We start from the raw sequence: 107,609 nt of genomic DNA on the forward strand, positions 1-107,609 counted from the left end.
CTGATCAATGGACAACTACACTCACCGGTTAAACCGATGATACGTCGGTCAATCTGCCCAAGTTGTAACGGCTAGTTTTCAGAAGTGGCAGTTTACATTCACCGGTTAAACCGACGATGACTATTGGAGGGACGTCGGATTAACCGGCGCTACGCAGTTTTCTGGCAGCTTTTCTCCAACGGCTCTATTTGTGTGAGTTGGTATATATATAGCTCGACGCGGAGCATCCTTCCACTACGTCGTCGAAACCTTAACACGGTTATGGGCGCGGCACCAGAAGACATCGACACGATACAGGCGTGTCGTCGCTGTACCACCCGGCATCGGCGCATGTAGCAGAAGCCGGCGGCGAGCCGGCCGGCCTGGACCGGCCGGAGTGGGTGGCGATGGCAATTGGCATGGGCGCATCACCCGGCCCATCCATCCGCGCCGCCTCGATCGGGCCTCGTCTCGGTCCCCAACGAGAGGTCGACCGATCGAGCAAAGCAGGGGCCGGCATGCATCGATCAAGAGGGACCAAATATCGATCAATGGCCAATCCAGTCGCAACACTTGGGAGTAATAATAAGGGTCCATGCATGCATGCATGCATGGTCCTGATCGAGAGCCATCGATCGATGATCCAGAAGCGTCGTATCTGCATGCATTATGGTTCATGGGGAGGTGGATGATGATGCGCGTACATGCATATGCATGCTCTCGCACAGATCACCGCATGGCCAATTGGTCAGCCAGTGCGATCGATCGACGCATGCATGCAGCTGATCGATCAGGTGGTTCACGGCTTAGCTAGGGTTGGCATGCGTGTATGCGTCGGCCAATTAAGTGGACCATCTGCTCCATGCTGCATGCAGTTGGTACCTTAATGCATCACATTTACTCTAATTAATCCCAATCCAATATAATGCATCGTGTGTCACGCATCTCTAAAAATCAATACATACTAGAATGGTGAATATATTATTCTGCCATGAACCCATATCCAATGTATCATGCATGTCTAGGATTTCGACCGGATTATATTGGAGTTTTCAACTTCCCAACTTAACCTATATATTCAGATACTTTTAGATCTAAGAATTCATCCAAACAAGCCCAATAATCAATTTTAGCTCTCATCTAGGAATCGTCGAGCAGCCGGTTGCGCCGGCTCCATTTCGACCCCGGCCCTCGAGTTGTCCCTGTATTAGGGTGTGTTTAGTTGGTGAAAAAGTTTGGGTTTTGGTACTGTAGCACATTTCGTTGTTATTTGACAAATAATGTTCAATTATGGACCTCAGCTCGTGCTAATCAATTAAACTGTGTAATTAGTTATTTTTTCAACTGCATTTAATACTCCATGTATATGTTCGAAGATTTCATGTGATGGGTACTGTGCATTTTTTTTTGAAAACTAAACGGGGCATTAGCCTCGTCTGTCCGCTTGCATGCATCAGCTATGACAGTGGCATATAGTCCATGCCTAGGCAGTACCCCCTTGCTTGTTTTGGAGGGCCACCACGACGTACAGAATGCCTGCTCGCTGCTCATTGATCAGGCTGGCACAAAAGGCCGGCAGGGGCGGCACTGGTCGGTGTGCATGCAAGCCATAGCTATATACATGTGAAAGAGTAGGAGCTAGCTAGTACTATATGCAAGGCCGCATTGCAGTACATCAGAGACAAAGAGGTGGTATGCGAAGGAACAAAGCGCTCGATCTTAAAGCTAGCGAGAGAATGAGCGGCATGCCTGGCCTCTTATTACTACTTCCATACACCTGTCACCATAACCATGATGGTGATGATTAAGTACTCTTAGACTTACCAAATGAAATTAAACGATAAATAACCCTTATATTTTATTTGTTGATGATGAATTAGACACAAAACAGCAGGCCCCATAATATACAAATAAGTCCATCTTGTGAACCAGTGACAGTGTAGTATGAAGAATCACTCCAAATTAAACCTTGCTAGCTTGTGCAGTCTTTGGCCTCTTGCCCTGTCCTTGACGACGAGGGGGTACGTGCGTGGCCCCCATGTGGCTCAGCCAACTTGTACATATATGAGAGTACGTTACATTTAATCATTTCAGTAGTTGATGCGTACGTGAGTGCAGCAGCCTTGCACATAAGGCCCGGGGCATAGCTAGCCCTTGTTTAGTTGCATCCAAAATTCCAAAACTTTATAAGATTTTCCATCACATCGAATATTTGAACGCATGCATGAAGTATTAAATGTAGCTAAATAAAATAACTAATTACACAGTTTGTCTGTAATTTGTGAGATGAATCTTTTGAGCCTAGTTAATCTATAATCGGATAATAATTACCAAATACAAACGAAGATACTACAATACCAAAATTCCAGAAGTTTTTGCAACTAAACAAGGGCCTAGTGTGGTAGTACTCCGGCCATGAAGTAGATGGCAGTGAGTGGCGGTACACCAACTTGCACGCAGCGTGCTTGCAAGTTGCAGCGAGTAGCGAGCTAGTGAGACCGACGTGCCCTAGCTGCTCCCTGGACCAACTACACTTGCACAGGCATGTGGATGCCCATCCACGCCCATTTGTCTGTGGTCAAATCTACGTACATGTAGCTTAATTGGTTTGCACTTTGCACCGATCCAAGCTGAGATCGATGGCGACAATTAATCTTCACAATAAGTCGCCCTTGATATTTGGTTCAAAGAAAAAAAAAGAAAATCACCCTTGGTAACCTAGGAGTACATCCATCGCAGAATGCCCCTTTTCTTTCCTTTTTATTTTGAGAAAAATTACAGAGCTAGTCGCATTGCTCATGTTTTTTTAGTAAAAGACAGTTGTTTCTAGTCTCTGCTATCGCACCCAGCAAAAATAGCAGTAACAATCAATTAGTACCATAAACCGTCGATCTGTTCATATATACAGTACATGGATAAAACTACTACGTATACCATGCAGAGTTCGTAGATCACGTGATGAGCCGCAGAGGGCTTGCAACTGGAGACATCAGGCGCCACTGTTGCCATGCATCAAGCGAGCACGCAAGCATGGGGGTATGAACACGGGGCCTACGTACTAGCTGCTTGCATTGCATTGTTGCACGGCATCATCATGCGGCTTTCAAGAACAATAAGAGCAAGTATTGTGGCGGGCGAACAACGGGCTGAATCACCGGTGGCAGAGAGAGAAAAGGAGAGAATGTCGAACGGGCGTCTCGCAAAACGCCGGGCGGAAGCAGGCGAACTGTGATGCCATTGGCTGCATGCGCTGCAGAGCTCCTTTCATTGGCCCGCATGCGGCTGCATGTGCTGGAGCGCAGCTCCCGATGCTGCTACCTGCCACGGTGGAGTTTTATTTCGCCGGTGAGCCGGCGGAATCATTGCCCTTGCTCTAACTGAATCCTAGGCCGGGCGGGCCGGCCGGCCGGTAGGTAGGTACCGGCCGTTGTCGTTGGTAGTTATTTCTGGTGGGGTGGGGTTGTTGGGTTAGGATCGGATCGGTGCGGGGGGGTTGTTTGGCCGGCCGGCCATTTATATTGGCCTTGGCCCTTGGCGCATGAAGCATGATTAGCTGCTGTGGTGGGACCACGTACGTGCATCTACAATGTTCCGCAACGAACGTGATCGATCGGCGACTGCTGCATGCATGATTAGCGCAAGCCATGATAATAATCCACTTCTCATCATCATCATCATTTATCATCATCATCTGCATCATCGTCATCATACTGATCGATATCGGGTATCAATGTGAGGGGTGTAACGAACATGGCACCATTTATGCTATTTCGAGTGATTTTAGTGATCGAATGACAACGCAATCAATGGGACTAATGATATTGTTAAGTGAACATTTCTAGATCCCAGGGATGAAGTAAAAAGGCCATGCAAAGCAAAACACGAAGAAAGAACTCAAAGAAACGCTGAATTGGACTAGTTCTACTGAAATCAGTAGCACCGGGAGAACCGATGCTATAGGCATCGGTGCATCCGATGGTTGTCGGATGATCCGACGGCCTGGCTATTGGCACAAGTCTGTGCGCCTCTGGAGATCATGTGAAGATCAAGTGAAGCACCGGTTGAACCGATGGCTTCAAGATAGGCATCGGTGCATTCAACGTATCATGTTCCAGAGACGATGTCAAGCGAGCAGGAGCCAAGTCTTCAGCACCGGTTGAACCGGCGAAGCATCGGAGCATAGCATCGGTGCATTGACGTCAGCAGAAGAGGCAGGCCCAACGGCTAGTCCAGTTGCTGTGTGTGACCGGTTGAACCGACGCCCTAAGCATCGGTCTAACCGATGGTCCCTGGAGTCGCTGCAACTGTGTCAGTAAAGCCAACGGCTACTTCAGTTGCTTAGAGTGACCGGATGAACCGACGCCATCCCGGGCAGAAGCATCGGTTCATCCGATGGTACGCAGATTTTTGACTGACCGTTGGGGCAACGGCTCCACGACTTGGAGACCTATATATATGGCATCCCCCGGCCATTTGAAGTTTGCTGGAGTTCAAGGAAGTCACATACACACCCAAGAACCACTCCAAGCCATCCAAGAGCTTAGTGTTCATATCCTTAGCCCTTAGCACACTTTGAGAGTGTTGTGTAAAGGATTAGCTCTTAGTGAGTGAGATTGCAAGGCCTTGAGCCCTTGTGTTGTGGTTCTCTAGTGAACCAAAAGAAGAGCTTGGTGCGCCGGCCCCTTGGAGCTGTGAAGCTCGCCGGCAACGTCATCGACCCTCCGACTTGGTGTGGAGCGGCGACGACACTTTGTGCGGGGGACGTGGAGACCCCCATCCTTTGTGGAGAAGCTCCTTAGTGGAACCCGGGGCCAAGGTGACTGTGATTGTGTTCACGGAAGAGACTTGGTGGCCGAGTAGCAATACTCTTAGTGAGTGCTACAACAACGTGGATGTAGGTTTGCCTTTGTGGCTAATCGAACCACGGGATAAACACCCGCGTCAAGAGTTTGCTATCTCCTATCCCACTCTTTAAGCTTCCGCATTTCTACTAGCAATTTGTATGCCTTTATTTTCATAGAGTAGTTTCTCGATAGGAAAGGCTATAGGTTGCTAAACTCTTTTGGGATAGGGTTTTCACAATAGAACAACCATAGTTGCACATCTAGATAGCTTGAAATAGTTTAAGTTTTGTGCAATCTAGTTCGAGTCATAGGTTTAGGTTTTTAATAGTGTCTAATTCACCTCCTTCCCCTCTTAGTCTTAGTCTAGAGCTACCGATCCTTTGAGGGGGAGAGGCACGTGGAGATCGGATCGTGGCGCATGAGGGAGGGTTCGGAAGCCGACCCGTAACAAGAAAACAATGCAGCAGGGGGGCCGGGTGCGTGCGTGCGTGGGCCATGTCACATTCTGCGTTGCGAATTGGCAGCAAGGGGGGCACATGACACTGACAGAGAAACGTGGTACCCTACCTATAGCAACCCACATTAACTTCCTCCTGGTACGTACCCTGCGTGCCTGCCCCAAGCACATAGAGTCCGTAGTTTAGCATTTCCTAGTTTCTTCACCGGGCTGAACGATATCTGATACGAAGAATACAACAAGAGATCGAGGTTTTCGGTGTAATTTTTTTTTATAGGCCGTTGTGTCTCCAGTTGCCCTACCTTCTTGATTTTGAACTGTTTGCTGTTTTCTTCGATAAGCATAATATATGATGATGAAGTATTATTTGGGTGCCTTTAAAAACTACAAGTATATGCGTCTAATTATCAAAGACTACAACTTTTATGATCGATTCCGTTGAACTACAGCTTTTATGATCGTTTCGTAGAACTTGAACTACCCGTACTCTCAGTTTTACAATTAAACCTACATCATTCTACACGGGGCCACTTGTTATCCACATAAATCAACACGTGGGTTAACTTGTGTGGCGCATATGTGGGTCCATGAAAAATGTTGTAGGTGGTCTTTGAAATAGATGCCTCAACTAGCTGAGTTTTGTGAAGGTAATCCCGGAAGTTGTAGCTCGGTGATAGCCCTGCATCGACAAATTAATACATAGTTGTAAATTTGTGAAATGAAATCTTGCATTGGTACAAAATACAAAGGGCTCCCAAATACAAGTATTGCAAAGGGTTATATAATGTAAGATTAAGAACTTAGTGGGGGCGCACACACCATAATGTGTATGCCCGCTCATGACCAGTGCTATCTATGGGCCATGCGTCTGATCTGATCAACCTAAGCTAACTTATTCGGACTGCTGCATCATTTCTTTATTCCAACTTCCAACTCAAGAACAAGAAAAAGGATAGATAGATAGATGCCAAACTGAACCAAGCTGAGGAATCTCGCATGCATGCTCAGCTCGTCGATTATTCAAGTAGTAACCTAAAGAGAGAGCGCCGTGTTGACTGCCAATCATGGCAAGCCATTGTTTAATCCGCGCGGCAGTGTCAGAGAGAGGCCTTGCTTGCAGTTAGTTAGTTGCAGCAGACTGCTGCTAGCCCGCGCGCATCATGAGTGGTTTAATCATGAGCTGATGGGGCGCATTTGTTTGTGCGGCCATGTGGATCGAGGTCGTAGAATACTGGCCCCGAGATCGCCCAAATCCCTTGGGACGGCGCCGGGGAGGGGCGATCGAGGCGAGGAGAGGAGGGCGGCCGGGGCATGCTGACCCCATGATGCAGCTAGCGCAAGTGGCAGCCGGCCGTGACGGCGATGGGTGGCTAGGTCATGTGCCGCCATGTGCCGGCGGCTCCCGCCGGCCGAGCGCCGCGCCGCCCGCCCGGCCGGAGGTTGATCGGTCGTCGGTCGTCGATCCATCGCTTGCAGTGTAGTACCAGTGTTGCGCCGCGCGTGGGGCCCGCTTCCATGCATGGCTTTGATGACGAGTCGGGATCATTCATGAATGGAAAATGAGCTTGGTAGCTAGAGAGAGAGAGAAATGGATCAGTTGGTGTATCTCGAGACCGCGGCGGGATGTCGGTTCGTTGTGGCGTTGGGATTTTGTTGCGTGCTCCGTTCAGCATTGGCCATTAATATGTGCATCGCAGCCGGCCGGCAGCTAGGACCACCCGCTCGCGGCAGCATAGCACATGCCACATAGTGTTGGTTGATGTCTTCTAGTATACTCACTCTGTACTCATTACTGGTGTGGTAGAAGTGTTTAGCAGCAGCTAATCCTCATTCCGTCTCTCAAGCATCCGCTGTGGTAAACTATAAAACATCCTGAATTTGCTCTAAGTCAAATATATTTCATAATGAATATAATGATCCATCATCTGCTGGGGTACGTGTCGCAAACAGTATATATATATATATATATATATATATATATATATATATATATATATATATATATATATATATAACTAGCCAAACTTGGGCAGATAGACTTAGGACAAATTCAGGACACTGTTCGGGACAGTGAGACTAAATTATAATCTAATTACACACTTAATTACACGGTTAGCATGTAGTACCAGTGGTTGTGAATCGGCAAAGTTGACACACGTTGTTATTAGCCACTAGCAACTGGGCGGCGGTTGGACGGCTCTGAGTCTCTGTTCTGAGTTCTGACATTAGCTATAGGACCAGAGAGAGTTGCTTAACTGCCAATGAGACCAGAGGCGGTTAGTAATAATATAATCAACCCGAGAGAAGCAAACAGATCATATACTTATACAGAATATACTGGTTGAGTCAAATCAAGACACTTATAATACTGCGCAATGCACATGAAACAACTTGGCGCCTGCCCGAGCTGTGACCTGCTGCCCGCGTTCGCCTGCCCACAGTTGCGCAAACTGTGGTCTGCAGGTTTTCAATTCGAGCAGGGTATTCAGTTCTTCAACCTCTTTTTTTTATATATACTATATAGATATCTTACTATTACTAATTAGAGGCTTCTTTGAAATCTCTACATGAAGCCACCTAGGATCCTAAGTGGATATTTAAAAAATAGAAAAATTCTATAAATTCTCACAAAAATAAAAAACATCTAGCCATTAATCTAACAACTATAATAACCATCGGATCTGTTATCTTTCCTTATAAATTACCCACCTCTGCCATTATGAAAATAGACTAAAGTAACCCCTAAACATGTATCTAAATTACACACCTATGTCATTATAAAAAAATCTAAAGTAACCCCCTAATCTTCGTGTAAATTACCCACTTATGACATTATAATACAAATAGCCCCTAAATTTGCATATAAATTATCCATCTATATCATTAGTAGAAGTTAAATTACTCTTAAATCTGAATTTAAATTATATAATTGTAATAAAATATTAAAGTATTAATATAATTACAATTTCTATCATTACTAATATTATTGTTTATATAAAAATACTACACACGATGTGTCACCATGTATTTATGTATGATGAAAGAGATAAGACTAACAATTCACAAACAAATAATTCAACTAATATACATATCCAATACATGTGGAGATGGGATGTAAAATGAAATCTATTGTAACTAAATAATGATAAATATATATTTTAGAGTATGTGTTAGAATATTTAATTGATGAAAAAGAGCGTGAGATACATAATTATAATTATTGATCTCATCTTTAAATTAATTTTAATTAGCCCGTGCGGAAGCACAGGTTGATAGGCTACTATAATAAATGTTCCACAGTCCCCAAGTGGACTCGCAGACCCGCATCACATACCTGAATCCGGCCTGCATGTCCCCCAAATCCACATAAATGCTTGTTTAATCCCGCAGTTGATCATGCCAGGTCGCCCATGTCGCGGTCGCAGGAGGAGTCGCCCTCCATCATCACGCCGCCGCGCATGTGACCTAACCGTCCAAGTCCAAGGTTGGGATCGATCGGGGCGCCCGATCCGGCCGGCCGCGTCGGACGGGCGGTGGGCGGCGGGCGCGCGGCACGATCGATCGTGGCCGGCGGGGGCGCGTCTGAGCTCTGACCGGCCGGCCGGCCGGCCGGTTCGCGCACGCCGCCTCATGCATGCATGCATGCCAATACGCGCAAGTGGTTATCACACACACACACACACACATGCAAGTTGGTTAGATTACCGCAAGCTGCTGTTGCTGCTAACATGCCTCGAGCCCCGTGCTAACACGGTGCTAATAATCAAAAGAAGTAAGAAGCACCGGCCACGCATGCATGTGTGCCGTGCTTGACGACAGAGACTGCAGGAGCAATGTACTCCTAACACGGACCGGCCGGAGACCGCGACCTCCGCATTGTTCTCGAGCGGATCGGGGCCGTGCATCTTCTTCGATCGCTACCCTGGAATCGAGGACTAGTAGTAAGCTAGGAAGTGACGTTGTTCCTGCAGCACCGAGGACTTGCCTGCCTAAGCTGATATGCCTGAGGCTGGGAGAGAAGAGTTTGGTAGCAGATGCAGCTGGCGGTGCAGTGACCCTCTGAGACGTGCACCGATCGAACGCGAGTGCTCGTTCGCAGCCAGCTAGCTAGCTGATAAGATCACTCGCTCGCTCGCTCGCTAGCGTGCGCTGGGAGTTGCTCAGCTCGATCGCGAGAGGAGCAGTACGCATCACATGCGTGCGGGCAGCTGCGAGCCTGCGACAGCGGCGTGTCGGGGGCGAGTGCCGGCCGATGGCGAACGGGGTAGTGTTTTTTCGCTTCTCCTCCTGCTGTCCTCCAATCACGGCGATAAAAGTGCAGCGGCATGTACTTGGCCCTACTAGCTATGACAGGGAGCCGTGTGACTGGGGCTTGTGGTGAGCACACAGTGCGCGATTCGTTCGGAGCGAGGCTGGATATGCTCGGCTCGTGTGAGCACTGGGCAGAGACGTAGTTGGGGTGAGCGAGGGGATCGTTCATTCACCGGTAGTGCCACTCTCCCTCACGCCTGCAGCAACTTGTCGCAGAGATAGATAGATGCGAAAACCGGCAGGCAGCCACAGCCCCATCGAGCAACCGCGACGTACATGGATCCTTGCCATCTCGATCGATCGATGTTATCCATTCTAAACTGTGCCATGATCGATCTCGAACAACCGATGAGCTTGCTAGTATATATCTCCTCGAATTTTCAGCGAACTTGTAAGTGAGCGAAACTTTTATATTTTTCAATGGCATTCAGGGAACTAGCCTATCAACTCGTGCTCCCGCACGGACTAATTAAAGTTATTTTAAAAATAAATTATACAATTAATAACTATAATTATCTATCTCACGCACTCACATCTATTAAATATTCTAACACACACTATAAAATATATATTTATCATAGTATAGTTGCAATAGATTTTCATTTTGCATCACACCTTCATGTGTGTTTAATATATAAATTTAATTAAACTATTTATTTATGAATTAGTATTCTTATCTTTTTCATCGTACATGATTACTTATCGACGGTAGTATTTTTATATACATAATAATATAATAATAACGAAAATAGTAATTTAGAATTTTGTATTGATATACTTTAATATTTAATTATAATTATTTAATTTAGATTCAGATTTAGAGGTTACTTTAACTTTTACTCATAACATAATTGGATAATTTATATACAAATTTAGGGGGGCGCTTTGCATTATTGTTTCAATGGTATAGGTGGGTAATTTTCACGAAGATTAGGGGGTTACTTTAAATTTTTTTATAATGGCAGAGGTGGGTAATTTATTAGAAAATATAACATATCTAATGACTATTATTATTAGAGTAGTCAGATGGATGGCCAAATGTTTCTGATTTTTGCGAAAATTTCTAGAACTTCTCTATTTTTTTAGAGTGTCCACTTAGGATCCTAATGGCTTCACGTGGAGACTTCATAGGAGCCTTCAATTAGTAATAGTAAGATTTACTCAACTTGTAAACATTTTCGAAACTTTAACACAGAAGCCCTTGAAACGTCCGTTTGTCATGGGAGAGCAAACACAACGGTCGATCGATCTAGCATTCTCTAGGCGAATTCTGGGTACCCACCCTCGTGTGGTGAGTCATGAGCTCTAGCGTTCGTAGCGCTCGAGTGCGATCGCTCTCGCCTCTCACGCATGCACCCCGCGGGAGAGCAGAGACTGTTCCGGGTCAAATTCCAAACGCCACCGATCGAGCTGAGCGATCAGCCCAGCAGAGCAGCAGTGAGCTGATGTCCTATAGTCTTAGCTAGGGGGAAAAAAGGGAAGAACTAAAATAATACAACTAGAACAGTAACGCATCTGCAGGCAGCAACAGGCGGGTCTGCGAAATGATTGCAGAAATAATTGGGCAGGGGATAGGAGCGGCCGCGCCAATCGGATCGCGGCGAGTGCCAAAGCGCAACAGAGAATATGGCCTGGCCCTGGCTTGCTTGGAATAGAGGCGAGAAAGAATGGAGGTGCCACCACTGCATATACTTACAAGATATAAAGGGGGGCATAGATGGTGCGTTCTTTTAAGGGTCCGTTTGGTAGAGCTCCGACTCTTCTGGTGGAGCGGCTTCTCGGGTAGAGCTGAAGTCGTTTTGAAAAACGTTTGACAAAACAGCTCCACCAGTTAGATTGAGGTTGTGAAATATCTAAACTGCCATTTCTTTTTTCTTTTTTCCATTTGCTTTCTTTTCCTTTATTTCCCCTCCTTTTCTTTTCCTCTCCCTTTTCTTTTTTCCCCCTCCTCCTTATCCATTCGGCGCACCTCCTCGGCGCCCGCTCGCTCTCACCGCCGCCCAACAACCCCGCCTCGCTCTCGCCGCCGCCGGCTCCCTCCCAGCCTCATGATCCCGCCGCCGCCGGCCCCCTCCTCGGCCTCGAGCTCCCGCCGGCGGCCCCCTCCCCTGCCTCGAGCTCCCACCGGCGGCGGCTCCCTCCCCCGCCTTCCACCTCTGTTTTCCACCTCCGGCGCCCTCTCCTTCCACCTCCGCCGTCCGCATCCCCTCCTCCCGGCGTTGCTGCCGCGCGCCGCTCCCGCCTAGGCCCAACGCCGCCACTCCAGCCCAGGCCCAGCGCCCGGCGCCGCGCCCCGCTCCGCCATCCGCCTCCTCTCCGCCCGGCGCTGCTGCCGCGCGCACAGCTCCCCTCCCTCCCTCCCAGCGCTGCTCCCGCCCATGTCCGACGGCCGACGCCACCGCTCCAGCGCCCGGCGCCGCTCTTGGAAATCATCGCCACTCCTGCTTAGTGGGCCCATCGAGGGCATCGGTGGAAACAGAGGGGTGGAGCTGCGAGGAGCTACGTTTTGGTGGCCCCACCCCTTGTGTGGAAGCTGCTACGGGCTTCAAGTGCGGCTTCAAGTCTGGAGCGGCTCCATTTTAGACCCTTTGGCAGGGCTCCGACTGGAGCTGGGTTTGGAGTTGGGTTTGGAGCCGGTTTGGGAGCCCTGCCAAAGAGGCCCTAAAAATGGAGAGGCTTGTGGCCGAACCTACTTCCAGTAGCAAAAGATAGGCGCAACACGTGTGTGGCCTCTGAGGCCCCTGCTACACAACCCCAGGTACCGGTCACCCGGGTCTACTGTGTGGTTCCGTTGATTTGTCGAGTTTTTAGAGGCCTTAATCGTGGTCTAAAGCAGCCCGGGAAGTAGGCTCGCAGATGCTTGCGCATTTGCTATTTTTATTAGGGAACATATCTGATGGAAACCATAACATTCGTGAAAACTTATGCAAACTACGGTAAAAAAGTCATCTAAATTAACAAAAAAAATCATACATGTAGATGATATGATGGTACACAACCTTGTAAAATATCTTGTCCAAACTCGACTTCGTTTGTGAGATATAAAATAATAAATTTCAAGCCAGAAAGCTGTCCAAATGATTTGTTAGAAATTTGTTATTTTTATATCTCACAAACAAAGTCGAGTTTGGACAAAATATTTTACAAAGTTGTGTATCATCATATCATCTACAAAAGGATGGATTCGGATGTTTATTCGAATGTCAGATTTTTGGTCATTTTTCTTCGATTATGGACAAATAAGATATAGAATTTACTATGTAAATTCATAGCCTTGTATTTAACATTTATCTTGTAAATATTCATAAAAACTAAACCTCAAATTTATCATATATATATATATTCTCAAATAATAGATATAAAAATTCGAATACGGATCGGATACGGATTCGAATCTTTTTTCACCTTTTTAATTGTAGGGAGCAAATAATACATAAAAAAATCTATACAAAATTTTATTCTTATGTGTAATAATATGATTGATAATATAAAAAAGATTAGCATAAAATTTTAAGCATATCTATTTTAAAATATTAAATTTGTTCTAAGAATTCGGATGTCTAGATCCATCCTTACATCTACATGTGTGATTTTTTTGGTGAATTTAGATGACTCTTTTGCTGTGGTTTGCACGAGTTTTCACGAAGGTTGTGGTTTCCACCAGATATGTTCCTTTTTTATTATCACAATAGATTTTGTTATTATCGAGTGAAATTTTAATTTACTACCTTTTCCGCAAGCAAGCTGACATTTTTCAAATCAACCAATTTTTTTCTCCAGTCTATGACACTTTTTGTTTTTTTATTACACAGTACAACTCAGACACTCATAACACACGCACACTCACTTTCTATGAGCACAAGTACGCAAAATCCTATCCCTATGAGTATCTTCGAAGACTGATCCGGCAAACTCTCAAGATTGACGTCTATAAGCAGCCAAACAGGGTCTTTTTATGGCCACGTTAGATTTACAGATGTATTGTAATGTTGACCCAATGGGTAAAAAAGTAGCTAGTTCTTAAGCCAAGAAGGCGCCTTACAAATAGGCAACAATGATAATCAACAATGATAGTTTTCTTGTGATAGGAGCAAAAGGTATATACTCTTTGTAGTCACAAGAAAATGGTTGTTTTTTAGCTGCATACATTGTTTGAACGTCAACGTCTCTTAAAAAATCAAATAAACTTTTGAAAATAGTGCCTCTCAACCAGTCCCGAAAAACAATTTCAAAACATTGTACATATTTTGCATATGTTTTATATTATTAATCAATGGTCAAACTAGTATCTTGTTGACAATCTCACTATCCTAAATGACAGTTATTTGTCCCCTCACAGGCTTACACGTCTCAGCTATCCTAAAGGACAGTTATTTCAGAATTCAGACTGAAGAGCTTTCCTTTGATGTATGTATTGAGTTTTCGTGCACCAATCACTACACCGAAGAAAACAATAATCTACCGAGAAAAAGTATATACAATAACGTAGATATTTGTAGGCGCGCATAATTTACATGTGTGCTTTTGATTTTTGTTTGGAATTATATTTTAGGCGTGAGTGTGGTCACCTTGTAAGTTGTAATCACACACACACAAAAAAAACAGTCTTGAGCTCGAACACTAATTTATACTGATTACTAGAGCGAGTAAAGTTTTCACCTCAAATTTTAGTTTGCTCTGTCTTGTATCATTGACAAGTGGGTCTTAGTCCATCCTGTATAGGAGTTCAACTAGCCTTTCGTCAATCTGAATTCTAATTGGAACCCGAACAAATCAGTCGGAATCATAATCAGAACTCGAACAAATCAATCGGAATCCCAATCGGATCCTGGATAATAAATATCTTGTATGATCACAACACGGTTTGTACACGGAGTGAACGAATACAAAGTTGATGATATTATGTGGATCTATTATATTAACCGTAGCAGCACACATGTACTATGATAGATTTTTTTCTGATAAATGGTAAATGTATGTCCTAATGTTGTTACCATAATTCTGATACATTTTCTTCAGATACGTAAAAGAGGTTTTTTTGAACACAATACGTAAAATAGAATTAGTAGCAGTTAATGTTTTATTTTTGGGAACATTTTGATCTGCGAGACCAACTAGCGAACGGCCGGCGTGGATGACCGGATGGTGGATGGAGTTGTGCGCGGTGTCCATCATGCATGTTCATCGGTGCGCTGCTGGAGGATTCCTTTCGCTTTCTTGGATTACTAGTAGTTTATTCCACTAAAAAAATGATTACTAGTAGTTTATTAGCTTGATCCGTTATCGCTGGAATTAGCGGAGACATGGAAAATGACTCGCGATGTAGGGCGATGATGGATGATGAGAAAAGAAATTGCCGACCAAAACGGCTTCTTCTCTTCAAAAGTATCGTTAACCAGTACGGTCAGCTAGCTAATAATGAATTGAGACAAAAAGGATTTGCTCAATAGTGGAATGATGATAATAATAATAATACTACTGACACGACTTATACAAATGAGAGTTGGGTTGGAGTCGGCGGTGGTTCCACGGCGGCACAACGCCGGGACGATGCCGTTGAAACGGTCCGCGCTACTGCTGCGGGGAAAGCAGCGGGCGGGCGAAAGCGTGGGCGGCGCCGTCGCTGTTGCGCCCAACCGGCGCGCGCCACCGAGGCATGGGCGCCTGCAACCGCGAGAACTTGCGTGGTGTCGAGGTCTTCTAAAAAAAATCTTCCCCAAAGTATTCATTGGGGGCTCTACTAAAAATTCATTTCCTCAAAATTATGTCATCCCACAACAGATCTCTAATAAAAAACTTCCCAATATTTCAAAACTCACCACGTCATCACGTGGACCCCCTTGTTGGGCCACACTTCCCCACACAGGGTCCCTCTGACCACCAGATTTGTGCACTGCGCGAGAATGACGCCGATTGGGGGAAGAGCAGGCACACGTAAATATACGCGGCAGCAGAGGATGGATACGAGAGCATGTATTTTTGCGGCAAGTATAGGGGAACTGTTGGAGGTTAATTTTTTTGTTTTCCCTCTACATATGGTTTTGGGGTAATTTTAAGGGAGCTTTTGGAGTTGCTCTAACCCCGCCGCGGGCGACGCTGACCCGTGCGGAGGACGACCCCGCATGCACGCCTCGCTTGCTTCCTTCGTGCCACCCATGCCAGAGCCGGACCTTCCCAACAACTCGCTCCAACGCCAGCGTAAAAATCGGGTGAGAGGCTGCACGGATCGGGGGGTATTTTGCAGCCCTCCCTGTACGTATTTTTTTCCGTGAAAAAAATACTCAGTGGGGTGAAACTGGGAAAGGCATACCTCGTGACTGCGCGTCCAGCTCCGCCACATGTTACCAGTCCATCGGTGAACATCACACGCCCAGTTTCTGCTTCCGGGCCGGCTTGCCGCTCAAACCGGCGTACTACAGGGGAGCCACTCCAAGCTTTGTCTGTTGTCTCAGCAACCGGCTCATCATCATCGTCAGAGGTGGTCCAGCAGTCCACCCAGTAATCCAAACGGAACGGACCCAGCCGGCGACGGCTCCGTTGCTCTGGGTCTGAATGCAGAGCACACTGTGCACTCGGACACGGCCCGCCTTCGTTTTCCGGGCGTGGAGCGAGTCACCGAAAGCGACCACGAGACCAGCAGTTTTGCCATGGAAAGCACGCAGGGGCAGGGCATTGGGGCGGCCGCGCGACACGTGGACCCGGCCGACGGCGACGGCGGCCCGCCGGGCGCCACCTCACCGGCGCCGCCCAATGGCCGCGCCACACGTACCCCGGCCCCCCTGAGGAAGGAAACAGAAGCGAGGATAAAAAGAACGCAGGGACCCATACGTAGGCAAGGTGGTGCGGCAGGTCGGCGCGCGCGTGGAGATGGGTTTGGGGGACGCCCCAACGCGCAGCCAAGGCGCTGCGGGTGTGGCAGGTCGGCGTGGTGAATCCATGGCCCGCGTCGAGAGTCTCTCTCCGTGGCTGGTCTCAGCTTTTCCTCTCCAATGCCACGTGTCGCTTTGGGAACACCCGGTTGCTCCCAGCCTTCTCTCTCCACAGCCTTCCCTCTCCACGCCGTATAGTAGTAAGAGTATGTCAGGTCTCGCCAGCAACGTCCTCCTCGCCGCCGGTCGGGATCAATCATGCCGTCGCCGCCGCCGCCGCCGCATCTGCGCATCAAAAACATTCGAAGAAGCCTCCCGTAACGCGCGCGAAAGAAAAAATTGAAAAAAAAACGTATTGCCGTTTTTGGGGCGCCAGCAGCGGCACTGCGGTAGAAAAGATTCCGCGGCTTGGGACCAGGTCACCGGATCGTCGTCAGCAGTTGAGCACGTCGCGCGAGCTGCTGGGTGCAGAGAGCTTTCATGGATGGAGGTAGGGGCGAGTGCCGCCGTGGCGCACGCACGCAAACAAAATCCGGGGCCCGCCGGGCCACCGCGCCGCTGCTCTCGGACTCATCGCATGATCCATCCTAGTCAGGGTCACGTCGGCGACCGGAGGCGCTCGTCGTCTCCGGAGGCCCAGCCAGCGAGGGCAGCGATCGTCTCCGTCCTCCTCCGATCCGCGCCCGGCCCGGCCATCACGCGCTCGATCGACATTGGCCCTGATTTGGAGTAGCACAAGTAACACAAAAATTTTGACAAATAATTAGGGGTACTAAATAAAGGTAATTTACAAAACTAACTCCACAACCCTGCGCTACTTCGCGAGACGAATCTAATGAGGTCTTTGACGTACAATTAGATGATGATACTGTAGCATTACTGTATATAATCATCGATTAATTACTGTCATTAGATTCGTCGTGAAAAATTACACTCATCCGTAAAAAGTTTTGCAAATAAACTTCGTTTAGTTCTTTTCTCGGAAATGGTGTGTGCTACTCGGTCGGTCGGTCGGTCGGTCGGCGGTCCCTGGAAAATGGATGGCTCGACGAACTATCCGGCCCGGTCTCGTGCCGCCACGTGTGCCGCACTTTGCTCGAGTGAGCGTTGCGTTTAGGACTACTGTGGGCGCCGGATCGTAGTGCGCATGCTAAGGCAAAAAGGCACACGGCTTCTAGATTGTGCTCGTGGCGTATGAGTTAGTACTTGTACAAGTGTTTTGCAACGATGACGATGTAATTATTTTCAGGGGAAGCTTTAAAACTAGCGACATATACGTACATGTACATAAGATCAGAGCGTAGGAGTGGCGCAAAGCGTTAGATTACATCGAACCTTTGCGGTAGTATACCCGTCGTACAAAACAGTCGTATGGTCCAATCTAGAGGCGGAGCTAGAAAGTCTCTCCAACTCGTGCTAAATCAATGGATAAATACCAGATCGACTAAAATATGATTGATTCTGCTGCTTTTGGTCCAAGCACCAGAGTGGATTTACCTTTTATGAATGGATTAATTGGATTCATGTCATTACAACTTTTCGAGTTCATTGATCTGCCATTATAATTCATTATATTGGAATCGTGCCACTGCAATTTCACAATTCCCCGAAACATGCCACTACATACCCCTTCACCGTGTCTTTTAAAATCTGTGGACCAAAATAGCCCTGATCGTCTTCTTCTTCCTCTTACCCCTCTCTGCTGCTCTCTATCTCGATGGCTAGATCCCCTCCGCCCCGAGTTGGAGCACGGGACTCACATCGAGCTACTGCACCATGGCGGAAGCTGGAGCCGGAGGGGAGCAGTACCGGAAGCTGTCCCGCGTACCGTCCATGGCGTTCGACCGGCTCCGGTCCTTCAACCTCTCCCGCTTTGCCGCGCCCGCACCGGAGCCCGCCGTGGCCGGGGCGGTGGATCTGGGGTACGAGCAGCCCCCCGTGCCGGTGGTAGAGAAAGAGGAGCCCGTCGTGATCCAGCGCGTGGTCAAGCCGGAGCCCAAGCCCGAGCTGGAGCCGGAGACGGAGCGCGAGCACGCGGCAGTGCACGTGGAGCGGAGCCGGTCGGAGGCGGCAGCGTAGGAGGAGCTGCTGCGCCTGCGCAAGTCGTCCAGCGACCGGTCGGTGTTCGCGCACTTCGAGGCCAAGGAGGTGGAGGAGGCCGTGCGGGCGGTGGAGGCGCGACGCACCGTGAGGATCAAGGAGGGGGGCGCCGCACCTCCGCGGCGGAGCCGGAGCTGGAGCCCGAGGAGGAGGCCGGCCCCGGTGGCGAGGCGGACGCCTTCACCAACAAGTTCCACCACCAGCTGAAGCTTCAGCGCATCGAGTCCTTCATCCGCTACCGGGAGACCGTTCGTCGCGGCCGCCGACGGCGTCGTCTAGGCAGGTGGCAACCCGAGCCAACCGATGGCGCTGGGCTAGATGCAAGGCAGCGAGCTGCGAGAGTGAGAGAAGGCAGAGGAAAAAGATGGAGAGAAGGCATGCGAGTGAAGGATTGGAAAGAGGGAATGGTACCTCTGTTCTTGTTCCCCCGATCTGATTTGGGGTTTTCCCTTTTGCGTTTCCTGGTGGCTAGCACATCGTAGCTCCATGGTGATAGAGAGGAAAGAGAGGGGGATGAGAGGAGGAAGAAGACTAGGGGTATTTTGGTCCATGAATTTTAAAAAACACGGCGAAGAGGTATGCAGTGGCATGTTTCGGGAAGTTGTGAAACTGCAGTGGCACGGTTCCAATATGACGAATTGTAATGGCAGATCAGTAAACTCTAAAAATTATAATGGCATAGATCCAATTAACCCTTTATGAATTGAGCTGGACCCATGCTGTAGCACGCCCCTGGCTCGGCCCCTAGTCCAATGGTATATATATAGAAATTTTCATGTAAAAATTAACCACATTAGTTTTTCACCACGCTTCATGTACGGATCATGTGGAGCTGGTGCCACTAATCCTATCAACAAATGTTCATAGCTTCTTATTTCTATCCACTAATAAATTAAAGGAAGAAGTTCAAATTACACCCTCGAACTATCGCAGAAATCCGATTTTAACTCTTTAACTACAAAATCGGATAACATAGGTCATCCAACTGTTGAAACCAGGCAAATTTGGCCCTCGGGTGGTTTCCAAGTTGGTTTTGTATTTTTTTTAAAAAAATAAAAAAATCTAATTAGCTTTAAAAAATTAAACCTAATTCATTTTGAATAAAAAACATATGAAACTAGTACCACATTTTTTCTATAAATGTAACCTATTTATATTGCTCTATTTAAATCTTAGTTATTTAAAAATAATAGACATAATTACAAATAACTAAATATTATGAAAATAAAAAAATTGGAATTGAATAACCGAAAAATATCGTACCAATAGATAGATTACATTTTAAGAAAAAATTTTATACCTATTTTGTACTTTTTGATTTAAAATGAATTAATTATGAATTTTTTAGTTTTAATTTGAATATTTTTAATTTTCGTGAAATAGAAAATCATCTTCAAAACCACCTAAACGGCAATATTTGCCCGGTATTTGCCCGATTTCAACAGTTGGATGGTCTTTGTTATTCGGTTTTGTAGTTAAAGGTTGAAAATCAGACTTTTGTGATAGTTCAAGGGTTTTTGAGTGCCCATTGCTTCCTATTTCTGTTCGTATGGGTCTAGGTAACTTCAGGGATGTTCGGATCCATACCCTAATACCTTAAAGTACTAAAGTTTAGCATTATCTTATGCAATGCTAATAAGGTGAGCTAAATTTTAACCAAGATTTAACACCTTTAGTAAAATCAATATAATATGTGCTAAAGTTGTGATACGCGGCTTGTAATGAGACGCCATATTGCTTCTTCTTTTAATAGCATAATAACGATATCTTCCGGACCACGCGAGTGCTTTAAACAATGACAATGGGGAACAGATGGTTCCTTACATTATTCAGCAGACACATTGCTAAATGTTCAAACCGTGAGGGGGCTAGAGTCAAATGTGAGGATGGTGCCGGTCTACCAGTTCCGTACATTTACTCGCCCACTGACGCATGGAGTCAGTGAGAAAATACAAAGACCTCCTCCTATGAACGGAACCCCTGCCGGCAAGGGCTTGGCTTCACCGACCGTCGGCGAGACAGGGACCGGCCGACCGATCGCCGGCCGCACGTTGTTAGTTGTTACCCTCCCCGGCCCCGTCCGCCGGCCTGCGAATTCAATTGGCACGCTCGCCCAGCAGACAACAGTCAACACAGAGTCACAGAGCTCACACGAGCGGCCGCCGACCTTATCGCCTTTGTTGTTTGCGCGCGCCCACAAGTCGCAAAGCCACCGCCTGTGTCAGTCCTGGTCGCGCCCGCGTCCACGGCGACGGTCGCCGGCCGGGCGCCATGGCCTGCCGCTGCAACACGCTCAGACCGCGTGATTCACGGCCGCATTCACTGCCGGACTGCGAGGCAGCCGATCGATCGGGAGAGCACGCAAACCCCGTGCGAAATGTACCGGCAGTCCCAGTACAGTGCCAGCAGCTAGCAAGATGCCGGCCGGCGGGAGGGGACAGCGCGCCGCTACCCGCTGCGCCGGGGGGGGGGGGGGGGGGGGGGGGGAGCGTGCCAAACGGGGCGCGCGCGTGGGATGTCATCTTGCCAAGAGAGGACGGGGGCCGGCGCGTGGCCGCGGCGTGGGCTGTCTGTCCCCTCGCTCGGCGCGGGGTGGTGGTGAGGTGCCACGGCTGACGGGCGCGCCGGCGGGCACCTCCCCTGGGCCAGCGCGCGCGATGCGGTCGCGGCAGGTAAGCCCCCTGGGCGCGCGTAAGTGGCGGGCGCGCGGACGCGGAGCCCCCCGCGACGCCAGCAAGCGCCAAGCGCGCGCGGCCCGGAACCGCCAAGGCAGGGAAGAATACGCCGCACGCCGCGCGCCGCCCTCCAGTCCGCGCCATTGCCGGGGGGGCACGCGCTCGCCTCCGCTTCCGCCTGCGCGCCAGCCAGGGCGCCGGCACCTGAGCCCGCGGATTCCGGCGCTGCTTGTCCCCGTCTCAGCCCCCCCTCGGTGGCGCGCTCGTGCGACGCATGGCGTTTCTTGTTGCCTTGTGCCCTTGTTCGGGTCACCTTTCTCGCAAATGTTCTCATCAGCATAGGGGTACATACCCACCCGGCGTGCTCGACGTCCTCGGCGCCGTCCGGGGTGGTTGGTGGGTGGGGGCGGTCGCCGGCGTGGTCGCCGGCGGCCGGGGTGGTGGTGGGCGGCGGCGGGCCTTAGGGATTCGGGTTTCCGGGGGTGCCGAGGTCCACCGGTGTTAGAGGATTCGGCGGCGGCGGCGGTTCGTCCGGCGGCGGTGGGCGAGGGGTGCGACAGCACCCCCGGCCGGGCGGGGCGGGACGGGCGGTGGGCGGCGGCCGGAGGGCGGCGGCCGGCGGCCGGCGGCGGTGGCAAGCTAGCCGGCGGGGTCGGGTGGGTACCTACCCCTATGCTGACGGTAACCGCGTCCTCACCTTTCTTTACTTGGACGGGACTGGCTGCGTCCGATGCATTTGGTTCACTGTGTAAATCTTGTGTTTAAGGATGCGAGTTTGATTTGTATAGAAACGTTACTGCAGAATCAGGATCCTATACTATTAGTAGTGCTTTTCGCCGACCAGACACGGGAACGTGATTGACGAGCGCCGTGCCGCGAACCGGGCAAGCAGAATTTGGTGGATCGGAGCCTGGGGGGTTGGCGCTGTCCGAGTGTCCGCGGGCGGGAACAAGCACGGGCCCCTGTCGCCGGCGGTCGGCCGCGGTTTGTCCGAGGTAATCGCGGCTGGGTTCGCGTCCGGCGTTCCCGTTCGCACACGAGAGATTCGAGAAGTACCTTGCCACCATCCGAGCCAATCACACACACATTCGCACGACTCCTGCTCCCCCGCTTAATTAGATTATAGATTAATCATACTGCTAATGATGTCTGGAGTATCCGGCTAGCTGTTCTTGACGTCCTGCTTGAGCGGCCTATAGCCGGCCCGCAGGCAGCAACAAAGCATGTAACTTGAGAGGTTGGCCGTGCGCCCGCAGGCCGCTGCTGTAGCGCGCTTGGCACGGGGGGCGCGTCCAAGGCGGCGCAAGTGCCGAGGCGCAGCGCTGGGAAGCGAGAGGCAGGGGGGCCATCCCGGAGCTAGATTCAGTGACTTGACTGTTGCCTCACGCCCTCATTCTTCATCCTACGGTTTACAAGGATTTATTAAAGCATAAAGTTCCAGAAGCAAGTCACTGAGGCCTTGTTTGGTTCCAGGACTTTTTTTAAAAGTCTCTATCACATCAAAAGGAATCTTACTATTTTATAGTATTAAATAAAATCTGTTTATAAATGTTTTTTGACAGCTGAGTGCTTTTTCGCGAGACGAATCTAACGAGCCTAATTAATTCATAATTTGCTACAGTGATGCTACAGTAACCATTCGCTAATCATAGATTAAGATACCTCATTAGATTCGTCTCGCAGTTTAGCCCCAGGGTTCTGCAGTTAGTTTTATAATTAATATTTATTTAATACTTCTAAATACTAAAAAGTCCCTAGGACTTTTTTGAAGTCCCTGTTCCTAAACACCCCTGAATCTGGCTCTGAATCTGCCGCAAGTCACTGAATCTGGCTCTGAATCAGCAGCATAGAAGAGTTCCAGAAGCTGGTCCTGCTTTTTCCTCTTTTCCGAATATAAGGGTGTGTTTAGTTGGTGAAAGAAATTTGAATTTGGGTAGTAAAGCACGTTTTGTTGTTACTTGACAAATAATATTCAATTATAAATTAATTAACATCATTAGATTCATCTCGTATGAATCAGTTAAATTATATAATTAGTTATTTTTTAACTGTATTTAATACTTCATGTATGTGTTCAAAAACTCGATGTGACGGATACTGTGAAAAAAAGATTGGGAACTAAACGCCGCCTAAACAACGCAGCAGCCGATAAAATCCTGCGGGGCACATGGAAGGAAACAACTAAAGAAAGAATGGAGAAGAAGAAATAGGCAAAAAAAAAAAAGAGAAAGGAACCACGCTGCCTGCGGCGGGCGCAGGCAGCAGGCAGTGGCGCGGCGCGGGCACGTCCCCGTCAGCGCGTCCGCCCTGCCGCCCCCGCAGCGCACCACGTGGGCGCCGTCCGCGTCGCGATTTCATTCCCCTGCCCCCCCTGCCTTGGACTCGCGGCCCGTTCAAACCGGCCATCCCACGCTCCTCCACACGGCCAGGCCACCACCGCGCCGCGTCTCCTCCCCCTTCCCCCTCCCTCTCCCTGTCAGTTCTTCTCTCCCCTCCCCCTCACTCACCCACCTCCTTCCTCCCTCCCGGCCCCTGCTCCGCGCTCTATATATACGCCCGCCTCCTTCCTCCCAACCCAAACCATCCGCCCCCCCGGACACCGCACCAACGGGCTCGCTCGCTCCAGCGGCCCAGCCTCCGCCCCCTCGCCGCACACCTCCCTAAAACCCACCCGATTCCGCCTAAACCCCCCACCGCGATCCTCGACAATTCAGCGGCCGCGATGCAGGGTCTCGCCCCGCCCACCTCTGTTTCCATACACCGGCGCCTGCCGGCCGGGTCCAGGGCGGCCCGGGCCCCCAGCTCGGTGAGGTTCGCGCCGCGCGGGGTCAGCTCCGTGCCGCGCGCCGCGCCCGCCGAGTGCCTGCCGCCGGCGGCGTTCAAGCCCGCCGAGCTGCCGGCGCCCAGGAAGCACGCCGCCGCCATTGCCGCGCCGGCGCCGGCCTCGCCGCCGCGGACGGCGGGGAGGAAGAAGGAGCTCAACCTCTTCCAGCGCGCCGCGGCGGCGGCGCTCGACGCGTTCGAGGAGGGGTTCGTGGCGGGCGTCCTCGAGCGCCCCCACGGCCTGCCCCGGACGGCCGACCCGGCCGTGCAGATCGCCGGCAACTTCGCGCCCGTCGGGGAGAGGCCCCCCGCCCGCGAGCTCCCCGTCTCCGGCCGCATCCCGCCCTTCATCAACGGCGTGTACGCGCGCAACGGCGCCAACCCCTGCTTCGACCCCGTCGCCGGGCACCACCTCTTCGACGGCGACGGCATGGTGCACGCGCTGCGGATACGGAACGGCGTCGCCGAGTCCTACGCCTGCCGCTTCACCGAGACCGCGCGCCTGCGCCAGGAGCGCGCGATCGGCCGCCCCGTCTTCCCAAAGGCCATTGGCGAGCTGCACGGCCACTCCGGGATCGCGCGCCTTGCTCTGTTCTACGCGCGCGCCGCGTGCGGGCTCGTCGATCCCTCCCACGGCACCGGCGTCGCCAACGCCGGCCTCGTCTACTTCAACGGGCACCTCCTCGCCATGTCCGAGGACGACCTCCCGTACCACGTGCGCGTCACGGACGGCGGCGACCTCGAGACCGTCGGCAGATACGACTTCGACGGCCAGCTTGGGTGCGCCATGATCGCGCACCCGAAGCTCGACCCGGCCACCGGCGAGCTCCACGCGCTCAGCTACGACGTCATCAAGAAGCCGTACCTCAAGTACTTCTACTTCAGGCCCGACGGCACCAAGTCCGACGACGTCGAGATCCCGCTCGACCAGCCCACCATGATCCACGACTTCGCCATCACCGAGAACTTCGTCGTCGTGCCCGACCACCAGGTGGTGTTCAAGCTCCAGGAGATGCTGCGCGGCGGCTCGCCCGTGGTGCTGGACAAGGAGAAGACGTCGCGCTTCGGCGTGCTCCCCAAGCACGCCAAGGACGCGTCGGAGATGGCGTGGGTGGACGTGCCGGACTGCTTCTGCTTCCACCTGTGGAACGCGTGGGAGGACGAGGAGACCGGCGAGGTCGTCGTCATCGGCTCCTGCATGACCCCCGCCGACTCCATCTTCAACGAGTCCGACGAGCACCTCGAGAGCGTGCTCACGGAGATCCGCCTGGACACCCGCACCGGCCGGTCCACGCGGCGCGCCATCCTGCCGCCGTCGCAGCAGGTGAACCTGGAGGTGGGCATGGTGAACCGCAACCTCCTGGGCCGCAAGACCCGGTACGCGTACCTCGCCGTGGCCGAGCCGTGGCCCAAGGTGTCGGGCTTCGCCAAGGTGGACCTCGCCACGGGCGAGCTGACCAAGTTCGAGTACGGCGAGGGCCGGTTCGGCGGCGAGCCCTGCTTCGTGCCCATGGACCCCGCCGCCGCGCACCCGCGCGGCGAGGACGACGGGTACGTGCTCACCTTCGTGCACGACGAGCGCGCCGGCACGTCGGAGCTCCTGGTGGTCAATGCCGTCGACATGCGGCTGGAGGCCACGGTCCAGCTCCCGTCCCGCGTGCCCTTCGGCTTCCACGGCACCTTCATCACGGCCAGCGAGCTCGAGGCCCAGGCCTGATCGCCTGAGCTCCCGTTCGCTCCCCACCTACCTCCGCGTTTCTTGGAGGGGGCAGGAGGGCGAGGAAGAACAGAGGAGACACGAGCCATGGATCAGGGGAGAAGTCACCAGAGGGAGCCTCGGCCATAGTAGGTCCCCGGAGTCTTCGCCGTCCCCGACACCACAGTTACAGCAGTTGGTAGTTAAATTTCCAATTTTTTTAGTTTAATTAAGAGTGTATTTTAGTTGGGATAGTGGCAGATTAGAGAAAGGGGCCCAGCTCGTAGCTTTTCAGCTGGTGCTTGCTTCTAGAGAGCAGCCAGAGCTCAGCTGGTGCCTACTGCTAGTATAGTCTACATTTTTTTTTGTTCCCTTTTTTCTTTGGATCAGACAGGGATATGCTTCCCCGCTCCAGCTCCAGTTGTTGTCACTCCTCGCAGTGGACTGGAGTGTCCGGGATCTTGGTTGCCGCTGTTTGCTCGCCATTGCCGCCCAGTTGCCGCTGAGGTGTTGCTGGCATGGTTTCTCTATCACTGTGTGTACATTTGTCGATAGTATAATAAAAAATAGAAAGGTCACCCACGCATTTGCGCGGCTAGATGTTCCTATTTGTAACATTATTTTTTTAATTGTTTCTATTTATTACACGTGCTGCTAGATGTAATTATCTATTATGTTACAATTTTTTTATTTTGGCTCTCATAAAGCAATATGTTTTTAGGAAAATCAAGATGTGTTAAAGTGTTACCTCAATTTTGATGAGTCATTTTGTCTCCATATAATAATTAGATTTATTTTTTCATATTCCCTCAAGTTTTGAGATTGTTCTAAGTTTGTTGTTTTAACGTTGATTACAAAATAATTTTGAGGTTTTGAGTGTAAATATATTAATATATATAAGCAAATTTTTTACTTGTAATTTTATAAAAATTTACCTTATATAGTGTTTTGATATTTTTAGATAAAAGTAGTACTCAAAGGCTCAAAGTTGTGTTTTGAGAATCAAATTGTATTTTTTTATACCCCTCTAGGTTTGAATTAGATATCATTTTGAGATAGTTGTAAGTTTGTTTTTTTAATGTCAATTTAAAATTATTTAGTTTCATTAAAGTGTATTGTTGTAGTAATCAAAGTTACGAGGATTGTGTCAATGCCAAAATGTTTTTTTGACTTGTAGGTAGTGTTACCCCTAATCCAATCGCCCTCTCCTTCTCCTCCTCCGCATGGCCACCACTGTATCCGCGTGCGTTCTAGTATCTCCTTCGCTCTCGGCCCCCTCCACCTCCCGGCGCCACCTCCACCCCTGCCCCCATTACCTGCTTCCCAGCGGAACCTGCGCTGCCGGTGCCCTCCGCACCTGCTTGGATTAATACTTTCTATTATGTTATTGTACTTTGGATTTGTATCTTTTCATTAAGATTCTATTTTAATTAAGGAAATAGTTTATTATATAAACAAACTTGTATACCATTGGTACATACAGTCGAGGTGAAGATAAGTTGTGTAGTAACAAAAAAAAATATGAGTTCTGTTGTGCATACCTCAGATTAACCCAATGGAGCTTAATTGAATATTTGGTAATCTGCACCTTCTTGCCCGGCCTTTTGAGATCTTGCTTAAACAACATAATATGTACGAGTTAGTACTAACTATTCTGGAGTAGTAGCTCATGATAGTTTATAGTAATCACTCAACAAATATTCTTTGCCCTGCAACTGAAAAGATAGCATAAGCAAAGTTACCATGCTTGGGTTATTCAGGGTAGGTAAGGGTGGATGCTGCCGAAACAACGAAAATGTATCAGATTAGTCTGAATTTTCAACATTGTGAGCATGAGGTGGTCATGAAAAGATAATGTTTTCATTAGAACCAAGAAAGACAAATGAATGATAAACAGTAAAAAGTGCTGGTCATTTGATCCAACGTGCTTATCTTTGAGACTTTGACTGTATCTGTTGTAACTCCCTGCTCATGGCTTTTGGAGTTGTGAATATTGAACTTATTTATGCTGCAATAATTAGCATAGCTGGCTAGGGCCCAACGCACAACTTCCTATGCGAGCGGAGATGTTTCAGGGGGCTGCATGACATGCACACATGTTTAGTCGTTGATCGATGCCTTTGAAGCTTAAAAATTGCACATCCCCTTGATCCAATCCTGTGCTAGCCACTTGCGCTCACGGTTAATTATTGTGTTATCCTAATGATCCTCCCTCCCTCCCTCTCTCTCCCCCCTCTCTCATGATCTCGTCCCTGCAGCAATCTTGATTGATGTTGGAGAAGCTAGCTGCCAGCAGTGATCTAGTACAGGTTTCTGGCTATTTGCTGAAACTCTGCTTCCGCGTTGTTTGTTGCACGGAACCTAATTAGATATCACCTTGCAGTTCTTCGTCCTCTAGGGAGAGCTCGAGTTCCATCATCGGCGGTTCGTCATCACGCTAGCTTCTCCAGAGCTTGTTCGCATCCGGTGGCTACTACGTCAGCTTCCCCGAGTCCTTGACGGTGATGGTTTGCTCCTCTTAAGCCTGAGCTAGCTGCCCGGTACAACTGCCGCGACTGCAAATTTGATATGATGCGATCACCGGCCGGACGCTCTGATATTAGCGACGATGTCTCTCTGCATGACCCGTGGGAACCCGGCATTGGAAGCTCTTTCTACTGTTATGATATGCTTCTTTTGCATCACGATTCATGATTACCTAGTGTTTGATAGATTCTATTCCAACATGGTAAAGTAATCATTTATTTCCATATATTTGACGTTTTGTTATATCTCCTGGAGTCCTCCCAATCAATTCAAATACACGACATGATCTATCTCGCTATATCTAATACATAGGATATTCTATTTTGATTCATTCAAATATACAATATGTCCTGGAGTCTTGGTGAACTCAAACATGTACATGATCTATCTCTCTATATCTAATGCATAGGATATTCCATCATGACTCCGTTAAAATATACATGATAATCTATGTTGCCATCTTATCACAAATCGATCTCAAACATACCCATAAAAACCAATGATTGTTATTTTTTCTAATTTCTATGATTAACATGGTAATTTTTAGGCCTTCAGAGAGATCATGGAGACTCCTTTTGTTGGGTAGATACTAAGATATTGTTTGATTAAGTTTTACTACTATATTCTTCATATAAATATTTTAATTTTCCTTCTACTCTGATTGAATAATTATCTATTATTCAATTTTCTAATTAATAGTATATGTTTCTAATTTGTACATAGATGACTGATATTTTAGATTAATTTTTTCATAATGGCCCTTGGATTTAGTTTTAGTTAGGTGTAAGATATCTTACATTAATATTTATCATAATAGTAGTGGGGTAATTTCTATTTTTTCGATTAATGTGAGTAACTTATAAGCTCTGAGAGTGAAGGTGGAGACCATCTGCATGACTATTTTGATATTGTTGCTTGCCCCCACTCCACCAAACTATCGTTCTCGCGATGTCTTTGGACATGTAGGCCAGCATGTCTCTATGTAGATTGAGTCCACGACCCACCAACATGGTGTTGCTCCGTTGATGCCGATGAACTCAGCGCTCAGACTTTAGAAGTATGCTCATCTCCATGGCAGCAGGTTCTCAATCTGTTGATGCTCCTTAAGTCCATTTGAGACAATAGGTGCATTGACATATACAATAGTGCTGCGGTTGAAGGTCGAGACTTTTGAGGCTGTGCTTCTACTGCACGTCTATGTGCTTGGTATTTAGATGATGAACTCATGATTCTTGCTGAGATTGGAGAGTCATCGTCATCACGATGGATGCCCATGGCAGTGGCTGTGTTTAGATCCCAAAATTTTACACAAAAAACGTCACACTGAATGTTTGGTCACATGCATGGAGTATTAAATAAAATCTATTTACAAATTTTTTTTGCACGGATGGGTTGTAAATTGTGAGATGAATCTAATGAGCCTAATTAATCCATATACATATTTATCATGCCCCTTATGAAATTGGAATGTCCCCCGAGAGGGGCATGATTTGCAACATTGATGCTACAGTAATCATCCATTAATTATAGATTAATCATGGATTAATTAGGCTCATTAGATTCGTCTCACGATTTACAACCCATCCATGTAAAAAGTTTTGTAAATAGATTTTATTTAATACTCTAAATTAGCAAGATTCTCTTTCAAAAAATTTTGGCAAAGTAATCTAAACACACCCTAAAATTTCATTGCTGCTCCTCATCATCCTTCGGTGTCGTCTCATGAATCAACATATTCCTCTTTGACATGGGCGTTGGAGCTCTCATGGCATTCTCTGTGTGATTTTTTTCTCTCTTTTAAGACGCTACAATACTAAATATATCGCATCATTTTGTTTTTTTTATCTCTTCCTCTCTATTTGGTACTCATAGCTCAGCTCCTAGCATATACCAATTTTTTTTTGGATTTAAGTATTTATTTAATGGTAATGGTGTGTTATATTTATTTATGTGTAAGGGTAGCTCGTAGCATACAATATATCAAAATTTTTATGTTTTGGATTTAAAGTGTTTATTTAATGGTAATGGTGTGTTATATTTATTTATGCGTAAAAGTAGCTCGTAGCATACCAAAGCTGTTATGTTTTGGATTTAATTATTTATTTAATGGCAAATGTGGGTTATATTTATTTATGTTTAAGGATATTTTGGGCTAATATTTAACGTAATGTCAGTGGTGGGTAATTTATAAATATGTATATGAATATTTTAGGCTAATTTTTTTTGTAATGGCAGTGGTGGATAATTTTAATTTTTTTCATCGATTAATGTGGGAATTTCTAGGCCTTGAGAGCGAATATGGAGCCTCTGTTTGTTGGTCAAACAATAAAATAATATATGTTGATGATTGTGCCTCAATTTCTGTCGAGATTCAATTCTTGTGTTTGCTCCTCGATTCTATCCTCGTGTCCTCTTCTGGGGGGTCTCTGTTGCTGGGCTACGCCGCTACGGGGACTTCCCAAACAGAGGCCTCCTTGTCCGGCCACGGGCATGGTGATCTTGGTGCCGAACGCGGATGGGAACTTTGCTTCTTCCACATAGATATCCTCTGCTGGTCCACTCGTGTGGGGGGTTCGTTCTTGTTTGGTTTCTTCCCGGCCACTGTGCTCTGACGGAGTGTGTATGGACACTGGCGCACTGGTGCCTGGGATTTCCAAGTGGGGGAGTTGTTTGAGGCTGCGTTTAGTTCCCTAAAAAATTTGTGCAGTACCCGTCACATCGAATTTTCGAACATATGCATGGAGTATTAAATACAGTTAAAAAATAACTAATTACATAGTCTAACTGATTCCTACGAGATGAATCTAATGATGCTAATTAATCCACAATTGAATATTAATTATTAAATAACAACAAAATATGCTGCAGTAGTCAAACTCAAACTTTTTCACCAACACCCCCTGAGAAACTTTCTGCGAATTGACGAGGCGTACTGGGGCTTTGTCGTCTGTGATGCGGTTCGATGCTGCAGGTGAGGACTTGCAGATGCTGTGTGGAAATGCGCTTCCGTTCACTGGGTCGGCTACTTTCACATTGTTTCCGTGCTGAATTCGCCCTTGGTTTTGTCAAGCCGCTGTTCCTCTTGGGGGAGCATGAATACAGCACAAGATTGCACACGCCTCGCTGCGTCAGTCGGTCAGAGCTCGCACCTTTTGTTTCTTTCTTTTGGGGCTCTTTTTGTGTTTCCGCTGATTCTGCTCACATGTTTTCGTTTTCAAAAAAAGAAAGAAGAAACACATGTACTACATAGGAGTAGTACACGTTTCTTTTCCAGCATCTGCATGCAAAGATTAGCAGACAAGAAGACCACAAAAACTGCGTGCCACCTCACATAAAAGCCGTAGAGAAACTAAAATTTAAGAACCTTCTAGCGGATGCAGGAAACGCGGGGAAACTTTGGCCCTGTTTGTTTCCGTAGCACAGCACGAGTAGCGCACACGATTTCTGATAAAAAAATCTTACATGCATAGAGTACTAAACGAAGTTTATTTGCAAAAAATTTTCACGGATGTGTGTAACTTTTCACGACGAATCTAATGACAGTAATTAATCGATGATTGGCTATAGTGATGCTACAGTAATCATTCTCTAATCGTGCGGTCAAAGGCCTCATTAGATTCGTCTCGCGAAGTAGCGCAGGGTTGTGGAGTTAGTTTTGTAAATTGCCTTTATTTAGTAACTCTAATTATTGGTCAAAATTTTTGTACTACTTGTGCTACAAAGAACCAAACAGGGCCTTTATCCCCACATGGTATAGAATCCGTCACAAGGAAAGCATGCCGCATCCTTTTCCTGCGACTGAGCCCGCGCACGGTGCCCGATCATACGCTTGCCGTGGCTGCCGCCGGATGCCCTCGCCCCTCGGCTCGTCGTCCATCCCCGGTGCAGCCCAGCCCAGGTGTAGAATTAGCCGCGTGGGCAACGTGACGGCGGATGCGCGTAGCCATCGTCCCCGCGCCGATCCGTGCTTTTTTTGTGTGCGTGTGGCTTCGCCGTCGTGCTTCACACCGCTCTCGTGCTGGAAACCGTACGTGTTTCACGCCGCCGCCGAGGCGGTTCGCGAAGGAATGAGAAGTATCATCACCGACAGGAAGAAAACAGAGTTTCTACTGCTTGGCCTTATCACCATCCTAGTTTTTTTACTCCACTGCTGACCATCCGGCGCGGCCTGCCAGTGCCCCTGCTTGCCTGTGCCGTCGCGGGACGCCGGACGCGGGGAGAGATGATGCCACGTCCCTCTCGTGGCCATTACCGCCTCCGTTCGCCCGCGCCCGGCACGTATACGCGGCGACGTCGCGGTCGCGCCGACCACGCACGTCGCGTCGCCGAGCGCGACGCCGGCCGTTGCTCCGATGTGATCCCGCGCTGCACTCGCGATGGCTGGCAAGCGATCTGGCCGCCGGCCACGCACTCGCACGCAGTGTGAAATGGAGCCCCCCCTCCCTCCCTGTTGAAAGTCGAACCGTCTCTTTTGGTGGAAGAATGTCGCGACAGACGCGCATTGCCGGTTGGCGCTGCTGCTACCGTGCCCGTGCCCGTGCTCCTGCCTCGATCGGTAGTCCCTGTGCTCGTTCAGACTTCAGAGTGCCAAGCACTCACTGGGACTGAACCAGTGAACCGTCGCAGCGATCGATCGAGGGCGGCCGGCCTCGCGCTCTCGCGATCGAGCATTTCCTGTCCCCATCCACCGGCGCGCCACCGTATCCCTCAACCGGCCGCGGGACAGGGACGGGCTCCCTCCTCCATCGGCTTGCATGCGTGCCAGGGAAACGCAACGGGATCCCGGCCGCGCCTGCGTCCTCGGCCGTCTAGTGGGCCACGCGCCCACGAGGTGGTGAGGCTAGGAGGGAAGGGATGAGGCCGCGCGCGACGAACGGCGACGCGGGGACGTCGTCGTTGTCGCCGCGCCGGCGCGCGCGCCAGGGCGTTGCCGGCCCGGCGTGGCAGCAGCCTTTCCGATAGATCCGGCGCCGGGGATGTCAGCGCGCGCGCGTCGTCGATCGAGGATGGGGGACCGGATATTGTGTCCGTGTCGAGCGACAGAGTGGGTGTCCTGAGTAGAGCTGCTGCTACTACTACTACTAGAGCCTGTCCACTGGTACGGGAGAACGTGGACAGCCATGTCTGCTTCCCCCCCGGTGTTCCAAGAAAATCTAGCCGACCGGCTACCAAGTGATAAGATTTTTTTATTTTTTTCTTTGATGAGAAACACACATTTTGTCCGTTTGATGGTACGGGACCCCAATTGTATTGCCATTTTAGATCATGCCCAAAGTTAAAGCACCTAACAAGTTCAGATCAAAGAGAAGTTGAGCTCACCAGGTGGTCTGTCCACGCTTGGCTCAACTCAACGTCACACTTCACGCACGCCACAAACCTTCCTAGCTTTTACTACTTGCCACGCTCGGAGGCCAAACACGGTACCACTCTCCTCCTGCAAAGCAAGCAATACAACCTGAACTTGATCGTCACCGCCCAAGAAACTCGAACGAAGACGCTATCCAACCCCCGATTTGTTGCCTAATCCGCGGATATCATAGTGTATTTTACCGACCAACCTTTGGAGAGTAGAAAAAGAGAGATGGCAAAGAAGCGACGCCTGATCTGCGTGCTCAGCTGACAACGACGCGAACCGTCCGAATCTCGGCGTCCTTCCTTCCACGACCGGTCGTCAGCCGACACTGCCCCGGACCGCCATTTCCGTACGGTCCAAGCTCATCAGCTCGAGCCAAGCTAGCTACGGCCGAAAAGCGACGCGATTTCCAAATTTTCTAATGGACTGGTTAGCGCGGCAGGAAAGCTACTGCTTATATATATGCTGCATATATAATCATATCTGCGTAAAGAAGCCATTTTAAATTAATTATATATGCGGCAGTGTGCAAGGCGCGCATGCAAAAGTCGCGAGTACGCGTCCAGGGGCGGTCCTTATCTTGCAGACGTGGCCTTGTTTACGTACTAGTGCTAATAATGAACTAGAGGAGATTAAGGTGAACTAGGATAATCCTACCGTTAGGTCCGGGCACTTTCAGATGCAGTTGATGCTTGACCTCTTGCTTAGTTGCTTACTTATTGAGTTGAAAGATGATGTGTTGAAGTAACAAAAAAAATAATGTTGGTCCTTCAAAAAAAAACAAAAAAATGTTGGGAGATGGGTGGAGTTTGTATCGTGTACTAGTAGGTAAATTTCCTCGTTTTTTGCAACGATATTGTTTGAACCGCGGCTCCTTGTAAAATTCCTGCGACACATGTACATGTGCATCTAAGAGAGAATCTGGAGAAAATCAAATCCATGTGAAAGGAAATGGTGATACGAACAAGTAACACTGCAACTTGTTAACTTTCCTTTAGGTTGCCAAACTTTTGCGCTGCCTAAAGTTGGCACGCGTGCTACATCTGCAGTGTGCAGCTTTGGAGAGAGCTAGATTACCAATGTTTAAACTATGCTCACTAAACCAGTTAACTTGGTGAGCCGATGGCCAAACTCTGCAATCATTGATGCATGGTGACGACAACCAGTGGGGAAGATGACCATCTTAAGTTTATTTTAGGGTGGAATTAAGTAGCATACCTCGAAGAAAAGAAGAAGCAGATGTCCGAGTACGCATGCAGTGATGCCATCAATCGAACCGAATAAGAGAATTCGAGATGGAGCGTCATCTTTGGAAGGTTTGAGCCGATCTTAGGCCCTGCTTTTCGACGCAGGATTCCCACAAAAGTACCTGCAGAATTGTATTCAAATCCCCCACTTTCGGGCTCACGGCTATGCGCATATCCTGTCAAATTTGGACGTAACCCAGCCAGCTTCATGAGCCATTATCTTAACTGAACGGGAAATATTGTGTTGACGCCATGTTTTGAATGAAAAAAAAGAAACACTCGGAATTTCGATCTTCGTAGGAATTGGATCATTTCTGAGAAATTCTCTCATAAACTGCAGGTACCTTGTGACAGAAAAGATATTTCCTTATAAAATTTAGAGTAAATTGCACCCACCATACAACAACTTGTCAGGTGGGTGCAAATTAGTCCAACAACTTGTCAGGTGGGTGCAAATTGGTCCAACAACTTGTAAAATGCTCAATTTAGTGCAATAACTGGACATGTGGGTGCAGATCGGTCCAACAACTTGCAAATGCCCAACTTAATGCAATAACTTGGTAATTAGGTGCATTCACACTCCAAACATTACACGGCAATGTAACTAACGCAAAGTCTCAATAAAGAGTATATTCATGTTAGGACAAATTATTTAGTATTATTTAACCATTGATTTTTGTGCTGTGACTGCGTGGCAATGTATTTGGCCAGAATAAAAACCCTCATTGTTTAGAAATTAATGTTATGTCTTTACATTAAATATTTTTGTATAGTGATTTAATTTTAATTAAAACTATTTAATTTGATATTCAATACTGAAAAATTCACACTCACTATTTCCGATATGTTTGATTATATGCACTTTTAAACTAAAAAAGTCAATATGTTGATACAAACTATTAATACCTTTTAGGAGGTTGGTTCATATATTTTTAAAGCCTCATATATTCATTAGAAAGGAAAAATGAGCTAAATCGTCAGAAACAAACATAAGCATTGTTGAATACATGAGCAGAAACGCAGAAGAAACCTAAGGTTTCAGAGTCTCTCTTATCAAATATAGTGTTTGAGTGATGCTAATGGTGTAATTCTAAAATTTGTTTGCATTTGAACTAATAAAAAATTGTGCATAGTTGAAAAGTAACAACCGGATCACCATAAATAATTTCCATTTATAAAATTTAAGAATTTTTGACGTTCATCTACTTTGCTTAATATGTTGTTGTTGTAATGGTGGTTAAATAATATAATACTTTTAATAAAACAATAATTAATTTATTATGAAAATAAAACTATTGGTGTCCATTGCGACCCAAAAATCTATCGTCAATAATACGTTCCGACGTGAATATACTCTTTATTGTGACTTGACATTAGCAAATATATTGTCGTGTAATGTTTGGACTGTGAATGCATCAATTTACCAAGTTATTGCACTAAAATAAGTATTTTCTAAGTTGTTCGATCAATCTGCATCCAACTATCAAGTTATTGTACTAAATTGAGCACTTTACAAGATGTTGGACCAATTTGCACCCACCTGCCAAGTTGTTGTATGATTGGTGTAATTTACTCTAAAATTTATTTTCCATCAATTATGAGAGACCATTGGCCACCGGCCAGAAATTGCTACTAATCACCTAACAAGAATCTGCTAATTAATGGAGAATTTAAAATGCGTTCCTGGTGTTCGTGAGGCGCCGATGCAAGATGTTGATATGACCCCCCCCCCCCCCCCCCCTCAACTTTCATGCTTGCATGCTCTACAGCTCCGATCTGAATCGATCTTTCTATGCAAGATTCCTCCAGTTCTTGTGGCCTGCAGGCCTCGGGTGGCCGCAGCAACCAAAGACTTCCGAGTCTCTGAACCTGACAATCATGCAGAGACACTGTCGGAGTTTGTGCCTCGCAAGTGGTGCTCAGTCGGTCAGTCAGAGATAGCTGCATGATCTGCGACTTGAAGAGTAGAGCAGTTGAGACTAGCTTAGCAAAATGTCCTGACACCAAACAGGATAAACTACTGCATGGCAAGTGGTGCAAGTCCAGGATGAGTCCGCGGCGACAGAGATATGCTTGCTACCGGCCGGAGATGCCAGTTTCTGTGGAGGGGACGCCGGTACGGGTGGCATGTCATACTGTCACACACATCTCATCTCAATTATGTTTGGGGGATCTCTAAAAGGCTGTGCTAACTGCAGTCCTATATGATAATGACCTTGTGCATCTGATGAAACGGAAATATCCTTTGTTTAGCCCAACGGCTGCTCCTAACCCCCGCTCTGACTGAGCTAGGGCCACAATGGTCTCTTGACCGAACCAGACAGGCAGCAGACTTGTGAGCGAGTGTGTCCCCGGGTTGGTTACCAGATGGCCGTCGCCAGGACCAGGGATCTTGGCCTTATGTAACATTTTGGCACTTGGTTTAACATGGGTGGGAGTGACCCCTACTTGTGTCCAACCACTTCAGCAGTTCAGATCATGCTCAAGTTCTGCGTTACATGAACACTAACCTTGATGGAACCTTGCAGCGGGGATCTTCGGAACAGAATACTATGATTTATGTTGAGATCCTTGACGACATGAACATTAACTTTGAAGATACCTGTCAGGACTTTCAGCTGCTGGGACCGCGAGTTGCAAGACATGCGTGATTTGAATCCATGCAGGGAGACACACTGATATGCTCTGGCCAGGTATTGGTGCTCCGTTCATGTTAGAGGAGAGGCAGCTGCACATGGAGATGGAGCTCGCTGTCCATCTGCCAAAGACAGTGCTGTGTGGTAGACTATCACTTATATTTACTCCCTAGAAATCCGTTGCTCAGTCACATGGCTGTGCCCAAGTGAGGACAGGGTATCTGTTTCTCCAAGCGAGAATCCATGTTCTATGTCATGAACTCATGACCCAACTTATCAAAAGAAACGATTGAAGAGATGGAGATCTCAGTAGGTGAGCACTTATTGCGTCCGTCCCATTATGTCCTCTGAACTCTGATTGGTGCTTCTATTAGCTTATGGCTGAGAGAACAATGTGAAATATTAGTCGACCAAGAGAAAGTGGTGCTGCTGAACACAGAATGATATCACACCCAATAGGCCAAGAGGTCACGATAAGGAACAGGTACGAAACAGCAGAGTTGAACAAGCTTGAAATCTGACATGATATATTCAATATTCAACTAGTGAAATGATGAAGATGTTTATGATCAGGTAAACAGTTCCAGTTAGATATACGAGTAATCACTATAGTATATGCTACAATGAGGATGCGTGCACTGAACATACTTAATCAGAAGCGATAAGAATACAGCCTTGAAGATACCACCAGAGTTCAGACATGGACATTTAGGACCAGAATATGGTCATGTTAAAGATTCTGGAAGACATGAACCCATCCTGGAAGATACCTGTTGTAATCAACCTTAGTGGTTGACGTAGATCAATGCAAGATATGCGTGCTTGAACCCATGCAAGGAGGCCAGGCAGTTGCAATTGATGCTCGGTTCATGTTAGAGGCTAGGCAGTTGCAATTGAAGATGGAACTCTCTGACGACACTGTGGTAGTAACACTTGGTTCTTGTCCCCAGCAGTCTGGTTCTCAGTCACATGGATGTCTCAAGAAGTGAGGACAGGGTATCTGCCTAGCTGGTGTTCTAAAAGGGAACCCATACTGTATGTCATAACTCATAACTAACTGAACAAAATAAATAGCTAGGAACAGATGGAGAATTGGAGATGCCAGTAGGTGACCGGAGGATAGTCCAACAGATGATCTCAACTAGCCTGGAAATGGCACAGACCAATTTGAAGTGCCTTTTTGTTCCAGTATCCGTTCTGAAACAGAAGAGTTGGGACTAGCACCAAGGGAAGGTTGAAATCTGACATTTTTTTTGCATTCAACTGATGAAATCGAGAAAGTTTGAACAACTATAAGTATATACAGTCACACAGTTGCAAAACCACTACTGAGGATACTGATATGTTTCTGATTCTCCACAATTAAAACTCCAATCTATCCAAGACACTTCACCCAGATTTTAAATAGACCAGCTACAAAGTACAAGCTACAATATTAACAGGTAGTCTATATTTTAGTTTAGGCAACGGAAAAATAAATAAATTAAAACTTTACAACAACAACATAGTTTTTTTCCCAAGCAAGTTAGGGTAGGCTAGAGATGAAACCCGAAAGAAATAAGTTCAAGGTTCAGGCACATTGATAGCTAGTCTCCAAGCGCTCCTATCCAAAACTATCTCTTTAGAGATATTCCAATCCTTAAGGTCTCTCTTAACCGACTCATCCCACGTCAGTTTAGGTCAACCTCTACCCCTTTTTACATTATCGACCCGCTCATGAACCCCATTACGCACCGGCGCCTCAGGAGGTCTTCGTTGGACATGTCTAAACCATCTCAGCCGATGCTGGGTAAGTTTCTCCTCAATTGGTGCCACCCCGACCCTATCCCGAATAACTTCGTTCCGGACTCTATCCCTACTTGTGTGCCCGCAAAACCACCGCAACATCCGCATTTCTGCTACACTCAATTGCTGGACATGTCTACTTTTTGTAGGCCAACATTCAGTACCGTATAACATCGCCGGACGAATTGTTGTCCTGTAGAATTTGCCTTTTAGCTTTTGTGACACCCTCTTGTCACAAAGGATGCCAGAAGCTTGCCGCCATTTCAACCAGCCAGCTGAAATTCTATGCCTAACATCATCAAGTCCATAAGATCAAGACACAAGATTAAAACTTTGTGAGGACCAAAATAATATGTCACAAATAAACTAAATAGAAACAAAGATTCATTAGAACTATCACATCATCAAGTCCATAAGATCAAGACACAAGAGATCACGGAAAGACAAATGTGGATATCAGCACTTCTACAGATCAAATCATCATAATTCAATGATAACTTCAAGAGTACATTGAACGCTTTTTGAGCATGCAAGTTAGAATATGTACCACTTGAAATCAGTGACCCAATATCAGCAGAACATACAACTAAGCTGATTGAGCAGTACACATGGTATTTGTGGGGAAGGGTGCTGCATGTGTCAATACTACCTAACAGGAAAAGGAATCAGACTATCACTGAAACCTCAAATCAGCACAATATCTCCATTTGATTACAGTATTCATGGATGTCTGGAATAAGGATTCAGATGGGTCACCTTTTCTATCCCTTTTTTTTCCACTGAGTACTTCCTTTCTTTGCATTGCAACATGCAATGGAGTTAATCACATGACAAGATTCCACAGGAAAATATCAACAATTGCATTGATGATACCATGCCCCTTTTCTTACTTTGCCAGTCATACAGCAAAGCTCAGTATTTGAATCAGCATGCTTCAATATGGTTTTCATGTATATGAGAACACCAGCTACCATGGCTGCAGTAGCAGATGCTAAGTCTTCTATAATCTAGAGATGCTAAACAGTGAACATGATCATCCAATAGTCAGTAAAGAATTTGCCTGATAAGATTTTGGTATGAACAATCTACATAAGAAAGTCCAAGCAATTGCTATCTCATTATTTCCTTAGCCTTTCTTTTTCTCCAACATGATTTCCTTAGTCTTGAATAGAAAAAATGGTGAACCTGAGCAAGGCATATGTTACAGAAAGAATATAGAACTGTGTTAACTCAAAAGAATGTATCTCTAAAACTAAAACTTGCAAATCTTCAAAATGTTCGTATCTTACTGAGTCCAATTGAACGGTAGTCTCGTGCATTGGTAGTTCTGTAGATTAACAGGTCTCAAGTATTGGACTGGTAGTCTGACAAATTCAATTTGGTTTAATCATCTGAGTAACATTACTAGCCAGTGACAAAAAATACAGGCAAAACCGCAAATGTGCTAGACTGAAGAAGAGTTAAAGTCTTACTGCCCCAAATTCAGACCTATTTGCTCAGAAGAATTAAAAGCCAAAATGGCGTGCTGGCTAGGACAAGTGTTGGCTGTAGTGTTATGTGGGTCAGTTTGGGCACCTACTGATACAGTATTTAACTCTTGGCTAGTCGATCAGCCATCCACATTCAGTTATGGAACACCAACCAAATGAAGAACCTACAGCGAGGAGGTGCCCAGGTTTTCCAAATTCTTCTCCACGGACCAAACTTGATGGATCCCACAAAGGCCTCATAAGCAGATTTGCTGCTATATGAACCACGCTGAGTTAGCTTCCATTTGTAGTGATCTGATACGTTTTGGTGTAGAACAACACCATCCACCATATCCCATATGAGAAGGTAATCGACCAACACCTCTACAGTAAGAGCTCCCTTGATGTCATGTACTCAACTCCTATTTTGCAGTGCCTGAGCCACAGTCCTCCTATTAACAGTTTGCTTCGGGACTGCTTTAAACAGGTTAGGAGCTAATTCGGCCAATGTATGCCCATCCAGCCACCTATCTTTCCAGAACAGTACTTCCTCCCCATTTCCAACTATAGCATCCACTGGTACATCAAAGAGGGCTTTGGCATTTAGAGGAACTGTAATAGGAAGACCAGCCCAAGGTCTATCAGGGTTTGTTTTTCGTGCCCATAACCAGCGGATCCTCAGTGCCAAGCCAAGAAGTTCAAGATTATGAATCCCCAGGCCTCCATACTCAAGTGGCCTTTGCACCTTCTCCCAAGCAACCAAACAGTTGCCACCATTGGCCTAATCATGACCCTTCCAAAGGAATCCCCGTCTTCTCTTGTCAATAGCCTTGAAGAACCATTTTGGTAAATCCATGGCTATTAGCAGATAAATTGGGGCAGCGGCCAGCTATGTTTTTAAAGCGGTAAGGCGAGGCGAGGCGATCCACCACCGCCTTATCGCCTAGGCGACGCCTAGACGGGCTAAGGCGAGACCTTAAGCAAGGCGAGCCGCCACCGCCTTGTCGCCTAGGCGACGCCTTGAAAACAGAGGCGGCCAGCACCACTTTCACCATAACCAAGTGTCCCGCCCTATTCATTAGAGATGCCTTCCATCCAGGGAGATAATACGCCACTTTATCAACTAATGGCAGCAACACCTCCTTAGTTGGTTTGCCAATGGTGAGCGGGAGGCCAAGATAGGTAGAGGGAAAAGCCTTGATGTTGCAGGAGAGAGCATTTGCTGTGAGTGTCAACTCCTCATCAGAGCAGTGAATCGGGGACACTGAGCTCTTGGACAGATTGATTCTAAGGCCGGAGACATGTCTTCAAGTTGATTTTGCTAATTTGGGCTAAAATAAGCGATGAATCAGCCACGTAAGTAACACATGATGAAGAAATATGATTGGGAGAGAAGGAAAATGTGTCACCTATGGAGCAAAACCTATCTTTCAGCCCACATCAGCAACCTCCAAATCAGTCAAAGATTTAACTTCATCCAGTTGGTAATAAAACAACAGATCCTTACTTTTTGCAATACATGATCAAATAAGTATGCTGCATCTGAAATATGAAAATAGACCCACTACAGTTGTGTTTCAGTTACTGGTCTTTTCCCCTCTTTGCTCAACTTCTAAGAATAGCACTAGAACCAAAAGGATGTGTTATTAAAATATAAATTATGAGTGCTTTTATGCGTGTTGTAATAACAACTCCATGAAGTGCATGTGTGATAAATAGTTTACAGTTACGCATTAACATCAGTGATAAAACTACAACAGTAGTGACAATATTGGATAAAATGTTCAGCAGCACATATGAAATCAAAAGAAAAAAGAGAGAAGAAAATGTATAGAAGCCCACATTCTGTTGCCCTAATTTATCTTCCCTCTCCCTTCAAATCATGCAAGTAACCATCTATACGGAGTTTCTGTCTCTTACTCCCAAGATTCCAAGACGTTATAGCCAGGAAGATATTGGGCATTGCCAAACTATTTTCTTGTTTTTATCACCCCCCCCCCCCCCCCACACACACACACCACCAAACTATTAAAGCACAATAGAAACATGCTGTATTGAAATGGAGTTATATGGATGGAGTCGAAGTTGATCCAGTAGAAGAAGTTATTTTTATACCATTTTTAAAAACAAACTAACGATATTACAGATTAGTCTTGAACAGAGTAACTAATGGGTTCTGTAGCCTACACATTGGTAAATATAAAGATGGTAAGTTGTCACCACTTAGTATATAAGTTCATGTAATCTGTCAAAATCTTACTTAGTGATAGCATACATAATGCTATAAATTCTTTATCCAGAAGGGCATGGAGCATCATGACTTCAGTGTAGTTTCTTCTCGCAAAGAAAAAAGGCCAGCTATGTTCTAAAATTTCCACTATGGATATCCATCATCACCCTTTATCATATATACGTAGGTTCTTATAGGCAACAAGTAGATCTTAAGATGCCTCTATAATTTACATGTGCTTGCTTCTGATGGTTGTCAGAACAGAAGTATAGCACATACAAGTTTGGTGTACCAAGTTGACATTGTCAAAGCTTTCACAGAGCACAAACCCAAAACCTAGAGCTCCTTAATTCATTTGCCTTAATACAGAACGATTCTTGTCAGGTAATGAATGACAAATATGTGAATAACTCGATACCTCGAAAATATTTGTGACAAACATCCTCTTGGTTGAACAAGAGATCAGCATATTAGTGTAGGGAATTTAAGATATAAGCATGTTATACAAGTAATATAGATATGCTCAGATTCTAAAACAGAATTTGAATAACTCAGGTGATGCCACACAAGAGTGGCTGCACATAACATCAATAACTAGTTAATTACTTCAAAATTGAGTTAAGAAAAACATGTTCCATCTTCTAATAGGCTTTCTACCTGACACTGAAGTTGATTGTACACCTGTTTTTCTGTGTTCTCTGCGTACTCATGCTGTCCAAGATAGAGATATACAAGCACTAACATCATCTTGAAGAACAGCTGCCAGCTCCAGTATCAATGAGCAATTTGACTTCCTGTATCCTCATTGATGTTGTCATCACTCTCCTCATCCTCGGAAGCAACACCTGCTTCCATGTCCTCCTCGTCCAATTCATCTCCATCCTCTTCATCATCATAGTCCTCGTTATCACCATCCTCCCCTTCTGCACTAAATTCCTCCCCAATCATTTGCTCACCACGACCACTCTTACGATCCTTGCCCTTGCCCTTTCCAACCTCCTCCTTCCCCATATGCATCAAATGGAGGTACTGATACCTTATCCCCATCATTGGGTGCTTGTCCACCAGCATATGCCTCCGGTATGACTCCCTAAGCACCACCGTTTGCGTCCTCAGCTTGTGTGACATGTAGAAAATTCCAGGGTGCCTAGCCACCACCTTCCTGAACCCCGGCGGCAGCCGCAGCGCCTCCCCAAGCTTGACCAGCACCTCCTTCTCCATCTTCTTCCCCACCGTGAGGCTGAGCACCTCGTGCAGCACCGCCACGGTCCTCTTCTCCGTGATGTCACTCCTTGGCGCTAGGTGTGACCCATCCTCGTAAGGCGAGATGTACGGCAGCCTCTGCCACTCGTCCAACCACTTGCGCACCTTCTTGTCGAGCTCAAACCCCCGGGGGAAGGAGAGCGGGAAGGAAACCACGTCGCCAACCTTGTACCCGCCGGTGCGCTGCGCGTAGGACTGCATCGCCGACACGGCGAGGTCCTTCCTGTAGCAGACGAGCTCGAGGAATGTGCCATCGGGGGAGAGCGCGAAGTAGTCCGGGTAGTTGGGGAGCAGCGACCGCTGGAAGTCCGGCGCGAGGCCGAGGTCGAACCGGAGCCGCGCGACGAGGCGGAGCGGGAGCGCGCGGGAGGGGGCGAGCATGAGCAGCCGCAGCAGGCGGTCGGCGGCGTCGGGGCGCGTGGCGTCGACGACCTGCGCCTCGGCGGCGTGCAGCGCCGAGAGCCTGGGCGTCGGGGACACCTCGATGGGGTGCGGGGAGAGCGCGAACGCCGACGGGTAGAGCCGCAGGAAGCGGAGCGGGCGGAACGGGAACGGGATGGTGGAGGGCAGCGAGTGCAGCGGCACGACGTGCGGCGGCGGCGCGGCGGCGAGGAGCGCGTCTTTGGTCAGCAGGAACGGCACCAGGTGGTGCTCCCGCTCCACGGCGTGGTCGAGGGCCCGGTCCCTCACCCACGGCACGCGCGCCTCCAGGAGCCCCCGCGCCGGCACGAGCAGCGCCGCCGGCGCCCACCGCGCCCGCGCCGGCAGCAGAGGCATCGCGGGGGTTTTGGGGGGGATTCTGCCGAGGAAAAAAATGCGGCGGCGGCGGCGGCGGTGTGGTGGGGGGTGGGGGGGGGAGTGGGCGGCGGGTGATCTCGTGCAATTTTTAGGTGGGTCGGTCCCGGTTGGGCCGCTGGGCGCCGAGAGCTTCGGCCCAAATGAGAGGTCCCCCGCGTTGGGGTGGGGGCGAAAGCCCGCACGGAATTGGCGACGAGGGAAAAAAAGCAAAAACTAAATTAGCCGCTTTTGAATCTTCGATTGATGCGGCGATTTGGAAGAAGCCGCGACCGATCATCGATCGTAGTTTTTGTGGAGATTTCTCTCTGGCAATTATAGCTCCGCCCCGTGTTGATCACGGTGCTAGGATTCGGCCATCGATTGGCCATGCCGTGACGATGGGCGCGTGATGAGTCGAATCGATCCTCCGTCCCCTCCACCGGCGCGGTATGTTCGGCGGCGGCGCCTTCAAGCGGTTCATCGACGGCCATAGGCAGCACAGATTCGTGAGGTGATCAGCACGCATTCCCCCCCCCCCCCCTTCCTTTTTGTTCGTGATCGATCGACGAGCCAATTAATTGCGGCGACTGAAAGAAATCTGCATGCATGTATGCGTGGAGGCGCGTAGCTAGGCTCAACAGCGACGACAGCCCGAGGAGGATGTCGTACGGCGGCGCGGACCGGCCGGGCCTCCAGATGGACTACGCGGGCGTCGGCGCCGGCGCCGGCGTGAGCGCGTCCCGGCGGCGGTTCGCGCCGACGGAGTCGCTGGCGCGCGGCGTGCTGACGCAGGGGTCGGCGCAGCTGCGCACGATCGGGCGGTCGATCCGCGCGGGCGCGACGATGGCGGCGGTGTTCCAGGAGGACCTGAAGAACACCTCCCGGCGCATCTTCGACCCGCAGGACCGGATGCTGGTGCGGCTGAACCGCGCGTTCCTCATCTCGTGCATCGTGGCCATCGCCGTGGACCCCATGTTCTTCTACCTGCCGATGGTGACCGACGAGGGCAACCTGTGCGTGGGCATCGACCGGTGGCTGGCCATCGCCACCGCCGTGGTGCGCAGCGTGGTGGACCTCTTCTTCCTGGTGCGCATCGCGCTGCAGTTCCGCACCGCCTACATCAAGCCCTCGTCGCGGGTGTTCGGGCGCGGCGAGCTGGTGATCGACACGGCCCAGATCGCGCGCCGCTACCTGCGCCGCTTCTTCGCCGCGGACGTGGCGTCCGTGCTCCCGTTCCCGCAGGTGGTGATCTGGAGCTTCCTGCACCGCTCCAGGGGCACCGCCGTGCTGGACACCAAGGACCGGCTGCTCTTCATCGTCTTCCTCCAGTACATCCCGCGCGTGGTGCGCATCTACCCCATCTCCTCGGAGCTCAAGCGCAGCAGCGGCGCCTTCGCCGAGACCGCCTACGCCGGCGCCGCCTACTACCTGCTCTGGTACCTGCTGGCCAGCCACATCGTCGGCGCCTTCTGGTACCTGCTGTCCATCGAGCGCGTGAGCGACTGCTGGCGGGACGCGTGCAACGAGTTCCCCGGCTGCAACCGCATCTACATGTACTGCGGCAACGACCAGCAGCTGGGGTTCCTGGAGTGGCGCACCATCACCCGGCAGGTGATCAACGAGACCTGCGAGCCCCAGAAGGACGGGCGCGCCCCCTTCAACTACGGCATCTACTCGTCGGCCGTGGAGTCGAGCGTGCTCAAGTCCAAGGACACCGCCTCCAAGCTGCTCTTCTGCCTCTGGTGGGGGCTCGCCAACCTGAGCACGCTGGGGCAGGGGCTCAAGACCAGCATCTACACCGGCGAGGCGCTCTTCTCCATCGCGCTCGCCATCTTCGGCCTCATCCTCATGGCCATGCTCATCGGCAACATCCAGACCTACCTCCAGTCCCTCACCGTGCGCCTCGAGGAGATGCGCGTCAAGCAGCGCGATTCGGAGCAGTGGATGCACCACCGCCTGCTGCCGCCGGAGCTGCGCCAGCGCGTCCGCCGCTACGACCAGTACAAGTGGCTCAACACGCACGGCGTCGACGAGGAGGCGCTCGTCCAGAACCTGCCCAAGGACCTCCGCCGCGACATCAAGCGCCACCTCTGCCTCGGCCTCGTCCGCCGCGTCCCGCTCTTCGCCAACATGGACGAGCGCCTCCTCGACGCCATCTGCGAGCGCCTCAAGCCCTCGCTCTGCACCGAGCACACCTACATCATCCGGGAGGGCGACCCCGTCGACCAGATGGTCTTCATCATCCGCGGCAGCCTCGAGAGCATCACCACCGACGGCGGCCGCACCGGCTTCTACAACCGCAGCCTGCTCGAGGAGGGGGACTTCTGCGGCGAGGAGCTGCTCACCTGGGCGCTCGACCCCAAGGCCGGCGTCTGCCTGCCCTCCTCCACGCGCACCGTCAGGGCGCTCTCCGAGGTCGAGGCCTTCGCGCTGCCCGCCGACGAGCTCAAGTTCGTGGCCGGCCAGTTCCGCCGGATGCACAGCAAGGCCGTGCAGCACACCTTCCGGTTCTACTCGCACCAGTGGCGCACCTGGGCGGCCACCTACATCCAGGCCGCCTGGCGCCGCCACCTCAAGCGCAAGGCGGCCGAGCTGCGGCGCAGGGAGGAGGACCAGCTGGACGACGACGAGGGCAGGTCCAGCATCAGGACCACCATACTGGTGTCGCGCTTCGCCGCCAACGCGCTGCGCGGCGTGCACCGGCAGCGCTCCAGGCGGGCCGGGGCCGTCAGCGAGCTCCTCATGCCGGTGCCCAAGCCGCGGGAGCCCGACTTCGGACGCGACGACTACTGACGGGGGCCGGTTTGAAGGGCGTACTAGCTTAATTGCAGGTGGCAACCACCTTGTCTAGTCCAGTGATGTTCGATCGATCATTCGATCTCTGCTGTAGTACGAGTATTTCTGCTTGCTTGCTGCATAGTATGGAACTCTGATTCAACTCGTTCACTGACTGTAGAATACTGAGACATTTGTTAGTGTTGTGTACCAATGAGAGAGCTGCTAATTCTTACCATGTTTGCACAAGGATGTTAGGTTCTGCCAACAGTGGCATTTTCAAGCCATAGCATTCAGCAAACAGCATCTCGCAGAAAAGGAACAAGCAGATCAACTAAATGCAGCAGTGCTCTGCTCTCAAGTATACATATCAAAATACAAACAGAAAGGCTATAAGCCTGTACACCTCAAGGAAGGCCTAGCAGCTACACGGCCAAACGAACAAACAGAAAATATATATTTCATGGCAGGAACAAATTAATATAGTAACAACTTAACAATTCAACACATTCTCATCAGCCATCCTATTGGCAGATTTGCTCAACCGCGGCCACGATCTGGGCAGGCTGCACCACGGTCGCATCCTCCAGGGTCGAAGCATATGGCGTCGGCACATCCTGTGACGACAAGCACATGATGGGGGCATCAAGGTAGTCCCAGAAGTTGTCGATGATTGCCGACCTCAGGCTGGCACCGATCCCTCCCGTGCGCATGCACTCCTCCACGATCAGCACGCGGTGCGTCTTCTTGATGGAGTTGCCAATCGTGTGCAGATCGAACGGCTTCAGCGACCTGATGTCAATGACCTCAGGATCGTACCCTTTGTTCACCAGAGTCTTTGCGGCCTGCATCACGTGGTGCCTCATACGCGAGTAGGTGAGGATGGTCACGTGCTCCCCAGGCCGCACCATCTCAGCCTCCTCTAAGCAGAGCACATATTCCTCATCAGGGATTTTCTCCTTCAGGTTGTACAGAAGAACATGCTCAAACAGCACCACAGGATTCTCACTCCTGATAGCGGCTTTCATTAGACCTTTAGCGTTGTAAGGAGTTGAGCAGGCAACCATTTGCAGGCCAGGGATTGACTGGAAATATGACTCCAAACCCTGCGAGTGCTCTGCTCCAAGCTGACGACCCACACCACCAGGGCCCCGGATCACAAGTGGGATTTTAAACTGGCCACCAGAAGTGTAGTGAAGCATGCCACAGTTGTTTGAGATCTGATTGTAAGCAAGGAGCAGGAAGCCCATGTTCATGCCTTCAACAACAGGCCTCAGCCCTTTCATTCCCGCTCCAACTCCCATGCCAGTAAATGAGTTCTCAGCAAGGTTCACATTTTCGGCGAAATTTCGGCGGAATTCCGGTGAAAATTTCGTTTCCGCTAGTTACCGGGAAGAGAAATTTCGCTATTTTTCAGTGAATTTCGTTTCGAAATTCAAAAATTCAAAATTTTTTGTAAAAAATATGAAAAAATATGATAAAAAACTAGGTGCTTTTTTGAGCGAGTAGCACTTGAAATCGTTCAAATATAAGTTGATTTGGTTGGTTAAAATCACTAAATGAGTTCAGACCCGTTAACGATGAGTGGACCCGTTAACCCGTTAACACGGTAAATCTTATCTGCTCGTCAGTCGTCACCCCTCAAGGTCGCCCGAGCATCTTTTTTTCCCCTCCACGGTCTCCTCTCTGGCCCCCTCCGCCGCCGGCTGCGATTTTCGCCTCCCCACACCGAAATCTCGGCGGAAAGGCGGCGAAATCCGGTCGGGATGGGGCGGATCCCGCTCCCTGGATGAGCTGCCAGAAGGGCGCCGTAATCCGGGCGGATTTCGGTGTAATACCGGCGGAAAACCGGTGAAACCGACCGGATTTCGCCTCGGCTCCGGGAACTAAGGTATGAGAAGGTTTTTTTTATGTTGATGCTTGTTGATGTCGATCTAAGTTAGTTGATTTGAGATTCTAGAGACCATGTGACATAGAAAGCATAGAAAAAAGGGAAAATTCGATTCATGCCACCACAACTCCATGAAATTGGGTGTCATGTTGAAAATCATGCCACTCAATGGCATGATTTTCAACATGAGATCCAATTTCAAGAAATTGGAGTGGCATGGATCCAACTGACCCTAGAAAAAAATCAGTTAGTTGATATGTATGAATTTTTTCTTGTTAGTTGATATGTATGAATTGGTAGTTTTAATGAATTGTTAGTTTATGTGATATTCATGGGTTGTTAGTAGGTATTCATCAAAAAGAACACGAGTTGCTACTTCATGTGTTATTCATGAACTTACACCTTGCTATTTTTCTGTAATTGTAGGACAATGCCAGACCTAGTGTGGGAGCATGGCCAAAAGATCAGGGGTGGTTTCAAATGCAAGTATTGCAGGGAGGAGAAGAGCGGGAGAGGAGCAACAAGGTTCAAAGAGCATTTGGCACATAGGGGGAAAGATGTGAAGGACTGCCCTTCGGTTTCAGCCGAAGTTAAGGCCTTCTTTAGTGAGCAGTTGGACATGAACAAGGCTAGAGCTAAAGCAAGGGCCCGAGAAAAGCTGCTGAGGGACCAATCTGCAAGGGGGCCGCACATTGACCTAGAGGAGGAGGGAGGCCAGGGGCTTGACGAGGATGCAGAACTACAAGCGGTCTTACACCAGTCCCGCCAAGAGTATGAATTTATGCAGCAAGCTGGGCCACGATATGATAGGGGTGGCGGATCGGGATGTAATAGTCGTCCTGATCGAGGGAGTGGTGGTGTAGGAGGCAGTGGTGGTGTTGGAGGCAGTGGTGGACCGCTGCCTTCGATGTTCAGAAGGAGCCAGTCACAAGTCCCCGAGAGGGTTAGGGACTACCATCTAGGGTTGAGCAATGGTCCACGGCAGCAAAGGATTGATACTGGCCCATGGACTGTCAAGGGGAGGACATCAAAAGAGCTTCTAGGGAGGGCATGGGCGAAGGCGTGCCATGCTGTCGGTATTCCCGTCCGGAAAGTCGATGACCCATACTTTAAGGCTGCGATCATAGAGACCCAGAAACAAGGTAACAACATCTATTTTCAGTTACATTACATATCCTTCATTGTGATCTTAATGCTTTCTCTTCTATGACCGCAGGTGTTGGAATCAAAATACCATCAGGGAGGGAGATAGATGGAAAATATTTGGATGAGAATGTGAAGGAGATAGAGAAAGAGATAGAGAAGTGGAAGAACGAGTGGGATGAATGTGGAGTCACGATCATGTGTGATTCGTGGACGGGGCCTATGCGTAACTCGGTCATTAATTTCTTGGTGTATAGCGGTAGCACCATGTATTTCTTGAAGTCCATCACTGCGTCCGACAAAATACAGGACCATCAATACTTGTTGAAGGTAAGTCCATGTATCGATGCATTGTTCTCACCTTGGCATAAAATATAGGACCATACGCATGGCCACTGCTTGTGCTCTTAACCCTTACGTGCAGTACAGTTTGGGCACATCACAGACAGTCATGGCAGTAATGCGCAATGGTCTGGAGAAAATGTTGAATACTAATTCAGCAGCAATTGCATTGCAGGAATTTGAAATATTCAGGACGAAGCAAGGTGAGTTCTCTAGTGACATTGCTAGGCGAATGGCCATTGACCGGAAAACTTAACCAACTGCTTGGTGGGCTACATTTGGGGGAGATACACCAGTGTTGCAAAGGGTCGCCCGACGCTTGTTGTCGCAGTGTGCATCCTCTAGTGGATGTGAAAGGAACTGGAGCACCTTTGCTTACATCCACACCAAACTGCGCAATAGGTTGAGCCACCAGAAATTGGACAAATTGCTCTTTGTGAACTACAACCTCCGCTTGCGTCTGCAACGTGCTACTAGAGGGGTCGATCCATATGGCTATGATCCAGTTAGCAGTTTCATGGATCTTTCTTTGTACCGGCAGTCATCAGCAATTCAAGATTGGATGAAGCAACCAAGGTCCAATGGAGACCCAGCATTTGATGAAGACTCAGACTTCACTGACACTCCATTGCCGAACTAGATGTTCACTGACATAGGCTCTGCTCATGGTCACGATGAAGATGTGGAGGCATGGGCCGAAGAAACAATTGGGGACACACATCTGGGAAAAAGGAAGACTAAGATTGGTCCCGAAATGAGAAAAGGGAAGAAACCACGCACTGAGGAGGAGTTAGGTAGTGACGATACCACACCTGAGCCTAGTGGTGGTGATGACATTGGTGATGATGATGATGATGATGATGATGATGATGATGATGATGATGATGATTCCAGTAGCAGTGAAGGTGATGGCAATGATGGCAGTGAAGGTGATGGCAATGATGGCAACGAAAGTGGTGGTTATCGTATATCTCCTACTATAAGGTTCACTGGGGAGGAGGGCTTCACCCATGCAACACAAGATACAGATCATGGAGCACCTACTTCACAACGACAAACAACATCGACATGGCCGACAGGCCCCACTTGCATATGATGAAGATAGCTCCAACTCTGCCTCCAGTGGTCAGTACTACAACCCTTACAGTACTTCTCCCCCCTGCAGGGGGCTTTCTGTGGCCACCACCAGGGGTGGTGAACTCGCCACTTCCGCAGACAGTTGCAGCATTGCCTTATTTGGATTATCACGGCTACCTACCATATGGAGCTCCACAGTTGCAATATCACCCATCTACGTACGTGTATTTGCCACCAACAGACGAGTCGTATGAGAGACCACCGGGAGAGAGATTTGAGGACTGAAGAATGCAGGTACTTATCCTATCAACAGAACTTATCTATACGTTTTGCTTCCTCTACTTATTCAATTTATTTCACATAAATATTTAAATGCAGAGAATATGCTACATGGATTATTCTGGACTATGCCTTTGCCTCTGTTGTATCTTTGGATTGTAATAATTCTAATGGACTTTGGATGTATTGCGTTCTATGTGTGGACTTTGGACATGAGTTATGTGTAATAATTCTAATGGACTTTGGATGTATTACGTTGTATGTGTGGACTTTGGACATGAGTTATGTATTAAATGGTGTATTTGTCATTGTTTTGTGTAATTATATATATGTTATGCATTATAAACTGTCAATATACACATAATCAGGAGAAATTTTGCCAAAATTTTCAATTTTTCCATATATACACATCATTGTCTGTTAATTTGCATCATTTTACGGTGACAAAAACAAAATTTCGGTAAAAATCACCGAAATTTCGGTCAACAAAACCGAAATTTCGGTCGGAATGCAACGAAATTTCGGTTTTTGAATTCAAAATCACTTTCCGGTCGAAACTACCGAAATTTAGCGAAATTTCGCCCGAAATTCCGTTTCCGCCGGATGGCGGGATTCGGTGCAAAAACGAAAAGGAGAACCCTGGTTCTCAGCAATAGGGGTATCCAGGACTCGGAGGTCTCCAAACATATCAGCCAAACCTTTTGTCACCTTGTAAGAACCACCATAATGACCAACATCTTCACCAAACACGCACACTGTTGGATCCAGTTTCATCTCTTCTATCAAGGCCACACGAAGGGCCTCAAACAGCAAGACCTCATGACTGAAAGGAAAAATGAGTAAAATTAGGAATATGCAGTCGAGCACAAAAGAAACCATGTTATTAAAGATCAAGTGTAGACAAATATTAGTCTAATAGAGTAATAGTCGATCTTTACACACATCTAGTTTAAAGCGTAGATGCATTACAAGAAAATAACACCATTTGCAGGAGAAACAGAAACGGTTGGCAAAACATTATTAGAGTTTCTAACATATTGCTGACAATGCAAGCAAATCAACGTCACAGTGCCACATAAGCGCATAGAAGTGACACAACAGCTACAGAGTATGACAGCAGGTAATTCCACATAAATGGCTTATTCTACATGCATACATCATATATCATAGAACGACATTAAGTAATTGCCACATAAATTGCTGAATTTAGGGCATTGGTGCATTATTTGTTGAAGTGGTACTTAGCCTAGTCCCAGTGCATGATTTCATACTGCGGTTTTCAAGGGTGTCACGTCATCTTAGAAGAATGAAACTAATCAATGAAACTGGGACTCCCTGTGCAGAATTTCATTTCACAGTTTCTTAGACCATCCATAATATTTAGTACTAGTATAATGTTGTGATCTAGTGCTCCATGTGATTATGTAGCCACATAACTCAAGCACTAGAATACTGTAACAACGATTAAAATGGATTGACTTTTACATATATTATATCACAAACAACATATATTGTCAAAATAAAATAGATACAGGAGCCGGCATCGCAACAGGAGCCGTTGGGTGATTTGCCTTCCTCCTGGTGGCGTCTCCTTTCTTCTCTCGACTTGGCATCTAGCTGCTCCATCAGCAATCGACAGCGCGGGGCCGATGGCAGGAGAGAGAGGCGCGCGTCAGCAGGACCAATGGCGGGAGCGAGTGCGGGGCCGGGGGTGGAAGCGCGGGAGCAGAGGCGCGCGCAGGGAGCTCCGCCGCTGCCGAGAAAAAAAATCCCCGCATCTGGGATCTGCGGATGAAACGGAGGAGCCCCAGTGCAGTTTCATCCGCTCTGCTAGGACTACGAAACGGTGCCGCACTCGTTTCGTCGGGATGAAATGACGATCCTCTCTCTCTTCTTCAATTACTTGCCATGTCATCTAATATGCTGATGTATCACCCTATTTAATGTGCATGAAACACCTATGAAATCTGCACTGGGACTGACCTTATGATCTGATCTGATTTAATTACAGCAACATTCTTGTACCAGTTGTTAGAATATGCGTGTGTGAATAGGTCTCTCCTAGTTCTCTGTGCTGGTTCCTAGTTTCCAGCATTGGTTTATTTCCCGGCCAGACCTCTCCTGGTAGTATGTTCACACCATGGACCCTTGGTCTCTTAGGCCTATACATATGTAAGCACTCTGTAATCCAAATCTATTGAGAATCAACACTCTTTCATGGTATCAGTCGCCTAGGTTCTACAGCCTTGGCCCTTCCATTTTCCTTCCGCTCTTCCTGGCGCTGCTATCAGTGCGCCACCACACAGCTCTACGCGTGCCGCCTTGGTGCTGCTCCGCCGCGCCTCTTCATCGCCACTCCACAGGCGACCATCCGACGCTGCTCCAGTGCGTCCTATGGCGGGCCAGCAAGAAGATGAAGCCGCCGCCGCCGCCGCCGCGGATGAGCGCGCCCGCGCCCAGGCCGCGCGTGATGCTGCCCTCGCTCGTGCGGTCGCCGCCGAGCAAGAAGCCCTTGCCGCTCAGGCCGACCGTGACGCGGCCGATGCTCGCGTCCGCGCCGCCCCGATCGTGCTGCGCGCGAATGCGCCGCTGCCAATCTTCCTCCCCCGGACAACGGTGACAACTCCAACCACGCCGAGGACGACGACGCCATCGCCCACCATGAGGCCGCTGCGCTACTCAATCTTCACGCGCAGGCCGTCTCGGTGCAAACATCCGCGCCCTCGTCCTGCTCCTCCTCGACGTGACGCCCACCTTCTACCCCCGCTGGCGTGAGTCTTTCCTCGTCACGGTTGGAAAAGTACTCCCTGGACCGCCATGTTCTCTCCGACATCGCCGTCCCCACCTCTGCCAACTGGGTCCGTATGGATTACGTCGTCTGAACTTGACTTCTCGGCACCATTTCCGACGATCCCGCCGACACCATCTCCGAGCGCAACATCACCGCCCGCCGGATGTGGCTCGCCATCGAATCTCAATTCCTCGGCAACTAGGCGACGTGCGCCCTCTACGCCGACGCCGACTTCCGCGCCTTCTCTCAGGGCGACCTTCCTGTCCCTGAGTACTGTCGCCTCTAAAGCACAAGGCGGAGGACCTGCGCGACCTTGGTGAACCCATCTCTGACCGCACCCTCGTCCTCAACATCATTCGGGGCCTCAATGAGTGGTTCACTGCCATCGGTCTTCATCTCCGGCGCACCAATCCTCTGCCCAGCTTCTTGCAAGTGCGCGACGACCTGCGCAACGAGGAACTGACCATGGAGAAAGCGCCCCAGGCCACCGCCCTCTTCACCAGCTCCGGCAGGCACAATTCCACCACCCGCTCACCAGCCCCAGCCCCACAGCCACCGCCGCATCAGCAGGTCCCCCTGGTTCCATGCATGGGGGGCTCCAAGCGCGGCAAGCGCGGAGGCAGGCGCGGCAAAGGCAGCGAGGGTGGTCCTTCCGGTGGCGGCGGAGGCAGTTTGCCCGGCCACACCGGCGCCAGTGGCGGCAGCTCGGCGCCCCCTGCTCTCGGCGCTGGTTTTCCCCCTGCGCCAGGAGGACCCGGTTGGCCCAGCTTTCGGAACTCGTGGTCCGGGTCCATTCACATTTGGCCTGGACCCAAGGGTCCCTCTGCGCCACACCCTGCTAGACCGCCCCAACAGCCTCAGGCGCTCCTCGCTAGCTTCCCTGGCCAGTGGCCCGGCCAGTGGGGCGTCCCGGCGCCAGCACCAGGCCCTTTACAACAATGCTGGCTGGGACCAACAGGCTCTGGCAGCCCAATTTCAGACTCTACAGCTCCAACAGCACGCCCATCAGAATTGGTACTTTGACACTAGAGCCACCAATCACGTGGCCTCCGACGCTGGTATTCTTTCACCTACCACCTCTTCTGTTCATTCTCCTTCTAGCATTGTTGTCGGCAACGGAAACCTTGTACCCATTACCTCCACTGGCACTGCCCATTTTTGGAATAACCTTCATCTTAATAACGTTCTTGTTGCCCCGAATCTTATTAAGAATCTCATTTCTGTTCGCCAGTTCACCATTGACAACAACTGCACTGTGGAATTTGACCCTTTTGGCTGTTCCGTGAATGATCTTCCCACTCGGAGTGAGATCGTCAGATGTGACAGCTCCGGACCTCTTGCTGTACCCCTTGCATCTCCCGGCCTCGGCACTCCTAGCTTCATCGCCCTCCTCGCTTTGGCATCAACGTCTCAGTCACCCAGGGCCCGAAGCTCTTTCCAAGCTCGCCCTGTCTTCTGTCATTAAGTGTAATGCTACCACTAATGATGGCCTTTGTCATGCATGTCAATTAGGACGACATATCCGTCTCCCGTTCCATGCGTCCTCCTCCCGTGCCATTCACAGCTTCCAATTAATACATTGTGATTTATGGACTTCCCCTGTTGTTAGTGTCTCTGGTCACAAATATTATCTAGTTATTCTTGATGATTGTTCGCATTACCTATGGACGTTCCCATTGCGTTTGAAATCTGACACCTTTTCCACCTTGTCTAATTTCTTCGCTTATGTGCACGCAGTTCGGTGCCACCATCCAAGGAGATCAATGCGACAATGGCCGTGAATTTGACAACCTCCGCGCCCGCTCGTTCTTCCAGTCCCATGGCATTCACCTTCGTATGTCATGCCCTTACACCTCCGCGCAAAACGGTAAAGCTGAATGCATCATCCGTACCATAAACAATGTTGTTCGCTCCTTGCTGTTCCACGTGCGTGTTCCTCCTCACTTCTGGGCTGCTACCCTCGGGACAGCCACCTACCTCCTTAACATCTTACCAACCAAAACCCTCCAACTTTCCACACCTCACTTTGCTCTTTTCGGCACTCCACCCTCCTACGAGCATCTTCGGGTATTTGGCTACAAATACTACCCCAACCTCTCCGCCACAACCCCCCACAAACTTGCCCCTCGCTCCTCCCTATGTGTTTTTCTTGGATACTCTCCACATCACAAAGGGTACCTCTATCTTGATCGCAACACAAATCAGGTCATCATTTCCCGACATGTTGTTTTTGACGAGTACTCCTTCCCTTTTGCTGAAGATCCCTCACCAACTCCACCTGAAGCTTTCGATTTTTTGGAGGACACTAACCCCTTGCCGGTGCCATTTCCACCATCACCCTATGTTGCTCCTGTAGGTACACCGTCCGCACTGCCACGTGTGGCCTCCTCCCAGGCAACAGGCGCGACATCGGCCAAGCAGTCGTCGCTATCCTGGAGCCCTGGCCTGCTGGACTCCGGTCTGGCTCCTGCGTGGGCTGCCCCTCCATCAATTGGGCCGGCAGCCTCCTTCGGCCCACCAAGTGAGCCGCCCCCAAGCGGCTGCCTCCCTCTCGAGGCCTCGATGCCCAGACGCCCTGCTGCCACCGCCGCCCCACTCGCCGATGCTCCTTCCTCTGCATCCGGCCGCTCCACCAACGCTCTCCAGGCGCTCGCTCCCCCACCACGAGGGCGCTTCGGGGTCGTGTACACCCGCCGCGGCACTCCTGCCTCAGGGGTCAGAACGGACCCCACCATCGCACCAGCCGGCGCCGAGGCAACGGCGCCCACGACCCCAAGTCCTGCGGCTGCCGGAGCCGCTCCCGCGGCACCTACGGCCCCCAGTGCTGTCGAAGGCGGTGCTAAAGCTGTGACACCTACGGCTTCTCCATCTACACCAGGCGCTGCTCCATCTGCGCCACCCACCCAATGCCTCCCTATCGGCGCCGTCCCAACTGCTCCAGTAACAAATCAGCATGCCATGACAACACGAGCCAAGCATGGCTTCCGTGTCCCTGCCCTCTATCAAGTGGCACCTCTGTCCCCAGTTCCTCGAACATATCAGGCTGCTATTGCTGACCCAAACTGGAGTGCTGCCATGGAGGCCGAGTACTCTGCTCTTCTCGCTAACAACACCCGGGATCTCATTCCACGACCACCCAACTCTAATGCGGTCACCTGGCCGATGAGTCTCTTGATCTCTAAAAGGCGCGTTGGGTGCTCCGTGGCTTCTCACAATGGCCTGGAGTGGATTTTGACGAGACATTCAGCCCAGTGGTTAAGCCAGCAACAGTTCGGACAGTCCTCTCCTTGGCTCTTTCACGTTCTTGGCCAATTCATCAATTGGATGTCAACAATGCCTTTCTCCAAGGTAATCTGTCTGAGATTGTGTATTGTGCTCAGCCAGTAGGATTTGAGGATTCAGCTCGCCCAGACCATGTTTGTCGACTCAACCGCTCCCTCTATGGTCTCAAGCAAGCACCACGAGCCTGGTTCAGTCGGTTTGCCTCCTTCCTCCTTCAGCTTGGTTTTGTTGCTGCCAAGACAGATCCTTCCCTGTTTGTTTATCACTCTGGTACAGACACAGTCTATCTCTTGTTGTACGTTGATGATATTGTCCTAATAGCTTCCTCCATGGGACTCCTGCAACGGACCATCAGTACTCTCCAGCACGAGTTCTCCATGAAGGATCTTGGTCAGCTCCATCACTTTCTAGGCATGCAGGTTCAGCACACTCCCTCTGGATTGTTTCTTTCATAGCATCAATATATGATCGATATTCTTGACCACGCCGAGATGACCAACTGCAAGCCTTGCACCACTCCTGTTGATATGAATCCAAAGCTTCCTGCTGATGACCCTCCGGTCTCTGATCCAACAGACTTCCACAGTCTAGCAGGAGCTCTTCAGTATCTGACATTTACGCGTCCAGACATCTCCTATGCAGTGCAGCATATCTGCCTACACATGCATGATCCGCGGGAACCCCACCTTGCCGCCCTAAAGTGCATCCTGCGCTATATCAGTGTCACACTGCACCTAGGCTTGCTCATTCGACCATCATCCCACTCTGAGCTGATCGTCTACTCAGATGCGGACTGGGTAGGATGTCCAGATATGAGAAGATCCACCTCCGGATATGCTATGTTCTTGGTGATAGTCTCGTCTCATGGTCGTCTAAGCGCCAGAACACAATCTCTCGTTCTAGCGTTGAAGCGGAATACAGGGCCGTTGCAAATGCAGTTGCTGAAGCCTCCTGGTTACGACAGTTGTTGTCTGAGCTGCACGCTCCATTGTGCAAGACAACTCTGGTTTACTGCGACAACATTAGCACAGTCTACAAGTCTTCAAACCCTATTAAGCATCAGCGCACCAAACATGTGGAGATCGATCTACACTTTGTTCGGGAGCGCGTTGCCCTTGGCGATGTTCGCGTTCTTCACGTCCCGACGACATCTCAATTCGCCGACATCTTCACCAAGGGGCTGCCCTCTTCAGTATTCACAGAGTTTCGATCCAGTCTCAATGTCTCGACACCAGACGCTTCGACTGCGGGGGTGTGTTAGAATATGTGTGTGTGAATAGGTCTCTCCTAGTTCCCTGTGCTGGTTCCTAGTTTCCTGCATTGGTTTATTTCCCGGGTAGACCTCTCCTGGTAGTGTGTTCACACCATGGACCCTTGGTCTCTTAGGCCTATATATATATGTAAGCACTCTGTAATCCAAATCTATTGAGAATCAACCCTCTTTCACCAGTCACATTTGTGAAGAAATTGGGTCAAAGAAAAGAACTAATAACCTAAGATCTCAGCACAATATTCCGATGATCATCTACCATAGTTAGCTTCAGTGACTTCTATTCCCCACTGCTTGTCCAGCTGAGCCTATGAACATGTGCCTCTATTTGCACTAATTATTTGGAAGGAGAGATTATGCCCATAGGTAGGGAAGAGAGGAGAATAGTTGGTCGGTGATGAACGACTCAAAATAAAAACTGCAACCAAACTCTGCAGCAAATATTATGTGGTGTACCCCTTTGGGAGATGTTCTAATCTAAGATAACTACATCATGGTGGCCACGGTTAACACACAAGTCAACAAATCCTTATCAAGTTCTAAGTTATGCATTGACCATTGTACAAATTTACCTATCACCACAGATGAGAATTACTACAAAGTTACATATCACCTCACCATAAACTAATTCATTGGTTTTGTGTAGATTATGAAGCACCATTGAGTACTTACTACTTAGCCAATAGTCAGTGGCGGAGGACGCCAAAAAATTAAGGTATGGCAGTGGATAGCATCTAAGGTTTCATACAGTACACCAAAATAAAGGTTCAAAATAGGAACATTGTCGAGAAGTACCTCAAATGAAGAAAAACTTGCAAATTACACAATAACTCCATAAGAATGACCAAAATAAGCTGTCAAACAAAGAGAATCATACATTAGTTGTAAAACATTAGAATTACATATAATGCAGGATATACAAGTGGAACTGTGGAAGCTTGGAATTTAGAGTTGTACCAGTGGGGCGGGGCGACCGGCCGGCGAGGAGGCCGCGTGGCGCCGCCACGCCGGGGCGACTGGCCAGCAGGGAGGCTGCGGCTACGCGGCCAGCAAGCAGTGGTGCCGCTGCACCGGGGCGCCGGATTGAGGTTGTGGCCGCGTGGTGCCACCACGCCGGCTGGCCAGCAGGGAGGCCGCGGCGACGCGGCCAGCAAGCAGGGGCGCCGCCGCGCGGGGGCGCCGGATCGAGGCTGTGAAGGCCGGGGACCGGGCGACCTAGACAGGGAGGTGGGCTAGACGGCAGGGAACGGCGGAGAAGGGGAGATCGAAGCTTGAAGGCGGCGCGACGGGCGGCGGCGGCCAGATGGGGCGGCGCGACTCGGGAGCGAGGTCGGGAGGAGCCGAGGACTTCGGTTCCCTTTTGAAAGGACCATGATGTCGCCTAGAGGGGGGTGAATAGGCGCACCTACAAATTTTCACTCAAACGCAGCGGATAAAATTGTCTGTCTGCCAAATTCGGAACTTCCGTGTTTCAAATCCAGAACTTCCGGATTTGGGCTAGACAGTAGGGTGAAGTCAGAACTTCCGAGTTTGTCAATCCGGAACTTCCGAGTTCACTCAGAACAGAGTGAACACAATAGAAGTAGTGCTAGTAAATGAAAATAAATTCAAACCCCAAATGTAGATTCTGCCCGGTTAAGTTCCTTTAGCAGGTTTACACAGATCATGCACACACAAAACAACAATTTCTCCAAGACACAAGTGTCTAATGGAGAACTCCTTAAATCCACAAAACAAATGTAAATGCAATGAACACAAGGAATTGTTTTACCGAAGTTCAGATTCACCCCGTGCACCCACGTGTGAATCCTAGTCTCCATTGAGGAAGCTTATATCGACCCAAAGGTCAAGCTATCTCCTCCTTCCACTATATGACCATGCGCCCTTGTGGCACAAGATCGGTGCTGCAACAAACTTGCCGCTGCTCACCACAATCCTTGGGAGCTAACCGGCGACGCCTAGCCGTCTAGGAGGCTTCACCTCCAAGAGTAACAAATGTGAATCACACAAATCACGGCTAATCTCAAATGCTCAAGGTTTGTTGTGCTCTCTAGTGCTCTCAAGCATTCACTCTCTCAACCCAACTCAAGAATATACACTAATTACACAATCTCACAAAGAGAGGTTGGGGAGAGCTCAACTATGGCTACCAAGCTTCTTGGGATGGCCAGCAATGAACAGAATAGAGCCTGGAACAGCAGCCCACCAAGGAGAGGGCTAAAGGGTATAAATAGCCGGTCCCAACAAAACTAGCCGTTATGTGACAGTTACAACCCGGAACTTCCGGATTCTATAACCCGGAACCTCCGGGTTTTCAAACCAACTAGCCGTTAGTACTACGTGTGCCAAATCCGGAACTTCCGGATTACAAATCCGGAACTTCCGGATTTGCTCTGGCAGTAAAGTTAATATGTATACATGAGGCTTTTGTGTCTCTCTCAACTCACATTGGTTACTTGAGCACTGAGACTAAACCAAAGACCATTGTGATGCATCTCTCTTGATAGTACGGCATACCTAAACTCAAGATCAAAGATTAATTACATTTCAACTTCTTGAGCTTCTCTTTTTCATCCTAAGCCGTGTGTTGATCAATCACAATCTGAGGTGTGCATCCAACTTGGCTTCTTTACTTTGAGCACATCTTCCTTGAGCTAGTGACCTTGAACCATTATCTTCGAATGAAATCCACCTCTAGTTCAAGTCACGCTCTTCACAATAAGATTCTAGAAAGATTGATACTTCCAAACATGAACACCACACATGACCAAGATTCTCCAAGTTGAACCCAAAGAACGTTTCGTCACCCTAGCATTGGTTCCTCGGCACAACCACAATTGCCCTTCTCCAAGCTTAGTACCTAGAAACCCATTCCCGAATTCCAACTCTTCATCATTGCATCACATATAGCTTCATGTAGGCTTGTATCACATTTAACTTACAGTGAAATCTATTTTGATCCACAAGCAATTTTTCTTCTCTAATGAATGACACTTGTCAATATGAAATTCTCCATGTCTCTTAGAATTCTTGGACTTGATCATTATCGGTTTCTTTGCTCATGCCAAGCCTTTGCTTACATAGCCTCTAGAAACACGCCTTTCGATCCCATCCATTTATCCTCAAGAGCCCTCTTGAACTCATATTGATTTTGCCATTACAATGAACATCATTTCTTTCATGCTTGCTTGATCATCAACTATATCATACATTCCTTATGACAAGTTTCTCCAATTGTGAGACTATGCCTAAGCATATACCTTTGTCTCATTCACAATACCTTGGCTTGTCATTTTTAATTCCACTTACATCAACAAGCTTCATTTGGATATACGAATAAATTCTTTATCGTTGATACATATCCCAATTTTCATGGTAGCTGTTGTTAATATTCACATACTAGAACATGTCATTCATCTTGTTATATGAGCATGTGTCTTGAATCTTGATTCATCTCATCACATGGATTACAATTGTGATAATCAATTCCTGCTCATATACTCAACAAGATAGTTAGCCCTTTAATCGTGGTGTCAATCAATCCACCAAAACACACTAGGGGCCGAGATGCACTTTCACCTTTGCCACCACTTGGGCTGGAATCAAACGGGCTGAATTTGAAAAAAAAAGGTATATCAAGTGGGCCTAGCGGATTTAGGTATGGCGCGCGCCATACTGCGCCATAACAGGTCCTCCGCCCCCGCCAATAGTACATATATACTTCATTGACGAGGAGCAGTGCAATGTTCTTACCCATCGGATTTGGAGGGCGTGGCGCTCGACGGCGCATCTGCCTTTGCCTGCACTGGAGAACACGCAACGGAGGAAAGAATAGTTGAGCACACCAGCAGCAAATGCCGACGCGCCACGCGCGTCGCAAACCAAAGCTAAACAGGTATTAAAAAAACTCAAATCAGAGCAAGGACAAGCAACTGCAACCGCCGCACGCGCCACAAGCCGGCCGCGTCCCGCCCGCGCCGCCGGCGCCACGCGCCCGCTCCTAGCCGCTGCTGCGGAGAACACACAATGCAGTTAAGCACAAGCTCATTGAGGGATCTGTTGCAAATCCGGTGCTTGGGGAGCAGAGAGGCTTACTCAAGGTGGATCTGAGTGCGGCACAGGGGGCGGCGGCCGGGGCCGCGGCGCGCATCGAGGATGCGATCTGTGATGTGATGGAACCGTCAAATTAAAACTCTAAATTAAGCGTAATGATCGTCATTTGAACACATCGGGTGCATTCGCTTAATGATTTAATTTTATGGTCCTTTCGCAACCCACGGCCCGATTGAAAAAACACCGGTAGTCCCAAGCGAAGGCGGGCGCAGATGGTACAAGCACGACAATTACTTGAAAATACATAGCAAAACGACATAAAGGGATAAAGCATAACTTTTACAACACGAATTTAAATACATTAGTTTCACAAAGCTGGTTCGAATATATACATAACTTACAACTTTTACAACGGACAAGCCAAGTCCAAATAAAAAAAGAATCTACAACTCTACCATCTACTCTAGTTCAGTTTCTATTCAACCGGTCAGACCGGTTCACTACACCAGTCAGACCGGTAGCACTAATCTACCCAAGCCTAACGGCAGGCCGGTCTAAGCAAAATAGAAGAGCTGCACACTTTGCCTACAAGCGTACAAGCCGCCAACTCGCTAGTCTATGGGTCTCGCTCAACCACCTCCCACCCCTCTGCATCACGGTGGATAAACTTAACGCAGCAGGGGCAGAAGTCAACGTCTGGGTACCCTGAAACAAAAATTGGTGGCAACAAACCCTGAGCAACTAATACTCAGCTCTTCGGTCCAAAGGATTCGAAGATTGAAGAAACCATGAAGAATCCAAGTCAAAGAGATCAAAACAGAGGCATTTTGCTATCACCGGTTGAACCGACGTAGGGCAAAATGAACTCACCGGTGCAATCACAGAGAAGGCCTGCGGGCTAGGGTTTGGCACCGGATTAACCAACGTTGAGTGTTTTACACTCACCGGTGTAATGGACTTGGAGACAGCAGGAGTTTTACAGGCATCGATTAAACCGACGATCAAGGCAAAGTGAGCGTCGGTGCAGTTGTCCAGAGACTCCATTTTTCAGGGGGTTTCTGAGCTTGCACTCACCGGTTGAACCGACATTAGTTTTTTAGAGCGTCGGTCGATTGATCAAGTAGCTGTTGGAGCAGTAACGGCTAGTTGCTGGGAAAATACACTCACCGGTTAAACCGGTGATGACTAAAACTGGAGCATCGATTTAACCGGCGTTAAGGGATTTCGTCAGCCTTTTTCCCAACGGCTAGTTTGGAGGGTTGGGCTATATATATGCCACCCCACGGCTCATTTGAGAGTGCTGGAGACCAAGGAAGTATACAAGAGCCAAAGATCATCTCCAACCACCATAGTGCTTCATTGTACATCATATAGGCTTAAGCACACTTGTGAGAGTGCTTAGTGCTTGTTTAGGCTTAGTTCTTGAGAGAGCAAGCTTGAGAGAAGTCTTGTTGTGGCAAGCAATCCTTGTGATCCATCGTGTGACCCTCCGACTTGGTGTGGAGTGGCAACGACACTTTGTGCGGGGGAAGAGGAGACCCCCTCCTTGGTGGAGAAGCTCCGTAGTGGATTTCGGCCGGGTGACCGAGAGAGACGGTGGCGGTGCACGAGACTCAGTGTCTTATGGGCACTTGCCTTTGCTTGCCGGCATCGCCTTGATGGCGTAGTGCAAGACGGTGATCGGAAGAGCCTCGGTGTCCCGTGGACGTAGGCGTTTGTGCCGAACCACGTTACATGACTGTGTCTTCTCGGGAGTTTGCATCTCTCTTGCACTTACCTCTTTACTTACCGTATTATGTTTCCGCATTTACTCTATCTTGTGTACCTTTACTTTCCAAGTTGGTTTGATTAGGATTGGCTAGGTTGCAAGTCTTTTTGGGGTAAGTAGAGAGTAGCAAAGATAAATCTTAGTCATAACTAGCATGTATAGGACGTGTTAGGTTTATCTTATGCAAGTAGATTGAGCCCTAGGTTAAAAAGCGATTAGCGACCCTATTCACCCCCTCCCCCTCTAGGGTCGGACACCCCGGTGATCCTTACAGCGAGCTTTTCCTTCACACCGAACCGTTGGATCCCTTTCATTGGAGATACCCGTAAATAGACATGATCTCTCACTTGGAACGAGATTGATTGACGTTTCTTGTCCGCGTAGCTTTTCTGCCGGGATTGAGCTATTTTTAAATTCTCCTGTATGAACCAGACATGTTCTTCTGCCTCACTGACCATATCGGGGCCGAATACATTCCTTTCACCGATTTCTGACCAATTCAATGGAGTTCTACACCTCCGCCCATATAATGCATCAAAAAGAGCCATTCTGATGCTCTCTTGATAGCTATTATTATAAGAAAATTCCGCTAACGGCAGGCATTCAGCCCATTTCTTGCCGTAAGAGAGCACACAAGCTCTAAGCATATCCTCCAGAATTTGATTGATTCGCTCAGTTTGACCATCGGTCTATGGGTGATAGGCTGAGTTGCGAATAAGCTGTGTACCCAGAGATGCCTGCAAGTGTTCCCAAAAACGCGCAATGAACTGTGAGCCTCTGTCTGATATGATTGTCTTGGGTACACCATGAAGACTCACAATCCGAGCCATATATATCTCAGCATATTGGTGAGATGAATAACAGGTCTTCACTGGAAGAAAATGAGCGGATTTAGTGAGGCGGTCAACGATAACCCAAATAGAGTCATATCCCTTTGACGTGGGAGGCAAACCAACAATGAAGTCCATACTAATATCCTCTCATTTCCACGAAGGAATATCCAAAGGCTGCATGCCAGCAGGTCTGAGATGACTTGCTTTGACCCTTTGACAGATATCGCACTCAGACACATATTTGGCGACCTCACGTTTCATCCTTGTCCACCAAAATCGCTGCCTGAGATCTTGATACATTTTGTTACTGCTCGGGTGAATGGAATACCTAGAGAGATGAGCCTCATCAAGAATTTGTTTCCAGAGTTCTAAATCCTTAGGTACCACCAACCGGTTCTTAAACCATAAAACACCCTCGCCATCTAGATGGAAGCATGCCACTCGAGGGTCATTTTCTCTGAGCCTTTGTCTAATCTTTTCCATGCCAATATTATTTTTCTGAGCCGCAATAACTTGATCTCGAAGTGTTGGAGTGAGGGTAAGATTAGCAAGAGTACCCTCAGACACCATAGTCAAGTTCATCTTCTCCATTTCTTGGCACAAAGTGTCATGCACTGCTGTGGCTAAGATGCAACTGCAACTGGCTTTACAACTTCATGCATCGGCTACAACATTAGCCTTGCCCGGGGGATAATGAATCTCCAGGTCATAATCCTTTATTAACTCCAACCATCACCTCTGACGCAAATTTAGCTCGCTCTGGGTGAAGATATACTTGAGACTCTTATGGTCTGAGTATATATGAACAGGATTGCCCAGAAAATAACGGCGCCAGATTTTTAATGCATGCACCACTGCTGCCAATTCCTGATCATGCGTGGCATAATTCTCCTCATGCCGCCTGAGGGCTCTGGAAGCATAAACAATTACCCTCTAGTCTTGCATGAGTACACAGCCGAGGCACATACCTGTTACATTTAATACATATCAAGGGCCGAATAATAGCCGGCTGGATTAAACAGGGGTGAGGACACAGTAGGGACTCGTACCTGATGCATCACAATATACATCAAAGGGCCGAGTAATATCCGGCTGAGCCAAAATAGGGGCCAACGTCAATAACTTTCTCAAAGTCTGGAAAGCTTGTTCACATTTATCGTCCCAAACAAACTTTACCCCTTTCTTAAGCAATTCCGTCATGAGCCTAGCAATTTTGGAGAAGTCCGGTACAAACTGGCGATAATAACCTGCTAGCCCAAGAAAACTCCGGATCTCTGGAATGGAGATATGAGCCTTCCAATTCAGGACATCCTGAATCTTGCTAGGATCAACAGAAATTCCATCTTTTGAAATGATATGGCCGAAAAATTGGACCTCCGTGGGCAAGAAATCACATTGACTAAATTTGGCATATAGCTTGTGCTCCCGCAAACGCTGAAGCATAATGCGGAGATGCTCTGGATGCTCCTCTTCATTTTTGGAATATATAAGAATGTCATCAATGAAAACCACGACAAACTTATATAGTTCAGGCATGAATACCGAATTCATGAGGTACATGAAGTGAGCAGGGGCATTCGTCAGCCCAAATGACATAACCAGATACTCATAGAGCCCGTATTTGGTGGAGAAGGCCGTCTTGGGAATATCCTCAGCTCTAATCTTTATCTGATGACAACCAGAGTGGAGGTCGATTTTTGAAAATACTTTGGCCCCGAATAGCTGATCAAACAGAATATCAATTCTGGGAAGGGGATATTTGTTCTTGATTGTGACAGCATTCAAAAGACTATAGTCCACACACAACCTGAGGCTTTGATCTTTTTTCTTAACAAAGAGCGCCGGACAGCCCCAAGGAGAAGTGCTAGGATGAATATATCCCTTATCAAGCAATTCTTGCAATTGCTTCTTTAACTCAGCCAGCTCATTCGGTGGCATCCGATAAGGTCTTCGGGAAATTGGTGTTGTTCCCGGTTGCAATTCAATGGCAAACTCCACCTCACGATCAGGTGGCATCCTAGGCAAATCATCTGGAAAAACATCCGGGTATTCACATACCACTGGTATGTCCTCTAGCTTTTTGTCCTCGACAAGATTCACCGTATGGGTCAACGGTGTGGGGCTCATAAGACACAATGTCATAGAATCATGAATGGGAGAATTTACGTGCACCGCACGTGATGAGGTGTCCAGAATAATCCCATGAAATTTCATCAAATTCATACCGAGGATGATATCCACTTTCTGGGTTGGCAACATAATTAAATGGGTCGTAAAATTTTTTCCCTGAAGCCGTAGAGGCACTTGCTTGGTAGTCTGATTGGTTATCAATTGACCCCCGGGTGAATGAATGAATATGATACGGCTTCGACATGTTTTCTACACCCAGCCCAAGTCTAGCAACACACTCTTTACTGATAAAGGTGTGAGATGCACCCGAATCGAATAACACAGTAACGGGTTGATCATTTATGAAAAACATACCCGTCATCACTGGAGCTCCCTCAGGAATACCCTCAAGGGTGGTGTAGTGCACTTGTCCCGGTTTGAAATGAGCCACTTGCTGCTTTTGACTCTGCTAACCGGACTACTGGCCCTGCTTCAGTGGCATCGGGCAGTTGCGTGTGAAATGTCCAGGCTGCCCACAGTTGTAGCATGGGAATAAATTGGGGCGCATCCCCGACTGCTGCACCCATACCTTCTGCTCACCCTACTGAGGAATAGGAGGCCTGGCTGTCCCCTGTGATGATGTGTACTGAGGGGGCCTATATCCCCACTGCTGCTATGGCTGGTGCTGAAAAGGGGCTCTCTATGGGCCCGACTGTACCAGACGGAACCTCTGGAGAGCGCTGCTCGAAGATCCCACTGCCGGCGCCTTTCTCTTCTTCTCTGCCTTATGAGCCAAGTGGGCATCCTCCTGAATGATAGCCCCATTGACTAGCTCACTGAATGTGTCAAATTTGATCATGGCCAGACGATCCTGGAGCTTGCTGCTAAGCCCCTGCCGGAAGCACGCCTGCTTCTTCTCATCAGTGTCTACGTGGTACCCCGCATATTGTGACAAAGTGTTGAAGGCCTGAGAGTACTGTAGTACACTGTTATTACCCTGCTTCAGGGTCAAGAACTCCGTGAGTTTTCTTCTGATCACCCCTGCTGGGATGTGATGTGCCCTGAATGCTTCTTTAAACTGGGCCCAGGTGAACCGAGTGCCCTCGGGAAACATGGCCACGTGATTGTCCCACCAAGTGCGTGCAGGGCCCCTGAGCTGCTGAGCTGCAAACCCTGCCTTGTCCCCATCATTGTACAGGTGCAGAGTGAACTTGGACTCAATGGTCCGGAGCCAACTATCTGCTTCCAGTGGTTCATCTGCTTTTTGGAACAGTGGCGGTTGAGTGCTCAGAAACTGCTCATATCTAGGGATAGCAGGCTGGTGGTGATGCTCATGCCGTTGTGCTCTGCCTTGCTCAACAATCTCCCGGAGGAGTGCCATCTGCTCATCGCGTCCGGTGAGCATGGCCGCAATAGCCTGAGTCAAATCAGGAGGGTTCGGGGGTGCTGTCATTCTGCATTCAACAATGATTGGATTAGTAACAATTTTTTTTATTATATAAAAATAATCATGACCGCAACTAATATCCAAATCATGGAAGAAATCGAAGGAAACAAATCATTTGAACACAACTGAGAGGCCTCTGTCTGCAATCAACCGGTCAGACCGGTGCAACGGACCGGTCAGACCGGTCTGCATGGCGCTGTGTGGCTCAACGTGGACCAACCGGTCAGACCGGTAGCCAAGACCGGTCAGACCGGTCGCCACCCTGAAACTAAACTTCACTCTAAAACTTGGGTGACAACCCTTAAACCAATCCCACAAATGCAATTGAAATTAATGTATGCCATGATGCATGCCATGGTGCAGAAACTCCTATGCAAAACCCTCAAATGAAATAAAAATAAATAACGAACATGATGCATGAACGTCCTTCGTTAATCTTTCGACCCAAACTAGACATCTACTTGCTCTAACATAAACTATATATATAGAGCTTACTACGTATATTCCCACCTACATCACTAAACCACTTTTATCCTAAATTAGAAATTCATTTTTAATTTGTATTATCTGAAAATCAGTCATGCTCGTACCACCCCCAGTGTGTTTCGGCTCTGATACCAGCTGTGACGGAACCGCCAAATTAAAACTCTAAATTAAGCGTAATGGCCGTCATTTGAACACATCGGGCGCATTCGCTTAATGGTTTAATTTGACGGTCCTTTCACAACCCACGGCCCGATCGAAACAACACCGGTAGTCCCACGCGAAGGCGGTCGCAGATGGTACAAGCACGACAATTACTTGAAAATACATGGCAAAACGACATAAAGGGATAAAGCATAACTTTTACAACACGAGTTTAAATACATTACTTTCACAAAGCCGGTTCGAATATATACATAACTTACAACTTTTACAACGGAGAAGCCAAGTCCAAATAAAAAAAGAATCTACAACTCTACCATCTACTCTAGTTCAGTTTATATTCAACCGGTCAGACCAGTTCATTCTATCGGTCAGACCGGTAGCACTAATCTACCCAAGCCTACCGGTAAGACCGGTCTAAGTAAAACAGAAGAGCTGCACACTTCGCCCACAAGTGTACAAGCCACCAACTCGCTAGTCTATGGGTCTCGCTCAACTACCTCCCACCCCTCTGCATCACGGCGGATAAACTTAATGCAGCAGGGGCAGAAGTCAACATCTGGGTACCCTAAAACAAAAATTGGTGGCAACAAACCTTGAGCAACTAATACTCAGCAAGACTTACCCGACCAGTGGGTATAACTTAGCCCACATACCTAGACATGCAAGGCTTTTGGTCTGGTGGTTATTTTGCGAAAAAGCGACTAAAGTAATTCCTTACTTTCCTTATTTTATCCCAAGTTCTATATAAATTAATCATAGTCTAATATTTGCATAACCAAATCTAGAGCGAACATAGTGGAGCAATAAATAATAATTCATTGTGTGCATCATCATAGGTATAACTATTATTCCATCACAACACTACGATGCGACGCAGTGACCAAGGTGCTCATATCCGAGAGCGACTGACGGCGAATCGATTCGATTTAACCTTGCAAGGTGGACCTAACCAACACGGCACGCGCATGCCCCGTCGGACCACATGCACCAACCATTCCCCTCCCCGCCTCGAACTACAGAACCGCCCCACCTACATATAGTCAGCCGAGCTCAACGAGAGACCACCAAAAGTAAACATATGCATCCCGTTTCTCCGCGACTACTCGACTCTTCCTAAGGGGAGGTGATGAAGTTCTATACTTTTGAAGCGAGACAGTACTAGGCTTACCGGTTTCGACTACCTCCTACTCTCGGCATGCGGTTAGTACAGTTCAAACATGATCATTAGGGCCAACAACGGTACGGTCCTTAACCGACTCAGACGGGATTAAAACACCCAGGAACCCTGTCCTGCTGCCATACCTATACATCATCATCAATTCCCGTCTGGTCTCAAATTTCCATGCATCCTATGTCCATTCAACAACTCATGTGTCGAAATATAAATAATTCTCATATCTCGCGAATAACCGAAAATTACTCGACTTCTAAACATCCTATATCTCGCGAGTGACAAGAAGTCACTCGACTTCTACCGAGAACTCTTAAGCATAGCATTACTATCATCCTAACATACTAGTATAAACTCAAAGAAACCTAGGGATCATGCAACTAGGGTTTCAACCAATTTCTATACGTAATGCACAAGTAATAAATATATATAGGTGTCATAATTTAAATTAATAGGTTGTGCACCGGGGCTTGCCTTGCGTCTGCTGCTCAACACCGGGGTCCACTGGGCCCTGGGCCTGGTTCTCGTGCCTCTCCTCCTGCTGGGCCTGCTCTAATGGCTCCGGGGGCTCTGCAACCACCTCGTATATCACCTCCTCCACTGCGGCTGCTACACATATGTATATGCATATGATATGAGAGAATGCATGCATGACTTGCAAAAATTACAAGTAATCAACAACCAAATTAATTTCTATCTAATTGTACCAACTAACCCTAATTGAACCCTCTCAGCCCTGCTAGCACTGGTCAGACCGGTATACCAAACCGGTCAGACCGGTCTGGCCTGTGCACGCCTAGATACCAAAAATCCGTAGTATCCGGACATATTCTCGGAGTATCCGAACTCCCAAGTCCGGAGAATCCAGACCTAACTCTGGAATGTCTAGATCACCACAAACTCGGAGTATTCGATCCAATGGCCGGACTGTCCGGGCCCCTACTAGTCAGACCGGTCCCTCCGACAAGTCAGACCGGTACAACCCAGACCAAAAGCTGGAATCCTTGGCGCGGCGAAAATCGCCCACAAATCCTTAAACCCTTCTAGGCAGTAGTTCAGATATACCTCTAGAGGTTTTGACCAGAGGAAATCACCTAAAACTATCTAGAAAAGGAGATCGGCCAACACAAGCACTTATACCTTGAGTGAGCTCCTTTGTGCACAAGAACTTGAATCCCAGGCACCCCAGGGAAGGAATCGTGGAGAGGAACACATCCCACGCCAATTTGATCTCTTTCCCGGCCTTGGAATCAAGTTGGGGTGAGGATTTGGGATTCTAGGGCTTGGGTAGAGGGGTGAGCTCGGGGAAGGTGAGTGAGAGAGCTGGGGAGGATGAGTGAGTTGTTGGGAGAGAGAGAGAAGAGTGGTTTAAATGATGTGGGTCCAAGAAAAAAAATGGTTGGCCCAGCGTCCACCGGTCAGACCGGTCGCCCCTACCGGTCAGACCGGTCGGGCCAGACTGACAAAAAGATTGCTAACTTATGGTTTATTCTTTAGGTTCGAAACTAATGACCTTAATTAGCTAAATTGCAGTGAATTAATAGCTGAGTGTTACACGGTCGCCATTGTCGGGGATCGGGATCTCGGAGCGCAGAGGTCGCCGCGGTGGTAGGGTTTACGTTTATAGGCTGAGGAGTGAGGAGGCGTTAGGTTTGGCTGGGCGTAGATGGCGATGGTGGAATGGAGGAGGAATGGAGGCGGCGGCGGAGAGAACGAGGCGGGAGGGCGGCGGACGGTGAGAGGGGAGGAGGGGTGAAGTGGCAGGCGGAGATGGGCTGCGGACGGGACATGGATCGATTTGGTGGGCTACTTCTTCGGCCCATCGATTTCAAACTTTGGATTTCCAATTTCAAACGGTCGAAATCAGGTTACAAGCATAACTTTTTTTTGAGTGAAAAGTACCTGTATTAATGAACCGGGACTGCGTACACAGACAAGGTCAGGCACCTCCTAGAAGGATACAGAGTGGACAGGTGTCCAACCAACTTTACATAGAAGACCCTAATAAAAGAAGAAATTACAGTTAGGTTCTTTGGATCCTCCATGTTCGCCGAAGTTGCTGCAGTCCGCTCAACTCCGCTGTCGCCGAGGCCAACACCAGAGCAAAGGGAGGACGACAGGAAACTGAAGCCAGGAGAGACACCATCGCACACAGGCTTTAAAACGAGCCGCAAAAAAACCCAACCCGCAGGATGGGAACTGAAACACCATGGAGCAACATCGGCCGGGGCCACACCCCATGCCTCCCTGGCTCTGGATCCGCTCTCATCGCCGGAAGCCAATGAGGAAGAAGAGCAAATCCACCCACCACACATCCACAAAGCCAACAACCTACACTCTGCACCAAACCTGGTTGGAGCACCGAACAGGAACGGGCTCCAGTTGGAACTCCTGTACAGGAGCCGTCAAGATCTGAAGCTCCAACTCGGTCTCCAGATCTGAAGAGCTCCCACCCCACAGGCTTGTCGCCGCCACCGAAGCAAGTGACGACGAGGTGAAAGAGAGCCTGGAGGACCTTCCACTGTGGTCACGCCGCCTCCACCTTGCAAGCACCGCCGGGACACCAAACCCTACATCTAGAGGGACCTAATCTACACAGCCGGGCAGAGAACCACACGTTCCCCTCGCATCCGAGGCCAACTAGGCCATCAGAGGCGAGGAGGAACGGCGGTCTCGCCGGCTGGAGCACGAGTTTCTCTCGCCGCCTCCGCAGTCGCCGAGAGAAAGAGAGAGAGGCGTGACGAAATGATCACTCGTACGAGGAAATCTTTACCTACGATTCACACACCAAACACAAGCTTCTCATAGGGCCACGTCAACAATTTTTCATCAGCCATTAGATCAAAACCAATGACATCAACCGATTGAACGCAGCCACATATATCTACCGGTTCTATTTGCTTCTAGAACTCAGGCGACGTTAAAGTGAAGAAGACGAATCGTTTTTTTTACCTGACCCTTCGTCTCTCAGAGTCTCGGTATCTAATGCTGCTTCCTTCTAGTTCGAGCCGACGTCCACAATCGCATGCCCTAAGGTGCGTAATTTCTTCACTCTTTTCCCTCTCCCTCCCCTGCGTGCATCTTGCCCCGCCGCGCGGTAGCCATTGCTGCTCGATGGCCGCGAGTCTGGGCTCACGACCACGTTCATCTGAATCCAGAAGGAGGTGGCGGATGGCTCATCGTGAGAGGTCAAATATCCGGCATGCAGACAGGCTTGCAGCCCCGTCCACGATCCTCCCATTCCCTTTTCCCTCCTAGCCTCCTACTAGCCTCCTATTTTTGGAAATCGGTAGCACAGTTTCGTCCTGTTCGCCGTACGCGCCCATGACGGTACTGTGCCGCCGGCAACACCACGCATTGGCCATCACAAGCGAACATCGACTGTCGCGTGCCGTCCTTATCCCGTGCATGAAACCTTAGCGTTCCTTCCCCTCCTTTCTTCCCCGTCGAGCTCGGCTGAGCTCGGGCTGAGCAGACCTCCGCCTCATCATCGATTCTGGTCACCCCCGCCGCTCCCGCTTCGATTCCTGATGCACAAAGCTGCTTCACCATCCCCTCCACCTTCCCCAGCTCGCGTTCAAGATCCTTCCTGGCCAAATCAATCGGAATCGAAGCTGCACGGTCGGACACCATTAGAGCTCCACTAGAGCTCCGGCCGCCGTCGATCCGCTCCCTCCGGTCCTTCTCCGCCTGAATCAAGGCCGTGGTGAGCTCCCCACAACCCCCTCGACCTCCCTAGCCCCTTCATCGGCCTTCACTGGCCATCCCCTCGCTCAAAGCCGCGTTGCAGCACCGCCTGCCATGGCTGCCGCCGGCCCTGCACGCCGCGCCCCCAGCTCCGGCCATCTCGCGCCCAAGCCGAACCTCTGAACGGGTTGCCCTCGACCACCTAAAGCTTCCCAGCCTGACCACCACCGCTCTCCCTTGTCGGACTACCACCAGAGTGATGCCATCGCCGTTCCCCATCGCTGCCACCGGCCCCTGTTCCTCGCCCTCGACCCCATCTGGCCGCCCCCAACCCCGTCCAAGCCCACCAATGGGTAGGGCTCGACCTCCTCTATCTCCTCCCCTACTTTCCCCTCGCCGCCGGCGACCGGAGCCACTGGAATCCGGCCGGCCAGCGCTGTCCCTTGTTCTGTACTCCAAATCCGGTCCTACCAGTTTTGGAAACCGGTGACACCAGTTTTCCATTGAATTCCGGTTTCCGTTTTGTATCCATTCAACTTAGCTTGTAAAATTCATAGTAAATTATAAAAAATGCTAAAAATACAAAATCAGTTTTGTTGGCTTCATATTTTTCATGCTCTATTTGATAGAACCACTAAATGTGTTGTTTGAGCACTTTTTTGTGCAGTTTTATTTATGCAAGTTAAATACTTTTGTGGCTTGTTAATTGCATAACTGGAGTTAGGAGCATGGTAAAAATATGAAAGCAGTTGGGTTAGCTTTGTTTTGACATGCATTACTTAGGGAAAATATTAAACCTGTTGTTTAGTTAATGTTTCTATGATGTATTGATTTAATCGTGTTTGATGCTTGTTTAAGCTAGATCTTAACATGTTTAACATGTTGTTTGCTTAATCTTCCTAAGTGTGTTTAGTAGCCTTCCTTTATGGGAGACGCTTCAGTCTAAAATGAGTTTGAAATATGAACCCACACATTAGCACCCATGCTTTTGCGACCTTATGCTTGCCTTGTATGCCTTTTAATTGCATTATGTGTTGTTTTTTTTAAGTTCATGCATTTGCATCGTTGCATATCATCTAGGTATGCTAGATGAACGACGCGTGGAACTAAAGGACAAAGTTGGAGCTGAACCAGAAGATGATGTACTGGTGGGCCGATCCAGAAGATGAAAGGACTGACTGGAGTTCATGCTTGGGCCAAAGATGTTGTCAAGCTGGAACAACTGAAGACCTGCCCAAGGCCTTGCTAGTATTAACACTGACTTAGTGTTAACCCAGGCAAGTCCCGAAGCATAACCCTTAATTTCAGTATACAATGGTTATTTATTTAAGTATTATGCATTAAGTTTTCTAGAAGTTGAATGAAACCCTAGCATGCATGTCTCTCCCTATGCACCTATGAGTCTATACTAGTATACATGTGCTGTTAGAAATGCTTTGCTAAGTAGGATCTTGGTAGAAGTTGAGTGATTCCTGTCACTCGCGAGATATAGGTCTTGTTACTTATGGCAAAGTCTTTTGAGAAGGAATCAATGAGGAAAGAAAACTGGAGACCGGACGGGGAAAGATGTTGAGATGTAAGTGATGGCAACAAGACAAGATCCTGGTGTCGTAGATGGCCCCGCCTATGTCGATTGAGGACCGTACCGTTATTGGCAGTATTGATCGAGGATTGAACAGTATTAACCACATTCCAGAAGTAGGAGGTAGTCGAAACCGGTGAGCTGTGTACCGCTTTACAACGATACTTTGAATTTCGACCTGTTACGCTGGGCGTGGGAGTTGGCGGGTGTTGGATAGGGTATCGCCTTCGGGTTCTCTGGGAGTTCACCATGAGGGGCCCAACACCTGGGCTTTAGCAGGCGTGGTTCAGATGTCATGGTAATGATGGGAACAATTGACATGTGTGGTCCAGTGTGGCTTGCATGTGTCGTGTGAGTTAGGTCCACCTTGCAAGGTTAAATCAGATCGATTCGCCATGACTCGCGGATATGAGAGCCTTGATCTTTTTGTCACATCGTAGTAAGAATTGAAATGAGAATGGAAGGATGATGATGTTATTGTTGGAAGCTTAATGTGGCTCACCATGCTTGTTCTAGATGTTGGTGCAAACCTAGTTGGTATTATACGATAAACTTTAGCTAAAATACTGAAAGTAAGGATCCACTATTAGTAGCTTTTCAGCAAAATAACTCCAGAGCCAAAAAGCTTTGCATGTCTAAGAGTCGGCTAAGTATATACCACTAGTCGGGTAAGTCTTGCTGATTATTAGTATACTCACAGTTTGTTGTTACCCTATTTTCAGGTATAGTTGTTGTTGGTTGGAGCTAACCAGGATTCACATCGGTGGGCTCGATGTGACGTCCTCACGTCTTCGTAAATACCGTTATTTTTCAAACTTAGCTTTTATTTAAATTCTGCTGCTTGTTGAACTCTGATAATTACTTTAAACCTTTTTGTAAAGCTTTGTTTTATATTTTAAATTTGAAAACCTCTGTCTACTTGTGATCATCTGTGCTCGTCGTCGTGCGAGACTTCCGGTGTTTTCGATCCTTAACCCAACAGGCTGCCAGATTACACCGTTTTAAATGCGCGGTAACTTGATTAACGCTTAAGATGATAGTTAGCGCATTTAAGCCGGTTTAATTTGAGCGATTCTGTCACAGCAGCATTGGGGTAGCATGGTAATTTGCTACCTCCAGTAAGTTGCTGCGTTTGAATCTAAACGTGCAGTTATTATGGAACGGAGGGAGTAGACGAACTGGAAGTGCCAACTGCTCGCTGCCTTTCTGAATATAAGGAGCCACCAAATAGCTGCAAACCCATTCCGGAGATGACCTGAAAATGCCAAAAAATGACATCATAGCCATCTGCATGTTCTTCATCGTCAACTGGATTCTCCCTGTGTTCTGAACAACTCTCAACTCTCAGGAACAAACAAAGAGGGCTGCATAGGTGTCTGTTGCCTATAAATACGTGTAGAATGGGTGGGCATTCGGGTTACTAGAAAAATTCGGGTCGGATATTTCGGGTTTTCTAAAATTCAGATTTTCAGAAATGCTACCCAAAATTTATTCTGAAAAATCAATACCCGACATTTCGGGTACCCGAAAGTTCGGGTTCGGGTTTACCCGATATGCCCGAAATTTTCCAATCTGCAAGCCACCGCCGGCCGGTGCTCCTCTGCTCTCCCCCGAGGTCGATGCGCAGTAGCCGCCGGCGAGGACGGCGCCGCGGCGCTCGGGACCGGCGGCGACACGAGGTGGGTGAGAGAGAGAGGCGCGCTGTAGGTGGAGGTGGGCGGTGGCGTGGTGGGCGCTGTGGCGTGGCGGCGGCCGGCGAGCGGTGGCAAGGTGGGCGGCTCGCGGCTGGGCTGTGGGCTCTGTGGCGTGGGGCGGCGGGACGCTGCCGCGCTGGGGTCTGGGGGTGGCACCGGCGGTGCGGGTGGTAGTGCGGCACTGTGGGCTGTGGCGTGGGGGCGGGACTGCGGCCTGTGGGGGGCAGGGGCGCTGGTCGGCTCTTGGCTCAGGTGCGGTAGGGTTAGGGTTATGTGGCTTGGTGACTGGCAGATTCTATTCATCGCGCACGCGAAATTCGAGCGCCGCATCGCAGAAGCACTCGCCCCTCCCCTGTTCATCTTCTACCTCGCGACAGGGGAAGGGGTGCTGCCCCAGCGAGCAAGGGGGGAGGGGGAGGGGGCGGGAATGGGTGGTAGGTGGGCGGAGCGGCCGCCGGCGAGGTCGCGGGCGGGCGGGGTGGCGGCGGGAGGCGGCAGAGCTTATGGATCTGGGTTGCTGGGGGTGGGGGCTCACCGGACCTAGATGAGGGCTCGGCGGCGGCGGCCCGGCGGCGGAGGCGGTTCGGCCGGCGGAGGGCGCGGCGGCGCGGGAGCGCCGCCGGCCGGGTGGGGCCGGACCCCCGGTGGGCGGTGCCGGCGGCGGGGGTGAGAAGAGGCGGCTGTTGGACGGCGCGACGGCCAGCTCGGTTGGCGTTGGCGGCGGTGGAGGGTGGCGGCAGAGGCGCCGGGGCGGCGCCGGAGCCCGGGAGGCGGGGGAGCAAGGGCGGGGCGGCGGCCAGCTCTCCTTCTGCGACGCGATGCTCCCCCCTCGCATATGCTGGGAATAGATATCCCCCCTTGGTGCCTTGCTGGGCTGGGCTCAAATGAACAAACATACATGGGCTAGGCTATTTTTCGGGTTCTTCGGGTATTTCGGGTACCGTGGCCCAATACCTGAACTACTCGTACTAAATTCGGGTACTGGGTTGAAACCCGGATTGAGATTCGGGTTTTTCGGGCTCGGTTTCGAGTTTTCTGCCCAGCCATATGCGTGTATATCTTCATCATCAAGAGTTTGAAGCTGAGAACCTGGAGGTACCTTCCCAAAACATTGTTGTAAACTTGTAGGCATGTTGAGGTACCTTATTTGGATCAACTGATATCAGCTACTGAAATGCCATTCAAGTCCACAATCTTCTAATCCCACCACGTATCATTCTTTGAGGGTTTGTTTCATAACCAACTTACTCTGTATAGAATGCATAGAACATTTCTCCTCCTTTGATTGTAATATATCGACTCGTTGTAATAGGCAATACCACACAAATCATTAATCAGGACAGCCTGTTTTCATGAAACATACAGCACATATTTAAATGAGTAAAATACATGAGAGGTCCATAAACTTGTAAGAGTGTGTCATATAGGTCCATCAACTTCGAAAGTGCATTTTTGGGTCCCTAAACTTTTTAAATCGTTCACCGCAGGTCCATACCCCTCCACGTGAGCAAGTATCGATGACATGGCGTGCTGACTGGGCATCTTTATCTTTCATGCATCTCTCCTTCCTCTCTCTCCACCCCTTCCTCTCTCTCTCCCACCCATCCTCTCTCCTTGCGCCGATGGCTCCAACCCTCCCTCTCTCCCTGCGCTGGCGCCGCTCGTCCCGCGCCCCGCCACCAGCTCGCCGCTGTGCTCCGCCTTCGCCCTCGCCGCCGCTGCGCTCCGCCTTCGCACTCGCCGCCGCGCCCCGCCACCGCACTCGCCATGGCACCCCGCACCCATCCTCGCCGCCGCGCCCGGGCTCCGGGCTCGCCGCGGCGCCCCGCCACCATCCTCGCCGCCGTGCCCGACCTCTGCGCTCGCCGCGGCACCCCTCCACGACCCTTGCCGCGACGCCCCGCCACCGTCCTTGCCGCGGCACCCGCCATGGTGTGTGGCGGCGCGCGGCTTCCGCCGGCGACAAGGCCAGCGAGAGCGGAGGCGGCCGGCGAGCGTGCCCCGTCGGCCTCGAGGGCGCCTGGACGCGGCCCCGGAGCTCCGCCCCGACCGGACCCACGCAGGGCCAAGGCGGTGGCGGCCGGAGGCCTGCGCCGCACTGGAGCCCTACGAGGTGGCCACCGGCGAGCACCCGCGAACGCGCATGCGGTGGCGCCGGCCGAGCTCGCCCCTCCTCCTAATCCCGCGCCGCGCCCGTCCCTCTCCCTCGAGCTCCTCCGCCGCGTGTGGAGACCGAGCTGCCGAGCCCCCCATCGAGCTCCGCGCGCGGCCGAGCTCCGCCGTGGGGCCATGGCGCGGCTCGAGCTCCCGTCGGCACTCCTCCCTCCGGTCCATGGCGGCAGCGGCCATGGCGTATGCCCGCGCGGGTCCATGGCACGGCGGCGGCCTCCCCGCGCCGGTGCTCCCTCCAGATCCGGTTCTCTCGGTGCGGCGGCGAGCCTCCTCGCGCACCTCCTACCAACGTGGGCGACGCGGGACGGGATGGCGGCTCCAACGAGTTCCGCGGGCCAGGGGCTACCCCAGCGGTGGAGGAGACGCGGAGCAGAGGCGCCCCCTCGCCGCGGAGCTCGTCGGCCGAGCGGAGCCGCGGGGCCTCCCTCCCTCCCTCGAGCGGAGGTGCCCCCTCGCCGCGGAGCTCGCCTGCCGAGCGGGGCCGCGGAGCTCGCCGGACGAGCGGAGCCGCTTGGCACCCATGTCTGGAGGAAGAAGAAAGAGTGGCGCCTAGTCAGCGTGCCACATCAGCGCTAGCTGCCCACATGGATGCGTATGGACCTCCGGTGAACGATTTAAAAAGTTTAGGGACCCAGAAATGCACTTTCGGAGTTGATGGACCTATATGACACACCCTTACAAGTTTGAGGACCGCTGTTGTACTTTACTCTATTTAAATGGACGGAGAGTAGCGCCAGCGGATTGGCAGAACCATCAGCAACACCCACACAATCACACAACACAACCACCAAAAATGCATCACATCGCAGTTCACAGCTCCAATGCCACAAACAACACGAGGAGGTGTAATACCAACCCGCTCAGCAGCGTTCCGGCAGCGCCATGGCTCCGGCAGCTGCCGCTCCTGGGCCTGGTCCGCGACACCGCCACGCCCCCTGACCGGTAAGACACGCCGGCGTTCCACCCCGTGGGTATGGCGTTGCTAGCGACGAGCACCCTGCCGGAGCTGAACGTCAGGCGGATGTTGAAGGGGCCCTGGAGGGGTGAGCCGGAGTTGAGCTTCCACACGGCGCCCCATGATTGCTGCATGCCTGCATCGGCGCCCACTGCCCTGTCCCGCTCTGCATGATATCCACGGCGTCGAGGTCGCTGTCGCTGTCCTCGTACTCGATGAGCACGGCCAGATAGTTCGGGTTGGAGCCAGACTCCACGGAGAAGGTGACGTCCACTCCAGGCCACTGGCACTGCACACTGTACAATAATGGGGTAAAGATGGTTAACACATCACATGGCGTTTATAGAGCTGAAAAATCGCAGGGCAGTCAGTTACAGAGTATTAGTAGCAAAGCTCTTTCCAGTAAGCAAACAAGCATTGTGTGCGTACCGGGTATACTAGATTTGGATGGCGCCGGCGCCTCGCAGCTGGCTGTCTTGGCCGGGCTTTGCCATGGCACCAAACGCTGCCCCACTCATGTCGAAGTGCACCTGATCATCTGGACACGGGCAGTCAGGACATTCGTCGGTGATGACAACCGTCACCGGGTCACCAGAGCAAGCATCATTGCCCGTGCACACCACCTGATGAATCTTCCAAGTGTCAAATTACAGATATGCGTGGATGTTAACGCATGGTTTCTCAACTGCTAAGGTCTACATACATACACACCTGATAGCAAGAACCACAGCCCTTGCCGGAGTCGTAGATGGAAGAGCAGCCAGCGGCAATCATGGAGGAGAACGGTGGCTGGTCGACAGTGTTCTGGTACCCACACGCGCCACCTGCAACATGTGAATGAAAATTTCATGCAAGTTACTTTACAAGGCATGCCAGTTTGAAAGAGGTAATACATTGTTATTGACTGGTGACAATTATGCGTTGACTTTCGATAAGCTCTTACCGTCACTTCCCGCACCATCGGCTGCACCATACCACGTAGCGATGCCATTGGACCAACCAGAGAGCTCACGCCGGAACTCTATGAATGCACAAGAGTGGAGGAGAAAGGCGAAAGCAGCGATGGCAGTGAAGGACAACACCTGGAGCTTGGAGGCCATATATGACTACACCCTGTGATAAGTAGCTCCCGTAGATAAGGCGAAAGATACTATGGACTTGCACTGGGAGGGTGAGAGAGAATATTAGCGGTACTGAGAAGAGTGTTTCACTGTGTGATGGTCAGTTTGTGTAAGGATGTAGGTACAAGAACAGGCAGCGATCCTCCTTGGGGATTACAGGATCTTGCAGTGCAGTTTTTCTAATATAAAGGCATTGGTCACCCATGCCCAAACAGCAAGACAATAAACCCTTCCCAACTGGGTGTAAATTTGGGAGCATCTTATCAAACCAAATTGGTATGAGAAGGCATCCAGATCTCATCAAACCAAAATGATTGCATGAGGTCCTGCATTGCTAGTCTGAGCTTAATTTATTTCTTCTTTTGTTAACCAAGGAGAGCTTACAGTATTTAATCCAATGGACCACATCAAGCATCCTTACATGATGAATTATAATAATTTAGTTAATTTTAATAAAATCTAATGCTTCAAAGCTGATATGATGGAATAATGGAGTGGAATTTCGCAAGACTCAATGCTCCTTGCATTCTTGTCATAATGCTGTACAGCTGTACTGTAGTATCACCTTGCCTGTATTAGATAGAGGCCAATGCTTCAAAATATCTACGATAACCCGAGAAGTCCAGGTGGTTGCAGATAAAAAATAATAATAATGCTTGTCGGCGTCATGGAAGGTCATAGTTACCAAAGAGATCTCCTATAGAGTAGTGTAGAATATGGTGAACATATATGGTCTGGTAAATCCCAATTATCCATGATTTTCTACTTAACGTAAATCACTAGGGGGAAAGTACATATATTAACTCTAATCTATTATTTTCTTACCTGAACTTACATAAAAATTATAACGATAAGGTGGCAATAAAAAATTGTGCTATCTTTCTCGCCATGGTTTATCAAAGGATTGGCTGCTCCTGATCAATTGACTTAACAATTTTAATATCTGCCCAAATTTTGAATCATGATTCATGATAGCCTCACCCAGCATTCAGGCATACATAAGTCTCGAACAAAATAAGCATGATTACAAGATTTAAATAAGAAGTCAAAGCACTATGCGGATAACTTGATATACCACCATTTAAAAGCATCCAATCATTCAGATAATTAACTTACTTCCTCAGAGAGTCTAAGATAAACTCTTTGCTCTAGATGCAAATTACATGTTGACCCATTCAAGACAGTTTAGTTACCGTGCTAGATCTGGAGAATGATTTTGCATTTTTCTATCCAAGTTTTCCTCACAACATTTTCCAAGGCATAGAAGTATTTCAACACCAACCTGTGTGCTTCAAATCAGTAAAATACAACAAACAGCTCCCAAACAAAAAAAAATTAGAAAAAAAAAGAATGTCACACTCAGTCAGTTAGTTCTCTCTCTATTGATAGTAAACTAAAGGATGCTCTAGCTTATCACTGTGCCCCCTGTTTTAAAAAATGTTTTAAAACTACGTTTAATCTTGATTAAACTCTAAACTTTGGCCTAGCATTGCATTTAATCACAGTGTCGTTTAATTACAAAAGACGTTTAATCTACGTTTAATCACAAAAAACTCTAAACCATAGGCTAGCGTTCACCTAGCGTCTAGCGTTTTTTAAAACCTTGCTGTGCCATAGACTCCATATCAGGCTCACAGATTCCCACTGACCATGGCCGCCACATGTCCTTTTCTCTGTCTCCTCTTTTTACATGGAAAACGTATAGGTCACATGATACAGTCACACGAACCATTGTATCCAAAACTTCATAACTGTAATTTGGCTGTCATATGGTCATACCTCGACAGCAATTTCTGATCTGAGGTGGGACTAGCTTGGGTCACTAACTGAGATAAGAACTTGACATTCCCTTTGCCTTGAAGGCCTGAACACAATCAAATCCGGACCTTTTTTTTAAACCCTACGTTTGCAAAGATTAGACTCACTGGAGAGCAAACTATGTGGTGGCTTATTTTATCAGCTAAATGCACAATTTGTCCCAAGAATGGTCAGGCTTGTATAGTACCTACTTTCAATTTGCAAATCATATCTGAGGCAATTTCCTAAGTTGTGTAAGACTACACTAGGCCAAATGAAGTCCGAACTGGAGTTATCAAGATCAAAATTAACCTGTCGACCCAATTTGTTCCTCTGAAAAAAGAACCGGCCGACTATCTGCATTATATCGACAATGGAACTTGAACCGTTAATTTTGACGCAGTTACATATGACCTGTAGCTGAGATTACTCAGAGAATTCCAATGGTGTTAGTTGTTACCCGCCGGACTTGAAGCGACCGTTGTCTGAATTCACTATCCCCAACGACCAACACAATAAGAGCAGCAGCAGAGCAGAATTTACCTGTTCGCTGTAGATACCAAGTCAAAAAGCAGCGCAGAGCACGCATCCGCAATGCTCGCACGCGGCCACGCGCACGCCACCAGCCCGAGGCCCGAGCCGCCGCAGACCTAGCCGCCCCCCACCGCAGCAACGCGCACGGCACGCTCCTCGCCGCTGCAGCGGGCACCGCAATGCCGGCAAACTTCCGGAACGAATCCAGCAAGAGGCGAGCCTCGATGCTCGAGCGCGCCAACTGTGCCTGCGGTGGACCAACAGCGCCGCCCAGGGACGCGGCGCGCGCAGCGACGAGGCCGGCCCGGCCGCCAGGGGGCCAGATACCTGGTCCGGACCGGGGAGTGGAGACGCGGCGGCGATGACACCAGTTGTATCTCGAGTAGAGGTGATGGGTTTCGTGGAATGCAGGCGGCGGAGGTGGGTGGGTGGGGGGGGGCGGGCGAGGAGGAGCGAGCGCCGAGCGGTGGGGGTGGGGTGGCGGGAGCGGAGGCCGGAGATGGGAGAGAACGAGGGGGTGTGGGGACAGGGTTTATGCTTTCCAGACATGGGAAACTGGAAAGCGACTCGCATTTACCTCGGCAGGTGATGATGCTTGCCATCATAGTCTCTCGGCATCACTCATCTCGCGGGGCGGCCACGTCACCGCCGACCACCCCGAATTCAACATCGAGGAAGAGAATTCGAGAGAAGAAGTACCACGGGGTTGTTCCTTACGTTGTCCCTAAGCTTACACGACAGCTAGGATAATAGACAAGTTAAAAGGACGGCAAGTCGGCAAAATTATTCTTAGCTTGTCCTGACCTGCCAAGCAAATCCGATCATGATTCATTTTATTTTTTAAAAAAAATGGTGAAGATGATTTGGTGGAGTTTCTTCCGTTCCACTTTACTTCCATAGTTTGTGAGAAGTTCATCTAACATCTTAAGTAGGGTTCTATATATTGGATCGGGCGGCGACGTTGTGGCTTTGGAAGTTTATATATGCGCTACTTTAGGCGTTTATTTCTACTGTTCTTTTGCCACCTACTCGTGGATGGAAATTAGATGCATGGGAGTCTTCACCCTTTTTATAAAAAAAAAATCCGGGCGGGGGAGAATTGAGGCTAGTTTGTCCCCTAGGAGCACTGTCATTATCAGGAATCAAGGATCTCATTGTCTTGCAATTTTTTTTTTGTTATAGGAACTATCTTTATGTGGAATTCAATATTCCTTTGCGCATACCATTTTTCAGTTTCTTTTTATTTATGTCATGATTATGAATGGTTTGGTTCATGTTCTATATTCAGGTCAGAATAAAGTACATCTACATTAAATAGTTGTAACAATCTTTTTTAAAAAAAAATTGGCTTCCAATCTATATCTGTTCCATATTCCAACGTGATCTGGCTTCACCCCATAATCTAAAGTTTTTTCCACATTAAAAATTTGAATCTCAAACTTTAATCTATAAACCCAAACTTTCAATTTGAAATATGCAAATCTCAACTCAGTACTATCCGGAGAAAGGAACTGATCAACTGTTAATGATTGGTGAACATTCGACCCAAAGCAATTTGTCTGAAACAAAAACAAAGAATAAGAAATTTGTCATCCTTGTCCCTTGGGAAATTGGAGCCAGGTTGCTTAACCATCAGTTTCATGAAACGCTTTACATGGACGGGTATTGTCCAACCAGATCAGTTGCATACAGAAACAAGACCACAACAAAAACGCCTACAACACCACGGGTACTCCATCATCTAAGGCTTCAGCTACAAGAAAATATCAAAATACACAACTAAGTCCACCCGGGTCCCTAATCTGCATCCCAAAACTACGAAAGCTGCATTTGCATCGGAATTCACAACGCCAATACCACAAACAACAGGAGAAGGTGATACAACAAATCGCTAATTGCACCTGCTGCCTTGTAGACCCGGCACCCAGCACTCCTGGGCCTGGCCCTGGTCACTGCTACGCCTCCTGACCGGTATGACACGCCGGCATTCCACCCTGCAGGTATGGCGTTGCTGGCAATGAGCACCCTGCCTGAGTTGAATGTCAGGCGGATATGGAACGGGCCCTGAAGGGTGGAGCCAGAGTCAAGCCTCCACACTGCACCCCACGAATGCTGCATCGGAACCCACTGCCCCGTCGAGCTCTGCATGATGTCCACAGCTGATAGGTCACTATCACTGTCCTCATACTCAATGACCACGGCCAGATAGTTTGGGTTCGAACCGGAGTCCACTGAGAAGGTTACATCCACTCCAGGCCATTCGCACTGCACCCTGTACATCCATATGTGCACGGGTCATGACAAAGGTCAACACAAATAAGTGGTGACGATGGTTGCAAGCAGCCATGTCATGAATGAGCGGCATACCGAGTGTATTGGATTTGTAGGATGCCAGCACCACGGAGCTGATCGGCCATTCCAGGCTTTGCCATGGCACCAAACGCCGTCCCACTCATGTCGAAGTGGGCTCCCTCATTTAGGCACATGCCATCACTTGCTTGGCTCAGGCACGGACCACCACCAGGGCCCTGATCGGTGATGACAACAGTCACAGGGTATCCAGAGCAAGCTTGATTCCCAGAGCATACCACCTGATGAATCAGCATTTCCAAATTTATAATAGCAGAAATGGAAGCATGTGATCGCCTCCATCACAAAGGAGTACAAGCACCTGGTAGCAAGAACCACACCCATTTCCAGAGTCGTAGATGAAAGGGCTGCCAGCAGCAATCAAGGACGAGAATGGTGGTTGGTCAACAGCATACTGGTACCCACATGCACCACCTAGAAAGGGTGTAATTTAGACATACATGCATCAGAATAACTATCCAAGCCACACACTGGTCCGAGAAGAGCTATAATATGGTGATTGTTGTGATGAAACATATTCTTTCATGAGAAATGTTATACGGCTACTACCTTCACTTCCAGCGCCATTAGGATCACCATACCACGTAGCGATGCCAGTGGTCCAGCTGGAGAGCTCATGGCGGAACTCAATGGACACACAAGGATGGAGTGAAGCGAAAACTGTAATGGCAATGAAGGACAAGTGCTGAATCTTGATAGCCATATTCCGCACTGTGACAATAACCTGCAGGTGATAAGTCAAAATACCATGGAATTGCAAGGAGAGAGAGGATGAATCGAGCAGGCTATGTGATGAAAATTCAGAGGGCAATCAGTGTAATTTGTTAGATGCTTAAGGACAAAATAACTGGACAGGGTTGCTCTTTATTTTGTAGTGCAGTTTTGTGTTTTTATTATACGAAGATGTTCATTATTCATCACTAGCAAAATAGTAAACCTATAATCAAAGGTTAAATCGGAGAAGATTTCGGAGGTGGGAAGGTATGAAGTCGCTCATCAGGTATATGCACATTCAAACTAAGTTGATGATACCTTGACATGAAAGGATAAATCAAAAGGCATGCAGATGCAGCCCTAAGCTCTTATTCAGATCTTACAGTGTATATAAGTCAACACACCACAGCAGATCCTAATTTATGATATTTCAGAATGATAGAACTATGAGTACATTGTTCAAAGGATCATATTAAAAAAAACCAACAACATCTAAGATACTAAGAAAGGATCATGAATCAAAAGTTCCTAAGACCTCTGAACTCAATGAAATTATTCAAACCATTCTATCATATCCTTTGTACTCACCTTATCTCTTTTGTATTGTGACTATGCGCTTAGCATATGCAATCGTTAAGTCCTTGCAAAGTAAGAAAAGGACAGTAGGGGGAGCCGGAAGCCAAAACAATTTGTAGTTGACCGCTGAGGCATACTGAATGCTGTTGCTTGAGGAATGACTGTTTTTTGTAGGAAATTGGCATATATGTTCTGAAGTGATGGTAAGGGTGGATAAAACTTGGAGAGTTCAATTATTAATACAGAAAACCATTTTTACTTTATGGCCAACCACTTCTACCTTGGCAAGAGAATCCCCATGTCCTGGTAGCCATATGACCTATGACTTTTCTTTGAAAAAGTACAAACCCCTGGCTTGAATACATATATCTTTGACAGCAATTGCTTGTCCTCAATATTGGCTATCAGGACCGTGGTTAACTGCGATCCTTTCACATATATGCTTAAAATCTGCTGATGTGCTAAACCCCACCTACAAGCATCTGTCCATCTGCTGTAGGTTGAAATCAATACCCCCTCCAGAATGACGCAGCTTTCATAATTCATACTCCCCGCTTCCAACTCATATCTGACTCTAGTGTCCCACACTAGTCCTAATCAAGTCAACTCTCGAAATCAAACCTAAATAAAGTGGAACCAATTCACCGGTTCCTCTAAAGACAAATCCACTTGGACTCTTTGTTCTGTATACGCATACTGAAGCAGCATTTTGGAACCAATTAGTTAGAACTGAGAATTACTGTACGTGCTGAATTCTTACGGTCTTATCTGCTGTGCTTGGATACCGCCGCCCGCCGCGAAGCCAAATTCCCCTGCACACGAAAACAGACTTTCAGACTTCACTACACCTGTGATAGTAGAAACCAAGGGGAAAATAAAAGCGGGGGATTGGGACATGGGAGCGCACCGCGCCGGACCTGGTCATCCCGCCGCAGCAACGAGCTATCCCCCCGCCGCTGCCGAAACGGCAAGCCGCTCCAATGCCAGCAAAGCTCCGAGTGCGCTAGCCTTGCCTCAGGCAGATCCGAGACCAGCGGGCCCCACCGGCGCTGCGGCTGCGAAAGGCGCGGCGCGCAACGACGAGGCGGCCGCCATTGGAGCTAGCTCGCTCGGGGCATTGCGGCTTCGGCCTAGGTGCAGACTGTGCAGAGTGGCGGCGGTTAGTTTTATGTAGTTGTATTGCGAGGAGAAGGGTAGGTTCGGGTGGGCGGCGGTGGTGCAGGAATGCGTGTGGTGGCGATGGAGAAATGTAGGCGGCGGCGGCGGCGAGGAAAAATGGAGACATATCCTGCAATCAAGCTTATGGTGTAATTACCATACAATTCAATTAAAAAAAGTCTCAAAAAATTCTGAAAAAATTCTTGAATGTGCATCTCAACCTACTTCATCTATATATAAAATTTCAGGCTCAAATTCGTCCTCCTCTAGAAGTTAAAAAAAGACAAATTTTCTGACAAAAGTAATAGTTCAAATGCAACTTAAATTTGTCTTTTTTGTAACTTCCAGAGGAGAACGAATTTGACCCTGAAATTGTATATATAGATGAAGTAGGTTGAGATGCACATTCAAGATTTTTTTCAGAATTTTTTGAGACTTTTTTTAGTTGGATTGCACGGTAATTGCACCATAAGCTTGATTGCACAGGATATGTCTCCAAAAAAAATAGCCAAGGAACGGTGAGGGCAGCGGAGCAGCGCCTGTGAGACCGTCCACAGTGATAGGAGGAAATGGAGGAGTAAATCTACTGTTTGGCACTGTAGATGCACTGTTTGGCACTGTAGACAGAGAGGGCGTGGGAAACGAGGCAAGAGCAAATTTGCTCTTGCTCTTGCCATTGTGGACAGCCTGAGCTCCGACTCCCTCGTCTCTTTCCACCTTTTCTTGAAATCCGAATAGAACCAGGAAGACTAATGATTGTTTCGTTCAAAGCTTTCTTTTTTTTTAATAAACAGATTTCCGAAATAAATGGGTTCAAAGCTAATTACCTTTTTGTTTCTCTCTCTCATCTGCTTTCACTGTATTTGAAATATAATGTCATGTCTCATTTAATAAAACCGTCATTCCGTTAACACATATATATACCCCCTTCATCCGAAATACAGTCTTTGTTGATGTAACTTGTGAATTATTGCCTTTGTTGCATATATATACTTCCTTCATCCGAAAAAAATGATAATACTTCAGACTGCCAAACTGATCTAACTCCAAGTTAATTAGGTTGTTGAATCGTGAAACTGTTCCGATCGGAAGGGTCATTTCATTACGTCATTGCCACAGCTGAATATTAGAGTATAGTTAAACTTTAGATAAGTTTATGATATCTTTGTAAATGCAAGATGTCATTATGAAACAAGAAATATGAATGGTAAGTATTGAGATGCAGCACCATTTTGTATAGTCTACGTAGTATAAGTAACTATTCGATCAAGAGTGTTTTTCTTGGAAAAAAATATGCTTCAGTGAGCAACGAGGAGTACCGCTGCGCGCACAGGGCAGACAGGATCAGAGGTCAGCTACAGTACGTGCCAAGGAAAACACGCGTCCATCCGGTTAGCCGTTAAGCACACACGATCACGCAAGAAGAGCGAGCCAGGTTACACCACGTCACAACCGGAACACCAGAGACGACACGAAAACGTGACACGCCAGTACGCCGACGGCCCCGTAACCGTAGCCTCGCCGCCGCCCGCCGCCCGCCGCCCCCGCGGTGGCACCGGACCCCCTCCGTCGATCCACCGCCGTCGCGCCGGTCCGCGCACGGCGCCGCCGCCAGGTAGCCGCTCCCCTGCAGCCCCCTGCCGACGCAGAGCTCGTCGTTGCCCCGCACGTCGAGGCGCCGGCCGAGCCGCGCCACGAACTCCCCCGGCAGCGCGATCTCTCCGGCCAGCCGGTTCTGGCTCAGGTTCAGCTGGCCCAGGTCCGGCAGCGCGGCCAGGGTCGCCGGGATCGGCCCGTCCAGCCGGTTCCGGTCCAGTGACAGCGCCGCGAACGCGGCCCGCGGGATGGGCCCCGTCAGGCCGCACCCGGACAGGCCCAGCACCTGCAGCCGCCGCAGCGCGCCGACGACGCTCGGCACCGCCGTGCCCAGCGGGTTGTCCTGCAGCAGCAGGTACTGCAGCTTGGACAGGCCGGACAGCGAGCCCGGCAGCGGGCCCGCGAGCGCGTTGTGGCTCAGGTCCAGGAACATCAGCTCCCGCAGCGACCCCACCTCCGGCGGCACGCGGCCGGCGAGGCGGTTGTAGCTCAGGTCCGCCTTCTGCAGCCTCCGCAGCCTCCCCATCGCCGCCGGCACGCCGCCGGCGATGCCGTTCCAGCTCAGGTCCAGGATGGTCAGGCTCGCCATTCCTCCGATCTCCTCGGGAATCTGCTGGTGATGCGGTCACGCCGCGTGTAAGAACGAGGAAACGTTTGATGGCATGAGTGCATGACACGTGACAAAATTCCGTTTTGTGTCAGTTTGGCTTACCTCGCCGGTGATGTTGTTGTAGCTGAGGTCGAGCTGCTGCAGCGCGGCGAGGCCGGCGAGCTCCCTCGGGATCCCGCCGCCGAACGCGTTCTGCGACAGGCTGAGCACGCGGAGGCTCCGCAGGCGGCCCAGCGTGGCGGGCATCGGGCCCCTCAGCCCCGGGTTGGACTTGAGCACGATCTGCTCGAGGGACGACGGCGCCGCGCCCGCGAACAGCGCCGCCGGCAGCTCGACGCCGGCGCCGGCGAAGCAGCCGAACAGGGAGAGCGTCTTGAGGTGCGGCAGGCCGCGCAGCGAGGCGGCGCCGAGCCTGGCCCCGGGCCTGCAGGGCGGGGTGGCGACGTCGGGCCCGAAGTGGAGCCGCGTGGCGCGGAGCACCCGCGCGTCGTCGGGGGCCGCCTCGCACTGGAGCCCCGGCCACGGCGTGTCGGTGCAGGGCCGCGGGTGGAGCTGCGGCCACGCCGGGTCGCCCAGGAGGTCCGCCATCACGCGGAACACGGCCGCCAGCTCCGCCTCGGCAGCTGCGGCGCCGCGACCCCGGCGCCGGGCTGCGTGGCGGCGGCTTGGAGCTGGAGCTGGAGCAGGAGCAGGATGGCCAGGGAGAGCGCGAGCGTGACCGGAGTTGTGAATGCAAAAAGAGGTGCTCAGTTCCTGGATTGAACAACAGCAGCAGGCCTGGAGGCCGGGCCCAGCGTACACTGTGGCGCGCGTCTCGTTCGTACTTGGGCGGTTGGGCGATTGGGCCGGCGCAGAGGCCGTAACAGCAGTGCCTGCGATAGCCGATAGCTGAGGGATCGAGCACGCAGCTAGACGCAAGCGCGGAGGTACAACTTTGCTTGGATCATCGATACCTGGAGTGGCTGCCGCAACTTTGACACATCAAATATTAAAGCATTTTATTCTTAGACGACTTTAGTATCTCCGTTTTCTAGGGGAAAAAAAGATAAGGGTTCAGATAAGAGAGTAAATATTCGGTGTTACAATCATCGTTGGCATATCATTTAGCAGCCAATCATGCCTTGATCATAGTTCCACAAATGGTGTGCGAATGGACGGATGGCGCGGATCGCGTCCCTGCGGCACGTACGCACGATGCTGGTTCGTGCGATGCGTGGCCCCGCTGTCGGACCTGGATACATACAGGATACATGCTGTACGTATTGTATACATGTGCGAGTGCGACACGAACAGTGGCAGCACTACTAGTCTACTACTGGTTGCCCTGACGGAGCCAGTGACCCGTGCTGGCCGTGCATGCTGCCGCCACTGCAGCAAAACCTTGGCCCCTGGCGCGCGCAGCCCACTGCGGAGACCGGGCCGACCGGGCTCGCCTGTGGCGCTGCAGTAGGGCGTTTTTTTATTTTTATATTTTTTATTTTTGTTTTTTACAAAAATATATTTTCGATTTGAAAATTTACAAAAATATATCCCAGCCGCCCCGCAGCCGGGCGGCCGGGACCTGGCCGCCCAGTTGCGGGGCGGCAGGGCCTTATCTGTAAAAAAAAAGAGAAAAAAAATTGCGGACAAGTCCCTGGGAACCGGCCGCCCGGCAGCCGGGCGGCTGGCCTCCCAGGCCGCCCGGCTGGGGGCGGCCGGCCCCCTACCTCTGCCCCTCCCCCTCATTTGCCTTGCTAAAAATCCAGAAAAAAGAAAAGAGAGGGAGGGAGGGAGAGGAGGGAGGGAGAGGAGGGGTGAGGGAGAGGCAAAGCGGCGAAGGTCTGTCGGATTTTCAAGCCGGCGACTTTAGGTAACTAAAATTTTCCACATTTTATAAATAGATTATGTTGTAATTTTTTTTTTGAAACAATAGATTACCAATCAGTTCAATTATTGTTAGGAGTGATTAGTGGTACATTTAGGTGCATTTACTTATAGTGATTAGCGTTGATATAGTACATTAAGGGTTAGATTTAATATTAAAAAATACTAGAAAATTGTTAGAGAAGTATTAGAACATGCAAGATAATATTAGAAAATTGTATAAAATTATAGAAAATTTTAGAAAATTGTAGAAAATTATAGAAAATTGTAGAGAATGTTAGAAAATTGTAGAGAATGTTAGAAAATTATAAAAAATTATAGAAACTATTTTGTTTAAACAGTAGATTAGCAATCATTTTAATTATTATTAGGACTGATTAGTGGTATATTTAGGTGTAGTTAATTGTAGTGATTAGCGTTGATATAGTACATTAGCAATCTAATTAATTAATCTTAAAAATTGCAAGATAATATTAGAAAATTTCTAAAATGTTACAAAATATTAGAAATTATTATTAATGGTTAGAAAATCTTATAAATTATTTAGGAAATATTAGAAATATTTAGATGTGTGTGATTGTATTGTATTATTTTGATCTTACGTGGTAGGTATGGCCGGGGTTACTCCTGCGTTGCTGAACCCAACAATAGACTCGGGTCACCGGTCCTTTCTTGCGAAGGTTCAGCACCAAGAACTAAACGTGCTGCGTCCACGTCCACCTGCAGAGTTGGTTGCTGTAGACCCACGATGGGTGCCCAGGTGATATGTCATATATTTTCTGTTTTTATCCGTTATACATTTCGTTATATAATGTATTAACATTTGAGCACTGTATGATGCAGACTGAGCGAGGCAGGTCTTCTCACAGTGGCTCGTCTTGCTGAGAGTGCTTTGGTGAAGCTAGATAGGTATCTACTTTCAGCTCTCGTTGATAGATGGAGACCTGAGACACACATGTTCCACCTCCCTTGTGTGGAGATGGCACCGACCCTGCAGGACGTTGCGATGCTGCTTGGTCTTCCTATCATAAGAGACGCTGTCGGGCCCCGCGTGGTACCTTCTACGTGACTGGAGGATCTTGAGGAACGTTTTGCAGGTGTTGCCACCACGATTGATCCTGAAGATTTCAATGAGCACCCACAGTCGAAAGGCCCTTCCAAGTCATGGCTCCTACAGTTTCAGGTACAATTTCGTACAAAATGATGTGTTGATGTATTTTATGGATTTGAAATAAGTCATGTGTTTCTTATTCTCAATGTTCGTACTTCATTGCAGCCGGATCTGTTGGCAGCCCATGCTGATGACTACAGCGTGACTAGATCACTCGAGTCATACCTGCTGTGGTTATTTGGGTACATCCTGTTCAACAACTCACACGGGCACTGTGTGGATAGGGTGCTTCTGCCATACGCACAGGAGATCACCGATGCAGATGAGGATGCCATACCCTTATATAGTTGGGGTTCAGCGGCTCTTGCATGCACATATCGTGGACTCTGTAAGGCATCACGGCAGAATGATAGGAATGCTGTCCTAACGGGGTGCCTAATTCTGCTACAGCTTTGGTCTTACGAGAGGATTGCGATCGGTCGTCCCATGATTGACCAGTCACCGTACTCGCCGGATATGTACGGTGACATGAAGGACGACAGACACACCATGGGGACTCTCTGGTACTCTCGACAGGTATGGACCCGATTAAAATTTACATTCTATGCGTACTATGGTCATACATTGTTCCCTCAATATCTTTCTTATGGACACATAATTTTTATTTTTGCAGAAAACATGGGCACATGTACAGACCCGGCGGTCTTATCCTGAGTTTGTTGCCGAATTTGATCGATTGACCCCAGAAGACATTGTGTGGGAGCCATACAGTCCTTCGGCTATAGCCGTACGTGCACCACTTGTGATATCTTCGGTGTGCACACAGGACCAGGTCCTATGGATGACTACTACAGCTTTGGTGTACGACGTTGCTGTTGAGGCCCACTGCCCGGATAGAGTCATGAGGCAGTTCGGTCGACGCCAGTCTTTTCCTGTGTCTTCAGCGTTGGATCGTGTTCAGCGCTACGATCATAGGTAACAAAAATGTATGAGCACCCATGTACTAATAATGTGAAACTAATTTCTATTTAACGTGCAGTTTATCAAGGGCTGGGCATCCTTTCTCGACAATGTGGGTCACTCGATTACAACCATGGGTGGCTGCGTGGGATGATGCAGACGAGCAGTTGGCTGAGGATACCGGTCCACACACTGAGCCTTCGTTTTGGGCGTACCTGACCTGGTACGAACCGAAGACTCGTTGTCGTTTGACGTATGTTGACATTCATCCACAGCCGCATGTTGCGCCTTCGCAGGATTGCTATGCACGACACAGGGATGAGGCATTAGCTGGGGCGGTGAGTAAATGTTGACGGCATTTTCGATCTTTTAATATTTGTATGCTAAGTTTTTTTGGTTGCAGTTCGAGGCATGCAGGCTTCTTGAATTAGATTGCTCACTGAATGTAATGAGGATTCATGGCGGGTCTACGATAAGTGTGCCGGCACAACTCGAGGCCTGGACCACTCAACGTGATAGAGCCCGAGGTATGCTTCAGGCCTTTGGTACGCGGACGGAGTACGAGGATTCCTACGGATCGTCGCAAGCGTCGACGTCGGTTCCTTGTGGTCCCGCATGGCAGCAGCCTCCCTTATACCACCGACAGGCAGAAGGTATGGTGTGATATTTACCGATCCGTATGTTTATATGCATTATTTAAATACGACTCCACACAGGGTACGGGTACCCCGGTTCTCAGCCCTATGGAGGGCCAGGTGCCTCGCAAGGGGCTCCATTTCATGGAACCCCGTTTACCTCTATGCCACATGCTGGATGGACTTTAGGTAAATATGTGATGCATAATTTTATTTGCTTATGTTTTATGGTCGAAGGCTCATACGTTATTATTTATACTCAGGATCACAACAGTTCACTGGAGCGGGCCCGTCTTCGTATCACCCTATGCCGTCACCAGGAGGATATGAAGGAGCTTCTTCCTATCCACCACCACCACCTCCTCCAACACAGGGTACGTACAACAATTTGTACGGAATTGCATTCACCTTTTGAATGTTACTTAAAAAATTTTTGTGATCTGTAGGGTGGTCTGAAGACAACGCCACGGCCTCCTTGGACGAGTTTACACGGTTGTTTGCTACGCCTGCCCAGGACGATGATCCCAGCTTGCATACACCTCTGGCTCAATTACACCGTCCTGCCAGAAACGTGGGGCCACCGGAACGTCATAGCTACCCTACAGATCACGTACACGCACAACGTAAGAGAGGTCGGAATGGTAGGGGTCGTTAGTTGTTTGCACTTGTTTCTCCGGCGACAGTATGGACTGTCTCGACTGTTCGGATTATGATTGTTTATGATTGTGGTAGTTTACTTGTCATTTGTTTCTATAGATATTATTGATGTGAACTTGTTATGTTTGTGGGTTCCACAATGCTCGTGAAATAAGGGAATCTCTTGCGAATTTTTTCCGTGATTTAATGAAGGACAAGTTAGTTGCGGGAGGAGTTAGCGGCCGAGATCCCGCCGACGATGATGACGACTACCGCATACAGAGTAAACTTCGTGACACACTCGTATAGCTCAAAATAGGGACCATAGTGTATCTATCTGCGAGTACGAGATCACAGGTTGCTACCGCTCCGCACGGCGATCACGGGTTTCGCATATGTCGCATTGTTTGCCCAGACAGAATAGTGCCCTTTCACCATTTCAAAAAGATGTGACAAAACGGCAACCACAACCAGCTCACATTCAAAGCAGTCTCGGGCAAGGACGACGGAACTGTCATTCTACAGCGAAGGTCTGTGGCATGTAGTGGGGAAGGCGACATCTAGGCACGATCGACCGAGCGGCAGCGATGCAGTGCTGTGAGTCTGCATGCACTTAGATGCTCTGCATGCACAGAGATGCATCGAGTAGTCAGTTCGATAATTGAATCTAGCCTTTTCAGTGTTCGGTCAGCTAGCCTCTTCATTGTGTTGTCATGTAGGCTTTTCAGGTCCATTTACACTCCACACTCCGGGTATCAGACCTTTGTGCGCCTATAAATACTCCGAAGTTTGTGAACTCCCAGCAGCACTCAAACAACAAAGCTCATTGTATACCCAATGTCTGGAGGTGGGTCTAGCGGGAAGAATTACTACGGTTTTGGGAAAGGAAAAGATGGAAGAAAGGGAGACCCCATAATATGGGAGGGGCCTCTTGGACCTGATTCCTTTCCGGAACCAGTGTTTGAGTTTCCGCCACAGCACAAGAGTGATTTTACCAATGAAACTCCTCTACGACAATACGATAACCGTAGAGAACCGTGGCCAAAATACAGACATGGTGAAGACTGCTTAGTGCAGATGTGCACCGACGGGATGGATGGCAGTCGGCGTTTCTTCAAATGCCCACACACATGGGTAATACTCGGTTGTTTTATTTCTTTATCTTCGTTGAGATACCTTACATGAAATTTATTTTACAGTCTTCAGATGCTCCAGAAAACTGTGGTTTTACCAGATGGGTAGATCCTGCACCAATTGATTCAGTTCAGGAGTTCATCGAGTACCTCCAGATAAAGATCTTTGATCTGGAATGCAAGGTAAACCATTACGAGGAATTGAGCGAGGGTAACAAAGACGACGAAGATGATGATACCAGCAATGCTGCCGCTTCACAAGATGAACCATGCACTATTCCTTACTGTAACTGCCCTTGTCACAAGAAGAAGGGCACTGCCCCTCCGGCACCACCGCCTGCACCACCTGCAATGGGTGGATACTGCGGAGAAGGCTCAACACAGTTTGCTACGTGGGGGTACGGCTACTAGGACTACCTATTGCTAGTCACATGCTGTATCGTTGTGTTGGTTGTGTTTTTCTAAATTATCTAAGGCATGTTAGCTTAGTTCAGAATCTGTTTACCGTAGTTGCAACGGGTTCTGCCATGCCACTGCATGTCTGATGTGTGTTTCATTAATGTTGTATTATGATGTAATTCTTATGGTTTATATTGTGTAATGCAGTTTTTAGTTCTTAATTCTTACTGTTATATTTGATGTGTAGTTCCCAATATTCTAGTCTGCTGAAAATGTCCGAAAAAATTAAAGGCAAGTTCGAAGATTCACTAGATTGCTTGTGCGTACGTGGCACCTCGGCACCGTGATCTGTGGCGCCAAGACGTGTTATCTCGGCGCCACATATTACAGCGCCCACCCCCAGGGTCTATTTCTGCAAAAAGTTACAAAAAGGGCACATATGTTAAATTATTTCGCGAAAAAGGCTAAATTACAAAAAAAATTCCGGCCGCCTCGCAGCCGGGCGGCCTGGGAGGCCGGCCGCCCAGCTGCCGGGCGGCCGGTTCCCAGGGACCTGTCTGCAATTTGTTTTCGTCTTTTTTTGCAGGTAAGCCCCAGCAGCCGGGCGGCCAGGTCCCGGCCGCCTGGCAGCGGGGCGGTCGGGGTATATTTCTGTAAATTTCCATATCGAAAATATATTTTTGTAAAAAACGGAAATAAAAAATAAAAAACGCCAGCAGTAGGCCAGTCGTAGCGCATGGCTCGGCAAGGCCGGCACTGTGCGAGCTGACCCACGCATCCGGCCCGCGCGCCCCCCGCGGCCCCACGGCCCGGTCAAAGACGTGCGCGTGAAAAGGCGTGGCGAGCGGAGGAGCGAGCGGGGGAGCAGAGCCCCCGGGGCAGGACAGGGCCAGGGTTGGGGGTGCAGACGAACAGTGTGGCCGGCCATCGCGTCGCGGCAGCGCGGTGCCGGCGCAGGGTGCTAGTGGTAGTGGGCGGCAGGCGGGGTACGGGCAGGCAGGCAGACTGGGCAGAGCACGGGGCAGGAGGCCAGGAGACGCAGGCCGAGCGCGCGAGACCTCGCTGCTCGCTCCCCCTCCTCCGGCCTCCGGCTTGAAGCCTGATCTGATCCGGTGATCCCCTCCCCTGCGCTCCCCGTCCCCGCCTCTGCGACCTGCCGGCTGCCGATGGCTGAGCGCGCGCGGCCGCGGCAGCTGTGGCATGGCGAGGCGCCAGCCGCCAGGCAGGTCGACCGTGTGCGCTGTTCCGACCGGGAGGCCGCGTGTGGGCCTGAGGCCGCAGAGCGAACGAGCAGCCAGCCGCTGCGACTATACGTCTGCGCGTTGCAAAATCATTATCCATCGTCCGAAAGGAAGCGATCAGATGTGCCACTATCATGAAAAATCGGCCCAATAAATTTTTAACAGCCCAACTAGCAGTCCGTTTGCATGTAGTTTGGGCTGGCTGCGCTACGCATAGGTTGTTGTAGTTTGGACTGGCTGCGCTACACATACTGCATGCATGCCAAGCTTTAGAGTTTTTTCTCTTTCTTTTTTTTCTTTTCTAAGTTTTTTCTTTCTTATTTCTTTCTTCCTTCTTTACTTTATTTTTAATCCAAATGTAGATAATTATTCTATAATCTGTTTGGTCCTCTGATATGGAAATAATCCTAATGTGCATATACGGAGTATTATTTATTTTTCATCTTCTTATTGAATATTTGTAGGTTGTTAAAGGCAATTATCTTGTATCAAAGATATTCAAAGGTTTATTTTGAAATTATAATTAGGCATGCATGACAGTACTGGTGGCGTCATACCACTCCCCACTTGGTCTATTCTTCCCTAGTTTTGCCTTTTTTCCTCAAACTTAATAAGATGTGTGAGAAAAATTATCTATACATGCCATTGAGAAGTAGTACCTTTGCCAATATATTCCTTTGATTCTTTTTGTTTTTTGACACATAACTCATATACCACTAATAGTGGGCGACTAGCTCATTGTTGCTGCTATTATAGCATAATTTGAGGATGATCCGTGGTGCTCTTAGTCCTTATTCGGTGATTCGGTAACTTATTGAAACATACTATATAGCAGTCACATAGCGAACAATTATGTGTCTGTGTATATCTATTTGTTCACAATGTCAAATTATTTGTTCTCCTTGTAGATTAAATTGTCCCGTGATGTTGACTCATTTGTTCGTGATATTCATTTTTATTATTTATTCTATAAATTAAATGTTCGTTATGTGTAATATTTATGTTCGTTGTATATTATTATTTGTTCGTTATGTTTAATTTTTTTATTCGTAGACATAATTATTTGTTCGTGTTGTTAAAATATTTGTTCCCAGTTGCCGAAATTAATAATCGAGAATTGAAAAAAAATTAAAATATCGTGCAAAATATAGGCATGTGTGATCTTGTTTTTAAGATCTTGTCATAAAAAATAGAATTGTATAATTCAAATTTAATTTGGATGCACGGTTTAATATCTATAGTTTTTTTAGTTTGGAATTTGAATGCACGTGAGTCACATTATCAACATCATCATCTCTGTCCTCTTTTACATGCACAGAATCTCTCCACTTATTAAAAAATAGTATGTCTAAATAATTGGACCTGTTTTCAGCCTAAAGCACCATCCGCTCTCTGCTCCACTTCAGGCGATGGTTCCGGGTACTATCACCCGAACACGCATAGTCGCGCCCGCAGCCAGCACCATCCATTCGCGCGCCATCCTATCCTCAGGTGGGCTGTTCGCACAAATAGCAAGTGGCCCGTTCTCACAACTCGCATGGAGGCCCACATAGGCCTTCTTGGAAGGAGGTTTAGGCCCATTATAAGAGGGACCGAGTAATAGTAAGCCAGCCAGCCTTTTGCTCAAAAAAAAAAAAAGAGTAAGCCAGCCTCCCCTAAAAAAATAGTAAGCTGTCGCACATGCTTTTTTTTTCGTTTCGAAGGACGACCTGTTGCACATGTTGACTCCAAAGCCTAGACCCCCTCAGTTCACTCGAGCTACTAAGCTCTTGTTTAGATGCATAAAGTTTTAAGTATAAAATATTGTAGCATTTTTGTTTTTATTTGATAATTATTATCCGATCATGGATTATGTAGGTTTAAAAAATTCGTCTCGCAAATTATAGGCAAACTATAGGTTTAAAAAATTCGTCTCGCAAATTATAGACAAACTATATAATTAGTTATTTTATTTAACTACATTTAATATTTCATGCACGCGTTTAAAAATTTGATGCGACGAAAATTTTTATAAAATTTTGGAATTTTGAAGGAAACTAAGCCAGAAGTAATTAATCCGCATGACGTGGGCGACGGCGTCGAGACAGTTGGCACCCCAGGCGGCCCGGCTTCACTGGGAAGTAACGCTGGACATCCACGTACGTCACGTGTGCGCGCCGAGCACCTATGTGCCAGCTCACCGCCGTTATATTCCCACTGCGGCAGCGGGCCACAGCCCACGTGGCGAAACAAAATGGACCCCATGCTTGCAAGGGAAGAAGGGATAGACATACAAGACCAAGAGGACGGGACAAACCGCAACTTTGTACTAGGAGAAGTTAGAACTGCCTTTTTTAAACATGCAATTTGTAGTACTCGGATGCGCTAATCTTACCGATCAGAATCAGATAGTGGAAGTTTACTTTGTCGCCCGATTGCCCATCATTTTCTCTCCTTTTTTTAGTATAGTTTCTCTTTTTTTTTGTATCAGATCACTAACGACAGAGCCGGATGATCAACGCAGCTTTCGTTCGGACCTTGATGCAACATGTTTTTTTTTTGACTCATCAAGTTATTAACATTTAACAATGAACAGCGCGCGTATCCTGCGCGGCTAGCTGGTTAATCTTTCCTTTTCGGAAAAAATGAAAGTGTATACCTGAAATGTAAGTCATTCTGGCATTTTACCAGATTCATTGAACATTCTCTAAATCTAGACAAACTGTATGCCCATATTTATTGAACATTCTATGAACCTGTACATAGTAAAACACTCCCAGGATGACTTACATTTCAGGACAGAGGGAGTATTTCTTAGTTAAGAAAATATTGATGTTCCACTTTGTTTCCGACCCCTGCCGTCATTCTCTAATCATTGTAACTTGCGAGGCAATCAACTAGTTGGTCGTCAAATTTTAATCATGGCGACGTGAATAGCTGTGCGAGCAGCTTTTTTCCACCTGTAGCGAGGAAATCAACCGAGTTTGGGTGAAGGCGTGAAGCACATCAAACTTCCAGTGATTTCTAATGGAATGGATTAGCCTAAGACAAGGTTAAAACTCACGGATCAGGGTTGATTAGTATGTTACTTTTCCTTTTGAGATTCTATCTACTTCAATACCAATTGATTGGCTTTTTGCCAAGCTTGGCTTTGATCCAATTATTGCCCATTTCCGTTTTGCCATGTAGGGAGATGTGCATGTTGAAGATGTAATTAAGCAAGCAGATTTGTGGTGAAACCATCCAGATTTGGGATCGTCTCGTCACGAGTTCTTATAATTTCAAAATTTATTTTAGAAGTAAAAATATTATTTTACAGTGGTAGGTGGCGTTGACAACGGCTCATGTCATGATTTCACCAACATTAAGATATCTGGTCCAATATCTTAAATATGCTCACAAATGTAGTGTGTGCATGTGTAATTTGATGTAGGAGAGTGTGCGTATGTGCGCAAGTGAGTATTTGAATCCTTGTCATCTTTAGAAAAAAGGACGAACATCGGATAATGGCTACGGAGTTTTCTAGATTACTCCCTCCTGACTTATTTAACTCCAAATTTGATCACTCATCTTATTCAAAAAATTTGTGCAAACATAGTCAAATTTAGTTATTCTTGAAATTTTTTTGTCAATAAAACAGAACATAAAATAAAAGAGATGACATTTTAACAAATTTTTTAATAAGACGAGTGACCAAATTTGATGTAAAAAAAGTCAAACGAATTACAATTTGGAACGGAGGGAGTACTCAATAACAAACACAGTAACCTCACGGTGAAGTTAATTAAGGACATAATACTACTCAATACTCATGGTTCTTGCTGACTGAAGGATGACCCCATGATTTCGCCTCACGAGAAAGGACAAAGCTAAGAGACATCATCGGTGCTGGAATCTGAAGCTATCATAGCTTGGGCCCTGGGTGCACACGCTGATCCTCGTGTCAGGACAACACAATCCACGCGTGGTCTTTGCTCCCATGATGATCCACACATTATCTCACCACAAGCGTTTTCCCAACTATTGTTGGGTTGGGAACACGAGCTCATGCTCGATGTCGATGAAACTTGCAGCGAGCAACGGGAAAAAAGAGGTCGATGGGTGTAGTTTTGAGCCATGAGTTTATGTGGACTTGGTGTTGGTCGTTCCCCTTAGCTGTCTCAGCAATCATCGTGGCAGAATCATTTCCCTCGAGCTCTGCTGGAGAGTTTGAGCCTGGCGTTTTCATTTCAGTCGCCCTCGCAGTCGCAGCATAATTCAGACAGGCTCCTCTGTTGCGCTCCAGGTGGCGGCCCTGAGCGCCATCAGTGCCGCCGGTTGATTGAGCCGCACAGGGCTCCGATTGGCGGCCACGGCTGGACGGGCTGCGTGCAGCTAGCTGTTCCGGGCAGAGAGTAGTTAACGGCAAGAACGACGTCACAGGCTCTAGTATTCTTGGGAGCAAAGATCCTCTGCAGGGCCAGGTGGTCTGAGGTGTTTGGTCTGGTCCCAACGAGGTTTCTGTGACTGTGGACGCGCGGTTCCTGTATGATGGAGCCCCGATGATCGTACGTGTGTAGTCGTGTATGCTAACGATGCAATCAGTGTGTGAGTAGCTTGCTCGGTTTTCTCGAAAGCCAACGTGGTGTAACATCCAAGTTCTGTTCAATGATTGTCTTTTTTTTTTTCATGCCAGCTCTGAAGATGTTTCGTTCCGATTGTCTGAAATGTCCCGATCACCAAGACTGAAGGCTCGTAATTTGCTCGATTTTCGAGAACATACCTTGAGCCTGAATGCTACTGTATACTAGTAGTATGCAAGCTGGCTGTTAAACTTTCAGTCATCGTCCCGCGCGTCGATCCAACAAATGTGTCGCGTGTTTGCGACCAAACCCAAGCTCGCCGGCACACGCAGATGCGCCACCAATATTCGTGGCTGCTGGCCCCGCCGCCGGCGCACGCGCATGGTACGGCGTGGCTTGCGTCGCGGCCACCGCCGCCGGAGCCTTAGCTATAGCCTTTTCAGTTTTCGCCGAAACATCCGCCCGGGTTGCCCTGCGGCCCGCAGGTCACACCTCACACGAGCTCCCTCCCTGCCCTCCGCCTCATGGCACGTAGACATGCATACCACACCGGCACACGGCTGCGTGCCGCCGCAACGTGATGAACACACTGCTTGTTGTACAGGGCAGAGAGGTCACTGGCACTCTCTCCAGAGTCCAGACGCACGCACGGTAGCTGCTCCAGCTAATCGTCATCATCATATCATTAACTATTAAGCACCCCCCCGAGCACGACGACAAAACCAGCACGCCACTGTTTTATTAAGCTAAACAACATCACATCACACCACGCAGCAGCTTTGCAACTCCTAGACAAAGCCCCTATAAATAGGACAGCTACATGTCACCACACGACACACACGCACACCTAGTCGCGCACAAGAAACACCTGCAAGCTAAGCTCATCAGGTCGCGGTGTGGGTGGCATTAACCCCGAGACGTGGATAGAGATAGACAATTAGACATGCTCCCCGCTGCCGTGGCGGGCGCGCTGCCGCGGCGGCAGGCCGTCGCCAGGGCCTCCGTCTCGGCGCTGGTGGCCTCGCTGCCGCTGCTCTACGTGTCGCTGCTGCGCCCGCCGCCCGCCGCGCTCGCGGGGGACACCGCCTTCTGGTTCCTCATGTCCAACTGCGTCATCGCCGCCATCGTCGCCACCTCCGCCGACGCCGGCGCGCTCCTCTTCAGGCCCGCCGCCGCCGACGACGACGGTGATGGTCCCTGCCGTGACGACGGCCGACTCCTCTCCTGCGCGTCGGCAGGCCAGCCGCCGCCGGTGGCCGTGCAGGCGGGCATCATCGGCAGCGACGCGGTGGTTCCGTCGTTTGCGGTGGCGGCGGCGGCCCAGGACCAGGACCAGGACCAGCCACCCACCGTGGATGTGGATATCAACGGTGGGCGCGTCGTCCAAGGAGAGGCGGGGAGCGCGGCGGCGAGTAGCTACTCCGTGCACCATGTATTGCCTTCGTTGATGGAAGGAGGCGACGACGAAGAAGAAGGTGCAGGGAGTGAGCCCCTTCGCGCCGAGATGAACCATCCCATTCAGCAGAGAGGGAAGGAAGATGAGATCACAGTCGTCGAGCAAAGCACCTTCAAGAACAGCACGGTCGAAGCGGAGGCACAGGGAGAAGAACAAGACGTCATCGAGGTCATCCCGCTGGCGACCATCGAGGAGGGCTCAGCGCTAGCCGAGCCGCTAGAGCCAGAGCCATGGGCAAGGGTGATCACTAGCACCAGGAGCCTGCCGGTGGAAGAAGCAGCGGCCGCGAGGGAAGGTGGGCTCCGGCGATCGGCGACCGTCGGCAGCAAGCCGGCAGAGGAGGAGAGCGAGTACTGGCAGCTGAGCGACGAGGAGCTCAACAGGAGGGTGGAGGATTTCATCGCGCGCTTCAACAGGGAGATTCGGCGACAGGTCGAGCAGGAGGCATCATCAGTTACGTTCTAGGTTCCTAGGAGGGCGTAGGCTTTGTAATATATATGGAATGCAAATATGCAATATTAATTAGTATACGTTGGCAGTGGCGGATGCACGTTGGGAGACAAGGGGGGCTGAAACAATAGAAATGTTGATTTGTGTGAAGATTTAATGGTGATTTGAGACTTTGCTACAGTGTTTTACATGTAATTAGGGGAGCTTAGGGGGGCTTGAGCCCCCCTAGCCCCCCTCCTGTATCCGCCCCTGTACGTTGGAGTTACTATGTATACATATCGTGGCATGCATACACAGATACACCTAGGGCTAGGATGAGCCACGCTAATTTACGGTCAACCGTACGGGAGGCGTTCGTACGGTCGATTTTCCGACAATATTTTTTTCCGTTTTTAGAAACTTTTTTGTCGTTTTCTGAGAAAAATAAATTCAGACATTTTTTATGAGTCAAAAAAATTTTCAAGTGAAAATTTGGTGGGTAGAAAAAAATTCAAGAAACAAATTGGTGAGATAAAAAAAATTTACGAGAAAAATTTTGACAGAGAGAAATTTAACGAATGGAAGAACAAAAAATGTACATCCAAATAAAAAAACTCGGCTAATATTTTTTTTAAAAAAAAATTGTATGAAAAAAAAGAAAAAAAAAACAAACCGGCGGCGGCGGCGCATCCTCCCCACCACCGGCGTCGCCGGCTCGCG

The 107,609-nt window shown here is 49.0% G+C and overlaps 6 protein-coding genes, 2 long non-coding RNA genes and 1 pseudogene across 8 annotated transcripts; 5 read left to right on the plus strand and 4 right to left on the minus strand.

The window, feature by feature from the left end:
• Window positions 1-23,827: 23,827 nt before the first annotated feature.
• LOC120692443 (9-cis-epoxycarotenoid dioxygenase 1, chloroplastic) lies at window positions 23,828-26,413 on the plus strand. The gene has a single exon (XM_039975743.1). The coding sequence runs from the start codon at window positions 23,958-23,960 to the stop codon at window positions 25,773-25,775; it is 1,818 nt and encodes a 605-aa protein (XP_039831677.1). The 5' UTR covers window positions 23,828-23,957; the 3' UTR covers window positions 25,776-26,413.
• A 16,975-nt stretch (window positions 26,414-43,388) lies between these two features.
• Window positions 43,389-45,109, minus strand: LOC120692613 (protein WHAT'S THIS FACTOR 9, mitochondrial-like). Its single transcript, XM_039975981.1, has one exon. It carries the CDS (start codon window positions 45,038-45,040, stop codon window positions 43,775-43,777), a length of 1,266 nt encoding a protein of 421 aa, XP_039831915.1. The 5' UTR covers window positions 45,041-45,109; the 3' UTR covers window positions 43,389-43,774.
• A 759-nt stretch (window positions 45,110-45,868) lies between these two features.
• Window positions 45,869-47,833, plus strand: LOC120692999 (putative cyclic nucleotide-gated ion channel 9). Its single transcript, XM_039976404.1, has one exon. The coding sequence runs from the start codon at window positions 45,884-45,886 to the stop codon at window positions 47,831-47,833; it is 1,950 nt and encodes a 649-aa protein (XP_039832338.1). The 5' UTR covers window positions 45,869-45,883.
• Window positions 47,834-48,123: 290 nt separating this feature from the next.
• On the minus strand, window positions 48,124-63,689 carry LOC120693032 (pyruvate dehydrogenase E1 component subunit beta-4, chloroplastic). Its single transcript, XM_039976436.1, has 3 exons — window positions 63,644-63,689; window positions 53,202-53,370; window positions 48,124-49,143 (listed from the first exon to the last, which is right to left on the minus strand). Exons 2-3 carry the CDS (start codon window positions 53,319-53,321, stop codon window positions 48,340-48,342), a joined length of 924 nt encoding a protein of 307 aa, XP_039832370.1. The 5' UTR covers window positions 53,322-53,370; window positions 63,644-63,689; the 3' UTR covers window positions 48,124-48,339.
• On the plus strand, window positions 52,525-52,825 carry LOC120693033. Its single transcript, XR_005682826.1, has 2 exons — window positions 52,525-52,562; window positions 52,647-52,825. It is a non-coding gene; the product is annotated as an uncharacterized LOC120693033 (long non-coding RNA).
• A 16,449-nt stretch (window positions 63,690-80,138) lies between the features above and the next one.
• Window positions 80,139-90,392, minus strand: LOC120688753 (annotated as a pseudogene).
• Window positions 90,393-91,571: 1,179 nt separating this feature from the next.
• LOC120691181 (receptor like protein 29-like) lies at window positions 91,572-93,179 on the minus strand. The gene is made up of 2 exons (XM_039974190.1): window positions 92,588-93,179; window positions 91,572-92,485 (listed from the first exon to the last, which is right to left on the minus strand). Exons 1-2 carry the CDS (start codon window positions 93,071-93,073, stop codon window positions 91,679-91,681), a joined length of 1,293 nt encoding a protein of 430 aa, XP_039830124.1. The 5' UTR covers window positions 93,074-93,179; the 3' UTR covers window positions 91,572-91,678.
• A 4,186-nt stretch (window positions 93,180-97,365) lies between these two features.
• On the plus strand, window positions 97,366-97,833 carry LOC120687579. The gene is made up of 2 exons (XR_005680784.1): window positions 97,366-97,428; window positions 97,501-97,833. It is a non-coding gene; the product is annotated as an uncharacterized LOC120687579 (long non-coding RNA).
• Window positions 97,834-105,828: 7,995 nt separating this feature from the next.
• Window positions 105,829-107,058, plus strand: LOC120691749. Its single transcript, XM_039974930.1, has one exon. The coding sequence runs from the start codon at window positions 105,948-105,950 to the stop codon at window positions 106,923-106,925; it is 978 nt and encodes a 325-aa protein (XP_039830864.1). The 5' UTR covers window positions 105,829-105,947; the 3' UTR covers window positions 106,926-107,058.
• The last annotated feature ends 551 nt before the right edge of the window (window positions 107,059-107,609 follow it).

Source organism: Panicum virgatum, chromosome 9N (assembly GCF_016808335.1).
Source record: "Panicum virgatum strain AP13 chromosome 9N, P.virgatum_v5, whole genome shotgun sequence".
Taxonomy (NCBI): Eukaryota; Viridiplantae; Streptophyta; class Magnoliopsida; order Poales; family Poaceae; genus Panicum; species Panicum virgatum.

Coding starts and splice junctions, on each gene's coding strand:
- LOC120692443 (XM_039975743.1), top strand. CDS start 23,958: ATGCAGGGTCTCGCCCCGCCCACCTCTGTTTCCATACACCGGCGCCTG.
- LOC120692613 (XM_039975981.1), bottom strand. CDS start 45,040: ATGCCTCTGCTGCCGGCGCGGGCGCGGTGGGCGCCGGCGGCGCTGCTC.
- LOC120692999 (XM_039976404.1), top strand. CDS start 45,884: ATGGCGGCGGTGTTCCAGGAGGACCTGAAGAACACCTCCCGGCGCATC.
- LOC120693032 (XM_039976436.1), bottom strand. CDS start 53,321: ATGAAACTGGATCCAACAGTGTGCGTGTTTGGTGAAGATGTTGGTCAT. Junction 49,144..53,201: donor TCCGAGTCCTGGATACCCCT/ATTGCTGAGAAC, acceptor GAAAATGTGAAC/CTTGCTGAGAACTCATTTAC.
- LOC120691181 (XM_039974190.1), bottom strand. CDS start 93,073: ATGGCGGACCTCCTGGGCGACCCGGCGTGGCCGCAGCTCCACCCGCGG. Junction 92,486..92,587: donor ACAACAACATCACCGGCGAG/GTAAGCCAAACT, acceptor CATCACCAGCAG/ATTCCCGAGGAGATCGGAGG.
- LOC120691749 (XM_039974930.1), top strand. CDS start 105,948: ATGCTCCCCGCTGCCGTGGCGGGCGCGCTGCCGCGGCGGCAGGCCGTC.